The sequence below is a fragment of the Triturus cristatus genome, chromosome 2_2, assembly GCF_964204655.1.
Source record: "Triturus cristatus chromosome 2_2, aTriCri1.1, whole genome shotgun sequence".
Classification (NCBI taxonomy): domain Eukaryota; kingdom Metazoa; phylum Chordata; class Amphibia; order Caudata; family Salamandridae; genus Triturus; species Triturus cristatus.
This window is the reverse complement of record NC_140582.1, coordinates 1,208,239,277-1,208,383,455: the sequence shown is the minus strand read 5'-3', so window position 1 is coordinate 1,208,383,455 and position 144,179 is coordinate 1,208,239,277. Positions and strand designations below refer to the sequence as shown.

Sequence of the window (144,179 nt, the reverse complement as noted above, 5' to 3'; positions counted from 1 at the left end):
CGCCTTGGAGTGTAATATGCACAGGGCAGTGTTGTGTAACCTAACTAGTCTCTAAAGTTGTAATATAAAATATGTGCTGGGGAGTGTAACGTTGCATATGCACTGTGACACAGATATGGATCGCAGATTGTAATATGTATGGCATAGCACTGTGCGTTATAACATAGGCATCGAGGAAGGCACGTTAGATGGGGCAATATAACCCGTGCGAAGACAAGTGTGGCATGACATATTCACGGGGTGGTGTTACAGTGCACATGGGCTAGAGAGTGTCATAGCATATGCACTAGCTAGTGGAATACAACACAGAGGTGTGTGGCACTCGGCAGGCAATGGTGGGTGTAACACAGCATTGGGCTCTGTCAGGAGCGCGCTGTGACTCTAAAGTGATGTTCGTCCCCTTTCCAGAGAGTAAAATAAAAAGTATTACACATCCGGCAGTGGATGTGTGTTTTATTAACCGTGAGGGGGGTTTCTTGCATAGTTTTGGTCGAATTTTTGTCGAATCCCCTTTGAATGGCTTGGTGTGCATGTGTATTAAATGTGCCCATCAATAGCTACCCATGTTTGTATAAATAAACGACAAGGGTGTCTACCGGGATTAGGCACGGTAGGGCATCAGACATGTCAGAGCTTCACTAGTAGTGTAAATACATTCCACGTGGATTCATTGCATGCAGTCACCTTTTAATGAATATCCCGCAAATCGTCATGGTGATAGGTACATACGGTTTGTCCAGCATGTCCTAGGTGTGTCTATAAATAAATATTTTTTTAAAATAATAAAAAACAGTGGCCGGCCCTAGGGATTGGGGTCAAAAAAATATAATTAGGAGACAGGCCCTGGGGGATGGGGTCATCAGGGCCAATAAATTAGAATAAGAAGGGGAACCACACAGCCCCCCTTCTTAAAAAATTAAAATAAATAAAAGACTGGCATCGTGCCGGAGGCCATGCCCCCTCCGTGCAGCACTCTGCAAACGCGCCCCCAACAGGCATCTCCAGTATGCGCCAGGGAGCTGCGCTGCAGACAGGTGTTCTGAGGCCAAGCCCCTTTTTACACCTCTCTGCAACGCAGCTCTGTGGCGCTTACTGGAGGTACCTAGTGGTCTAGTTTGACCCTAGGGACCCTTAGGATTCAAGGGGACTTAATCTCTCAACTTAGAACAGCCACAGGGCACGTTTACACAGTGGTGAAGGGAGGGGACGGGGCCTGAGGTGACGTGTGCAAACACGCACTATGGCACGTTTTTAATTGGGGATATAATTTCCCTTCAATACTGAGGGCCCCTGGGGGCTAACTAGCCCACCAAGTGCTTCCAGTAAGCTCCACTGAGCTGCATTGCAAGGAGGTGGTCCAGGCCGTGCCACTTTTTACACCTCTCTGCAACACAGCTCTGTGGCATTTACTGGAGGTACCTAGTGGGCTAGTTGGACCCTAGGGACCCTCAGGATTCAAATGAACTTAATCTCCCAACTAAAAATGGACACAGGGCGTGTTTACACAGTGGTGAAGGGAGGGGACGGGGCCTGAGTTAACGTGTGCAAAAACGCCCTGTGGCCTGTTTTAAGAGGTAGTTTTAATCCCCATGCCCTATTATGTACTAGGGGCTTACAGAGGAGGTCATGCTAATCACAGGGGGACCCCAACGCATAATGTTCCCTTGTGTATGTAGGTGTTTTCACTGTATTCTAAGTGTCTTTTAACATAGCACTGGCTCTAGGACTGGCTAGTCAGACTCAGTTACCACCAGTATCCGTCTGAAAAAGTTGAGGGTACAGGATGATTTTGCAACAAGGCTTCTTTCTGCTCTTCTTTTTGTTCTTTCTGCACGTTATCCTTCTTCCTGCACTTATCTTCGTATTTGAGGACTTCTGTTGCTTCTTTCTGCACTTCTTTTGTTTCTTTCTGTGCATTTTTTCTTCTTTCTTCACATGTCCTATCTCTGTAGGCATAGTTAGAAATTAGCATTTAAAAAACCTTTGAAATTCACAGAAAAAACCATAGGTTTCAGGCACGTTATAGTTAGGAATTAGCATTTAAAAAACCTCAGAAATTCACTGAAAAAACCATAGGTTTCAGGGGTGTTATAGTTAGCTGGACTTTTCACTTGTACAAAACCATTGAAATTCCCCCGTTATAGTTAGTTCAGCTAACTATAACTCGCGCGCCCGCAATGCACTGCTGATGACGTCACATATTACATCACTCATGACATGGTCAGTGACATCACTCATGACATCACTGATGACATCTCAAATGACATCACTGATGACATCACTGATGACATCATCCTTGTGATAGAGTGGCAGACCTCCTCTCACCCTAATATAACCTTTGATACACACATTCAAAAATAGAGACTAAAATTTTCAAAACAATGGACATACCAATACCAGTTACAACAACCTCTTCAGTAATTCTAAGATCCACATACACATCCACTCATTCACCAACAGTCCTATACAGTCACTCATACATGTACTCACTCATCATATGTACTCATGCACCTATACATCCTGTTACACAATGCCACTCATCCATAGAGTTACTCACACACATAGTCACTCATGCTAATAAAGAATCAAACATACATTTACTTGCATATACAGTTATATACACACACCACCACACTTACTTCTACGGAAACTTACACATACTTAGTCTTTTAAACAATCACTTATAGAAACACATACTTATTCATACAGGAACTCTTTCAATCTCTCACTCTCACATATACTCACATATATACACCAATAGTCACATATACTAGTTTAAAACATATGTAGTTACTCATAAAGACACTATTGAGACAGTCATTCACTCACTAACACACCCATACACACACTCATCCACCCATACAGTCCTGCACACATGCTGTGTTCAACACATACAAACAGTGAGTCACTCATTCATGCACCTATGCACTACGTAATACCCCCCACCGAACCATGCAGACACTCAGACTGATACTCAAAAAACCAACTAATAACCTATATAGACACCCATGTAGCTACTCACCAACCCATGCAGCCACTTATACACAAAGTGAGAGACTGATACAGATATTTACATATTTAAACATTACTCACTAAGCCATGTATTCACTATGATACACTTAATCAGTCAGTTACACAATCAATTTTTCAAAAACAAATCATCCATTTAGACACTTATATACCCATTTATTCTTCCATCGACCTTGAGATATACATATATAAAACATATTTAATTTTCAGAAAAACACACATTCACTGGATGATGTCATCAGTGATGTCATCAGTGATGTCATTTGAGATGTCATCAGTGATGTCATGAGTGATGTCACTGACCATGTCATGAGTGATGTAATATGTGATGTCATCAGCAGTGCATTGCGGGCGCGCGAGTTATAGTTAGCTGAACTAACTATAACGGGGGAATTTCAATGGTTTTGTACAAGTGAAAAGTCCAGCTAACTATAACACCCCTGAAACCTATGGTTTTTTCAGTGAATTTCTGAGGTTTTTTAAATGCTAATTCCTAACTATAACGTGCCTGAAACCTATGGTTTTTTCTGTGAATATATATATATATATATATATATTCCCTTACGATTCACCCTGGTAGTCGAACTCGTGGCGGGTGCTTCCATGGCGGGGGGTGCTACCGCCTTTGTTCCACAACAACTACTTCCTCATGTGGAGCACTCTCGGGGCATTCACTTGATTTTGTCATGCAAATGCATTTCGGCATCGGCCTTCATCAGTGCATAAAATCAATTAAAATGAGCACAGCTTTGCGTTATTTAAATCCTCATCTGGCTTTTATTGGTGGGACTATGAGCCAATCAGAAAACGGCAGTTTCGGCATTGATAAATTAGTCGAAGAAAATGTCAAGGCATCAATATCCCACAATACATTGTAAATGCTCGTTATTATTTGTTCCCCTTGGTCCGGGTAAATTTAGATTCTGCCTTGCAATTTTTCTTTCAATTCTGCCGCTGTTCAAGTCACTACCTTAAAGTGTCCGTTGTGCTCATCTCCCTCGCCCACTGCAAGATGTTCTTCACAGTCATCCCGTAGATGTCCCTCGTATGGCAGGGCACCTTGGACTTGTATAGTCCACCTCCTTTGTGGTTGCCGGGCTCCTGCTAGCAGCGGTTCAGACTTTCCAAACATATTCCCTTACGATTCACCCTGGTAGTCGAACTCGTGGCGGGTGCTTCCATGGCGGGGGGTGCTACCGCCTTTGTTCCACAACAACTACTTCCTCATGTGGAGCACTCTCGGGGCATTCACATGATTTTGTCATGCAAATGCATTTCGGCATCGGCCTTCATCAGTGCATAAAATCAATTAAAATGAGCACAGCTTTGCGTTATTTAAATCCTCATCTGGCTTTTATTGGTGGGACTATGAGCCAATCAGAAAACGGCAGTTTCGGCATTGAAAAATTAGTCGAAGAAAATGTCAAGGCATCAATATCCCACAATACATTGTAAATGCTCGTTATTATTTGTTCCCCTTGGTCCGGGTAAATTTAGATTCTGCCTTGCAATTTTTCTTTCAATTCTGCCGCTGTTCAAGTCACTACCTTAAAGTGTCCGTTGTATATATATATTCACTGAAAAAACAAAGGTTATAGGGATGTTATAGTTAGGCTCAGGCTCAGGTTTCACTCATACAAAAACCAATGAAATTCAGTTTTTATAGTACACCCCCGCAATCCACTGCTTATAGACATATTACATCACTCATGACATGGTCAGTAACAGCACTGATGACATCCTAAATGACATCACTGATGAAATCATACAGTGAATGTGAGTGTTTTTAAATGTTTATGAGTGTTAACTATATATACACCAAGGTGTATTGGTGAATCAGTGGGTGTATGACTACCTGTATGGAAGATTGAGTGACTGCATGACTGACTGTATAACTGAGTAATTAGGTGTCTCAGTAAATGTATGGGTGAGTGACTAGTTGTGTGAATGTCTGTATCAGTCTGTCAGTTGGTGTTTAATTGATTGTATGGGTGTGTGAGTGGGTATGTGAGTGTCTGTACGGGTGAATGGTTGGTTGTCTGCGTACCTGTATGGCTTTCTGAGTGCCTGTGTGGGTGGATGAGGGAGTATGTGACTGCCTGTATGGATGAGTGAGTGATTGAGTCAGTGGCTGCATGGGTTAGTGAGTGCATGTGAGAGGGGCTGTATGGGTGAGTAAGTGTGTGTATGGCTGTGTGGGTGCATAAGTGGATGTGTCAGTGGTATATGGGTGAGTAACTGGGTATGTGAAAGGCAGTATAGGTGAGTGATGGGGTATATGAGTGACTGTATGGGTGAGTGAATGTGAGAGTAGCTGTATGGGTGAGTGTGTGCTTGTGTCAGTGCCTGTATAGATGAGTGAGTACGTGTTAGTATCTGTATGAGTAAGTGAGAGTGTGTGTGTGTGCATCTGTGGGTGAGTAAATGGCTATGTGATTGACTGCATGGGTTATTTACTATGTGTGTGATTAGCTCTATGGTTGACTGACTCAGTGTGTGAGTGACTATATGGTTGTATGAGTGCTATGTCAGTGGATGTATTAGTGTGTGAGTAGGTGTATGAGTGGCTGTATGGGTGAGTGAGTGAATGTGTGTGTGTGTAGATCTATGAATCAGTGAGTTGGTGTGCAAGTACTGTTATGGGTCTGTGAATGGGTTTGTGAAAGGTTGTATAGGAGTAGGAGTGGGTGTAGGAAACGTTCTATGAGGTGTGAGTGGGTGTGTCAGTGATTCTGTGGTTGATGTCTTCAGTGATGTAATTTGAGATGTCATCAGGGATTTCATCAGTGATGTCACTGACCATGTCATGAGTCATGTAATATGTGAGGTCATAAGCAGTGCATTACGGGGCGCTAGTTATAGTTAGCTGAGCTAACTATAACTGCTGAATTTCACTGGTTTTGTACGGACAAAACCTGAGCCTAGCTATAATGTCCCTGTACCCTTTGTTTTTATTCCGTGAATTTCTGCGTTTTTAGATTCCATTTCCAAACTATAACGTACATGTAACCTTTGTTTTTTTTTCAGTGAATGTTTATGTTTTTTTATCTAGTAGCCATGTTTGCAGAGTTTTGGAGAGAGGGGGCGAGGCCTCTGACCAGCTCTCATCAATCGCGCTGTCTGGGACTTACTGAAGGTAACAAAAGGGGTCCCGGCCCTCAAGGACCCTAGCATCCAAGGGGACTTCATCCCCAAACCAGCAGTGCACCAGGAGGTGCATTTGCAGAGTGGGGGAGAGAGGGGGTGAGGCCTCCAACAACCTCTCGGCAATCTCGCTGCGTGGTACTTACTGGAGGTAACAGGAGGGGTAGTTGCCACCCAAGAACCCTCAACAGCAAAGGGGACTTCATCCCCCAACCAGGAGTGTGCTAGGAGGTGTATTTGCAACGTGGTGGAGAAAGGGGGCATGGCCTCTGAAGACCTCTCAGCAAACCCGCAGTGTGGGACTTACTGGAGGGAACAGGAAAAAGTAGTTGGCTCTCAAAGACCCTCTGGAGAGAAGGGGACTTCATTCCCCAACCAGCAGTATGACAGGAGGCATGTTTGCAGAGTGGTGGAGAAACTGAGCGTGGCCTCAGCAATCATGCTGTTTGAGACTTACTGGAGTTAACAAGAAGCCTTGTTGGCCCCCAAAGACCCTCAGCATTTAAGGGGACTTAATTCCCCAATTAGTAGTGCTACGTAAGGTGCGTTAGCAGAGTGGTGGAAAAAGGGGGCATGGCCTCTGATCACCTCTCAGAATTCCTGCTGAGTGGGACTTACTGGAGGTAACACAAGGGGTTTCTGGCACCCAAGGACCTTCTGGTGGCAAGGGAACGTCATCGCCCAACCAGTAGTGCGCCAGATGGTGCGTTTGCAGCGTGCTTGAGAAAGGGGGCGGGCCACCAAAGACCTCTGAGTAATTCTGCTTTATGGGACTTACTGGAGGTAGCAAGTGGTATTGTTGGCATCCAAGGACCCTCTGGAGCCATGGGGTCTTCATTCCCCAAAATGAAGTGCACCAGGAGGAACGTTTGTATAGTGGTGGAGAAATGGGGTATGGCCTTCAAAGACTTCTCAGCAATCCCATTGTCTGGGACTTACTGGGGGTAACAGAAGCAGTTCCTGGCACCCAAGGACCCCCAGCATCCAGTTGGACTTCATCCCCCTACCAGAGTAGTAGAGAAAGGGGGGCGGGGCCACCGGGGACTTGCCGGTCAACTTTTTTTTGGTCTTTTTAATGGGAGGGGGCTGTATGGCCCCTCTCCTGTGGGCTGATTTGGGTCGGAGACCCCATCCCCAGGTGCCAGGCCTTTTTTTAATGGGGAGGAGAGTTGTGTGGCCCCCTCCCGGGCTGATTATGTCACAACGACTACATCCCCTGTGGTCCGTCCTTTACTTTTTAATTGTTTTTTTTTTTTAAAGTAAAAGTGAAAGGGGGTCCGATTTCGGCCCTGGAGACCCAATCCCCGGAACACAGCCTTTTTATTATTGTTTTTATTTAAAAAATAATGGGAGGGGAACTGCATCATCCCCCTCCCATACCAATCCCCAGGGCCCGGCCTGTAGTGTGGGTGCCCTGGTCTCATCCAGGGTACCCACTTTGTACAGTCGGTGACCGCGGGGGATGCCTCAAAGCCAATGTGGTCCCTGGTAGCTCCCTGCCTACTGCGGAAGCTGGCATTGCTTTGTCACAGATGGACCTGCTAACAAAGGGAAGCACCGTTAAAGCAGAGCACCGTTTGCTGTGGCTTGGCAAGAGCAGTAAAGCTCCCACCAAGTCATAGTTAACAGCTATGTATTAGGGGTGGGCACCATGGGACACAGCAAGAGCCAGACCTGGGAGGGGGTGCTGGTCCCCAGGGCCATGGGTCCACAATGAACCTTCTCGATTACATTATTTGAGCCTCAGGGAGGTGGCGGTCCCCGGAGCTGGGGCGGCTACACCAGCCCCCCACATTTCTATATTCATTGCTTTTGGGAGGTGGTTGTGGTCCCCAGGACTGCCGGGGGCCACACAAGCCCCTCCATGCTTGGATAATTCATTGCCCTGGGGGTGGCGGTCCCTAGGGCTATGGGGGGCGACACGAGCCTCCCGGACATCAATAATTCATAGCCCCAGAAAGGTTGCCGTCTCCAGGGCTACAGGGGCCTCACAGTTTTAATTATAATATAGGCCCCGGGGAGGTGATGGTCCCAGGCCTGGGGGATCTGCGCAGCCCCCCCCTTTACTTTAATTTTATCCCCAGGGAGGTGGTGGTCTCCTGGGGCTTATAAGAGACTCTGGAGAGGGCCCGATGTGCCCCTCTCCTTTTATTATTCTTGCATGCCCCCGGGACCTGGCCCACTTGGGGGCTAAACAGTAGAGTTTTTGCGGAAGGGAGTTAGTGTGTAAGTCTCTATATGTTTCTATTACTGGATGTGTGAATGGTTGAATTAGTAGGTGCATGAGTGGCTGTTTATGTGTGTTAGTGGTTGTGCTAGTGGCTGTAAGGGTGAGTTGATGTTTTAGTGGCTCTATGGATCAGTGAGTAGGTGTGAGTGTTTGTATGGGTCTGTGAATCGGTATGTCAGTGGTTGTGTGGGAGTGGGTATATGAGATGTTGTTTTTAGGTGTAACTGGGTGTGTGAGTGGTTCTGTAGATGTTGTCATCAGTGATGTTATTTGATATATCTTCAGTCATGTCATTTGAGATGTCGTCAGTGATGGCATTTGAGAGGTCATCAGTGATGTCATGAGTGATGTCACTGACCATGTTATCAGTGATGTAATATGTGAGGTTATATAAGCAGTGCATTGCAGGGGCGTAAGTTACAGTTAGCTCAGCTAACTATAACTGCTGAATTTCACTGGGTTTGTGCAAGTGAAATGTCAGTCTAACTTTAATGTCCCTTTAACCTTTGTTTTTTTCAGTGAATTTTTGAGGTTTTATAAATTCTTTTTCCTAACCATAATGTACTTGTAACCTTTATTTTTTCACTGAATTTTCTGTATTTTTTCAATTCTATTTTGTAACTATAACATCCCTGTAACCTTTGTTTTTTCAGTGAATTTCTATTGTTTAAATATATATATTTTATGAGTATATCATTGTTCTAACTTTTGTTTTTTTTACTAAATTACTATAGCCCTATTAATTACGCTTACTAAGTATAATGTCTCTCTATATAACTAAATCACAAGTCACTAAGCTAATAAAGAAACAAAAAGATGGGGCACCAGGCACCAATGGTATCCCGTTTGCATTCTACAAAGAAGATCCAGACTGTTGGTCCACGGGTTTTTAATGAAGTTGTACAGAGTGGGTCGATTCCGAAATCTTGGAGAGGGTCACTAATATCTCCTATTTAAAAAAAAGGAAACTGGCAATTGCCGGAGAACTATCGTTCAATTACCCTTCAAGATACTGATGCAAAACTGTTTGCCGGGATTTTATTAACAGAACTAACAGATTGGGTAAAGGAAAAGAAGGTACTGCCCCTGAATCAAACAGGATTTATCAAGGGACTTGGAACCGCCACTAACATATTAATACTGTCAGTATTAATGGATAAGGCAATTTTAGCAAAACAGCCCTTGTACATTTGTTTAGTTGATTTTAAATCGGACACTAACAAAAGAAATACCTACGACTAGCGGATTAAAACAAGGGTGCGTCCTGGCCCCCCTGCTTTTTAATTTATTCCTAGCACATCTCTCTACGGCTCTGAATGAAGTTAATGCACATCCACCAAGGTTAGCAGACAAACAAATATCCAACTTGTTATATGCGGACGATGTTATACTTTTAAGTCAAACTAAAGTTGGGCTGCAACGGTTAATCGATCGTATCTCAACATATGCAAATGAAAATGACATAGTAATAAATGAAGCAAAGACCAAAATAATGGTTATCACAACAAATATACAATTTAAACATAAATACAAATAGTTGCTGGATGGTATTGAACTAGAACAAGTTGTATCCTACAAATATCTTGGTGTCATATTTAATGACAATGGGAATTTCCTTCTGCAAAAAAAGGATATCACAAGAAAAGCAAACTCATGCGGCAGCATTTAGGACCATACAGAAAGCTATAACTAACTTGTCTTATCGTCCCTTTCTAAAGGTAATTGCGGCAAAACTATTACCTACCTTGACATACGGTAGCGAGGCAATAAATGGGAAATATGCGGAGATCATTAATAATGAGGTTGCAAAAACGTATAACATTTTATTCTCCCTGCCGAACAACGCCTCACAAGCGCAAGTAAGGCTGGAATTTGGGTTAAATAACCAGCAATATGCAAGGAAGGGTCAAGCGCTTAAAGTGTGGAATAGAATAAAAAATGACCAAGAAAACCAGATGTCTCAGCTGTTATGGCAAAAAGTAAAAGATAATAGGAAACTACAAGTTTGGTCCTATCTAAATACAGCAATAGAAGAATTTGGCATAACACCGATTTGGGACAGTACAATCACCAAGGAAAGCTTAAAAAAAACAGTCCATAAACTTACTAATCATCTGTGCCTGATAAAAGATAAAGATGTACTTGTTAAAAGAAAGCATGCTTGGCCAATCATAAATGGATTTACGAAAAAGAAGGTCCAAGAATATCTTGAAACATCATGGTTGCAGAAAAACAAACATATCTTTATCAAAGCCCGATTTGGTTGTCTGCCGGGACTATGTCTCTTACCCCCATGGAAGAAAACAGAAGAGAATACTTTATGCAGGCTATGTAAATTCGGACAAGACAACATTATACATTTACTGTGTCTTTGCCCAGAATTAGAAAAAGAAAGGAAAACCACTCTTAAGAGACTTTTTAATAATCGCGGAGTTAGGACATGTAGACAAGCTCTGATAGCATGTCTAAATTCTGAAGATTTATTAATGAATTCTGCATTTGTTAAATTTTTGTGTGCCGTTGGAAAAAAATTGGAGGAATATCATTTGAAGTGCTATTGGATTGTGTTAAAAATGTGTTTTATATATTTTACTTTTTGATAAAGAACCATATACGATTAATCGTTTTATAACTTTTAAATTGTATGACATTTTTAATGCCTTTGTAAGATTTTTATTAATCAAACAAAATAAAATTAAATTAAAATTACTTTCATTTAAAATATGTTTTTTTATTTTTTAATGCTTTAATAGATCATTTACAGGAAGTGTGCTACAAACACAGTCTTTGGCCAATCCCATAGATTAATATTAGTTTGCACAATATTAAAAAAAATAAGAATTTGCAGATGCATATAAGAAAAAAAGGTGAAAGTATTAGTTTTGTGGAAAAATAGAATGAGAAAGTTCTGTAAATGATGCAAAAATAATAAGTTGAACGCTGTAACAATCATGCAAAAAGGTAGGAAACAATATACTACATAGAGTTCAAAAATATACAACAAAGGACAAGATGGTAATGGATCAAAAAGTTGCACCTCGTATGGTGAGCTATTTAGTGGGCATGTTTAAAAAAGATACACAGTACATGTAGATAGGTTGAGTATTTGTGCCACTCAGGGTAATGGCACACCCTACCACCTGAGGAGTGTTTGTGCAAAGGAAACCTTTGCATTTACAAGTTTAAGAGCGATATACCCCGGCACTCCACATTCACCTAAAAAATCTGTTATCAAAAATAATTTGTCTAAATAAAAATGAGTTTTAATTATTTTCACAGGTGTAGACCAACAGAAAGAAAGAGTTAATGTACATAAAGAATGGGGTTTTTTTGTCCTCATTTATTCGGTTAATTAGGTTAGGGCAGACAAGGTCATTTTTCTTTGTGCCATCCCAGAAACTGACCATCGTACAATTTCCAAATCTGGAAAGAACCATGTCTTCAAACCTTCAAATTCTTTACACAGAAAAGTAGCCAGGGGTCCACCGTGCTGCTTTATCAAATTTGAAAGACCACATTAAGTAAAATCATAGGACAAAACTTCCCTATCCTACCTCAAAGGTTTTTGCCCAATAATTCCCAAAACCTGGTTCTCTTCAACTTCCCTCACAAATGATCTAATGCTCTAACCTTATTTACAGAAGAAACCCATTCAGACAAGTCAGGAGGAATACTACAAACCCACTTAACGCATATCTCAGGTCTTGCAAGTAATACAAGCATAAATAATAAACTTTTTTGTTTTTTACTTAGAACTACACACATTTTGTTACTATCCAAAATGCCAAACGGGCTTACCTCAATCTTGGCATACGGGGGCATATCAGCAACAACCGGCGATAATTATCGCTAAGCGCTAGGATAATTACCACCGGCTAGCGTGGATTTTTATAGCTGAAATAGCATGCTATTAGCAACGCTTATCTCAAAAGCGATAAAAATCCTCACGCTAACTGCCTAGCGTGAGATTATCGCTGGAAACCCAGCAATAATCTCACGCAATGTGGCGCTAACTTGATGATAGGGACTCACAAACGTAGCCATGATATCCACCTTCCATAGGATATCATGGCTAAGTCAGTCCTGAAGCAGGCGTAAGGAAAGTAGCGATAAAAGGGGTTATCGCTACTTTTCTTGCCGCTATGCTTCATAGCGTGGGGCTGGATGATAGGAGAAATGTCGCTTAGTGACATTTCTCCTGTCATGTCAGGTCAGGAACGCCCACTTTGCATCTCATTAGAGATGCAAAGCTGGGCGTTAGGAATTCCTACGCTAACGCAAGTTTTCACGCGTTGGGGTGAGCTTGCTAATAAGGCGATATCGGCAAGGCAAGGCGATAGAAGCGGCGAGACTTCTATCGCCTTGCCTTGCTGATATACCCCCAAATACTTTATCGATACTCTTACCAACATCTTCCCAAAACTTATAAGTTGAGGGCACTGATAAAACATGTGTATATCATTCACTTTAGGTTCCCCACATTTTGGACACTTCTTCACCTCTTGCTTATTCATCTTAGATATTTTTTCTGGAGTCCAATACGACCTGTGCAGAGTAAAGAGATGGTTTCTCCTAAGAGGTGCAGAAATGACAGTTTGCCACAAAAGGATACAAGATACTTGCCAATGATGTTGCAAGTCTTGAGTTGGAAGGACCTTCCCCTATACTTCATCTGGAACTTTAAAATCAACATCTCCCCGTTGAATCAAATGCCAGTACCATCTGGAAATTTCCTTTTTCATTGGATCTTGTTGTAGTTCGTGGACTCTCCTGGCTTTTCTTGATTCTTTGACCAGCTCAGCAGCTGGTAGTATTTAAACCTGGAAAATCTTCCTTGTGTTTCTTTATCTAAATCGTCTTGGCTTTTTAAATTGCCCAAATCCAACAACTGTCCCCATCTTGTCACCCCTGCTTCTCTCAGTGATATTGCAAGAGTGTCTTTTAAGCAGTCTGGGGTTCCCGGAGATCTCCAAATAGGGGCAAGTTGACTGTAGTACGGGATCCTCCATATTCTCGTTATTTCATACTAAAGCTTAGAAGCTGAACTAAGTATTTTTAGTCTAATTTTCTTAAAATACTTTGGATGTCCAAATTTGTACAAGCTATAATCTCCGTCTATTACACTTTTCCAAAGCAGGGGATATTCCACATATGGTCTGAATAGAATTCGTATATTTTTAAATTGAAAAGCCCTATAGTAGGCAATCAAGTCCGGACTTGCTATACCCCCTCGATTCTTTCTCTGGCACAATTTTCTCCATGCTATTCTTACCCCCCTAGAAGCCCAAATAAAACTATTAATCTCACCTTGGATCTTTTTAAGCCATTGCATTTTAAATTCTAGGGCGATAGCATTAAAAAAAAAGTGAACTTGGGCAGAATAGACATTTTTATCACATTTGATCGCCCCAGAAAAGAGAGGAATAAGCCGCTCCATGATTTTAATAACTTCCTCATCTCTTTAATTTTTAGATTCAAATTAACTTGAGCTATTTCATCAATGTTTTTCGAAACCTCAATTCCCAGGTACTTAATTCTATTTTTTGTATCCACTATTATTGACTCTTGATTCCAGCACATTATTTCTGTTTTCTGAATATTCACTTGGTACCCAGAGATTTCACCAAAATCCGCTTGTATCTTTGTAATAATAGGGACAGATTTATTTACATCACTCATGTAAACCAATAGGTCGCCAGCGTAAAGTGCCACTTTGTTAGACCACCCATGGAAGTGGAAAGGGACAATTTCCTGGGATCTCCTTAATGTGCTAGCCAGAGGTTCAATATAGAAATTGAATAGATGGGAAGACAGGGGGCAGCCTTGTCTTGTCCCTCTCTTAATCTTAATTTCTTTTGATAAGGTGCCATTTATCAAAATTTTCGCGACTGGAGCTGTATATATATTTTTTATTACTCTCTCAAAATTCCCTCCAAGGCCAAAATGGTTTATTGTGTCCTGCAGAAATAACCAAGTGACACGATCAAACGCTTTAGCAGCGTCAAACTTAAGAACTGCCGTTGGGAGCTTTTTTTGTGTTGCTACTGCGATGGCACCAATAAGCTGATGGGTAAGATCGTGTAATTGTCTCCCTTTTATGAATCCTTTTTGATCGCTGTGTATAAGATTACCAGAAAAGACAGCAACCCGGGCAGCCAATATTTGCATAAAGGTTTTGTAATCATTATTTAATAATGATATAGGTCGATATGACTCACATCTGAGGGGTCCTTTCCAGGTTTCAGTATTAAAATTATTGTCGCTTCGTTCCACGATCCTGGAGGCAGCAACCCCTTCAAGTAAATATTGTTGAAGAGCCCCACTAATATAGAAGTTATTATTTCCTTTAAAACTACGTACACTTCAATGGGTATAGAGTCTGGGCCAGCTGCTTTGCCTTTTTTAGATTTATTTAACACCCTCAAAACCTCCTCTGGGGTAATTTCTGCATTTAAATTTTCCCTAAATTCGTCTCCCAACTTAGGAATCATTGCCTCCTTCAAGTAAGAGTTAGCTCGATGGGTCAAATTTACTAGGTCCTCTTCGTATAGAGCTTGAAAAAAGGCTTCAAACGCTGCTTCTATTTCTGGCCTCTCTTCTACCTTATCACGTATCTGATCACTATATATTGCCATAATTTTGTTCCTCATTAGATCCGTTTTAATTTTCCAAGCTTGAAAATTCCCGCTGTTCTCCCCGTACTCATAATTTGATAAACGACTCGCTTCCCATCTCTTTCTTACCCTTCACTCCAAAAAATTAGACAACTCAGATTTTTTTTTAGTAAGTTCCTCTTTCACACTTTCTAGATCTTGTTCAGGAATTGCTGCCTCCAAGATTTTATAATGGTCAGCGATATCCGATTCTAATTTATGTATTGTATACCTGGTTTCCCTGTTTCTCTTTGCAGCTAAACTATTCAAAGTTCCTCTAATGACTGCTTTATAAGCATCCCATACTATCTGCAAAGAATCTTCTCCATTCATATTTTTATTGAAATATTCCTCCGTAGTTTCTTTAAGTTTTTCTACCACTTGATTATTCCGCAGAAGTGTACGATCTAGCGTCCATCTGAACTCACCCTGCTGCTTGCCTTGTTTTAAATTCTAATTGCACTAACGAGTGATCGGACAAATGGGCAGGTATATGTTCTACCGTACTTATATATTTACTTAGCGTTTTATCTACGAAAAAAAAGTCTATTCTTGATGCATGACCATATTTTTGGTTTATATATGTGAATCTATTATTTCCATCTCACTTACTCTTCCATACATCCACTAGGCCTAAATCTTCTTTAAACCTCGTCATCCACTCCCTCATTCTAGGAAGATTTAGCGCTTTCCCTGGCGGAAGTCTATCCTTTTCAGGATCGAGTAGTAAATTAAAGTCTCCCCCCAAAACAATCGGGGCGGAGATATCAATCAAGTGTGCATATAAAGCCTTCAGGGGAGCAGGGTCGTCAATATTTGGACCATAGTATCCAACCACATAAAGCAAATTCTGCTCTGTTTGACTGCTGCCCATCTGCCTCTTTGATCAACGTATTCTTCTAAGATAGAAATGTTCACATTTTTTAAAATAATTATTGCCACTCCTTTAATACAGCAAGTCTGATTTGTGCAGACATATGAATCTACCCACTTTTCATATTTAATAATATCCGACCATTCTGATTTCAGCAAGTGGGTTTCCTGTAAAATTATGACATCACATATTCAAAAATCCTTTGTCTTCTTCTTTTTACTCTCAACCCATTAACATTCCAAGTTATGATTTTTATTTTTCCCTCTGAAGCCATCCTTTATTTTATTTTCCTCCTAACTTATATGGTATTAAGTATGCAAAACCATTCCCAGGACCTTGGTTTCCCTGTTTTTTACATATCGGACATTCCCCCCCCCCCCAACCCCCCCCCCAAATGCTGCCCACCAAAACAAAATCAGAAATTTGTGCACAACATAAACCTTAAACTCCGTGTGCCCTACACCCTCCCCTTGTGAACCCTCCCTTCTCTCTTTGGACAATTCTGGTTGTCCCATTTGAACTCTGCTGTCCTGAGGCGCAGTGACATATTAATCTAGCCCTTATTTTTTCTTTAATTTGATCTAACAGTGCCTCTCCTTTTGGATCTCTAATATTGTAGGTTTTGTTATCCCACATGATCTTCAGTAGGGCCGGGAACTTTAACTGGACTGTAGCTCCAAAAGACCTTAATTCCTACATAAAGCCCCCCAATGCCCACTATTTGTCGAGTGTAGCTTTGGATATATCTGATCGAATTTTAAAACTGTAGTCAGATTTGGAGGATATCGGATACTGGCTTTTCTGTATCTCATTAAGCGGATTCTCTTCTTTTTGCGGAACAGTGTTTGAGCCGGGTTTCTCCTGCACCTTAAACAAGCATTGGCATAGCCAATAGGTCTCGCCTTTGGGGCCTTAAAAGTGTTTAGTCAGAGCTATTGACTTTGCCAATATCTTTAAGCTGTGCTGTAGAGAAGTGTGGCTGCTGTGCAGCATGCTGAAAAGTTTTAATAAAGTGTCAGAAGCATTTTTGTTACCTTATATATGACCAAGAAGGCAATATGTACAACTGAACGGCCATATTAAAAAAAAGTATTTACAATAAAATATTTCCTCAGATTTCTTTTGTTTTTGTAATGCCGGTAACTTGTTTCTGCCTATTCCAGTTGTTGTTTGTTAAAGCTTTTTTTTGAAGGGGCATAAACAATCGGAGGGTGAAGGTTGGGAACTAGTACCTGTATTATAACACTAGCTGCGGCCTGAAGCTAGGGGAGAATCAACAGATGCCAGATTACGAGAGCAGGCTGAGGTGGTGGTGAGTGATGCTGAGGTGGTGGTGGTGACTGGTGCAGAGACGATGCAGAGGTGATGCTGAATGATACTCAGGTCTTGCTGAGTGATGATCATGTGGTGGTGTACTAGTGCAAAGGCGATGCTGAGTGATACTGATGTGGTGCTGAGTGATGCTGCGGTGGCGCTGAGTGATGCTGCGGTGGCACTGAGTGATGCTGCGGTGGCGCTGAGTGATGCTGCGGTGGCGCTGAGGAAAAACAGAAAAGTACTGGTGCTGGGGCCCAGAGAACCGGCCTCCTTCTGAGAAGTGTTGGCACTGGCCCAGTAAATACAGCACCGACGAGAAGTACTGACACTGCCCTACTCACAACTGCAGGTGCTGTGGGCTGCTAGATGCAGGCCTGCCAAGAAGTGCGCTTCACTGCACTGTCCTATTAAAAGTAACGTGGATTAGACGAGAAGGGCTGGTGCTGTGCTGTTATAGTATAAGCAGTCCAAATGAGGAGCGCAGCCACTGTGCGACTGCAAACACACAGCACTACCTGGCAGTGCAGTGCGTGTACTATTCCACTGAACATATGGCAGCACTAGTGAGAAGTGCAGGTATTCTTCCACCTGAAATGTAGACGCACAATTGAGAAATGCACTTTTCCAATGAAAATATAGAATTACTAATGAGAAGTGTAGATCTTCTACTCAAACATATCAGCACCAACCAGAAGTGCAGGTACTGCTCAAGAGAAAGCAGCAGCACTATTGAGAAGTGCAGGTGTTGTTTCAGTGAAAACAGGAATACTATTGAGAAGTGCAGGTTCTGTTTCGTGGCAATCATAGCATGACTAATGAGTGGTGCAGGTATGGTTCCAGTGAAACTGGGGCACTATTGAGAAGTGCAGGCACAGTTCTGTGGAAATACTGTACCTGCTTGGAACACTTCTTACACACTGGAAAACACGAACTGGCTAATCCAATTTGGCTGGCATTTTGAGTCCTACCTAAAATATTTTTAAAATAGAGCTGCAGTGGGCAATAGTTACTTTCAGTATAAAATGCAAAGATTCAAACTGTGCTTTTGAGATCTAAATGAGTCCCTAATTAATAGCAAAGCATGCACTCCAGAGCAGGTGGAAGGATACACTAAATAGCAGGCGGCAGAGAAGAATTCACACCTGGGCAGAAACAAAGCCTGTGCTGTGTATATGTTAAAGAACTAGTAACCAAAGGTATGGTGACAGCTGTGTTCTCAAGCTACACCTAAAAAATGAGCACCTAAGAATAGGATGACTTTGGCATTGTGCTATGCAGAAAACATCTGGACTTTCACATTTTACTGGAATTATTTCTCTGGCTCCCATGTCACATTTATCAATTGTATTTTTAAAGCAAACGCAAAAAAGCTTGAGGAAAAACCTAGGGACTGGCAGTGTGTGGACAAGGGAACACACTTCTTATGAGCACAGGGAGCTGTTGTAGCCTTAAGTGCCGGACAATACCCAGATACTTCAATTTGAGGAAAGATCACAAGAACAGGACTAATAATCTTCAAGGGGCCTGAAAGTATGACGAGAACTTGTTAAAACAAAACACATTCTTGTTGTACGTGGTGGAGGTGGTGAAAAAGTGTATCGCACCTGCTGGATTCTGAAACAGGGTTAGTGCTTTTTTTACAGTGACTGATGTTATTTTTTATCCTACATGATAAAATCCTAGAACAGGTGCTAAAAAAAATGCTGTCATTACTACAGAAAATTGCATGTTCCGCTGGTGGTTTTCACCTTCAGTGGTAATGCCGTATCTGCAGGGTGTAATACAAAATACCCGTACGGCTGACAGCCCCCCTCCTCCAAGTGGTAATCTTGGCCGAGTGGTACTGTACCACAGGGGTCTTTCTTTCAGAATAAGAGTCATATGATGCAAACATGTGTGCTCTGTTTCCGCAATTTCACGTTATTAGGACATCTGCCTTGTGCTTTAGTCCACAAAACTATAAAATCAAGACAGATAAATAAATATTGCAATTTAATGTCCATGCGCAGTTTGATTACTCCTCATCTCCCAACATGCTTCCCACGTCATAGGTGAAAGGTGAATAGATTGCCCTACGTGTACTGATTTCTTCTTGCTTGATTTAAAAAGCTGGTCTGCAAATAAAAATACAGATCCAATTAAGTTTGGAAACAGCATCTTTTAATACCCGCGATTTTGAAGCGATATGTGATGGCGGCAGAGTCAAACAATTAACTCAAAATGGTAATTGCAATCAACTGTAACTCCGTTTCCATGGCGAGCGGAGAATCCCCGCGGAGCACATTTGAACTCATTGATATCTAACCAATGTCACTTTTAATTTGAAGTATGTCTGTTTACTTGTTCCAGCTCAAATTGCTTGTTTCCGTCTAAACAAGTATATTTAGCAAGTTTCCGCTCCCGGAAGCAATCAGCTCCCAGCCGAACTTTGGTCTCTAAATGAAAATAAGTACAGGGAAAAGTCCGGCTATGTGGAGGAGGAAGAGAGGCCAGTCCAAGTGACATGGGACTGAGCATCCGTAAGGCATGAACAGAGTTTACCTGGTTACTGTCAGTGAAACGTGGCTCACCCTGGTAGCTTGGGTCCAGCCGCAAGGCTTTCCTCAGAGAAAGTGAGACTGTTGAGTGTACTCCCTAGTAAACACCAACAGAGTTAAGATATCAAGCAATTAAGTTGGGCTGCAATTAAAACAACAAATCACGTCACACACTAGGGAGGAATGGATAACAAGCGGCCGTGCGGACGGGAAAGTGATCGCGATCAGAAAGTGAAAGTAATCACGGTAAAGCGCCGCGCGCGCCCGCACACATGCACTGCAGCTCTAGGCTGGCCTGGTAGCACTTTTTGGAGCCCTCTCAATAAGTCTCGCCAGACAAGCGCATGCGCTGGGTCAGGCGAGACCTAAAAAGGTGCGGAGAGATGGTGTTATTAGGTCTCGCGAGCCAAAGGCTCGAAGAGACATTTTATATGTGGGATTTTCAAAGTGCTACCCACAGTTTTGGCTGGCCTAAACCTTGAGTGCACGTTGGCGTGCACGTGCACAGCTGCTGCTCACACTCCCTCCTCCCTTCTCCCCTTCCCGTCAGCTTTGATCAGGCTCCTCTGCTGCTGGCATTCCCCCCTCCCTTCTCGCCCAGCCCTTCTTGTCACCTCGGCTTGTTTAAAACAGCTGCTGCTCGCACTCCCTCCTCCCTTCTCCCCCTCCCTTTTCTTCAGCTTTGATCAGGCTCTTTTTTTTTCATTCCTAAGCGGACTGGAGCACAGCTCGGGGTGCTGCTGTGCTCCCTGATAGCGCCATGCCCGTTTTCCATAACATGACTCCTTACACCACAAAGGATCCCACCTTTCATGCAGCACGCACCTCCACACCCTGAAGAAGTCTCATCACCACCCGGAAAAAGTATCATTTAACACTGCAGCCGAGACCTCACACCCGAATGGGGTGTTTGTTCTCACTTGGCACTGGATAAGCCTGTATTCATTTACTACCACGGCCCCCCTTCCCCCTCATCTCATAAGCTGCTTCCCCTTTCACATCTCCATCACTCTGTGCTCTCCTTCTCTTTTTTTTTTTTGCTTTCAGCGCGAGGCTCTTTGCTTTTAGCACTTCACGGCAGCGCATGTGTTTATTTCTTCTCTCCATACGCCTTTGTGTGCTGCTTCCCCTTTCACATCTCCATCACTCTGTGCTCTCCTTCTCTTTTTAGGCAGCGTTGTGGGTGTGATTAATTAGGCGGACTTCGAGCACTTGTTTCGTTGTGTAACTCTTTGAGGTGTTTGCAGGGGGCTGAGCAGGAAACAATAGCAGCCCCTCCCCCTTCCCTAAGAGACAGAGGTGCCAGCAGCTGACCCGGGCTTTTCCAAAACTGGCCTGGACTAGCGTGCATTTAAGTGATTTAAATATAGACTAATCTGTTCCCTTTGGTTTCTTTCTGCGCCTGCACGTGATGACAAGCAGAGTTACAATAATTAATCTTTCGAATCTCTTTTAAAAAAACATTTTGGTTGGCGCTTCGCAGTCTTCTGTAGTAATTGTTAAAAAGTCACGGCTTAAACTAATGTTTTTACTTTAACTCGGGCTCAAGCACTTCAAATTTGTCTCAGCCTTGCACAGAAATGTGGCCCGCAACCCAGCTTTAATTCTCGTCAATAGTTTCTGTACTGTGCTGATAGAGGCTCGCCGTACTAGTTTCACTTCCACGAACTGTACATGCCTTTGTGCACGTCGCTGTTCTCAAAAACATGCTAGTTTTTTAAATGTGTGTAAGTGTCACAATTGGTTTCCTCTATTCTCTGGTTCTAATTCAAATTGTTTTACGTAACGTGGACTACAACAAAATAAGTTTTTGGTTTGCTATCCCCAGAGAGGCACACTACACTAAGGGTGGGCGTAGTGGGCGTAGTGGGGCTACGTGAAGCAGCACGTAGTGTGCCCAAATCTATGCACACTACGTGCTTCGCGTAGCACCACTACGCGCCACCCGCCTCCCGCCCGCCCTCCTTTTAAATCAAACCCCCGCAATTTCAATAAATATTAAATTAAATAAACTTACCTGAAACGCGGCGTCTCCGGGGCTCCCTCTTCCATTTCAAACTTCTTCTGACAAATGCGCATGCGCGGAAGCCCGCGCATGCGCATTTCTTGCAAGAAATGCGCATGCGCGGGCGTCCGCGCATGCGCATTAGTCAGAAGAAGTTTGAAATGGAAGAGGGAGCCCCGGAGACGCCGCGTTTCAGGTAAGTTTATTTAATTTAATATTTATTGAAATTGCGGGGGTTTGATTTAAAAGGAGGGCGGGCGGGAGGCGGGTGGCAGCGGCAGGCAGCTACGCTTCGCCCTGGGTGTGGTGTGCGTAGCGCTAGCCTGCTTCGCCTACTTCGAAAACTGCGAAGCAGGCAGCGCTACGTACACTACGTGGGCGAAGCGTAGTGTCTCGCCCAGGGTTACACTACACCCCCTCTCCCTTCACTACAAACTGCCGCTCTCAGGCTACGCAAGCCCCGCCTCGTCTTAAGAGCCCTGTTACCAAGTTTTTATGGGGACCCCGATTCACACGTGTCGCCACAGGCTGGAAAGCTACAATCATTTCCTGTCTCGGTTTTTGGGGGCCAGCTTTCCTCCCTGGTTAATACCGTGAAGGCCCGACCCATAAATCCCACATGTGCGCGCATAACCCTACATCCCATCTCGTTATTTTTAATGAGGATAAAGCGGCCAGTCTGCATGCAGCCGGTCGGACCATAGTGTGTTAGGCAGCAAGACAACTCAGTGGGTTAAAAACGGTCTTAAGGATGCAGGAGCAAAGTCTGCCAGACTGGCAAGCCTTTCATCCTTCCAAGGAGACGTGTTTGATAAGAACTGTTTATAATTGAAGCAATCACTACTACATAACAAACGTAAAGGTCTGTGAGCTTATGACGTGATCACTACAAACCTGGACCGGATAAAGACCTGTGGGTGGTGCGGGCTCACCCGAGGCTTACAGCACTGACTACTTCCTCCACACCCAAGTTGCACTTAAATCTCTATCCACTGGAACAATTTTTAATCAGAATTCATATTATTAACACTATATTTAATTTTAAACATCGGAGTTTATCACCCAAGGCAAGGTTCCTCATTATGTGGCCGCCGCACGGATGAAAGGCGGAGTGGGCTTCGCCAGGCCTCAGACACTTGACACACAGACACTTGGTAGTTCGGATTTCAACTCCACTACCTGTGCCCATAGCATTTTGTGGTTAATTGTGCCACCTTTTGTGTCTTTGAACCCATTTTGAACCCAGTATTGCAAGTACTCCTTATATGACTGTACACAGTAAAAGGATTCGCACACGATTAGTGTGGGGAATTCTCGATCCGTATTTACAAGTGCCAGTATCAGTGCTTTTAATTCTGCCAACTGTGCAGTGCAGTCTCCTAGAGATTGCGTTTTTGTGCAACTCGGATGGAACTTTCCATCATGCATGCTACCTTTAACGATTACACATGCCGCACTATATTGTTGCTTACTCCATATGGCTGGTTGAGCAGATCCGTCAATGTAAATGATATATTCATACTGATAGAGGCATTATTTCATTAGGTAGAAGATATTCTTGCTCGTATTGCAGGAATGCTTGTGTCTTCAAATTTGGGTTGTACCTGTATTTTACATCTGTTACAGTGAGAGAATTAGCCCATTGTATCCATCTAGGATGTAAGGCTTTAGCGTTAGGGATGCTTGCCTTTGTCGCAGCCTCTAAGGCTGGAACCGGAGTCACTACTATTATTCATTTACCCTGAGCCAGCGCTCTTTCTCTCACTACAGCAGTCTGTACCGCTGTCAGAATCTTTTCAGTAGATGCGAAGGGCATCTCAGCATTTGTGTACAGATGTGATTTGTATGCTATTGGTACTGTTTCACCTTCATTGTATGTGAGATAAGTGTACCCAGATTTACCCGCAATTATACGGATCACCAGGTTGCGTATGTTTACGCGTGTCTGTAAGTGTTTGGAAGCTGTCATGTCAGCTTGCAAGGAACGAAGTGTATCTGTGTGTTCCTGTGCCCAATTTCTTGACGAGAAATCAGCTTTAATTAAGTCATAGAAAGGTTTTACTCTTTCCGCGTAATCCAAAATGTATGTTCCAAAATTTAGGAATCCCAGGATTGACTGTAGATTTTGTAATGATTTTGGAGGTTGGAGCAGCGCGCATTTTTCTAAAAAAAATGTCTGCCAGGCTTTTTCCTTTACTTGAAAGCTCATATCCTAAAAACAGGACACTGAGCTGGGCTATTTTTGGTTTTTAAAAGTTAAATTTGTAGCCCTCAGATGCAAATCCCAAAATTATGGTATTTACTCTGTTCAAGTGTTCATCTAGGTCATCATCCATCAGAGAAATATAATCCGCATAGGACAATGCCTCTTCATCCAATTTTTATAGTAACTCTGTTACTCTGGCCGAAAACAACCCCGGGTTGTACTTATACCCCTGGGGGAGTCAACAAAATTGCCGCTGAGACCCTAGCATTGAGAGTGCTGTTAAATACCTGCTTTCAGGAGCTATATTTTGGCAGAAAAATCCATTTGAGATATCAAGTGTTGTTTTGTATTTTTTCCGCACAATGTTATTCATTAATGCGGCACTGTGTGCAGTCTGAACTGCAAATGTCTTAGTGTTTAAATGTCTATAATCTAAAACTAGACGATATGCATTGTCGGGTTTCATGACTGGAAACAAAGGATTGTTCATTTGAGAGGTACATGTTTCAATCACTCCTTGGTATTCAAGTTGATCTAAGATCTCCCTGACCTGTTTTTTAGCTTCTTGCTTTATTGGATACTGCCTTTGTGCAGTAGGTGTGTTTTTTAATTGAATAATGTGGTGGGTTGAACCCTCATCCCATCCAACATGATTTTTATATAATGCTGGAGCTTGGGCTACCGCCCACTCCTGCGCATATGTGTGTTGCAAATTCCTGGGAATATGGTCTGAGAATGCCGGTAGAATTACTGTTTCTCCTTTAGGGCAATCCATGAAGAATGCTGGCGGCCAATCTCGTTCAGCTAACAAAATGTCATAGCCAAACGTAAGGTTCTCCCAAAAGAGACCTCTAACTTTTCAATACCTGTCCCCTTCCATCTGGAGCGTTATTTCATATACTTTATGTGGGACACTCACTCTAGTGTCAGGTGTTTCTACCGTGATATAATCATTCAAGTCCGCTATCACCAGAAATTCCATCAGGTTCTGGCGAGCTATCATTACTTCTGCTGCACTGTCTAGCATCGTCTGAACCCATTCTCCGTTCAGTAGTCGAGTCCTCAGAATTCGGGGCATGTCTGATCTTTAGATCTGCAACCTTCTTCTTTTTGAACTGTGGCTTTTGCTTTGTCTTGTCTTCTCTTTTGGAAGTGCTGCTTGTCTCTGGACTTCGTACGCTCTTCTTGTCTTTCTGACAGTCCTTCCTCTCAGAGTTTTCCGATGAACCCTGAAAGGAACTAGAGGAACGTGTATCAGTATCCTGATACCTGTTATCCTGATACCTTTCAGGTTTCCTAACATTATCCCTATTCCTGAGATTATACATCTTTTCGGAGGGCTCCTGTTTCCCTTAAATGTTTGTTGTTTTTTATTGTCTCACTTCTTTTTAGAAGAAGCAGGTGTCTGCTTGGTAGTGTCCTTTTCAGGACTGTCCATTAGCTGTGGTTTTAATGCTTTCCCACCCAAACTGTCTCTGGCTAAATCTACATACGCAGTTTCAATTATATTTGGTAGTTTGTGTTCCTGTTCTAAAGGACTGAACTCCCTTAGACGTTGGCTGATAGCCACTGAAGCAGTTTCCCCTTTAATATTAAATAGTATTATTGCTGATACCTGGGCATAGTTACCTAGTAACTTCATCCCTAAGTTCAGAGCAGGCTCTGCTCCGTACTCATTCTGTATTTGTCTTAATACATCAGGTATCACTGCTAATGATGGATTACCATGAGTTCTGGTATAGATGGTAGCAAAAACTGTACCCCAAGTGGTACAATCCTCTACTTGTGGTGTTATCCCCATGGCCCAGCAGATTGTTAGCATTCTGTGTTTTTTGTAGGGGTGGTATTTGGGAATACTGCCTCCAGCTGCGTTATTTTCTGAGCTACCCAGAATGGCATTTGTTCACATTTTGTGTGAATTTTGCCCATCACTGCATGTAATGTTTGTGGTGTCATTTTTGTTGCTGTACCCTGAGATTGAGTTCCATTTGTTGCAACTATCGCTGGTTGGACTGTGAATGTCCTCATGACGAATTGCGTCATATTTCTATAGATTTTTATTAAATCTTTGCGTTGTATGAGTAAATCTCCTGGTGGCATTGTTTCAATGTCAGGATGTGGTGTGTAGGTCACCAATATTGGCCATGTTGTCCCTTCTCCTCTGAGCAGGCCTAATATTACTCTTCCTCTTATATGGGGTAGGGGCGAAACAACCTTTACAACGCAGTCATTACAACGCAACATCCTTTACATCGCATGCCATTACAACGCAGCCATTACATTGCATATCACTACAACGCGTCATTACAACGCATGTCACTACAACGCATGGAGTGGGAATAGTAATTTTTTACCTCTACACTATCCAACACTTACCCTGCTGTTGCACTCACTGGAGTGGGAATAATAATTTTTACCCCTACACTATCCATCACTTACCCTACTGTTGCACTCACTGGAGTGGGAATAGTAATTTTACCCCTACACTATCCAACACTTACCCTACTGTTGCACTCACTGGAGTGGGAATAGTAATTTTTACCCCTACAGTATCCAACACTTACCCTACTGTTGCCCTAAAAGTAATATGCGTTGTAATGGAATGCGTTGTAAATGTAGTTTCAAAAAATGCGTTGTGATGGCATGCAATGTAAAATCATGCGTAATGGATGTTGCTATGTAAAAACTGTGTTGTAAAGGCATGTGTGGTGAATGATAGCGTCGTAACGCCATGCATTCCAATTAGGGAGCCTTTAAACCAGTATTAGTGTTCCTGGTACGTGAGCGGAACCTCTATGTGCTCAAACGGACAACATTCCACTGGTGCATCTCCTTCTGTGTAAGAGTGAAATGTTTTTGTTCTTGCATTTGCTGCTGAGAATGTAACCCACAATAAAATACCTCTGTTTTGTTCGATTTGTGTGCTTCAATCATGAAAGCTACTATGTCACCCCTGGGTGTTAAACCATGCTCTAGCAGTTTCAGGGTGATTGGATATCTGATTTTTTCTGCAATCGGAATTGCGTCTGCATCTTCTTCTCTGTCTGAGATGTATAGATCTACTCTTGTGTTATCTACTGTCTCTGTCATTTTTTTGTAACAAAGAAGCTTTGTTCAAGGGAACTAAGATAAGGTTTTAATGCACAATTTTAGGAACACTGTCCTTCAAGCTTGATTAACCAACAGCTATTAAATAGGATTTTCGCCTACTCAGCTGTGGTGGAGATGGTGCCCACCCACTCCAGACGTCTCTGGTGTTTTGTGAGTACAGGTCTCTGAGAATAGCACGACTGAACTACTCAGATTCTACTGTTAAATAACTACCTAACAGTTCATGTATTGCCTGCCACAAATTGTAATGATGCTGATACACTATGTCCTATGCTTTATATGGGGGCGGGATGCTGGTTCACTTGCAATAGCTACTTTGGAGCCCTTCTTCGCATTCCCGTGCACTGACAGGATCCCTTTCAGATAGTCCAGTTTTTTCATACCAGCCCCTGAGACCTTGATCCCCCCATGGCCTCTACCTGGACACTGCAAGACAGCCTCAGCTTGACTTTTCAGTCCTGGACTCTGGCTTTGCTTTACCTACATATGTGAGGCTGCTTTTTGTAATTCGTGCATCGTCTTCCGTTAGTTGGGGGCCTACACCGGGGGGTCCTGTTTCTCCTACTGTGTGCTTGATATCCCCTTGCCCCTCCCTCTTACCTTTGGTGGCATTTGTTGCTTTTTATATGCTTTGTTCCAATAAACAGATATTAAAGAAAAAAATAACTACCTAACCAACATTGGGGGCGCCATGTTGTGTAGTTCCCATATATCCTATACAGAATCCGTGCGTTCGGATAACATAAACTGTGAGTTTGGTGGCAGACTGGTTCCGACCACCCCCACCGGATCTGTTAGCCTGTTTGCATTAGCTAGCTCACAGTGACACTAGAATCTCCTCTTATCGGGGAGAGAATAGTTTTTGGCAACCTCAGAACATGACAACCCTGATCCCCCAGGATCGTGGAAACAATATACTACTTTCCGCACAGTCACTTGTGCTCACTTAGTTTGTCTCAGAGATACACAGAATAAACAGTCTGGGCGTTTCAATAAGGATTTATTGAACAGTTGTTATTCTTGTGTAAAATAGATTTGCTGTAAAAACCATTAGACAGTAGCAGAGATATATGATTAGCAGTACTACAAAAGTAAAGGGATGGTACAGTTCTACCATTTTGAAGTAATCCTGAATATATACAAGTACATAAAACACATGATAAGAGCACATGATAAGAAAGTGTGCACTCCTACAATGCCTCCCTAACTAGATGTACCTAAATGTACCTAGAATCTGTGTATGTGTTATGCCAAGAATCCCTCTAAGGTCTAGTCAACCCCAATACCTGAGATAGAAGTGAATATGGGACGCCGTCCTGGTCTCAAGTTGGACACCCCACAAGGGATGTTAGAACTCTGCTAGCTGGAGTGTCTGCATGCAGGAACCTCAGCGTCTCTGGTCAGTGTGTCAGCCGGGAATTCACGGTCTCCTCAGTCTGTCTAAGTAAGACATTATTTATATATACCCACAGGTCTCCCCAGGGGTCCTACCTTGCTGTGTTACTGTGTCAGCCTAAAGGATGACATCGGGCTTGAACTTTACACATAGATATTATACAGGAGATGTTCGTCCTGATGTCAGTCCTCCTGTGCTTCCAAGAAGCCTCATACATAATCTCTGAGTTTCGAACTAGGGAAAAACCTGCGTTCTGAATGCAGTGTTGTACCTAGGTAAAAGGTCAGTCCCTACGAACCGTTATGTATGTAATGAAGGGAAGGATATAGGTGAAAGGTTGCAGTGTTACCTGTGCCTATATAGGGTGCATATAAGGAATATAACACTAGTCTTTTTGCATTGGATTTGTTGTAATTCGTTCTTGTGCCCTTTCTGAAATGTACCATCTCCTCTAAAAAAGAGGAGGACGTGACATTAAGTGATGGGTCTGCAGTTGTTGTGTCATAGTCGTCTATTTTGCTCCTGTCACTGTGTATGCTAGACACATCAGACTCCCTGGTTGATGCTGCAACTATGGGGGCTGTATTTGCTACACTTGGTGTATTGCTTCATGGTTTGACACCGTCAAACTTGCGAGCGAAAGTAAAGATTCTGCCATTTTTGTAGTCATTGTCATCCCTCCTGAGTTTTCTCATTTTCTTATCCTTAATGTGCAGCTGATGTGAGTTCAGTACATCTTACAAAATCTTGTGATTTTTGTCTGTGGCCTCTTGTAAGTTAAGGCTTGGAAATGAGTAGATGATTGTGTTTACATTCTGCATGTCTAATAAGAATGTCCATCATTTTGAATGGATCAAATCCTGGGCCTAAGTTTTCAAAAGAACGAAAGATTATGACACGTAGACCCTGTGGTACCTGTTTCATGTCAATGTACCTTTTAGTATAGTAGAGTTCCACCATCTAGAAAGCTCTTGATTTCTTAGACGTTCTTGTTTGATAAAGTTTTGCCTTGAGCTTTCCTGTTCTGTAGAATTTGTCTCTATTGTCGTCAAAAGTAGCCATAATCAAAAAATAGAGTATTAAGTAATCTAAATAGTGATTTGTCACAATTAAAGTGAACCCACAATCAGAAGAGTTGAGTGCAGACTACCACATAACATATGCAACAAACGACAAGATGGTAATGGATCAAAGAGTCACACCTCGTATGGTGAGCTATTTAGTGGGCATAGTTTTGAAAGAAACACAGTATATGTGGATAGGTTGAGTATTGGTGCCACTCAGGGTAATGGCACACCCTAACACCTGAGGTGTGTTTGTACAAAGGAAACATTTGTATTTTTACAAGTTTACGAGAGATATACCCCAGCGCTCCACATTTACATATAAATTCTGTTATCAACAATAATTTATCTTTAAAAAAAATGAGTTTTAATTATTTTCACTGGTGTGGATCAACAGAAAGAAAGAGTTAGTGTACAAAAAGAAAGAGCTGTTTCTTTGTAAGCTTTTCTTTCACAATTTCTAGCAATTCGGTTGTGAACAAGATACAATTGTTACAAGTTATTGTTTTCCAATTCCGTTCAAAGCAGATATGTTCCGTGATGTTGGAGAACAGTCAACATATGTTTTGTCACTGATGTGACTTTTTCAAGGCTGGGTAGTAATACAATGATGTAGATGTCAACCATACTGTAAACATCACTTGTTTGTAGATCAGAAGTTGGTTACTGTAATGCCCCACCTAAAGTGAGTGAGTATTAAAGTAGAAAGTGCTACACCAGATGGGGAAGAAGTGTTGGAAGAAGTAATGTGTCTGCAATATTTAGGGTGAGTACATGTTAAGGATAATGTTTAGTAACATGCAAAGAAGTAATGTCGAATTAGCCTTATATAAGTGCATGTGAGTTAAGAATAGTGACAGAAATGTGAGAAGAGATATTACACTAGCTGCGAAAAATCAAAAAAGTTCCCAAAAATTAGTCTACCTTCGAAACAGTCATTTCGGCATAGCAAAAGTGGCAATCGAAGCACATATAGTAGCGAAAGATGAAAGCCGTCCCGAAAACTTCTTGTTGAAAGTTTTAGCTGTTGAAAACAAAAAAATTCAAATATTGGGTCAAAGATAAGTGTCCTCATATTGGAGGACAAAAATAAAGTGAAATGCCTTAGAATTAGTGAACTTACATAAGTTAATGCGGTAACCAAATCTTAAATAGTGGAAGTCTTCTCAGTGGCTATGAAGTTTTGTAAGTACCGCACTCAATAACAGTGGAAGCGTGTAAGCCCCATTATTTAAAGGGAAAAGCAAAAACAAAAAACAAATCCTTTAATTGTAAAAATAATTGTAAGTCGTGTTAGAGGGAGAGAAGGGAGCAGTTAGACTATCTAAAGAACTTAGAAGTCTACGAGTCTAGTACTATAAAAGCTGTCTCAATTATGTAAAAAGGTAGGAAACAATATACTACAGAGTTCAAAAATAGATGGTAGATGACTGGTAACCATTGTAAAACCTAGATAATGATAGTACATTTTTCAGGGAAAAACATTTGAACACTATTAATATTTGATATAGGAGTATTATAACAAGTTTAAAAAAAATTATATTTAGAATATGCAGAGTTCCCGTGGAAGCGTCGGGCTTTTCCGGTTCCAACTTTATGGTTTTTCGTTGCAATCATGTGGTAGCAATGGATCCGTTCTGCAGATTCGGAAAAATACTAAACAATTATCTTAGGGGTATAGGAACTTTGGGGCATATTATCAAGGACGGCGTTAAAATTATCGCCAGTTTAGCGTCAGAAAACTGCCGCTAAAGTGGCGATAATGGGCTTGATAATATGCCCTGGAGAATTCCAATAGAAGCCCATGTTCACACCAGAACATGGACTTCTATTTGAATTCTCAAGGGCATATTATCAAGCCCATTATCGCCGCTTTAGCTGCAGTTTTCTGGCGCTAAACACACGATAATTTTTGACGCCGCCCTTGATAATATGCCCCTTTATAATTAAAATATAGTGTTAGGCTGATGATATTTAAAACGTGCTGAAATGAGCTGTTATTATTATGCGAATCTGAGAATTTGCAGCGGAATCCACGGAGTTGCTCAATAATAAAATCCTTCATTTCCATTGGTTCCTCTTGAATCACATCCAAATTTTGGTAAAACCACACCCAAAACAGTGAGGAAAGATGGATAGCTGATTGGTCCCTTCCATTATGGCAGAAGCAACTGTATCACCTGCTGTAGCTGCACAAGAGGAAGAAGGAATAGTGGAAGAAGAAGTTACTTCCACCCGGCAGGAAAGTGATGGGTGGGACTGGTTTCGTTGTACCTTCTGAAGAAAAGAAAGCCACTGCCAGGTATTTTGAATGCAAGTTATGTGGGAAGTAGCGTTCAAGACCTACATGAAAAATTATAGTTACTGCACATCCTCTATGTGGAAGCACATCAAGAGTAATCACAAACGTGAATATCTTAGAAAACTTAAGGAGCAAGCAACATCTTGTATTGACAAAGGAGCATCGTCATCTACGTCCAACCAACCATCTGGAAATATCAGCAGTGCACTAATTTGCACAGAGTTAAAAGACATGGGGTCAAATTCACAAGAAGCGATCGCCGAATTAACGGCACTTTATCGCAGCCAAAGTCGTGATAAATTTACCCCCCACTCACAAGCTGGTGTTAACAGCCCACAGCACCAGTTTACCCACGATAGCAGCCACAAAATACACCGAGACCCCCCGCAACTATCACTAATGAGATGCAGAGTGGGCGTTCCCGTGCCAAAAGCCGCGACCACTCCTCAACATTCTCAACGACCAGACAGATCTGCGATAAAAACACAAAACAGGCGATAAGGCACGTTAGCAGCAAGAAATCTACACCTGCTCTGACCTGGTGTTAAGCACCCCGGACCACCCCTCCCTGGCACCCCCGAACAAAGACATGCCACATCAGCTACACGCAAACATGTCCAAAATAATCAGCCTGCCGTCCCACAATCACAACTGGTGCCATGCATGTGTCGAAACAGAAATGAGCAGCGCACATCCGAAGCAATAAATCTAACTTTATTCAAAATAACACAGAAATGAAATGCTGACAAATGGCCGCTCTCCTCTGGACAATCCACAGGTCCCAGCCTGCAAGACAAAAAACATGATGAGAATGTGTGTCCTATGCACATTAAAGGACAGACAGAGTGAAAGAGAGAGAGAGAGGGAGAGAGGAAGAGAGGGAGAGAGAGAGAGAAGGAGAGAGGGAGAAGAAGAGAGGGACAGGGAGAGAGAGTGAGGGAGAGAGAAGGAGAGAGGGAGGAGAAGAGAGGGAGAGAGAGTGAGGGAGAGAGAAGGAGAGATGAAGAAGAATAGAGGGAGAGAGAGTAAGGGAGAGACAAGGAGAGAGGCAGAAGTAGAGAGGGAGAGAGAGTGAGGGAGAGAGAAGGAGAGAGGGAGAAGAAAAGAGGGAGAGGGAGAGAGAGTGAGGGAGAGAGAGAGAAGGAGAGAGGGAAAAGAAGAGAGGGCGAGAGAGTGAGGGAGGGAGAGAGAAGGAGAGAGGGAGAAGAAGAGAGGGAGAGGGAGAGGGAGAGAGAGGGAGGGAGAGAGAAGTAGAGAAGGAGAAGAAGAGAGGGAGAGGTAGAGCCGTCCCTGCGCACCCAGGTTACACTGCTCACCTGCTGCCACTGGTGTGTCTCCAACCACTTGCTGGCATGCATAGCAGTACCCCAGGTCACACATCTGACACAGTGCTGTCATCTGAAACAGAGTCCAAATACACGATTGGCACAGTACACACAATTGCACTAGACAACATCGCCTGCCCGTTCTGCACACCCAAGCAGAGGCACACCATCCCCTCCCGCCGCCCATCGGAGCTTGGCTGCCCATGCACACCCACGCCCCAATGCTCACCTTCCGTCACCGGCACGTAGGCGGGGGGTCCCACCACGTACCGCTGCAAGCCACAAGCCCGGGGCTCATGGACATTGCACCCTCCACACCATGCAGCCACACTCCGCAGCCCACCAGGTCTCCTGTGTGGTACCGGGTGCTGATTACTCCATGGCATGTGACATACCAGTGCATCCGGCACCATCGCAGGCTGCACACCCGCTCAGCCCTATGGGTGCCACTAACTCTGTGATTCAGGAGGCGACGCCATGTGGCGGTAAGCCCGTGCCGGCCGCTGGCTCTGGCCCACACTGCGGTCCAGCAGGGCACACATTACCTGAGCTGGCCGGACCGCCGGGACAGGGCATCATCGCAGGCTGCACACCCGCTCAGCAGCTTAAGGTGCCACTGACTAAGTGCACCCGAAGCCACCGTCCCGTGGCGGGGTGCCAGTGCCGTCTGCAGGGTCTCCAATGCCACGAACCCTGTGCAACCCCAGTCATCGCCACGTGGTGGCAGGCCCATTATGGCCGCAAGGCCTCGGGTCCCACTCACCCTGTGCAACCCCAGTCAGCGCCACGTGGCGGTGGGCCCGTGCTGTCTGCCAGGCCTCAGATGCCACCAACCCTGTGCGCAACAACTAATGTGCTCATTATGGATGAGAAGGGTGGAGTGTCTGTCATCCAGTCAGCACCGGAAGAGGGGGATGTGATGCTGTCGGCCCCTTATGTTGGTGCAGTCACATGGCCAGTGACGCCTGTGCTGGATGGGTGTGGCATGTGTGAAAACCTGCCCTCAGGGAGTGGCTGTGACATGCTGATGACAAGACCAGTGACTTGCACACCACCAGCAAGTATGCCTGCAAGGGGGAGACATGTGGCCCCCCTCAGAGCGTAAGCGGAGTGTTCTGGCCTACCGTACACCAGACCAGTGCAGGGCCTGCAGCAATGACTTGTGGGCTCTGGGCGTGGTTCAGTCCATGTCCGGACAAGGAAGTGACTTATGCGTTTGTCTCTGTTGTAGTGTCCACGAGACCTTGTACACAAAACGCAATGTGGCACCCTCTGACTCGCATCCCGCAGGTTGAACATCAGTGACGCAAGGGAAGGCACTGTCCACACATCCATCCACACATCCATACATTAATGATGTAAGACATGACAAAGCAGTGCATCACTAGATGTTTATTGGCACATCCAGTGAAGTTCTACAGCTGGAGCGGTACAGGGCAATGCCGAGCACACCACACAATATGGGCCTGTTGATGGCCAGCCAGAGTCCATTCCGGGATGACATGTACTGCAGTAGAGGAAGGGTACAGTCCGCAGTCTGTCCGCCATGTCATTGTTCGTCAGACAGGATGTGTCCGTCCATGTCGTTGTCCAAGGTGAGTGCATCTGAGGACAGTAGAGGGTCATGAGGCGATGTGAGGGACAAAGCAGCAACAGGTCCGTTGGCGGGAATGAATGCTATTGCCTCCTTCTGATCACAAACCCATCAACGTCCTCGTCCCTGGATGAGTTGCATGCCCCACCTGTGGGTGTTGCTGCACCAGCTGCGGCACAGTGTGCCACTGACACATCAGGTGCCTGGGTGGATAGTCCTGCCGCACTGGGAGGCACTGACACACCAGGGGGCTGAGATGTGGATGGTGTGGGGGCAGCAGCATTCATCAGCACCACGCCTTGTGGCGGCGATGCCATGATGTAGACCTGCAGGGTATGATAGATCCCAGCTACATTTCGCTGATGTGCAGCGGCGGCTGCCATCCTTTCCACCTCCATCCACACCATGTCCTCAATGAGCCTCTGTATTTGTACCAGCTCATGGCTGGCATTGCTGGAGCCACTCTGAGGGGACAGGTGTTTTTCCCTCCGCATCATGACTCCAGCGATGTCAGTAATGGCTTGTTGGAGACCATGGGTCCGGCCTAGACACCCAAGTATGGCGTCCAGTTTGGTAGCCATGAGGTCGAAACCCACCCGCAACTGCTCAGCCGTCTCCCTCTGGCCCTCCAGCACACGGCATTAGAAGGCCATGTGCTGTTCCTGGGGGTCTTGGGAGAGTGCCGGGGCTGTGGGTGCCTCCTGCCGGGGTGTTTGGGTGGTGGGTGGGGTCTCATCGATGTAGCTGGGCTGCCTTGATCCTGGTGGTGATTGGCAGATGAGGTCAATGATGTCTTGGATGGTTTGGGTGTCGATGCTGGTGTTGTCCTCCTCGTCATCAGTGAAGAGTGGCTGGGACTGCTCTCCAGGGGGGTTGACGGTGGCCCTGCGATGTGAATGGGAGATGGTGTATTACAATGTGTCTACATGTATGTAGCCGCATGGTACATGTTGACATTCAGACAGCATGGCATTGTACATTGTGACAGTCTGTAGATCTGGGCGATGACCCAGGGTCATTGTGGGTGTGCACTATGCTCTGCTTGATTGTGCATGTGTGCCATTGTGGCCATCTACACCCGTCCCCCCAGTCCTGTTGGTCACTCACCCTGTTGCGGTTGTGTTGTGTCCTGTCGAGCAGTGTCTGGTCCCCCGACTCCGGCCCCAGTCTCCACACTGATGACTGTGGACACCAGCTCCTCCATGTCATCCAGCTACAGCTGTGGCGCTGAGCTCCCATCTCAAGTCAGCGTTGCTGCCTTCTGGTTGGTGGAGAGTTTCTCCTTGGTCTTCCGCCAGATGTCATTCCATCGCCTCTTGACCTCGTCCATTGTCCTCTAGTGCTCTGCGACGGCATTCACCTAGTCGACGATGTCCCACCATATTCCAGTTTTGGTGCCCAATGAGACGTTGGAGGCGACGAAGAGTTGTTGATGGTGTTTCATCACCTCTGTGACTATGATCCTGTTCGCCTGCGGACTAAACTTTGTCTTCCTCGTCTTCTTGTCCTTGCCCTTCCCAGTGCCCGAGGTCCCGGGCTGGTCATCCGGGGTGCTTGTGGGGTTGCACTCTTCCTCTGTGCCTGCTCCGGCAGCCTCCATGGTGCTTGGGTGTTGGTCAGTTTGTGTTTGTTTGTTTTTTCTGTTTTTATGGTGTTTTTTCCCACCTGCCAGGTGTGTGTTGCAGGCCTGGCGCTGCTTATCGCTGATTTCCTCATCGCGCTTTGGCCCATCGCGTGCTTTTTGTGTTGTGGTTTGTGTTTTTATCTCCATCGAGGTGGTTCTATCGCAGACACATTTTCCGCGGTTCCGGCAGACTATCGCATGGTACCGCCGTGTTGTGAATTCCTCGTTGACACAAGGTTATTTTCCCGCGATGGGCTGCGATATTGAAAGTTGTATTATGCTACTCATGTGGTAGTTATCATACCCCTTGGTTGTTCCCTGTTCAAAACGGCAAAAACTTGTTTTAAAAAAAATATGAAGAAGTCAGTGTATGGCTCGGTGTAACTCTGTATGCATTAGTTTGTTGCTTTGGGTCTGTCAGCGAATGAATAAGAGTGTGTATCGGTGTGTCAGTGTGTGTCTGGGTGTATCAGTGTATACATAAATGTGTGCCTCGCTATGTCAGTTCGTCAATCAGTGTGTTCATAGGTGTGTTCAGTCTATGTACCACTGTGTGCCTTCCTGTCTCCGTATATGTGTAGGTTGGACCCTACTTGTGTTAGTATACGTGTAAGTGTATCCATTAGTGTGTGTTTCGGTCTCTCACTGAATGAATTAATGAATGTGTGTATGAGTGTATTAATTTATATGTGAGTGGCTCTCTGGGTGTATCAGTTTATATGTAGGTGTGTGCCTATCTATCTCAGTATATCAATTAGTGTGTTAGTGGGTGTGTCACTATGTATCACTGTGTGCTTACCTGTGTCAGTGTTCATGTAGGTGTCTCCCTGCTTGTGTCAGAGTTTGTCTAAGTGTATGTTTGGGTCTGTCACTACATGAATGACAGTATGCCAGGGTGTGTCCGTGTATGTCTTAGTGTGTCTCTGGATGAATCAGTGCATGAAAGAGTGTGTGCATGGGTGTGTCAGTGTATGTCACAGTGAATGCCTTTGTGTTTTATTGTATGCTTCAGTGATTCTCTGGGTGTGTCAGTGCATGAATCAATGTGTCCATGGCTTTGTCAGTATATGTATGAATGTGTAACGGGATGCTCCAGTGAATGATTGAGTGAGTCTGTCAATGCATGAGTGTGTGGAGTGGTGTATTAGTATATCAGCAGTGGCGCAGTGAGTGAAAAATGATGGACTGGGTTACACTCAGAGTACTTAGCTGAGATTAATTCAAGCCTTTCAGTTTGTGTTTTGTCAATGTTTTATTGAAGTCAGACTCACATGTTTAATGCTTGAAAACAAAGTTTTATTGTTCACACTAGGGCTGCATTCCTACTGCTATTGTGCTGTTGCCATGAGAGATCTAATGAAAAGGCCTCAGGGCTATGTGCAGTCCAAAGGTCAAGACACGCAGGAGGCAGCATTTAGGGGGGTTTATTTGTGTCAGATGGGTTTGCCTGCAATCTCCCTGAACATGGCTGCAGGTTTAATCTAAGGTTTTTAAGCCCCACCGAGTCCGGCGCGGACCAGAATCTATTGGCTTCCAACCCCGCCCAGTGTTATTGATTTATCTGAGGACACCTGCACTGTGGACAAACAAGGGGCGCAGCTCAAACTCACTTAAAATGTCACCAAGATCAGTTGAGACATCTCTTACCCTTTACGTATGGCTAGGACCTCCACCACATAAACCACATAACTCCACAAGGAATGGGAATCTTGTCCTCCCCACCTTCTGTTATTCATTCGCCCGGGTGTGCCCTCAAACCCTGCTGGTCTGTGGGCTTTTAAGGATTTCCAGCAGGTCTAACGCCACCAAGGCTTCACAGGTGTTCTAGGATATCCTGGTGGTTGTACTGACAGACGTAGACACAACTTACCTCAATGTGGCATGTATCATATTTCTTACGCTACCCTGCCTTCTTAGTCCCAAACCCACAAATTGCACTGAGTAAGTGTGAAGAACGCCACATACATGTTTTAGTCATTTATTCATACAGTGCCCAACAAAACACTTTAACCAATAAATAGCACTATTATGGGGAAATCAACGATTCCAATGAACATATTACCAACAAATGCCTCTCCTCTAACCCTCATTTCCAGCAAATGGCAACCATTCAACATGCCCAGTAAAATGGCAACCATTCAACAGAGCAGAGGTGCTCCAGCATCTTTGGTGGCAGGTCATTTTGGGACAGGATGACAAACAAGTTTCCAAAACCTCTGTGCCAGCAATCAGTAGATCCAAAAGACCTTTGGTCTCAATCTCTGATCCAGAAACCCAGGACATTTATTAGTAACTGACATACGCCTGTTCTTTTTTAAATAAGTTGTATGAGACGCCCAAGAGAGAGTGCATCCCAGAGGCTGGACACTGTCACAAGAGAGCACGGTGAGTTACCAATACTGCCGTCACCGCTCCACTCCCACCCGCCACCATATACTTTTGTCTTTTGTTAACCGATGCTGTAGAATCATGTTACCCCTGTTTCAAATATTTGCAGCCCCCTTAACATCGCAGGACGTACTTTGCTAACATCCTAATTCCAAGTTTGTCAGACTCCAAATTCATTTTATTGCACTAGATAAATAACACTACCTTGGGGTATTGAAGGGGAATGGGAGCACACTGTCTCGCATCACAGCACACTTCACCCCTTAACATTATGGTAAATGCAGTACAATGTTTGTGCTCACTTGAACATTAGCTGTAGTTTTTCACCAAAGTTGGTGCAGATAGTGCTGTAAATCTCTAGACATGTGTTTCTGGATTTTATCCTTCATCAACTGATAAGAAAAACAAATTTACATTAGGGGTAGTTGAGAATGCTGCCACAGTCCTCTCAGGTCTCAGTACCTCTCACTGGTGCACAGGTGCATCTCCGAAAGCTTGTCAGCTTGCTGGCTCAAGGGAGCCTTTTTCACCAGAAGGGGGATGGGACCACACTGCTTCGCATCACAACACAGTTTGCCCCTTAGCATTATGATAAATGCAGTACAATGTTTGCTCTTAATTGTATATTAGAACATTGGAATGTTGAAATGTTGGATTGTTGAGAGCTCCGTTGAAGGCAATGGAGTGACCCGGGCTTCTAAACCATGGCAGAATCCCTGAACATAAATATTCTAATGTTTATTTTGCAGCTTTTGCTGTGAACAAAGGCCTCGGGCTCCGTGAGGCCTTTGTTATACAAACTAGAACATTCTGCTCTCTATGCGACATGGACACAACATACCCCAAAGCATTTATCGCATTTCTTACTCTAACCTGCATTCTTAGTCCCAAACCCATGAAGTGCCTTTAGTAAGTCTGAAGAACGCCACATACATTTTTTAGTCATTCATTCATACAGCACCCTACAAAAATCATTAACCAATAAATAATACTATTGTAAGCAAATCAATGATTCCAATATGCATGTTACCAACAAATGCCTCTCCTCTAACCCTCATTTCCAGTAAAATGACAACCATTCAACAGGTGCAGCCACTTTGGTGGTGGGTCATTTTGGAACAGGATGACAAGCAAACAAGTTTCCAAAACTTCTGTGACAGCAATCAGTAGACCCAAAAGACCTTTGGTCTCATTCTGTGATCCTGAAACCCAGGGCATTTATTAATCACTGACGTATGCCTTTTGTTTTTTAAATAAGTCGTATGGGACACCCCAGAGAGACTGCATCCCTGAAGCCGGACACTGTCACAAGAGAGCACGGTGAGTTACCGATACTGCTGACATGGTCTCCATAGACTTTTGTCTTTTGTTAACCGATGCTGTGGAATTGTATTACACCTGTTTAATTAATTCATAGCCCCAAAACGTTGCAGAAGATAATTTGCTAACACTCTAATTCTGCGTTTGTCGGATTCCAAGATAAATAACACTACCTTAGGGTATAGAAGGGGAATAGGAGCTCACTGCTTCACATCACAGCATAGTTTGCCCCTTAGCATTATGGTAAATTCAGTACAATGTTTCTGCGTATTTAAATATTAGCTGTAGTTTTTCACCAAAGTTGGTGCAAATGGTGCTGTAAATCTCTAGACACGTGTTTCTAGATTTTATCCTACATCAGTAGAGATCAAAATAACGGATTTACATCAACGGTTGCTAAGAATGCTGTCACAGTCCTCTCAGGTCTCAGTACCTCTCACTAGTGCACAGGTGTATCTCCAAGAGCTCCTCAGCTTGCTGGCTCCAGGGAGCATTTTTAACCAGAAAGGGGGTAGGAGCGCATCTCACATCATAGCACTGTTGGCCCCTTAGTATTATGGTAAATGCAGTACAATGTTTTCACTTCAGTGATTTATTAGAACATTGGAATGTTGAGCGTTCCATTGAAGACAATGGAGTGCTCCGTGTATATATTGCCTGGTAGAAGCCCGGAGCATCAACATTCCAATCTTTGTTTCACAGCTTTTTCTGTAAAAAAAAAGCCTCACACAGCTAAGGGGATTTCCAACCCCCACAGGCTAGGGGAGGTCTTTGTTTTACAAATTAGAACATTCTGCCCTCAAGGGGTGGAATGTTCTAATAGCCCAAAAGCCCTCCGTAGCTGGCTCTACCGGCCATTTAAGGCCCGCTCCCTTGTTAAAGGCCCTCGCCTTCGGCTCGTGCTTTTACCGCTGGAACGACCCTTAATGGTCGGGAAAGCCTGCCATGGCGGCTTTAAGGCTATATTACCTGTAGTTGTTTACCAGAGTTGGTACAGATAGTGCTGTAAATCTCTAGACATGTGTGTTTCTGGATTTTATCCTTCATCAGTAGAGATCAAAAAAACAAATTTACAGCAGGGGTTGCTGAGAATACTGCCACAGTCCTCTCAGTACCTCTCACTGGCGCATAGATGCCTCTCGCTGGCTCAAGTGAGCCTTTTTAAACTCCCAACTTCCCTTCTATTTACAAGGCTCCCTTGAGCTAGCAAGCTGATGAGCTTTGGAGATGCACGTGTGTACCTGTGAGTGGTACTGAGACCTGTGAAGACTTGGGCAGGATTTCCAGCCAGCCCAGATGAAATAGCTTTTTTGTTCGCTACTGATGAAGGACGAAATCCAGAAACACATGTGTCTAGACAAGTATAACACTATCTACATCAACTCTGGTGAAAACCTGTGCTGGGATGTGAGGCAGTGTGCTCCCAACCCTCTTCTAATACCTTAGGGATTATTATTTAACAGGTGCAATAAACAGCACCTATTACAAATTACAAGGGAATAACATTCTGAATTTGGTGTTTGTGCACCAAAATCAGCATGTTATGGTAGATACAGTACACTTTTTCCCTGTTAAATCACAGCCTAACTGTTTATTCAAAACAATGTGTGAATTAGTACCTACATTTGTCATATGTTAGTATTGGCCTCAGGGACCAGAATGGTTTGGTGGTTTGGTGCATGTACTTTTCTGACCACCTTTTATTTTTAGTAATTTTTACAATTTCCTTTTGTCTATTATCTCAATTGATCAACAGCAAATTACAATGATATTACTTTTCATGTTTACACATCCCCCACATACTCATCACTTCATACTTTCTGCTTATGAACCCACAATTACATCATGCTTTACAAAATATAGCAAGGCTCCCTCCCACAATCCACTTCGTCTTTTTTTGCTACGCTCATAAAGGTGGTCGTACCTTGTGTCCTGCTTTAGATTGTGTTGCATTTTCACCCGCAGTATCAAGATTGTGTGTGCTGCCTGTTTTTCATGACCCCTTGGTACATTTCATTTTCTGATTTCTCTTTCTGCTCTTTTAGAAATATTGTAAACCCCTTTCAAAGAAGGGATAAACACAACTCCATCCATATGTGCTCTTGGGCTCCGATTATAGAATGGATGCAGTTCTTGTCTTCTTCACCTCAAAATGGGTGCCTGGCGTAGAACGTAACAGTGCCCCTGTTATCATGAAAGCACCACCACCCTTCCCCACCCCCCCGCCAGAGCAGCCACAAACTTTCACGGCTGTCCTTGGGGCAGGACATTTAGTGAAAGATAGGGAAGCTGCTTACAGGCTGCTCCATGCTTCACCGGGCAGGTGGCAGCAGAGACAAACTGATTCCCTCATTTACATGGGACCACACCTCCATCTAAATGATGAGTAACACCTTTTCAAGATAGTGATGGCGCTCCATGTGTGCCAGTGCTCTCTGTAATACGGAAGTGGGAGCACAAGTGCCTGCAGCCCCCTTTTGTAATTTCCGGAGAGTGGCCAGAGTAGGTGCCCAAACCCCTTATGCCCCCGGAGCGCTATGCATAATTCAGCCTCTGACATCATGCATTTTTTAATTATTCAACACCATCTTTGCCTTAAGTATCTTACCAAATGATTTACCTGGTATTTTTTGATTTCACCCTTTGTTTGGTCTACACAAACACAACACCTAATGGCCCCTCTAGCTAGGTTTATGACAAATAGGCGCCTAATAGGCTTGTAATACAGGAAACAGCATTTACAACTTGGCATGAACCACGCATGGCATTAAAATAAAAGCATTACCATACACATCTTTACCTTACTAATGCCTTTACCACACTTGTATTTCCCCAAAAAATGTAAGCTTTTTTCAGGTAAGTCCAAAGCCATTAGGTATACATATATATGGGTGCATATCCATATATATATATATATACACATATATATGTGCAGTCTGCTGAAAGAATGTGACTGTGTGTTTAAAAGAACCACGTGGAATAATTCGAAATACAGAGATCGAGTCCCGTGATCAAGTCTCCTGAGAGAGCAGAAACGTTGGGAGTGTGAGTCCCTCGCGCTGTGGGGATCCATGAATTAAACCGACTTTTTTACGATATGACCTGTGCCGGTGTACTTGTTTTGAAGAGAGAGACGAGTTGGTGGAATATATATCTATATATATATATATCTCTCTATATATATATATATATATATATATATATATATATATATATATATATATATTATCTACTGGCGGTCGCCAGTAGATAGTTATAGTTAGGACCACGTTTCCATAGGAAATCCGCAACATTCTATTTGGAATAACTTTGGCGCCGGTCGACGAATCCTCGCGAAATTTTCAAAACTAATGGGGCGCTACGCTCCGCTCCTACCCTGAAAGTCTCGGGGGGATTCGTCAAGCGGGGGCTGAGAAAAAAGGGGGGTCCCAAAACGCGTTTTTCCCATGCATTTTTCCATAGGACCTTTAGACACAGCTACAGACCGAACGGCTGAACAGAGTTACTTGAAATTTGGCAGAGAGGTAGTCTACAGGTCAAGGAAGTGCCTTTTGTAGGTTTGGTGTAAATCTGTTCAGTAGATCCTGAGAAACTAGCCTTTAAATCAATATATATATCTGTGGCAGCTTACGGTGCGCTTACCGTGCGCTTACGGTGCGCTTACCGTGCGCTTACGGTAAGCTTACCATACGCGTACGGTGACGTGCGGTAAAAATCAAACATTACCTTTCAAAACGAAGCGCATAATATGTCCTCCATGTGCGCACGGTGCGCGAAGCGCATCGTGCGTACATGGCCCATCCAGCGTAACGTGGCCCATCCAGCGTATCGTGGGCACGCGGTGCGCGTAGCGCACCGCGTGCCCACCGTGCGTGCACGGCACTAACTGCGTAAAGTGGGCGCGCGGTGCGCGAAGCGCACCGCGTGCTCACTGTGCGCGCACGGTGCGCGAAGCGCACCGTGCGTGCACGGAACGAACTGCGTTTAGTGGGCGCGCATGCCACCAATGGCGTAAAGTAACTTAGCATTTAAAAAAACGTACAAATTCACTGAAAAAACCATAGGTTTCACACACGTTATAGTTAGGAATTAGCATTAAAAAACCTTGCAAATTCACTGAAAAAACCATAGGTTTCACACATGTTATAGTTAGCTGGACATTTTACTGATAAAAAACCAATGAAATTCCCCCGTTATAGTTAGTGCAGGCAACTATAACTCACGCGACCGCAATCCTCTGCTGATGACATATGTGTCATTATGAAAAAAAAATATTTGTAATATATGTATAGCTAAAATTTAATGGAAGAAGACATGGGCAAATAAGTGTCTAAATACAGTATTAGCATCAGCAGAGGATTGCGGTCGCGTGAGTTATAGTTGCCTGCACTAACTATAACGGGGGAATTTCATTGGTTTTTTATCAGTAAAATGTCCAGCTAACTATAACATGTGTGAAACCTATGGTTTTTTCAGTGAATATATATATATATATATTACCTACTGGCGGTCGCCAGTAGGTAGTTATAGTTAGGACCACGTTTCCATAGGAAATCCGCAACATTCTATTTTGAATAACTTTGGCGCCGGTCGACGAATCTTCGCGAATTTTTCAAAATAGGTGGGGCGCTACGCTCCGCTCCTACCCTGAAAGTCTCGGGGGGATTCGTCAAGCGGGGGCTGAGATAAAAGGGGGGTCCCAAAACGCGTTTTTCCCATGCATTTTTCCATAGGACCTTTAGACAGGGCTACAGCCCGAACGGCTGAACAGAATTACTAGAAATTTGGCAGCGAGGTAGTCCTCAGGTCAAGGAAGTGCCTTTTGTAGGTTTGGTGTAAATCTGTTCAGTAGATTCTGAGAAAATAGCCTTTAAATCAATATATATATCTGAGCCAGCTTACGGTGCGCTTACGGTACGCTTACCGTACGCGTACGGTGGCGTGTGCGAGCGCGATTCTGATTGGCTCTTAGATCTTAGTAAACATTCGAATCGGCCGAAACCAGGAAGCGGCGGCCGCCATTTTCTCTCTCGCACTGAGAGTTAGGTTTTAAAATAAAGCCCAAAAACATGTAAAGGGGCTGTTTAGACAGCTCCCACACACATAGCCATGTTGAGGGAGTCCCCAAAGATCCCCCAAGGGCAAAAATGTAATTTTTATTTTTTCGCTAATTTCGCCGATTACGCTTACCGTACGCGTACGGTAAAAAATTATAAAAAAAAAAAACTATCCTCACTCTCCCCACCCCGTGAGCAATTGGTGGCCGAAGGCCACCAATTGTGCATGGCTTATAATTGGTATGATAAACTATAATATTTTTAAGAAAAATAATAAAAGAAAAAATTATCCACACTCTCTCCACCCCGTGTGCAAATGGTGCCCGAAGGGCACCATTTGTGCATGGCTTAAAAAAATTACGAAAAATTAAAATATTACCTTTCAAAACGAAGTGCATCATATGTCCTCCATGTGCGCACGGTGCGCGAAGCGCATCGTGCGTACATGGCCCATCTAGCGTAACGTGGGCACGCGGTGCGCGTAGCGCACCGCGTGCCCTCCGTGCGTGCACGGCACTAACTGCGCAAAGTGGGAGCGCGGTGCGCGAAGCGAAGCACACCGTGCGCGCACGGAACGAACTGCGTTAAGTGGGCGCGCACGCCACGAATGGCGTAAAGTAACTTAGCATTTAAAAAACCGTACAAATTCACTGAAAAAACCATAGGTTTCACACACGTTATAGTTAGGAATTAGCATTTAAAAAACCTTGCAAATTCACTGAAAAAACCATAGGTTTCACACATGTTATAGTTAGCGGAAATTTTACTGATAAAAAACCAGTGAAATTCCCCCGTTATAGTTAGTGCAGGCAACTATAACTCACGCGACCGCAATCTTCTGCTGATGACATATGTGTCTTTATGAAAAAAAAATATTTGTAATATATGTATAGCTAAAAATGTATGGAAGAAGACATGGGCAAATAAGTGTCTAAATACAGTATTAGCATCAGCAGAGGATTGCGGTCGCGTGAGTTATAGTTGCCTGCACTAACTATAACGGGGGAATTTCACTGGTTTTTTATCAGTAAAATTTCCGCTAACTATAACATGTGTGAAACCTATGGTTTTTTCAGTGAATATAGATATACATTCCACCAACTCGTCTCTCTCTTCAATATATATATATATATATATATATATATATATATATATATATATATATATATATATATATATATATTACCTACTGGCGGTCGCCAGTAGTTAGTTATAGTTACAACCTAGTTCCCATAGGAAAAGCATTTTTTGATTTGCTAATAACTTTGGCGGCGTCTGACGAATCTTTATGAAATTTTATAAAAAGTTGCACTTTGTAGGTTAGCTCCTATCATGAAAGTTCGAGGGTGATTCATTAAGCGGGGGCTGAGAAAAAAGGGGGGTCCCAAAACGCGTTTTCCCCATGTTAACTTTCATAGGAAATTTTGCGACGAGCTACAGCCCGAACTGCTGAATGGAATTACCCCAAATTTGGCAGGAAGGTAGAGCTTGGTTTAGAAAGCGACCTTTTTGTAAATGGTGTAAATCCGTTCAGTAGTTTTTGAGACATTCAAAAAATAAGAGTCAAAAAATCAATTTCCCATAGGAAACTTTGTGCAAGGCTACAGCTGAAACTACTGAACGGTTACCCCAAATTTGGCACAAAGGTAGTGCGTTGGGTCGGAAAGCGACCTTTTTTTAAATGGTGGAAATCAGTTCAGTAGTTCCTGAGAAATTAGAAAAATAAAAGTTTCAATATCTGGGCAGAGCCTAAGTCCCGTGCACGAGCGTCACTGTGATTGGCTGTCAACACTCCAAACCAGGAAGTGTTGGCAGCCATCTTGTGGCTCGGTAGAAGCGAGTCGTTAGAAAATAGAGAAACAAACGTAGAAAAGAAGAGAAGGGGGCAGGGTAGAAACACCCTGACCCCCTAGGCCTGCTGAAGGGGTCCCAAAAGGATCCCCTGGGCCCAAGTCTTTTTCAAAAAGAAATCGGCGCAATTCGCGCTGAGGTTGTGGGTTCCCGTGTTTTATTTTAATGAGACCCCAGGGTGGGCTAGGTCCCGGGGGCATTTCTTAAAAAATAATAGCGGGGGCTCGCTGGGGCTGCGGGTGCCCGCTGAGGTCCCCGCAGTCTTGGGGCTTCACTCATGTTGGGAGGGGGGTTGCACGGCCCCTCTCCTGGAGCCCTCCATGTACTTATAACTTTGGTGTCGTTTGACGAATCTTTACAAAATTTTACAAAAAGTTTCTCTTTTTCAATCAGCTCCTATCTTGTAAGTTTGGGGGTGATTGGTCAAGGGCGGACTGAGAAAAAAGGGGGGTGTCAAAAAGTGTTTTCTCTATGCATTTTCCATAGGAGACTTTAGACAAGGCTACAGGTCAAACTGCTGAACGGAATTACGCCAAATTTGGCAGGGAGAAAGGTCGTGGTCCAGAAAGCGCACTTTTGTTGAAATTGTGTAAATCCGTTCAGTAGTTTTTGATAAATATCCGATATTTGAGAATTCTGACATCTGATTGGCTGAGGGGTTACGAGCACGAGCTTGCTGCTCATTGGCTGTGAATGGTTGAAACTAGGAAGTGTTGGCAGGCATTTTGTGACTTAGTCCGTCAGCTCGTATCTCTCTGTGTAGAAGCCATTGAGTCTGTAGTTTTACCTTTGCGAGGCAACACTGGCATCTGTGTCTGTGTGAGATACCCCTTTCACGCTACCTCTACCCACATCACCAGGTCGCGGCTATACCTTTTGAAGCCAGTCTGTCGGCTCGGAGCTCGGTGAGTCAGTCCATTGGCATGATCCCCTACACTACCCAAACACCACTGCACTACCCCAAACACTAAAACTACTCCCAGCACAACCTTCTATACCACTGCACTATCCTAAAACACTACTTCCAGCACAACCTCCTACACTACACAAACACTTCTGCACTGCCGTAAACTCTAAAACACTACCCAGCATGATCTCCTACACTACACAAACACCACTGCACTACCCTAAACCGTAAAACGCTATCCCCAGCACGACCCCGTACACTACCCAAACACCACTGCACCATCCTAAACCCTAAAACAGTAACCACAGGACGATCCCCTACACTACAGAAACACCACTGCACTGCTGTAAACCCTAAATCTACCCCCAGCTCGACCCCCTACACTACCCAAACACCACTGCAGTACCCTAAACCATAAAACACTAGCAGTCCTTCGGCTCACAGCTCTGCGTTTGGGAGCCGATGGCCCATAGTTCTTTGTGTGCGAGCCGAGCCCATGGGCTGCAGGTGTCCCTCTGTGAGGTTACTTGACAGCTCGCAGGTCTCCCTGTGGTAGCCGGATCACAGCTGTCACTCTGCGAACCGATATTGGGAATATAAGGCAGCTCTAAAAAGAGCCTTTGTGTTTATTAGTTGGAGCTACATATAAGAGCGGATGCACAGCTTCAGGTTATTCAGAAAAACTCGATTTCCCTGATCTGTGAAGTGTACTCCATCACTTCTGTAGATATCAGCCATATGAAAACGTAGGTTGTTGTTGTAGATCGATCCCATTCTATGATCTCTGAGGTATGCTGAGATAGCTTTGTTGACATTCTTCCAAGATTTTTCAATCTGAGGAAAAAAATTGGTTTGACCAATTCCACTTCTGTCTTTGGCATATATTGGAATATACAAAAGACAGTTTGACGCAAAAGCAACATCAATTGTCTAAAGATGTCCTTCATTAGCATTTCCAAGTCTAACCCAGTCAATGTGCCTAGGTCATTGCCACCACAGTGCACAATCATGAGGTCAGGGTTTTGGAGATGCAAACAGGTTTTAACCAAAGGGAGCAATTGGTGCCACGTTAATCCTCTTTGTCCAAACCAATTAATGTCCACATTTTGTAAACCTAGGTCTAAGTCAAGTCAAGTCAATTAAGCTTTATTCGGATATAAAAATACCCACAAAAGAACATGACACATACAAAATAAAACATTTCATGATTAAAACACGTTAAGCATGGTTAAAAAACATTTAAAATACTTCACATCAACGGGAGTTGGCCAGAGCAACAGCGCTAAAATAACAGGAACATGGGGATTGTAGGGCCACTAGGTAAAAAAGACCCCGTACATAGCAGCATGATATAAAGTGATAAAATACAAGAGTTTGGCAAATTTAAAACGGGATACCATAACGTGGGCCAGGCCTCTGTAAACAACATAATACACCATTATAACAGTAAGCCAGCCCATACATATTAGTAAATGGGTCCTTGGCTGGTAAAATGTTAAGAAAAAATGCAAAGGAACTGCATAAAACCAACTACCACAAAACAAGGAACCATGGCTATGTTTATGCGTCCTACCCATCCCTAACCTCTGAAACCAAGGTAGCTACACCTCATTTCTAGTCTTCCTAAGTTTTACAGCTAATCTTAAAAAGTTCACAGTGCAGAACAACGTAAGGGGGTCAGAGGAAAATTTCAAAAACAAGAGTGCCACCTTAACCTGGGTAAATTTATTATTTCTTAAAATGGATTTTAAAAATAAAACCCTCGGGTACTCATATAAAGAACAAAAAAAGGCAAAATGAAGAGTATCCTGCCGAGATCTCAGATCGCAGCCGCAAGGACCCTTTATGTCAACGTCTGTTGTGTACCCTGCAGGAACAGATAAAATATGATGCAAAAGATGCAATCTGAATCTAGTCATTAAAAATCTAGCATTTTTGTTATATACGCCAGGTAGGGTTCCAGACCCGGTAATGATTTTGTTAACAGGTGGCCTCTCACTGAGACTTTCAGAAGTTCGCTATCCTCCCTTTCACAGGCTAAGCGCCGAAGAAATTCAGATTTTATAACACCCTTAACTCGAGGCGTGAGTGTCGCGGGCTCATCAAAATAGTTGGCAAATCCCAACCATTTCAGGGTATCCTTTACATATTTGATCCAGGGCATCCGGAGGCCTTTATCTCGATTAATACAATCCTCAAGTATTTGTCTGCTTAGACTAGCCTCGGGATTGGTCCAAATTTGTATCCAACAAGTGATGGGTTTAAGGCTTAACCTATCACTAACATAGGTGAGGCCTAGCTCCTCATGGACAATATAGGCAGGCGTACTTTGGGGCACTTGCAAGACCCTCCTGAGGAACTTATTTTCCTCAGTTTGTATCAAAGACGTATTTCTAAAGCCCCATACCTCGCTCCCATACAGGGTTTTGGCACAGTATATTGAACTGTACAAGTGCAAACTTTCGTTTGGTGACCAACAACCTAATCTTTTGGCACGGTTCATGATTGAACCCATCGCACTAATTAATTGACCACATTTGTCAGAGATCAGTGTTTTAAAGTTAAGGCATTTGTCAAATGTGATCCCTAAATAGTTAAAAACCTTAACTTTTTCTAGTTTATGAGCCCCGATTTTAAAAATGAAATTCTTTGTCGGTCTTTTCCCTGTTTCCATTATATATGATTTAGTGAGGTTGGGAGATAAATCTAAATCCGCCATAAAACTGCCAAAACCATCAATAAGAGACTGGAGTCCCCTTCCTGTGCGGGACAAAAGAACCGCATCGTCCGCGTATAGGAGGACAGGTATACTTCTCTTACCTATACGAGGACAGTCTACCCCCAGCTCTACAAGTGCCTTATCTAAACCGTTGATGTATAACATAAATAGAAAGGGCGCCAGAATGCATCCTTGTCTTACCCCCCTCGTCGCTGTATCTGACCTGTGCTGTTGTATTCAAATGTAGCATTCTTAGGATATATATCAAACCTGGGTCAACGCCAAGGAGCCCTAAAATTTCCCACAATTTCCTTCGGTTTACCCAATCAAAAGCCGCAGTTAAGTCCATAAAGGCCAAAAACATCGTCCCCTCGCCTAGCAGGGTATACTTGGCCACCAGATGGTAAAGATTGAGGCACTGGTCCGTTGTGGAGCGGCCATTCCTAAACCCATACTGGGAGGCTGTAATGATGTCGTTTTCCTCGGCCCAGATTGTCAGACGGTTGAGAATGACCTTTCCTAGGACTTTCGCTGTCACGTCTATTAGTGAAATCGGGCGAAAACATTGCGGATCACTCCTGTTTCCCTTTTTAAACAGTGGTACAATACTAGCCGTGGACCATGACCTGGGCATTCCTACTTCTACTGCAGTATTGAAAACTCTGGTGAGTATAGGGGACCATAGATCAACCTGATATTTAAATAGGTCTGGGGGAATCCCATCCGGGCCTGGAGCCTTATTTCTTGTCAGGGCGTTTATTCCTTCCTTAATCTCGCCCACCAAAAAAAGTGTCCACGTACTAGGTAGAATGCCTACATCTGGGGTGTGTGGGTCGACAGATCAGCCATGATTATACAAATTTTTAAAGTGTAACATCCATGCTTCGGGCAAAATATGGCAAGCCACCTTCGGATTATTCGGTGCCTGGAAACAGGGATCATTAATCACCCTCCAGAAACTGTTCATATCCCTGCGCTCGGCTGCCTCCCTCAAGTTCTCCCATGCCTCGCGCTGGAGGGACCTAGTTCTAAGTCAATACGTCTCTGTTCTGCATACCTCTTGCACCAGAAAACATAGGTATGTCCTACGATCCACACTAGCATTTTGAAGGTATAGCTGGAAGATATGGATAGATGTCTGTAGCTCATGCAGGCCGTTCGTAGAATAAGAGATATGTTTAAAGATGTTGAACTAGTTTTTAGTCTCATACAAAAAGGATAACTGATTGGGTGATGAAAAGCATTGTTTACTAAAAAAGTAGGGTGCATATTAGTTTGTCGATTTCAGTGAGGATATAGTTAGACATTAGCATTTTTAAAAAACTTTGAAATTCACTGAAAAAAACGTAGGTTTCAGGTACGTTATAGTTACAAATTAGCATTTAAAAAACCTTTTGAAATTCACTGAAAAAAACATAGGTTTCAGGGATGTTATAGTTACAAATTAGCATTTAAAGAACCTTTGAAATTCACTGAAAAAAACATAGGTTTCAGGGACGTTAATAGTTAGTTGAACATTTCACATGTACAAAACCATAGAAATTACTCCGTTATAATTAGTTGAGCTAACTATAACTCGCGCCCCCACAATAAACTGCTGATGACGTCACATATTACATCATTCATGACATGGTCAGTGACATCACTGATGACATCACTGATGACATCTCAAATGACATCACTGATGACATCATCCATGTGAAAATCTGATGCACCTCCTCACACCCTAATATAAACTTTGATACACCCCCTGTAAAATACAGACAACCATTTTCAAAACCATCTACACACCAGTACCAGTTACCATGACTGATTCCTAGGTCTACACACAAATCCACTAATTCAACCATTCATACATGTAGTCACTGATCAATACAACACTTTCATATGCACTCATATACCTATACAGACACTCACACATCACCACTCATCCTAGTCAGTCATGCACTTATCCTAGTAGTCAGTCATGCAAAGAATTAATCACAGTTCCATTTACTGACCTACAGAGTTATACACACATCGCCTCATTTATTCATACAGATACTAACGCATACTTACTCTCTTATATAATCAATAATACAAGTATACACTCATCTATACATCCACTCCCACAATCACTGTCTCTCACATACAGTCATTTATATACTCAAACTCTCACATACACTGCCTTTTACTTTTGTACTTACTTGGACATCTACCAGTGAGACATCCAGTCACTCACCAACACATCCATACACACACTCACTCACCCATAGAACTGTTTCCACATGCACTCTTAAAGTCATACACCCAGTCAATCAACCACTCACACATCTATGCACAGAGTCACCCCCCCACCCAACCACACACACATCCAGTCTCCCAAACAATTAATCAGGCAACTAATCAATAACCCATATAGACACCCATGGAGCTACTGACCAACTGATACAGCAGGTTATACAACAACAGACAGACTGATACAGACATTCACACAGTTTAGTCACTAACCCATGTATTCAGTGAGACACATTTAACCACTGACTTAAACAGTGAGTCACACACCTACTAAATCCTCCATCCAGACACTTATACAGCCACTCATTCTTTAATACAGCTTGGTATTTATATAAAACATATTTAAATGTTAAAGAAAAACACATTCACTGGATGATGTCATCAGTGATGTCATCAGTGATGTCACTGACCATCTCATGAATGATGTAATATGTGACATCATCAGCAGTGCAGTGCGGGGGCGCGAGTTATAGTTAGCTCAACTAACTATAACTGCAGAATTTCTATGGTTTTGTATGAGTGAAATGTCCAACTGACTATAACGTCCCTGAAACCTATGTTTTTTTCAGTGAATATATATATATATGTCCAACAATGCCCTTGAGTTTTCCAGAATGCACTCAGGGGTAAGCCCGCCATCCGGCTTTCAGGGATATCACTCTCCAAAAACCCAGGTGAGTTGCAGTGCCTAACGCGTTCCATCTTTCCGCCCCTTAATCATAGGCTGCTCAGTGTGCAACTTTGAAAGGCTCCTTTATTTTAAATTTTTGCATGCTTCTTATTGGTTCCCAGCCCGTAGTGGGCTACACTTCATTCGTGTCCTTTTACATTGCATGCTGGGAATTGTATTATTCACAAGGAGCCAAAATTATTTCCCTTTAGTAGGTTCATTGTTGCAGACTTTTATCCGAGAGTTTATACAATCCTACAGTACGATCCCGGGAATTTTGGGGAGTTGTTTTCATCAGGCTCACCACGCTGAGCAGATTGAAATCGTTTCAGTCTGCGGCCTCTTCTATCCATTTCTCACGAAGATGGTGAAAGAAGATGGCGCAATCCTGACGCGGGAAGGACGGTAGCCAGGAGTAGATAGTTATAGTTAAGACCTAGTTTCCATAGGAAGAGCGTTTTTTGCTATGTCAATATCTTTGGCGCCATTTGATGAATCTTTGCAAAAGTTTCAAAACTAATGCCCTGCTTCGGTCAGCTTCTGTCTTGAAAGTTTCGGGGTGATTCATCAAGCTGGGGCCGAGAAAAAAGGGGGGTCCCAAAACGTGTTTTCTCCATGTTCATTTCCATAGGAAACTTTAGACAAAGCTAAAGCCCGAACTGCTGAACGGAATTACACCAAATTTGGCAGAAATGTAGCTCTTGGTTCAGAAAGCATCCTGTTTTTCAAATGGTGCAAATCCATTCAGTAGTTCCTGAGAAATTAAAAAATAAATCAATATCGATATCTGGTGACCACGGTGGATCTGCAAACCCTCCCGATCACACACTTGACTTTGACTGGCTGCTAACACTTCAAACCAGAAAGTGTTGGCAGCCATCTTGTGACTGGGTTGAACCGAGTCACAAGAAAAAAGGCTAAAAATGAAGAAAAGGGGGCAGGGTTGAAACACCCTGACCCCCTAGTTCTGCTCAGGGGGTTTCACAGGGACCCCCAGGGCCAAAGAAAGAATTTTAAAGTGGACTTCATCCCCCAAGCAGCAGTGCGCCAGGAGCCACGTTTGCAAAGTGGTGCAAAAAGGGGGCGTGGCCTCTGACCACTTTCAGCAATCCAGCTGTGTGTGGCTTACTAGAGGTAACAGTGGGGCTAGTTGGCCCCCAGGGACTCTCAGGACGCAAGGGGACTTCATCCCACAACCAAGAGGGTGCCAGGAGGTGCATTTGCAGAGTGGTGGTGAAAGAGGGCGTGGCCTGTTTCCACCTATCAGCAATCCCACTGTGTGGGGCTTACTGGAGGTAACAGGTATGCTAGTTGGCCCCCACAAAGGAAATGGGTGTAGCCACCCCTCTTTCCAAACCCTCCCATAGGTGGGTCCCCAGAGTTAAGCCATCCCCCTCATTAGGTATAAGTAAGGAAACCCTGTAACCAGAACTTTAGATATCCCAGGACGAAACTCTGGAGCTGAATCCTGGAACTTCGACGTTCTACTCAAGACTAGAGGACTGAAGAAATCTCCCTTGGGGGCAAGGAGTGACTCCCCTGCTTGGCAGGCACCAACAAAGCAATTTGCCAGTCTGCATTTCCAAAACTCCGGCTGGACTCCGAAGTATTTGCAGCCCAGGAAGAGGATTGCCCAAAATTTCAGAGGCTGACCCGAGTCCCCAGCAAAGCTGAGACCCGCAGCCCTCGTGAGTAGCGTGGAACCGGAACTCCTGGTCACCGTGCACTTTTGCAAGTGCATTGACTTCTCGACATCTCTTGAAGTCGTGCTTGGGCTGACTTGTAGCCCCCACCTTGAGCACTGAATCCACTGAAGATTGTCAGCATAGTCACTTCGAGTGACCCGTGCGCCGCCATTTTGTGTTTCGTCTTGAGGTCCCTTCCCAATCCCTGGCCCATCGACTGGTGGGTGCCTGAGGGGGTAACTTTGAATTTCCTTGGGCTTCCCTGATTGCTCCAGACGTTCCCTTACTCCCTACCAAGTGGTGAGTCCCACAGACCTTGCTGGTCTGCACCGAAGCATCTTTCTTGTTTCTGTGTGGGTTGCTGTTGCCAAGGCATGTTGTGTCCAATCCGGGTACCGACACTGTAGCACTCGACATCCTTTGTGGGACAGCTCGAATCCAGCTCCTGGTTGTCCTCGACGCCTCCTGGCCCTCGTGGCTGAAGAATCAAGCTTCACCTTCTTCACCTGAAATCACCCGACATCGTTGGACATCTGCCTATCGTCTACCTGGTCACTGGCTAGTGACCCAGTCTCTGTCCCCTCTGCTTTTAGGTTCTTCTCATCTTCGATCCAGGCTTGGATCTCTTCAGACACTTCGCATCTTCCCGGCAGCAGCACTTCTTCGCCAGCTCCCATTAAAATCGAAGACGCCACTCAACACCATTTGACACCTATGCACCCGGTTTCCCTGGGTGAGGTAACACGAGTACTCCGGTGCTCCCATGGGTGTTGGCCCTAGAACTTCCTAAGTCCCAAAGGGTTTGGTCCTGACTACAATTCTAAGTGTCCCTAATCTTTAAAAATCTAACCGCGACTTTCCCCATAGAAGCTAACAGGAGCTCGCCACTTTCTTCACACACTGCACACGACCCCCGTGGGTCCCCTGTGTCACTACCTTGGGTGGATACTTGGGGTCCCAGTGATTCTACAGGCTCTAGGCCTTGTGTCTAGTTAAGTCGTGGTTCTTATACCACTATTTTAGTATATGGTTTGGCTCGCCCCTAGGGCCTGACGTGTATTTGTGCTATTTTACTGTGATTATTGAAGTGTAACTTATGTGTTTTGACCTCTAGTCTCATAAAGAGACTAGGAGGGTGTGTTTAGTAATAAATACATATATTTTATATATATACCTGGTGTGGATATATTTCATTTAGGAACTCAAGAGATTATAGACTGGTAAAACAAGCTGCTTTGCATTCGTTCAAGACTTAGCCTGAAGGCTGCTCTCCATAGCTACCACTAGGATAGCTTTCAATAAAGGTTGTCTTTAACCTATAACCAATAAGGAGTTGTTTGGACTGATACAGGGTGCTCACTATAACTAGTGGATAGCATATATCAGGCCAACTTCTCACACCATTTTACCTCTTTCAGCACCTCTGTTGCTTGTTTCTGCACTTTTCTTGTTTCTTTCTGTACCTCTCTTGCTTCTTTCTGCACTCCTCTTGCCTCTTTCTGTACCCTTTTTCCCACTTAGTGTACCTCTCTTGCAGTTTTCTGCTACTCTCTTCTTTCTGCACCCCTCTTGCCTCTTTCTGAACCTCTTTTGTCTGTTTCTGCAACTCTCTTTCGTATTTCTGTATCACTCATGCCTCTTTCTGCACCTATGTGGTTCTTTCTGTACTTCTCTTGCTTCTGCCTGCACCCCTCAAGCCTCTTTCTGTACTCTTCTTCCCTCTTTCTGTACTGCTCTTGCCTCTTTCTGCACCTCTGTTGCTTCTTTCTGCACTTCTATTGCCTGTTTCTGCAACTCTCTTGCCTCTTTCTGCAGTTTTCTTGCCTCCTTCTGCACCTCTGCTGCTTCTTCCTTCACTTCTCTTGCCTCTTTCTGCACCTCTCTTGTTTGTTTCTCTGTTTCTGTACCTCTGTTTGTTCTTTCTGCACTGCTGTTGTTTCTTTCTGCACTGCTGTTGCTTCTTTCTGTACCTCTCTTGCACATTTCTACACTCCTCTTGCCTCGTTCTGCACTGCTCTTGCTTCTTTCTGGACCTCTTTTGCCTGTTTCTGCAATTCTCTTGCCTGTTTCTGCTCTTCTCTTGCTTCATTCTGCATTTCTCTTGTTACTTTCTGCACCCCTCTTGCTTCTTTCTGCACCTCTCTTGCTTGTTGTTGCACCCCTCTTGCCTCTTTCTGTACCCCTCTTCCTTCTTTCCACACCCTTCTTTCCTCTTTCAGTACCTCTCTTGCCTCTTGATGCACATCTGTTCCCTTTTTCTGTGCCCCTCTTGCCTGTTTTGTAGCTCTCTTGCCTCTTTCTGCACCTCTGCTGCTTCTTACTGCACTTCACTTGCTTCTTTCTACATCTCTCTTGCTTCTTTCTTCACACTTCTTGCCTCTTTCTGCACCCTTCTTCCCTCTTTCTGTACCTCTCTTGCCTCTTGCTTCATCCCTGTTCCCTTGTTCTGTACCTCTCTTGCCTGTTTCTGCAATTCTCTTGCCTCTTTCTGCAGCTCCGCTGTCTCCTTTCTCACCCCTGTTGCTTCTTTCTGTACTTCTCATGCCTCTTTCTACACCCCTCTTGTCTGTTTCTGCACCTCTGTTGGTTCTTTCTGCATTGCTCTTGCTTCTTTCTGCACCTCTCTTGCAAATTTCTATACCCCTCTTGCCTCTTTCTGCACCCCTGTTTCCTCTTTCTGCACCTTGTTTGCCTGTTTCTGCACCTCTGTTACTTCTTTCTGCACTTCTCTTGCTTCTTTCTATTCTTCTCTTGATTCTTCCTGCACCCCTTTTGCCTCTTTCCACACCCTTCTTCCATCTTTCTGCACCTCTCTTGCCTCTTTCTGCATCCCTGTTCCCTTTTTCTGTACCTCTCTTGCCTGTTTCTGCAACTCTCTTGCCTCTTTCTGCAGTTCCGCTGCCTCCTTATGCACCTCTGTTGCTTCTTTCTGCACTTCTCATGCCTGTTTCAATACCCCTCTTGTCTGTTTCTGCACCTCTGTTGGTTCTTTCTGCTCTTTCTTCTTTCAGAACCTCTCTTACACATTTCTGCACTCCTCTTGCCTATTTCTGCATCCCTCTTGTCTCCTTCTGCACCTCTGTTGGTTCTCTCTGCACTGCTCTTGCTTCTCTCTGTACCTCCCTTGCAAATTTCTGTACCCCTCTTGCCTCTTTCTGCCCCCCTCTTCCTTCTTTCTGCACCTCTCTTGCCTCGGTCTGCACCGTTTCCTCTATCTGCACCTCTTTTGCCTGTTTCTGCAACACTCTTGCCTCTTTCTGTACTTCTCTTGCCTCTTTCTGTACCTCTGGTACTTATTTAAGCACTTCTCTTGGCTCTTTCTGCACCTCTTTTGCTTGTTTCTGTACTTTTCTTGTTTTTTCCTGTACCTCTCTTGCTTCTTTCTGCATTCCTCTTGACTCTTTCTGTACCCTTCTTCCCACTTTTTGTACCTCTCTTGCCTTTTTCTGCACCTCTCTTACCTCTTTCTGCATCCCTCTTGCCTCTTTCTGCACCTCTTTTGCCTATTTCTGCAACTCTCTTGCATCTTTCTGTATCACTCATGCCTCTGTCTGCACATCTATTGGTTCTTTCTGTACTGCTCTTGCTTCTGTCTGCACCTCTCTTGCAAATTTCTACACTCCTCTTGCCTCGTTCTGCACTGCTCTTGCTTCTTTCTGGACCTCTTTTGCCTGTTTCTGCAATTCTCTTGCCTGTTTCTGCTCTTCTCTTGCTTCATTCTGCATTTCTCTTGTTACTTTCTGCACCCCTCTTGCTTCTTTCTGCACCTCTCTTGCTTGTTGTTGCACCCCTCTTGCCTCTTTCTGTACCCCTCTTGCCTCTTTCTGTACCCCTCTTCCTTCTTTCCACACCCTTCTTTCCTCTTTCAGTACCTCTCTTGCCTCTTGATGCACATCTGTTCCCTTTTTCTGTGCCCCTCTTGCCTGTTTTGTAGCTCTCTTGCCTCTTTCTGCACCTCTGCTGCTTCTTACTGCACTTCACTTGCTTCTTTCTACATCTCTCTTGCTTCTTTCTTCACACTTCTTGCCTCTTTCTGCACCCTTCTTCCCTCTTTCTGTACCTCTCTTGCCTCTTGCTTCATCCCTGTTCCCTTGTTCTGTACCTCTCTTGCCTGTTTCTGCAACTCTCTTGCCTCTTTCTGCAGCTCCGCTGCCTCCTTTCTCACCCCTGTAGCTTCTTTCTGTACTTCTCATGCCTCTTTCTACACCCCTCTTGTCTGTTTCTGCACCTCTGTTGGTTCTTTCTGCATTGCTCTTGCTTCTTTCTGCACCTCTCTTGCAAATTTCTGTACCCCTCTTGCCTCTTTCTGCGTCCCTGTTTCCTCTTTCTGCACCTTATTTGCCTGTTTCTGCACCTCTGTTACTTCTTTCTGCACTTCTCTTGCTTCTTTCTATTCTTCTCTTGATTCTTCCTGCACCCCTTTTGCCTCTTTCCACACCCTTCTTCCATCTTTCTGCACCTCTCTTGCCTCTTTCTGCATCCCTGTTCCCTTTTTCTGTACCTCTCTTGCCTGTTTCTGCAACTCTCTTGCCTCTTTCTGCAGTTCCGCTGCCTCCTTATGCACCTCTGTTGCTTCTTTCTGCACTTCTCATGCCTGTTTCAATACCCCTCTTGGCTGTTTTTGCACCTCTGTTGGTTCTTTCTGCTCTTTCTTCTTTCAGAACCTCTCTTACACATTTCTGCACTCCTCTTGCCTATTTCTGCATCCCTCTTGTCTCCTTCTGCACCTCTGTTGGTTCTCTCTGCACTGCTCTTGCTTCTCTCTGTACCTCCCTTGCAAATTTCTGTACCCCTCTTGCCTCTTTCTGCCCCCCTCTTCCTTCTTTCTGTACCTCTCTTGCCTCGGTCTGCACCGTTTCCTCTATCTGCACCTCTTTTGCCTGTTTCTGCAACACTCTTGCCTCTTTCTGTACTTCTCTTGCCTCTTTCTGTACCTCTGGTACTTATTTAAGCACTTCTCTTGGCTCTTTCTGCACCTCTTTTGCTTGTTTCTGTACTTTTCTTGTTTTTTCCTGTACCTCTCTTGCTTCTTTCTGCATTCCTCTTGACTCTTTCTGTACCCTTCTTCCCACTTTTTGTACCTCTCTTGCCTTTTTCTGCACCTCTCTTACCTCTTTCTGCATCCCTCTTGCCTCTTTCTGCACCTCTTTTGCCTATTTCTGCAACTCTCTTGCATCTTTCTGTATCACTCATGCCTCTGTCTGCACATCTATTGGTTCTTTCTGTACTGCTCTTGCTTCTGTCTGCACCTCTCTTGCAAATTTCCACACTCCTCTTGCCTCGTTCTGCACTGCTCTTGCTTCTTTCTGGACCTCTTTTGCCTGTTTCTGCAATTCTCTTGCCTGTTTCTGCTCTTCTCTTGCTTCATTCTGCATTTCTCTTGTTACTTTCTGCACCCCTCTTGCTTCTTTCTGCACCTCTCTTGCTTGTTGTTCCACCCCTCTTGCCTCTTTCTGTACCCCTCTTCCTTCTTTCCACACCCTTCTTTCCTCTTTCAGTACCTCTCTTGCCTCTTGATGCACATCTGTTCCCTTTTTCTGTGCCTCTTGCCTGTTTTGTAGCTCTCTTGCCTCTTTCTGCACATCTGCTGCTTCTTACTGCACTTCACTTGCTTCTTTCTACATCTCTCTTGCTTCTTTCTTCACACTTCTTGCCTCTTTCTGTACCCTTCTTCCCTCTTTCTGTACCTCTCTTGCCTCTTGCTTCATCCCTGTTCCCTTGTTCTGTACCTCTCTTGCCTGTTTCTGCAACTCTCTTGCCTCTTTCTGCAGCTCCGCTGCCTCCTTTCTCACCCCTGTTGCTTCTTTCTGTACTTCTCATGCCTCTTTCTACACCCCTCTTGTCTGTTTCTGCACCTCTGTTGGTTCTTTCTGCATTGCTCTTGCTTCTTTCTGCACCTCTCTTGCAAATTTCTGTACCCCTCTTGCCTCTTTCTGCGCCCCTGTTTCCTCTTTCTGCACCTTGTTTGTCTGTTTCTGTACCTCTGTTACTTCTTTCTGCACTTCTCTTGCTTCTTTCTATTCTTCTCTTGATTCTTCCTGCACCCCTTTTGCCTCTTTCCACACCCTTCTTCCATCTTTCTGCACCTCTCTTGCCTCTTTCTGCATCCCTGTTCCCTTTTTCTGTACCTCTCTTGCCTGTTTCTGCAACTCTCTTGTCTCTTTCTGCAGTTCCGCTGCCTCCTTATGCACCTCTGTTGCTTCTTTCTGCACTTCTCATGCCTGTTTCAATACCCCTCTTGTCTGTTTCTGCACCTCTGTTGGTTCTTTCTGCTCTTTCTTCTTTCAGAACCTCTCTTACACATTTCTGCACTCCTCTTGTCTATTTCTGCATCCCTCTTGTCTCCTTCTGCACCTCTGTTGGTTCTCTCTGCACTGCTCTTGTTTCTCTCTGTACCTCCCTTGCAAATTTCTGTACCCCTCTTGCCTCTTTCTGCCCCCCTCTTCCTTCTTTCTGCACCTCTCTTGCCTCGGTCTGCACCGTTTCCTCTATCTGCACCTCTTTTGCTTGTTTCTGCAACTCTCTTGCCTCTTTCTGTACTTCTCTTGCCTCTTTCTGTACCTCTGGTACTTATTTAAGCACTTCTCTTGGCTCTTTCTGCACCTCTTTTGCTTGTTTCTGTACTTTTCTTGTTTTTTCCCGTACCTCTCTTGCTTCTTTCTGCATCCTCTTGACTCTTTCTGTACCCTTCTTCCCACTTTTTGTACCTCTCTTGCCTTTTTCTGCACCTCTCATACCTCTTTCTGCATCCCTCTTGCCTCTTTCTGCACCTCTTTTGCCTATTTCTGCAACTCTCTTGCATCTTTCTGTATCACTCATGCCTCTGTCTGCACATCTATTGGTTCTTTCTGTACTGCTCTTGCTTCTGTCTGCACCTCTCTTGCAAATTTCTACACTCCTCTTGCCTCGTTCTGCACTGCTCTTGCTTCTTTCTGGACCTCTTTTGCCTGTTTCTGCAATTCTCTTGCCTGTTTCTGCTCTTCTCTTGCTTCATTCTGCATTTCTCTTGTTACTTTCTGCACCCCTCTTGCTTCTTTCTGCACCTCTCTTGCTTGTTGTTGCACCCCTCTTGCCTCTTTCTGTACCCCTCTTCCTTCTTTCCACACCCTTATTTCTTCTTTCAGTACCTCTCTTGCCTCTTGATGCACATCTGTTCCCTTTTTCTGTGCCCCTCTTGCCTGTTTTGTAGCTCTCTTGCCTCTTTCTGCACCTCTGCTGCTTCTTACTGCACTTCACTTGCTTCTTTCTATATCTCTCTTGCTTCTTTCTTCACACTTCTTGCCTCTTTCTGCACCCTTCTTCCCTCTTTCTGTACCTCTCTTGCCTCTTGCTTCATCCCTGTTCCCTTGTTCTGTACCTCTCTTGCCTGTTTCTGCAACTCTCTTGCCTCTTTCTGCAGCTCCGCTGCCTCCTTTCTCACCCCTGTTGCTTCTTTCTGTACTTCTCATGCCTCTTTCTACACCCCTCTTGTCTGTTTCTGCACCTCTGTTGGTTCTTTCTGCATTGCTCTTGCTTCTTTCTGCACCTCTCTTGCAAATTTCTGTACCCCTCTTGCCTCTTTCTGCACCCCTGTTTCCTCTTTCTGCACCTTGTTTGCCTGTTTCTGCAACTCTGTTACTTCTTTCTCCACTTCTCTTGCTTCTTTCTATTCTTCTCTTGATTCTTCCTGCACCCCTTTTGCCTCTTTCCACACCCTTCTTCCATCTTTCTGCACCTCTCTTGCCTCTTTCTGCATCCCTGTTCCCTTTTTCTGTACCTCTCTTGCCTTTTTCTGCAACTCTCTTGCCTCTTTCTGCAGTTCCGCTGCCTCCTTATGCACCTCTGTTGCTTCTTTCTGCACTTCTCATGCCTGTTTCAATACCCCTCTTGTCTGTTTCTGCACCTCTGTTGGTTCTTTCTGCTCTTTCTTCTTTCAGAACCTCTCTTACACATTTCTGCACTCCTCTTGCCTATTTCTGCATCCCTCTTGTCTCCTTCTGCACCTCTGTTGGTTCTCTCTGCACTGCTCTTGCTTCTCTCTGTACCTCCCTTGCAAAGTTCTGTACCCCTCTTGCCTTTTTCTGCCCCCTCTTCCTTCTTTCTGCACCTCTCTTGCCTCGGTCTGCACCGTTTCCTCTATCTGCACCTCTTTTGCCTGTTTCTACAACTCTCTTGCCTCTATCTGTACTTCTCTTGCCTCTTTCTGTACCTCTGGTACTTATTTAAGCACTTCTCTTGGCTCTTTCTGCACCTCTTTTGCTTGTTTCTGTACTTTTCTTGTTTTTTTCTGTACCTCTCTTGCTTCTTTCTGTATCCCTCTTGCCTCTTTCTGTACCCTTCTTCCCACTTTTTGTACCTCTCTTGCCTTTTTCTGCTCCTCTCTTACCTCTTTCTGCATCCCTCTTGCCTCTTTCTGCACCTCTTTTGCCTATTTCTGCAACTCTCTTGCATCTTTCTGTATGACTCATGCCTCTTTCTGCACATCTATTGGTTCTTTCTGTACTGCTCTTGCTTCTGTCTGCACCTCTCTTGTAAATTTCTGCACCCTTCTTGCCTCTTTCTGCACTCTTCTTCCCTTTTTCTGCACTTCTCTTGTCTCTGTCTGTACCTCTGTTCCCTCTTTCTGCACCTCTTTTGCCTGTTACTGCAGCTCTCATGCCTCTTTCTGTACTTCTCTTGCCTCTTTCTGCACCTCTGTTGCTTCTTTCTGCACTTCTCTTGCCTCTTTCTGCACATCTCTTGCCTCTTTCTGCAGTTCTCTTGCCTCCTTCTGCACCTCTGTTGCTTCTTTCTGCACTTCTCTTGTCTCTTTTCGCACCTCTCTTGTCTGTTTCTGTATCTATGTTTGTTCTTTCTGCACTGCAGTTACTTCTTTCTGTACCTCTCTTGCAAATTTCTACACCCCTCTTGCCTCATTCTGCACTGCTCTTGCTTCTTTCTGTACCTCTTTTGCCTGTTTCTGCAACTCTCATGCCTCTTTCTGCACCTCTGCTGCTTCTTACTGCACTTCTCTTGCTTTTTTTCTATACCTCTCTTGCTTCTTTCTGCACCCCTCTTGCCTCTTTCTGCACCCTTCTTCCCCCTTTCTGCACCTCTCCTGCCTCTTTCTGCATCCCTGTTCCCTTTTTCTGTACCTCTCTTGCCTGTTTCTGCAACTCTCTTTCCTCCTTCTGTAGTTCCGCTGCCTCCTTCAGCACCTCTGTTGCTTCTTTCTGCACTTCTCATGCCTGTTTCAACACCCCTCTTGTCTTGGTTCTGCACCAATGTTGGTTCTTTCTGCTCTTGCATCTTTCTGCACCTCTCTAGCAAATTTCTGCACTCCTCTTGCCTATTTTAGCACCCCTCTTGCCTCCTTCTGCACCTCTGTTGGTTCTCTCTGCACTGCTCTTGCTTCTCTCTGTACCTCTCTTGCAAATTTCTGTACCCCTCTTTCCTCTTTCTGCCCCCTCTTCCTTATTTCTGCACCTCTTTTGCCTCTGTCTGCACTGTTTCCTCTTTCTTTACCTCTTTTGCCTGTTTCTGCAACTCTCTTGTCTCTTTCTGTACTCCTCTTGCCTCTTTCTGTACCTCCGTTGCTTATTTATATTTAAGCACTTCTCTTGCCTCTTTCTGCACCTCTGTGGCTCGTTTCTGCACTTTTCTTGATTCTTTCTGTACGCTCTTGCTTCTTTCTGCACCCCTCTTGCTTCTTTCTGCACCCCTCTTGACTCTTTCTATACCCTTCTTCCCAATTTGTGTACCTCTTTTGCCTTTTTCTGCACCTCTCTTACCTCTTTCCGCACCCCTCTTGCCTCTTTCTGCACCTCCTTTGCCTGTTTCTGCAACTCTCTTGTGTCTTTCTGTATCACACTTTCTGCATCTCTGTTGGTTCTTTCTATACTGCTCTTGCTTCTGTCTGCACCTCTCTTGCAAATTTCTGTACCCCTCTTGCCTCTTTCTGCACATCTCTTGCTTCTGTCTGCACCCCTGTTCCCTCTTTATGCACCTCTTTTGCCTGTTACTGCAGCTCTCTTGTCTCTTTCTGTACTTCTCTTGCCTCTTTCTGCACTGCTCTTGCTTCTTTCTGAACCTCTTTTGCCTGTTTCTGCAACTCTCTTGCCTCTTTCTGTACTTCTCTTGCCTCTTTCCGCACTACTCTTGCTTCTTTCTGAAACTCGTTTGCCTGTTTCTGCACCCCTCTTGCCTCTTTCTGCACTTCTCTTGCTTCTGTCTGCACCCCTGTTCCCTCTTTATGCACCTCTTTTGCCTGTTACTGCAACTATCTTGCCTCTTTCTGTACTTCTCTTGCCTCTTTCTGCACTGCTCTTGCTTCTTTCTGAACCTCTTTTGCCTGTTTCTGCAACTCTCTTGCCTCTTTCTGTACTTCTCTTGCTTCGTTCTGCATTTCTCTTATTACTTTCTGCACCCCTCTTGCTTCTTTCTGCATTTCTCTTGTTTCTTTCTGCACCCTTCTTCCCCCTTTCCGTTCCTCTCTTGCCTCTTTCTGCACCCTTCTCTCCTCTTTCAGTACCTCTCTTGCCTCTTTCTGCACGCCTTTTTCTGCTCACATCAGACCTTTATTTTGCCTCTTCCTGCTCGTTGCTGCCATTTAATTTTCATCTTTCTATCCATTTCTGACCTTTATTTTCCCTCTTTCTGCTTGTTTCTCACCTAGCCTCCTTCTGCTTGTTTCTGACCTTTATCTTGTCTCTTTCCGCTCATTTCTGACTGACCTTTATTTTACTTCCTTCTGCTAGTTTCTGACCTTTATTTTGCCTCATTCTGCTAGTTTCTGATCTCTATTTTACCTCTTTCTGCTCGCTTCTGACCTCTACTCTGCCTCCTTTTGCTCATTTCTCACCTTTATTTTGCCTCTTTATTCTCGTTTCTGATCACTATTTTGCATCTTTTTGCTTTTTTCTGGTCTTAATTTTGCCTCTTTCTGCTAGTTTCTGACCTTTATTTTGCTTCTTTCTGCTAGTTTCTGATCTATATTTTGCCTCTTTCTGCTTATTTCTGACCTTTATCATTCCTCTTTCTGCTCGTTTCAGATCTCTATTTTGATCCTTTCTGTTTGTTTCTCAGCTTTATTTAGCCTGTCTGCTTATTTCGAACCTTCATCTTGCCTCCCTCTGCTCATTTCTGATCTCTATTTGGCTCTTTCTGACCTTTATTTTTCAATTTTCTAATTTCTGATCTCTTTTTTGCCTCTTCTGATCATTTCTGACCTTTATTTTGCCTCCTTCTGCTCATTTCTGATCTCTATTTTCCATCTTTCTGCTAGTTTCTGACCTTTATTTTCCTTCTTTCTGCTTGTTTCTGATCTTTATTTGGCTTTTTCTGCTCCTTTCTAACCTTTATTTTGCCTTTTCCTCATTTCTCATTTCTATTTTGCCTCTTTCTGCTAGTTATTTACCTATTCTTTTGCCTCTTTCTGCTCATTTTTTACCTTAAAGTTGCCTCTTTGTGCTAGTTTCTGCTCTTTATTCTGCCTTTTGCTGCTGGTTTCTGGCCTGTATTCTGTCTCTTACTGCCCATTTCTGACCTTTATTGTGCTTTTTTTATGCTTGTTGCTGACCTTTATTTGCCTTTTCTGCTCATTTCTCAGCTTTATGTTGCCTCTTCCTGCCCTTTCTCACCCTTATTTTCCCTCTTTCTGATCGTTTCTGACCTTTATTCTATCTCTTTCTGCTTGTTTCAACACTTTTACTTTCCATCTCTCTGCTCGTTGTTGAACTTTATTCTGTTCGTTGCTGACCTTTATTCTCCCTCTTTCTGCTCATTGTTGACCTTTATTCTGCCTTTTCCGATCATTTCTGACCTTTATTCTGCCTCTTTCTGCTCGTTTCAGACCTCTATTCTGCCTGTTTCTGCTCATTAATCACCTTTATTTAACCTCTTCTTGTTTGTTGCTGACCTTTATTCTTTCTCTTTCTGCTCGTTTCTGATTTTGTTCTGCCTTTTTATGCTTGTTTCTGACCTTTATCTTGCCTCTTTCTGCTTGTTTCTGACCTTTATTTTGCCTCTTTCTCCTCTTGTCTCCACTGGACCGCAGGGGAACCTCAAGGACCCTACGGTCCCAGCCAGCTCCCCGCCTCTTGCAGAAGCCGGCATTGCTCTCACAGACAGGGAGCTGCTAAACACGCAGCTCCCTGTCTGTGAGAGCAACCCTTTTGTCTGTTTTTGGCGGGAGCAGTTTCACAGCTCACGCTTGCTGAGAGCAGAGTTCAAGTTTGCTCTGACTTGGCTGGAGCTGTCAAACTTTCCTTCAAGTTTGCTCTGACTTGGCTGGAGCTGTCAAACTTTCCTTCAAGTTTGCTCTGACTTGGCTGGAGCTGTCAAACTTTCCTTCAAGTCAGAGCAAAAAGCTATGTCCTAGGGGTGGACACCTGGAACACAACGGGAGCCAGCCCTGGGGGTGTCAGTCACCAGGGCCATATATGGCTCCAGGAGGAGGGCAGCGCAGCCCCCCTTCTTTGATGTGCTTGGGCCGGCCCGGGGAGGTGGTGATCCCTGGAGTCATATAAAGCCTGGGAGTGGGGCCCCTCACAGCTTTAATGATATTATAGGCCCCTGGAAGGTGGTCCCCAGGACCCGTGGGGCTGCGTGGCCCCTCATTACTTTTAATTTATACCCAGGGGAATGGTGGTCCCCTGGGGCTTGAACCCTCCCCAGGAGGAGGGCCCGAACAGCCCACCTCCAAATTAAGAAAGAAACCCCAGGGAGGTGGTGATCCCCAGGGCTCAAAAGAGCCCATGGAGGGGGTACGTTTACCCCCCTCCATTATACTATAAAAGCCCTGGGGAGGTGGTGATCCCCAGGGCTTAAAAGAGCTTCAGGAGGGGGGCCCCATGCTCTCCCCCTTCTGTTTTTTATTCCTACATGCCCTGGTACCGGGCCAGCCGGGGGCTAAACAGTAGAGAATAGCAGGAATGAGCGGGTGTGTAAGTCTCTATATGTTTCTATGACTGGATGTGTGAATGGCTGTATTAGTCAGTGAGTAGGAGCATGAGTGACTGTATATGTGTGTTAGTGGTTGTGTTAGTGACTTTATGGGCGAGTACTGTGTGAGTAGCTCTATGGATCAGTGAGCAGGTGTGTTTGTATGGGTCTGTAAATGGGTATGTCACTGGTTGTGTGGGAGTGGGTGTATGGCATGTTGTATTGGAGTGTGACTGGGTGTGTGAGTGGTTCTATGGATTATGTCATTAGTGATGTAATCTCTTCTAACCCTCAATTCCAGTAAAATGGCAACCATTCAACAGAGAAGATGTGCTCCAGTGACTTTGGTGATGGGTCATTTTCGGACAGGATGACAAACAGACAAGTTTCCAAAACTTCCGTGCCAGCAATCAGTAGACCCAAAAGACCTTTGGTCTCATTCTGTGATCCAGAAACTCAGGGCATTTACTAGTAACTGAAGTACGCCTTATCTTTTTTAAATTAGTCAATGGGATGCCCCTGAGAGACTGCATCCCAGAAGAGGGACATTGTCACGAGACAGTGCGGTGAGTTACCGATACTGCTGACACTGATCCACTCCCACCAGTCTCCATAGACTTTTGTCAACCAATGATGTGGAATCGTATTACGCTTGTTTAATTCATACTTAGTCCCCTTAAGGGCCAGGAGGTACTTTACTAACATCCTAATTCCACGTTTGTCAGATTTGAGGCTCTTTTTATTGCTCAAGATAAATAACAATAACTTAGGGTATAGAAGGGGGATAGGAGCACACTGCCTCACATCACAGCATAGTTTGCCCCTTAGCATTATGGTAAATGCAGTACAATGTTTGCACTTACTTGAATATTAGCTGTAGTTTTTCACCAACGTTGGTGCAGATAGTGCTGTAAATCTCTATGGATTTTATTTATTTATTTATTTTTTGACATTTATTGAGCGCGAACGAATACCCGTGGGCGTCTCAATAGAGATCACAAATCAAATATACATCAGGGGTTGCTGAGAATGCTGTCACAGTCCTCTCAGGTCTCAGTACCTCTCACTGGTGCACAGGTGCGTCTCCAAAAGCTCCTCAGCTTGCTGGCTCAAGGGAGCCTTGTTAACCAGAAGGGGGATGGGAGCACACTGCTTCACATCACAGTACAGTTTGCCCCTTAGCATTACCCTTAGCATTATGGTAAATGTAGTACAATATCTGCTCTTAATTGAATATTAGCACATTGGAATGTTGAGCGCTCCATTGAAGGCAATGGAGTGCTCCGGGCTTCTAAAGTGTGGCAGAAACCTGGAGCACAAACATTCTGATGTTTATTTCACAGCTTTTGCTGTGAACAAAGGCCTCACAGAGCCCAAGAGGATTTCCAACCCCTCGGGCTCCGTGAGGCCTTCGTTTTACAAATTAGAACATTCTGCCCTCTAGGGGCAGAAGGCAGAATGTTCTAATAGCCGTAAAGCACTCCGTAGGGGGCTCTACTGACCACTAAAGGCCTGCTTTCTTGTTAAAAGGCCCTCACCTTTGGCTCAGGCCTTTAACGCTGGAGCGGGCCGTTATTGGCCGGGCTTCGCCTTATTTAAAAGGCAGCGCTAAGTCACTTAACGTGGCTTTACGCTGCCTTGTAAATAAGGCACCCTCTCACGCTATACTTAACGTGAAAGGGGAGAGCAATGGGTGTTATGGTGCGCGTTCCACCGCAACCCCCGTTGATTTTGATGCTGCCCCTATTTACAAGGGTGGAGTAAATAGGAGCAGATTACCTGGTCTAAACCTGGCCAAACGAGGAGAAATGTTTCATTTCTCCTTGTTTTTGCTGTTTCCATGTGTGCTGCATCTTGCAGCACATATAGAAACAGTAAATTCCATTGATTGTTTATGTGTAGGAAGGTGTCCCTTCCTGCACATAACCATTCCTTAAAAAAATTACGTTCTGCAACTTCTATGTGTGCTGCATTAAGCAGCACACATAGAAGTTACAAAACACCATTTAAAGATGGTTTATGAGCAGGAAGGGTCACCTTCTTGCACAGAAACAATCTTCTCCTCAACAGAGACACCCTTGCACTATGGTGCAGAGGTGTCTGCGTTGGTGAAAGGCTGCTAAATGTAGTGCCAGCGCAGGAGCAAACACAGGGCTGCATCATATTGTTGTAAATATGGTGCAGCCCTGCGTTTCAGAAGTGGTGGAGTGTGGCGTTAAGCCAGAAAGGCTAACGCCACACTCCGTCACTTTTTAGTTAATATGCCCCTCAGTCCTGTTTACTGCTCTAGGAGGTTTAGTGCACCCTCACTTGATGCTAAGTACTTAGCTTAGTTCTTCCATTTGACTGACCTTCAAAGAATCTGTTGAGGCTTTAACTCGGAGTCAATGGGGGTCCAGAGTAGCTATGCAGGAGGGAGCGAGGAGGAAGAAGTCAAGGGAGCAGGTAAAATTGGAACCACCGGTTTGGATGGACTTCAAGGAGACCGGATCACTTCTTGATCCTGGCAGGGATCTTCGGATGAGTGGGAAGGGTGGAGCTTGTTCTGCAGGGAGCGAGGCCAAGCCATGATTTGCATTTGGGCTGGGTTAATATACCCTCTTGAGGGCTCAATGGATGTAGCTAGGTCACATGGGGCACGTGGGGCACATGGCCGTCTGGAAGATTCTCGAACCTTGGGGAAAACAGGTGTTAATATACTCGCTTTGACCTTACCGAATAGACAGGTGCAACTTGTTGATCGGAACCAAATAACAGGAGCAAATGTATCTTTTTCGCTCGAACGTGCATAATGGAAAACAACACCAAGCCCCAGTAACAGCGAGAGCAAGGCTTGCCTCTGGCTCACAGTATTCTGTGGGAAGCGTGCAGGGAATTAATGGAAAACAACACCACGCCCCAGTAACAGCGAGAGCAAGGCTTGCCTCTGGCTCACAGTATTCTGTGGGAAGCGTGCAGGGAATTAATGGAAAACCACACCACGCCCCAGTAACAGCGAGAGCAAGGCTTGCCTCTGGCTCACAGTATTCTGTGGGAAGCATGCAGGGAATTAATGGAAAACCACACCACGTCCCAGTAACAGCGGGAGCAAGGCGTGCCTCTGGCTCACAGTATTCTGTGGGAAGCGTGCAGGGAATTAATGGAAAACCACACCACGCCCCAGTAACAGCGAGAGCAAGGCTTGCCTCTGGCTCACAGTATTCTGTGGGAAGCGTGCAGGGAATTAATGGAAAACCACACCACGCCCCAGTAACAGCGGGAGCAAGGCTTGCCTCTGGCTCACAGTATTCTGTGGGAAGCGTGCAGGGAATTAATGGAAAACCACACCACGCCCCAGTAACAGCGAGAGCAAGGGTTGCCTCTGGCTCACAGTATTCTGTGGGAAGGATGCAGGGAATTAATGGAAAACCACACCAGGGACCTAGGAACAGCGAGATTAATACATTGGTTCTCGGGATTTGGGAAATGCTTGCAGGGCTTCAGGCGTAATAAAAATTATGGATGCTGGGGAAGCATCGGTCATAAGGGCGTTGGAGGAACAGCAGTTTTTAGGGTGCTGGGGAAACATCGGTCATGAAGGTGCTGGGAAAACATCATTCATGATGGTGTTGGGGGGGCATCAGTTGTAAGGATGCTGAGGGAACATCAGACATGATATCATAGTGTGCCATAAAGCACCACAGGGGTAAGGCAACAAGAGACATGCGCCATGGGCCCACTACACAGAGGGCATATGAGTGGGTCATGGGACGTGCGAGTCATTTTCTTTCTCTCTGTTTGGTTGGCCAGGTGGTGGTCATCACTTGATGTAGAACTGTTCTACTACATTACTTGGGTGGGGGTGGTGTGGGATCATGAGGGGTGAAACTTAGGGTGAAGTCTCCTTTCTGCTGTAATAGATCCCACAGGTTGGTAGTCTACCCAAGACTGGCTGTGGGTAGAAGAAAATGTTGTTGTGAGGATTCAAGAATGATACTTATGCGGGTGGTTTGATACGTTCTTTGGGGTCAGATTTCTATCCTCCTGGCACAAGGACTTAGTCAATATTCCAATACAAATTAAACATTCAGTTCAACTGCTTTCTTGTAACAATCAGTCCCATAAGCTGAGTTCAGGAAAACAGTGGAACTCAAAGCCCTCTTCTGTTAATGAATAAAATACTCAAGGATTGCAGAAAGAAATAGGACACGTACTTGCATAAAATATGGATGGTAACCGCACAGAATATGAAAAGTAATGAAGTGAAACATGTCTCAGAGAATGAAAACCGCAAGAAAAACACTTCTATTATCAGTGATTCCTTATTGTCCTAACAGGCTCAAGCTATTTCTAAGCGCTACGCTAACTTTTAGCTAAAGTAATACATAGCAAGCCTGTTCTCAAGTTTCACAGATGGTGTGCACAGCATAACTGTGTTTTTTTGTTATGAAATAGCAAGCTAGCTGTTTCGTATTGAAGATTGCTTGAGGCTGGAACACAAACAGCCACAGGGTGAAGGACACTTCTTCCTGCTGTCGCCTCTGGCTGGGGCCTGTGGTGCAAAACGGTGTAACCTCTGCATTGATAGCCCTGTTCCAAAGCCCCTCTCTACTTCTAGACCGATGCATGGGTTTTTATTGGATCTGATTATCAACATTATCTTACATTTTGAAAACAATGATGTTGCTAGCTGGCACTAAACCAGCAATAAGACAAAACAATCATGGCGCCAAATGCGTCAACTGGATTATCATGCTGATAAAATATTTAGATTTTATAAACAATAAACAATTCTGAAGAGTAAGTGCCTAGGGTGCTTACATATCCAGAATTTCAATGCATGTCTTAAACGTCACACTTTCTATGAAAAGTCTGCAAAGCAAAGGAATGGAAAAAGAGGGACATATTCACAACGAAGTGGTGGAGCGTGGCGTTAGCCTCCTTGACTTAACGCCGCACTCCGCCACTTCTGAAACGGAGGGCTGCAGCATATTTACAACAATATGGTGCAGCTCTGCGTTTCCCTCTGTGCTGGCGCTAGATGTAGCAGCCTGTCGCCAACACAGGCACTCTTTCACCATAGTGCAAGGGTGCCTGGGCTGAGGGGAAGATTGTTTATGTACAGGAAGGTGCCCCTTCCTGCACAAAAAAACAATCTTTGAATGGCATTTTGTCACTTCTATGTGTGCTGCTTAATGCACCACACATAGAAGTTACAAAATGTCATTTTAAAAAAAAGATTGTTTAGGTGCAGGAATGGACACCTTCCTGCACATAAACAATCAATGGCCTGTTGCTGATTCTATGTGTGCTGCACAACGCAGCACACATGGAAACAGCAAAAACGAGGAGAAATAAAGCATTTCTCCTCGTTTCGCCTGTTTAAGACCAGGTTTTCCCTGGTCTTAATGTTGGCGCTGCCTCCTATTTACACTGCCCTTGTAAATAGGGGGCAGTGTCAAAATCATTGGGTGTTGGGGTGGAACGCCTACCACAACACCCATTGCCCTCCCCTTTCATGCTAAGTACAGGGTGAAGGGGGCCTTATTTACAAAGCAGCGTTAATCCACATTAAGTGGCTTAACGCTGCCTTGTAAACAAGGCGAAGCACATATCACCAGTAGAGCATCACTAATAGGGGCTTGTAAATTTGCCCCAGAGTCTGAAAGGACCAAAGGGTGGAAACAGAAGAGTCTGAACGGGAATTGCCCCAATGTTCACGGCAGGCTCTCTGCTTGGGTCTTGGTCACTTGGAAAGGAAGCGGTTGGTCCTTCCTGTAAAAAGTGAGATGCAGGGTACACCTGCCTTGTGACCACTGGCTAAGCAATCAGAAAGGAAGCACCATGGGCATGAATCAAACAAGCCTTTCTGAGAGCCATGTGTTCAAAAGCATCTATCAGGGCCCTCTCCATCCCGAAGGAGCGCTCTCTGCTGCTGGGGTTCTATGGAGAACGCGTCCCTACCTGGGCCAAAGGTGCTCGTTTCTGCATAGTAACCCAAATGGTCAAAGCTTAGGACATGTGCTTGGATGTACCACAAGTAAAAATCGTTTAGAGAAAGGTGGTAAGTCTAAACAACAAGCAAAGAAAGGCACGGGGGCAGGGATGTAGGTATAGTTAGTGCAGCAGGAGCGGTGGCTCCAGAGAAGGCATGAGGGCCCGCCGCAGCCCAGTTTTCTGGCTGCCTTTAGATCTATTGATCAGAAGCACTCAGTAGCTGTGCCTGCAAGGGGAGCAGCCGGGGCTTGACTGCAGCTACCGAAGAGAGCCCAGGGGGACGATTGGCAGAGTGAGGTGACAGTATGCAGAAAACCAATCAGACATTACAGGCTCATGGACGTCATTTAGAGGTCACCAGGGGTCGTAGCTTGCTCCTTGTGACCCCTGATACTACCCTTGCAACCCCTGTCCTTGGAGATTGCTAAAGTAGGGTCAGGAATGCAGAACTGGGCTTTCCTGAGCTTTTTTCTTTTAATTATCTTTAACTCGCAAACATTAACATGTTACCTGTCATTACAAAATAAAAAAAACACATTCAGCAGTGAAACTACACTGCACTGACACAAAATGTTACCCTTTGTGACCTTTGGGACATGGGCTGGGCTCCTTTTGCAGCTACAATCCAGGACGAATCTGACACAGTGGTGAACTGAAGATAAAACTTGCAAGATGATTTATTGTTGCTGATTTCGAAGGCCCAGTAAAAGGCGCCTCCATGTCTCTGGACCAATCAGGGGAGAGTAAAGAGAAAAGAAGTGTTAAGAGGGGAACGAGGGAGCAGCAGAGAGACCTGGAGAGAGGAAGACACAACAGATAGGTGAGGTGCAGAGGCAGTGTGTGTGCGTGTGCGTGCGTGCGTGCGTGCTTACATGTGTGTGTGAGAGAGAGAAGAGAGCAGTTTAAGTCAGACAGACGAAAAAGAGACAACTGACCGGGGGACAGACAGAGATGTCATAGACAGATGAGAAAGATACTATAGAGACAAAGAGATATAGGTTGGAGAGATAGTGACAGACAGGTGTGAGAGAGAGAGAGAGAGAGAGAGAGAGACAAGAGAGAAGTTTAAGACAAAAAGAAACAGCTGACGGGGAAAGAGAAAGACAGAGATGTGACAGACAGATGAGAAAGTATCAATAGACGCAAAGAGAGCCATGAGACGGACAGGTGTGACAGAAAGAGAGACAAGAGAGAAGTTTAAGACAAAGTGGCAAAAAAGAGACAGCTGAATGACAGAGAGAAAGACGAAGATGCGACATATAGATGAGGAAGGCTCAATAGATATATAGAGGGAAGACAGGTGTGAGAAAAGGACTAAAAAAAAGAGGCCAGAAAAACACTGCAGAGTGTGCACCTGGTGAAAATGAGGCATCCGAGAAACAAGTGAGAGACAGGTGAATAGGAGGCAGTTTAAAGAGACAGAGACGGATAGTAGGAGGCAGGTGTATGACATGTGATATAGAAATACTGGTGTGAAAGAGCTCAGAGAAAGACAGAGAGAAAGAGGCGGTGCATGTCAGGGAGAGGGGATAGAAACAAATGAGCAGAGAGGGGATGGACAGGTGAGGAATAATTCACAGACACCACTGAGAGAGGGTGGAAATAATCTAGAGATGTGATAGAAAGGTAACAAGTAGATGAGGGACAGATGGGTAAAGGGACTGGTGCAAGGTAGATGATTCCGAGAGCAATGTGAGAAAGGGAAAGAGATGGGAGAGGTAATGAGAGGTGGATGAAAGAGATGGGAGAGGTAATGAGAGGTGGATGAAAGAGATGGGAGAGGTAATGAGAGGTGGATGAAAGAGATGGGTGAGGTAATGAGAGGTGGATGAAAGAGATGGGTGAGGTAATGAGAGGTGGATGAAAGAGATGGGTGAGGTAATGAGAGGTGGATGAAAGAGATGGGTGAGGTAATGAGAGGTGGATGAAAGAGATGGGTGAGGTAATGAGAGGTGGATGAAAGAGATGGGTGAGGTAATGAGAGGTGGATGAAAGAGATGGGTGAGGTAATGAGAGGTGGATGAAAGAGATGGGTGAGGTAATGAGAGGTGGATGAAAGAGATGGGAGAGGTAATGAGAGGTGGATGAAAGAGATGGGTGAGGTAATGAGAGGTGGATGAAAGAGATGGGAGAGGTAATGAGAGGTGGATGAAAGAGATGGGAGAGGTAATGAGAGGTGGATGAAAGAGATGGGTGAGGTAATGAGAGGTGGATGAAAGAGATGGGTGAGGTAATGAGAGGTGGATGAAAGAGATGGGTGAGGTAATGAGAGGTGGATGAAAGAGATGGGAGAGGTAATGAGAGGTGGATGAAAGAGATGGATGAGGGAGTGCGAGGTGGATGAAAGAGATGGGTGAGGTAATGAGAGGTGGATGAAAGAGATGGGTGAGGTAATGAGAGGTGGATGAAAGAGATGGGTGAGGTAATGAGAGGTGGATGAAAGAGATGGATGAGGGAGTGCGAGGTAGGAGACAGATGGGTGAGGGAGTGACAGGGGGGAGAAAGGGATGGGTGAGGGAGGGAGAGTTGGGAGAAAGGGATGGGTTAGTGAGGGAGAGGTTAGAAAGGGAAAGGGATCTGTGAGAGGTTGGAGAAGTAATGAGTGGGGTAGAGAGACAGGTGAAAAGACATTTCAGAGAGGAGGTAAAAGGGGAGAGACAGGTGGGAAATAATATGTTAATGGAGATAGTGTGAGGTAGGTGAAGGGGAAAAGAGAAACTGATGTGACACGTTAGAGAGAGGAAGACAGGTGAGAGTGAGACTAATAACTAGATAGCAGCTTAGATACAAATTACTGAGAGAGGTTGGGAGCAATGACAAGTGAGATGAAGATGACAGACAGCCGCATGTGAGAGGAGAGTGGAGGGAGGAGAGAGGAGAAACAGAAACCAAAATGGAAACAGTTGAGAGAGTGCTAAGGGGAAGACATGGGCGCTTTGATAAAGAGGCACATTGATGAGAAAGAAACAGCTGGATGAGAGGGAAGAAGGTAAGAGGGGGATCATACAGGCAGTTCATGGCCTCTTTATCAGACTTGAGCTTATTGCATGATTTGTAACTGCAGTGATGTCCCTTTTCATGGTGCTGTAAAATGTCATGTGACATCACTTCCTAGGATATTATGTGAAAGATCGTATGATGTCACTTCCTGTGATGTAAGTGGGGGTGGTCAAAGGGCGAGTAAAGTCACATCAGCTACCCCTGGAATTTTGGGAATTGACGTCCATGTACAGGCTATATGAAAACAAGCTCCACGGATAGCTGTAATTTAACTGTTGGGCCGAACTAATCAATTCAATTGGAATCTATTTACCCATATCGTCTCTTTCTTACTATGACGTATTTTGGTGCACAGACATAATATCGAGTTTTTAATATCGACCTACAATAATATCAAGTTTTAAATATCGTAGGGACAGGATATCAACATCAAGAATATCGACGACCAGAATATCGACCTGAAGGTAAGAAATATAGTTTTTGTTAATATCGAAGTTAGTAATATCGATAGCAAAAATATCGATGTTAATAATATCGATGTTTATATTAGTGCTATGTGTATTAGTATGTATTTTGTATGTATGTGTTCTATATTTTTTGTTCAGTCATTTTTTTTTAAAGTAAATTATGCGTTTTAGTACCATAGCGGGTTGTGGGTTTATAGGGTAATAGGGAGGAAAGTCATTTAATTATAGTAAATGAATTAATAATTTTTAAGAATTATTAATTATTTTTAATTACATTTTGCGTTTTAGTTCTGTAGCGGGTTGTGGGTTTAGGGGAATAGGGTGGGAAGTAATTTAATTGTTATGAAGTAATTATTTATTTTCATTTATTGGTATTGATAATCAATTTATTGTTAATTAATTATTAATTGGTAATTCATGTTTATTAATTGATTAATTGAAAAATATATTAATTGCATTAATTTATTATTGGAGCGGGTTGTGGGTTTATAGGGGAATAGGGTGGGAAGTAATTTAATTGGAATTAAGTCATTAACTTTTATTTTGGGGTATTGATAATTAATTTATTGTTAATTAATTATTAATTGGTAATTAATTTGTATTTATTAGTATTTGCAATTCATTTATTGTTAATTAATTATTAATTGGTAATTAATTTTTATTAATTATTATTTATTGGTATTGATAATTAATGTATTGTTAATTAATGATTGATTGGTAATTAATTTTGATTAATTATTAAGTATTGGTATTGATAATTGATTTATTGCTGATTATTTAATAAATGGTCATTCATTTTTATTAATTGATTAATTGATAATTATATTAATTGTGTGGAATGTTATGCGGAGTGAGTTGTGTGTTTATTGGGGAATAGGGTGGGGAGTAATTTCATGTTATTAAAGTAATTATTAATTTGAATGTATTTTTTAATTAATTTCTTGTTAATTTATTAATAAATATTTATTTAATTAAAAAAATTATTTAATTTATAAGTATGTTATTTTTAACCCCTAAGCTATCCAACGCTTTCCCTACTGTTGCACTCTTTGCAGTGGGAATAGTAATTTTTACTACTACGCTATCCAACACTTTCCTTACTGTTGCACTCTCTGGAGTGGGAATAGTCATTTTTATCTCTACGTTATCCAACACTTTCCCTACTGTTGCACTCTCTGGAGTGGGAATAGTATTTTTTACCCCACGCTATCCAACACTTTCCCTACTGTTGCACTCTTTGGAGTGGGAATAGTCATTTTTACCCTTACGCTGTCCAAGACTTTCCCCACTGTTGCACTCACTGGAGTGGGCATAGTAATTTTTACCCCTACGCTATCCAACACTTTCCCTACTGTTGCAGTCACTGGAGTGGGCATAGTCATTTTTACCCCTACGCTATTGAACACTTTCCCTACTGTTGCACTCTCTGGAGTGGGAATAGTAATTTTTACCCCTATGCTATCCAACACTTTCCCTACTGTTGCACTCTCTGGAGTGGGAATAGTAATTTTTACCTCTACGCTATCCAACACTTTCCCTACTGTTGCACTCTCTGGAGTGGGAATAGTAATTTGTACCTCTACGCTATCCAACACTTTCCCTACTGTGGAGTAGGTATATATTATTTTTTATATGTACATGTTTAATTTATTTTAACATTATGGGGCCGATTCCGATCCTGTATTTTTTTTTCCCGTCCGACTCGTATCGGTAAATTTTTCCATACAAATCGCACAAGTCCCGTCCGACCCATGAAGTACGATTCGTACGGGAAAAATACAACTTTTCCCGATCCGATTTGTACGGATCGGCCCGATCCTTACAAATCGGATCGAGAAAAGTTGTACCAGACGAACCCGGACACTTTTCCGTACAAATTGTAAAAATGCAGTCCAACAGTACTAGTACGATCCGGACCGGCTTTCCGATTTACGATTTGTACGGAAAACGTCCCGTACACGGGGAATGCCATTACCCGCTACGAAGCGAACTTTGTACGACTCGTATCCCGGGAAATGTTGTTCCCGGGGTGCGAGTCGAACAGGGGTACGAGTCGTACAGGCATACACCCCCGTGCATTGTGTATGTACGGTGCGTACCCCAACATCGCGTATGTACTGTGCGTACCCCCAACATTGCGTATGTACGGTGCGTATATACGTGATGTTGGGGTATGCGATGTTGGGATGCGCGATGTTGGGGTACACGATGTTGGGGTATGCACACTACATACGCGATGTTGGGATACGCACCGTACATACACAACGCACGGGGTGTATGCCTGTATGACTCGTACCCCTGGGGACTCTGCTTTTACAGCTGTTTTTGGCTCCCGTAAGAAAAGAGCCGTACGGAGTGCCGTAGGGACGAATCGTACTTGCTGGGCTGGAAACCGCTGCTTAAATACATACAGACATCACGTGCAAGCTGCTCCGGATCAGAATTGTTGGTTTATTTTAGCTGTATAGTCTTTTGTACGATTTGTATGGAAAGAGGCTTTCTGTACAAATCGTACTTCCTAGGTTGTAAGAAAAGTTTACCGGGTACGAGTTGTACGGGAAAAACGCTCCATACAACGATTTGTACAGCCTTTTTCCAGGATTGGAATCGGCCCCTATATGTATTGGTTATTATTTTTAAACATGTTTTAATATTTTTAACTATGTTACTTTTAAATATATGTATCATTTACTTTATTTTACATTATTTTTTTAACATTATAAAACAATATTTTTGACAACGATATTTTTTACATCAATATTTTTTTCCTCGATATTTTTGTACTTACCATGATGTAGATAGGATGTCAATATTCTTGACTTCGATATTTTTGCGTCGATATTTTGGTACTTCGATATTCGGTCCATCAATATTTTGTCAGTGATCCACGTATTTTTTGATACTTGCTGTTTATGATTCTTCGTTATTGTCATTGTAGGGAAAAAAAGTCTGTTCTCTTTGTTCAGACCTGCGTCTCTAACAATCACCGACAGGGGGCGTTCTAGAATCTTGCTTTGATTGATGATGTCACCAGATAGTCTCTTTAAATATTTTTTTATTGCACGGGGCAGATAGTGTATCCATATGGTTTACCAATAAAAGAAATAAGAAATAATAGCGCATAAACCAGTATGAACATATATAACCTAATAGGACACTTAGGATTGGTAATAGTGGTGAAGTGTGCATAAGGTCTGTCTTTTTCAAGCAAGAATGTATTTGTAGTTGTATTCCTGCACTGACTGTTGCATAACACTGCAAGAACTGTTTTGTGACTGGAATTTACCCTGCATGGCCTACAGTTTGGTCCCCTGCACTGAATAGCCAAAGTGCAAGTATTTAGCAGCTGTGTTTGCTGGATTTTTGACCGCAGCATCATGCTAATCTAGCATGTGCACGAAGATCTAGGTCTGTCCTTTGAGTGGGTGAGGCTCTGGACCTAGAGTGGCACACCTAGTGCACTCTTAATGGTGGCAGTGGACTACCGTCCTTGTCACAGGTTCTAGCTTGTACCGCAATAGTGTCAGCACAAAATGTTTTAGTGATTCTATAGTTGTGAACAGACCTTTTTTCTGTGTAATGTAAACATTGCAAATGCTGGAATTAATGTGACATCACATCCTATGAAAGGTCCTATACCATCACTTCCTATGAAATCATCTGGACAAAGAGTGTTCCATGTTACCTGTTACTCTGGGCATTAGGTGATGTCTATAGTGACAGGTCTTTGTATGAATATTCCCATTGACACAGCAGGGATGTTCACAAATTCTAATCAAATATGATGTGTTAGAAATTGGAGTTTTGATTGTCAGAGGTATGCACCCTGTCCTAGCAGGAAACACAATCCTAGTCAGGGTAGGTCACAACACAACCTAAATTATCCTGTTCTCACCTTCTGGTAGCTTGGCAGAGAGCAGGCAGGCTTAACTTAAGAGGCAATGTGTGCAACACTTCAAACAGAAGCCCAGTGAAAACACCACAAAAAGATTCTACACCAGATTAGAAAAAATAGATTATGATTTTATAAATATAACAAGACCAAAATTACAAACATCCATCCAGTAGAAATTGAGATATGTAATTTTTAAAGATGAAATGCAAAACATAGTGCTTAGAAGCAACTACAGCCCAAAGAGTAAATTGGTTGTGCTGGACCGGGAGAAAGTCAATTGTTCTCACTGGCCGTGATGGAGCGTAGGCCTGATATAGGACCCATGTAGGCCCTGGACCAAATGTTCCTTGATTCTAGTCGCAACAGTGAGATGCTTTGGTGATCTCCATGCAGGAGAGGTGTAGGCCTGGGTGAAGATTGCAGAGTTTTAGTAGGTGGAACTCTGCGTAGTCCCTGAAAATCTCAGCCGGCGTTGCGGAGTTCAGCCAGTGGAAGAATCTGTTAAGTTGCGCTGCTCACACTGATTTTTAGCGCCAGGTGTTTGTCCCGTGCTGTAATGTCAGTGCGAATGGCACTGTGTGCCATGCCAGAAGGCGCTGCTGCTCTCTGCAAATCAAGTAGACATTATATTCAAGCGGCAGCTTAATCAATGCAAGCGGTTGTGACCTGTCATTACCACACCCTCAGAGAAATCACGCTGAGAGGAGGTCTAGCATGCAATTTTATCTCATTTGTGCTCTCCGACTTAGCGTTGGCAAGCCGCTCAAGAGAAAAAACTACCTGTCACTTAGTTTTTCAGAACTGGCAAAATTCAGCGAAGTCCACTGGTGGAGTGGAATTCTTCGCTCACCCTTAGTGAGGTGTTTAGCTGAATTTCTCCACACAACTGTGGCGATGCGTCGGGTCTGTGTGCAAAGCATCAGTTCCAAAGTGCTGCAGTTCTGAATGTGATGCGCTGGGTTTCTCCATCTTTGTAGAGGCGATTCCTTGATCTTCTCCACACAGTGGCAGCAATACATTGGTTCTGATGCAGTGGTTCCGAGAGCAATGAGGCGGTTCCGAGTGAAATGCTCCTGTCCAGTTGCACAACAGCAACAATGCATTGATTCTGCTCTCGCAGCAGAGGATGCATCGGTTCCACTGGAGCAAACTCCTAGATCCACTTCCAGGGGTCCAGGACTGGCATGGCGCCCCTTAGCAGGACAGACTCACAAGCAGATGAGCCCAAGTGCTGGAACAGGAGGGTTCCAAGTATTTTTTATGTCCCCAAGACTTAGGCAACAGGAGGCAAGCCATCAAGCCTTTGGAGTCACTCTGGGTTCAAGTGATGCAGGTCCAGTACTTCTCACCCAGACAGAGTGTAGTGAAGATCGTTATCTACATATGTACAATGCTAAGTTAGCACAACCGCGTTAGATGTTAGAAAGCCATCTTGCCGCTTTTGCGGCTTTTGCACACGACACTGTAGTCACATGTTATTAAATTGAGAAATGCTTACTCGACTTTGCTTCACCTGAGAACTGTCTGTTGTTAACATCCCAAACAGTGAGCTGCGACCTTGGTCTGTACACAGTGTAAAGAAACAGTCTGGGTCGCTAGACGGTGCATGTTGTTCAGTTCAGGTTGAACGGCCCACTAGTTTAGCCATAACACGCACGCAGCTGCAAATACCTGAAAGTCGAGTGCCTTTAGTATTGCAGTGTTACATGTTTTCATTACATTCGGAAGAAGAGCTTTCCCAGGAGCAGAGCATTGCTGATCCTGTGATGCGAACTCACTGAGCTGATCTTTACGGTATGGGGTTCCCCATTCAAGCCTAGAGACCTTTTACTAGTTTAATAATAATACTATTAATTAGTTTGCTAGAGAAAGGAAGGTGGCTTAGATCCACTGTCATTTTAGTATGATTACTCCTTTCATTTTCTATGGTATTGTAACTATGCTGATGGTTTTGATTTTAATCGTTTGTCTGCTTATGTTAGCCAAACAGCTGCATCTTAGGACACGAGGTTTATAAAATAAACTCTTTAAACTTTTACCGTGTCTCTGTTTATTCTGTTGTGGACTGGTATGAGAATAATTACGAAAAGGTATTTCTGAATCTCACCATTCCTGAGAAATATACTAAGTCGCTTGTTCTGGGTTGTCTATACATTGAGACCGCCGAGCTAAACCTCGGATAATGAATGGGACACTGATGCTGGCCGGATAAGGGGTTCTGGGTTCTGAGGTGAGTTTTTGGTACACCACAATTCACTGGGTTCCTGTGCATAGTTCTGTGCATAAGCAGAATCCCTGCAACATGGCACACCTAACGTTTGGTCTATTGATTTGAGACGCCTTAGTAGTGCTTGTATTAGTCCACAACACCCTCACTCTGGTTTCCGGATAACGGGAGTGACGGTTTAACCTACCTGTGTTTCGACTAATAGGTTCCTTCAAGCTTGATCATTAAAAAGGTTATTTAATCTGAACCCCAGTGCTACTGTTGATATCGTTGATACTCTTTAGTGTGTCCAAATGGCGGTAGACATAGCCACGCATAGCCGTGCACCTCTGCGCCGTCATTTGACGACGTATGGGGTGCCGGATGATGGGATGGCTGTAATTTTTGTGGTCAGCGCTGATGCGTCATACCCGTATGAGTTGTTTTACTCATGGGTGGCTTTTCCGGCGGTGGATGACGATGATACGTTTCTCACCTACACTGCCACACAGCTGCCTGCGGTCTATACCCCATATAGGACACAGGAAATTCCAATCTCTGCCTGGCAGCATACTATTTGGTTTAATGGCGCCCTTCCCCATGCGGTTGCCCCGGCGAGAATGGGCCCGTTGTCTATTGCAGGGTCCACATGGCCGGTGCTGGCCGGCTTTACACCTCATCCCCGCTATCTTACAGTAGGGGTGGCTGAGTTGCGTGTACTACACACAGCCCTGATTACGGTCCATAGGGCTTTAGTGCAGTACGTGTCGCGCAATGTGCAGGTGGGGGCACCTGCTGTTGCGGGACAACCTACGGACCACCACGCGATTGTCATTAGTCCTGTTATGGTTAATTCGGTGGTCGGCAAGCGCCCCCAATGTAAGGATGAATTTCCTTATTGGCTTGCTGAGAAATTTGACCAGTTGGAAGCGGTTTTTCCAAATACATCTCCTGTGGAGAAACACAGGATCCTCACCATTACTTTGCCTAAAGACCTAGTCCCGGATATGGCCGATTGTGACAACTGGGATAAGGTCTTTGCCGCGACCTATTCGAAGTGCTATGGCACTCCGTCTATGTCTGTGCTACCATCCGTCATCAAAAAGGTTCAGGAGAATCATGGTGCGGAGGCTGCTATTGAATTGGGAATGAGGCGTTGTGCAGGATGATTTGTCAGTATTGTATCATGGTCAAAATCAGTTGCGTTCTATTATGCAGTTTGCATGGACGTTGCAAACTTTAAAGGCAGGGTAAGTCCCTTGGGATTACATGAACACTTCTTCTTTGTTCCTTACTCTTAATTTAACTGCGAAACAACAGTTCATGTCCATGAAAGATGCTACATATTCATTACTACACATTGAAAAGTTAGAACCTTTGCCTTTCTCTGTTGCTGAATTGAATTCTGCTGTGTGGCTTGTACATGGGTTGATCACGTTACAGTTCCCCCTGTTTAAGTTCAGTTCATGCATGAAACATTATGCTCTAGGCAGATATGAACAACTCGGTTCTGCCTTCCTGCACGAAGTTTGGTCTCTCCCATTCACGTATAGATGTGTGAGAGACGGCAAGGAGGTTTACTTGAAAGGTGAAGAGTGCACTTCCACTCCGGATCACTCTGTTGTGTGTAGGCACATTCAATTGCATGGTGCATGTAATGTACACGCCCCTAATTTAGCTTGCGTCCTGAAAGAGATTCCTGTGCCAGTTATAACGCCGTCTTTTACGCTGCTTGCTAATGGTAGTTATTTGCTATTAAATAATGAAGGTTGCTGTGGGATGTTAGTGGGAATTCCCTACATAGTGACTGTATCACAGAGGGTAGTTTGCTGTAATAACGTCCTTTTCCCACCCCCGCATGGCCGGCTCGATGTATCCATCTGGCCTTCCATTCCAACCTTGAAAGCAGAGTTCAACAAGATGAGCAGAATAAGGGCTCTATTGTCTCAAAAAGAAGTCGCGTTGACTTCATCCCGGGAAACATTTGTCCTTCACGTAGCAAACACCCGCACTGAGGTGCAAGCGCTTTTGAATACTGATCTCCCACTTCATTTTGGGACCCTGATTCAGACTATCTTTAATGCCTCGTCAACAAGTGACATAGCTAATTTTTTTAAAATTGTGGGCTCCGGCCTCGTGACCTCTTTTCAAACTATTTTTGGTGTGATCCCGGCCTTTTTTCATTCTATTTTTTCCAGCGTCTTCGGAGGTCTCCCTTTACTTCTCGCCCTCATAGCTGGAATACTTTTGTTGGTCTGCGCCCTGCGCTATGGATGCACAACTTGCGTCACACGACAGCATGTCCCGGCTGCTCCATCTTCGTAACCGGATGCTTGAATACTATGGCACTTTACCACTGGCAACTCTAAGCATTGCCTATGGATTGTCCTTCCGGTTTCCCTACTTTACTTGTGTGCAGCCCGTCTTTCATTGCCTAGATTGTCCGTTCCAATGGGCTCTGGATTTGTATCTGTCGAACTCGGCGTCTCCTGCCCCGGATTATGATCGGCTGATGAGTCCCTTAGTGGCTCATGAGTTGGACTGTTCTGGCGTCGGGATTATGGCCTGTGGAGCAGCACATGGAGTCCTTGGGAATTGGGACGTCGGAACGACTGCGATTGACTTCTTAGCGAGAAGTTATCTTGAAGAACATGCCAGTTGTCCTCGTCTGGTGCTGGAGGCTCCGGTGGTAGAGGAGCGTGTATGTTCCTTCCCCGTCCTGAACTAGATGGCAGATAATTTTGCGGAACGTTCCAATGATTTTCTCTTGGAAGCTGTTGCAACTTATTGTGCTTATACGTTGATGGATTGACTTTTGAATTTTCATTTCGTCCTACATCAATAACTGAGTTTTTTTATCCTTCTCTTGGGTTTTTTCACTCCTTTTAAAAAAAAAATTCTTCATTTTTTCTTCGAACTTTTTTCACTTCCTTATATGGACTTATGGTTCATGCCCTTGGTTCTGTTCTATCAAACTTGAACTCTGCGTTCTTGCAAGTGCGCCCCTACTGGTTAGTGGTCCGATCAAGGGGGAGTGTAGTGAAGATCGTTATCTACATATGTACAATGCTAAGTTAGCACAACCGCGTTAGATGTTAGAAAGCCAGCTTGCCGCTTTTGCTGCTTTTGCACAAGACACTGTAGTCACATGTTATTAAATTGAGAAATGCTTACTCGACTTTGCTTCACATGAGAACTGTCTGTTGTTAACATCCCAAACAGTGAGCAGCGACCTTGGTCTGTACACAGTGTAAAGAAACAGTCTGGGTCGCTAGACGGTGCATGTTGTTGAGTTCAGGTTGATCGGCCCACTAGTTTAGCCATAACACGCACGCAGCTGCAAATACCTGAAAGTCGAGTGCTTTTAATATTGCAGTGTTACATGTTTTCATTACATTCGGAAGAAGAGCTTTCCCAGGAGCAGAGCATAGCTGATCCTGTGATGTGAACTCACTGAGCTGATCTTTACGGTATGGGGTTCCCCATTCAAGCCTAGAGACCTTTTACTAGTCTAATAATAATACTATTAGTTTGCTAGAGAAAGGAAGGTGGCTTAGATCCACTGTAATTTTAGTATGATTACTCCTTTCATTTTCTATGGTATTGTAACAATGCTGATGGTTTTGATTTTAATCATTTGTCTGCTTATGTTAGCCAAACTGCTGCATCTTAGGACACGAGGTTTATAAAATAAACTCTTTAAACTTTTACTGTGTCTCTGTTTATTCTGTTGTGGACTGGTATGAGAATAATTACGAAAAGGTATTTCTGATTCCCACCATTCCTGAGAAATATACTAAGTTGCTTGTTCTGGGTTGTCTATACATTGGGACCGCCGAGCTAAACCTCGGATAACGAATGGGACACTGATGCTGGCCGGATAAGGGGTTCTGGGTTCTGAGGTGAGTTTTTGGTACACCACAATTCACTGAGGGCCTGGGTTCCTGCGCATAGTTCTGTGCATAAGCAGAATCCCTGCAACAAGAGAGAGAGAGAGCAGCAGGCAGTAGGGCATCACATCAAAGCAAGGGTTCAGCAAACAGCAGTTCCAACAAAGTGGCAGTCCTTGAACAGCGCAGTATATCCTTTTCTTCCTGGCAGAGTGGTGAGAGGTCCAAAAGTGTGCTGATTTCATAGTGCCAGAGGTCTAGTACTGATAAGCAGTGGTGCATTTGAAGTGCGGGAGATTTTAAAGAAAGATTTGAATGCACAGAGGCTCGGTCTTCATGCCCTGGCTCCAGACACACTACAGGGAAGGTAGCCAGTTGTTTGTGTGGGGGACAGGACACAGCCCTTACAAGTGTAAGTGTCAGCTCCTTCCTCCCATCCTGCTCAGGATGGGCTATCTGCATGCACATGACAACTCAGGCACACCTACCCTTCGTTTGTGTGTGAAATTCTAGAAGGAATGCAGGATGTACGCTGTCACACACCCCGTACATGTATTCCAAAGACAAGCAGAAGGCACAAAATGGCTAAAGTGAGTAAATGCCAACTTTCTAAAAGTGGCATTCGATAAACTGAAATGTAAAATCCAACTTCACCATAAGTTGTGATTTTAAATTGTGAGTTCAGTGACACTAAACTTGAAAAGTCTGTCTCATCACAATTGGGAGTTACACATAAAAGATGTAATAAGGTAATCCCAATGTAACCCAATTGGAGAGATAGGCCTTGTAGTAGTGAAAAAGTAAACTGGGAGTTTTTTTACTACCAAGACACGTAAGGTTTAAAAGTACATGTCCTGCCTTTCAAATACACTGCACTGTGCCCTGTGGGCTATACAAGGCCTACCTTAGGGGTGACATGTGTATGAAATGGGAAGGCTTAGGCCCTTAGGCAAGAGGCTTTACTTGCCAGGTGGCAGTGTGAAATGGCACACACAGGTCTGCAGTGGCAGGCCTGAAACAAGGTTAAGGGACACATCTGTGGGTGGCATAATCAGTGCTTCAGGCCTACTAGTGGTGCGCTTTACAGGGACTTATAAGTAAATGAAATATGCCAATTGGGGATGAACCAATATTGCAATGTTTAGAAGAGAGAGCGCAAACACTTTAGTACTGGTTAGCAGTAGTAAAGTGTGCAGAGTCCTAAAGCCAGCAAAAACAAGGTCATTAAAAATGGAGGGAGTTAGACAAAAAGGTGGAGGAACACCACCCTAAGGCTCTCAGGTCTAACATGTGTCCCCAGCTAAAAGTGGGGAGAACTATCCACCCTTCTTCACTAAGCTGGAAGAATGTGGAGAGACAATCACCATTGGTGTGGTCAGTCCCTGGGCGATTTTCACCCCTCATCTGCATGAGCCATTTGAGGGTCTGTGATCTCTCTGCACCAGGAAGTGAGTCCCAAACAGCAAAAGCTTTTCATTAAATAACACTCCACCTCTGTTCCTGAGGAAGTAACCACTTGCTGATGAGGCTACTCGGTGGTCTAGGCCCTTTTCATTCACCTGTTCTAACACTACCCCTTCAGCATCTGTCTACATGATGAATTCCTGGGAATCAGGGACCCTGAGCACAGGGCACAGGCCACAAAGGCTTTCTGATAAGCCTCTTTTGAGATCACCAATGTGGGCTGCTTTTTAGACGTCAGCTCAGTGAAGGGGGCAAGTATGGTCCCATATCACTTAACAAATATAGGGCAGTTGCCAGTGAGGCCTAGGAAGGCTCTCACCCCACTTCTATTTGGGTTTTAGGTGGTTTCCAGGACATGATGGTTTCACTCTTGTCCTGGCAGGGCTGCACCTTGCCTCCACCTGCCAGGTGTACACCACTGAACTCTGCCCAATCTCGGACTTACTGGCCCTGACAGTCAGGCCTGCCTGTTGCAGGGCCTGAAGCACCTCATGAAGGTGTTGCAGGTGGTCCTCCCAGCTGTAAGTATAGACAGCAATGTCGTCTAAGTAGGTGGCATAGAAACCCGCCAGGACCCTGTTAAGCAACCATTGGAAGTAGCAGGGGCATTCTTCATTCCAAAGGGCATCACCCGGCATTGGCACTGATGCTCAGGGTTGAGAATGCTGACCTCTTTTTTAATTTGTTTTTTAATTTTATTTATTCAGCTCAGCAATGAGAATACAGTTTATGCATCATGTATATCAGAGAATGCTGACCTCTTTTTGACACCTTCAGTCAAGGTGATCTGCCAGTACCCTGATGTCAAATCAAAAGTACTGAGGAGTTTGGCAGCATTCAGCCAGTCAATGAGATCATTAGCTCTGGGGATGAGGTGTGTGTCAGTCCTGGTGACAGAATTGAGTTTTCTGTAGTCAACGCAGAATCTGGTTTGGCACCCTGTGGGGCAGCCTTTGGTACCAGCTCCATGGGGCTGGACCAAGGACTGTTACAGGGTTCAATCACCCCTAAAGCTAGCATCTTGGAGACTTCCTCCTTGATTCAGGCTCTCACACTGTGTGACAACCTGTACATTTTGTTCTTTACAGGGACTGTCTCCTGTGTCAACATCATAGACACACAGATGTGTTAGTCCAGAGGTGAGGGACAACAGTGAGGCAATCTGTCCCAGCAATTGGTAACAGTCACCTTGCTGTTCTGGGGTCAGTGTGGTAGAGAGGTGACACCCTTCACTGACCCATCGTGTTCCTGTGCAGAGAGGAGGTCAGGGAGAGGTTCACTCTCCTCCTCCACTACCCATTTATCACTAGGAGCATGCTCACTTCGGACCTCTCAAAGTGAGGCTTAAATCTGTTCACATGGAGCACTGTTAGGGGATTACTAAGGTTCTTAAGGTCCACCAGGTAGATGGCCTTTATCTCATATGTGCCAGTCCAGCAGTCCTGGAGAGTTCTGGGCTATCCTGGTTTATGGCCCATACCATTTGGCTAGGTAGAAACTCCACCAGAGTGACCTTCTGGTCGTACCAGAGTTTCATCACCTCTTGGCTTGCCTCTAGGTTACTTTTTGCCTTCTTCCAGAAGTAGTGCATCTGGTTCTTGAGGGCCAGCATGTAGCTTACCACATCCTGGGGATGCTTCCTGGGAGCTTCCTCCTACCCCTGCCTTGACAAGGCTCAGAGGTCTTTTAACGGGGTGTCCATAGAGGAGTTCAAAAGGAGCTGAACCCAACTCCTTTTGATGGCACCTCCGTGTAGGCAAAGAGATGACATGGTAAGAGGGCATCACACTTACACCTCAAGGGCTCAGGCAGGCCCATAATCATGCCCTTCAAGGTCTTGTTGAATGTCTCAACCAGACCATTGGTTTGGGGATGATAGGGTGTGGTGAGCTTACATTTACACCACATTCTTCCCACATTCAGGCTGGCCAAAATAATAACCAAGACAAGACCAGATGGAGCACCAGGCTCTTTTTGAATCCAACATCCCATTCTGGGCCAACCAATAAACAACCCTCTTCGTCTACAGCCTACAGAGTTCAACCATACCTGACTCTTGGCGTGGGGCGATAATCCATCCAATCTACAATTCTCGTTCTCGATCAGCCCCCAGTAACTATAGGCTGATAGCCTTACTTGACAATGAGGCCAAATACTTTGCCAGCCTTCTCCTTGAAGATTTGAGACAGTGGGCTGAGCTAAAAGGACTGATTCCTAGAATCCAAACCGGCTTCGTAGCAAAGTCAGGTACGCTGACAATCCTATTAGCCCTATCAATTCTTATTGATAAAGCAAACACCTCATCCACATTACTCCACTGCTGCTTTGTGGACTTCAAAGCAGCCTTTGATTGTGTACCGAGGGAGGCGCTTTGGGTAAAGTTAACTAAACTGGAGATTCCAGCCAAACTCCTGGAGTTAATCATTCAGTTGCACACTAAAACCTGGATTCAAGTCAAGCTCGGGAACGGCTCACATTTATCAAGAAAAATCTCCACATCACAGAGAGTTAAGCGGGGATGTATGCTAGTCCCCTGATTTTCAACTTGTTTAAAGCTGACCTTCTGCTGTAATTCGACACAGTAAACAGTCACTCTCCTATATGTTGATGAGCTCATTCTTTTTAGCCTCACGAGGGTCGGGTTGCAACAGCTGTTAAACCAATTATACAGTTACACAATCAAAAATAACCTGGAGGTTAATTTAAAGAATAAATTGGTCATATTTGGAAGGAAATTGTACAGAGGAGGCCGCTGATTATATAATAATCTCTAGATCACAGTGAACAGATACATCAGTATCTGGGATTCCATATTGATGCGAAGGGTGCCTTTGTTAAGCACTGGCGAGAAATACCTATAAAAGCCATGACTCTTCAAGTCAGCTTATCCAAACTTTCAAAAAAGCTGACAGGTCAAAGTCTAGCTCCAGTGCTGGAAGTCATGTGAGCTAAGATAGGTCCTACCCTATTCTACGGATCCGAACTTCTTTTGAGTAAGCTCAGCACTGCGCTGAACCAACACGTAACATAGGGGCATATGTATCAAACGATTTTGTATTCGCAAACGCTGTGAATCACAAAAAAACAGCGTTTGCGAATACAAAATCGCAAAACGCGATGTATGTGACATTTTCGCATCGCATTATTAAGGAATCGTTAAGTTTGCGATTCCTTAATTTTGCATAAGCATTTAAGGAATCGCAAATTGCGATTCCTTAAATGCTATGTAACACGCACCCAAGTTGTGCGAATTCTCCTTAAGAAATCGCAAATTACCACCAACTTCAAGTTGGTGGTAATTTGCGATTTCTTTGAAAAATGCAATTTTTGGCATTTTTCAAAGTGCCATGTGGCGCACATACATGCCCTTAGGGCATGTATGTGCGCCATATGCGAACACATGTTCATTTCAGGGGTGCATCAGGGCGTCATCATGACACCCTTGCACCTTTGAAATTATTCTCAATTTGCGATTAGCAAATTGCAATTCGCAATTTGAGAATTACTTCCCTATGGGCCTCCTGGCCAATAGGAATGAATGGGAAGGTATTCCTTAATTGCGATTTCGCAATTTGCTAATCGCAATTAAAGAATATTAAGAATTCGCAAAATATGTGCGAATTTTTAAATACATCCCGTTTTGCAATTCTCAAATAGCGATTCTCAAAAAATCACTATTTGAGAATTGCAAATACGGTTTTTGATACATATGCCCCAAAGATCTATAAAACTGTGCTGCGGCAGCCTAAAACCTCATCTGCGGCCCAGATCCGATTGGAGCTAAGTGCCGGCACCCTCCTTAACCTATGCCACAAGCTGAGACAGGCTAGAGTTGGCTCCCTGGAGTCCCTGTTATGAACAGACATATGTTCCAGTGGATCAGACGGGTCACATCGCCGGTTTTTTAATGACTGTATGTTGTAATTGTCCACGAATGCACTGAGTGAAAAGGCTTTTAAATTAAGCATATAGAAACAAGTTCAGCTCTGTTTCTACTCAGCAGACAGAGCAATTTTAGCCAATCGCAAGCACACATGGGCAGCAATCAGCTCATATCAGCTGGCTTCTCCATCGTCATATATTGCTTGCACACAAAACTAAGATTTATGGTACTCAGACTGTGTGAGTGGCACTTTTTTGAAACATTTAGCTCACTGGCGGCATCCATCAGAGAAAATTAAATGCAGGTACATCAGACGAATCCTTGGAGCATATGTTTGCCAGCGATGACCGACTTGCGCAAATAAAAACTAAATCTGAGTGGAATAAATTGGGTGTCCGGGCCTGCCAGCAGAGCAAGTTAGAGCATTAAATCAAGAAAATACAGCCCTGAATATCTGTTTGATTAAATGTATCCATCAAGCCTACAGCAGGTTTAGGACCCCATAGGGCCACTCAGGAAGTCCAGTTCCTCAAATAACATCATTCTAAAACCCGAGCACGGCATCTTTTAAAAGAACGTTTATATATAAACATATTACAGTTAATTTTATCATACTTAGTTAAATTATAACATGGACATCCCACTTGGAAGAGTGTTTGTTCTAACTTTTTCACCCTCCAATATCTGTCTACTTTAACAACAGAGCTGCATGCACTTGAAGCAAACACAAGGAGATGATGGTCGGACACTCACCTCCAGTCCCAGATCTGAGTTGAATCCATCATCATTCTTTAGCTCACTCCGCCACCCCAGTTCAGACCCAGCTATATGCAAATCAGTCTTGACCCTGTGCCTCATGGGAACAGTCCAGCTCGAACTGCCAAGCCATGACTTCCCTGGAACGGAAACAAGCATCCTGTTACCGGTTAGCGTGTAACACCCCTCATCAGCCAGGCTAGCTTGAATCCAGTGGTGTGGTGAGCAAGGGACCCACGTCTGGGCATTCCCTGCCATTTTAGGGCAAACAAAGCAAACACAAGGAGATGATGGATAAAGCGCTGAAACTTTTCAGACACTCACCCCAATGCACTTGAAGGCACTAGAAAATTACTTGAATCTTATGTATTTATTCCTAACGTGCTTTTCATTTAAAAAAGGTTTGTATCGTTTAACATGGACGCTCTCTTGATAGCGCACTTTGTAAAGGATTTAATAATACCCATATACAATAAAGAATACATACACATGGAAATCATGTACCCTGGCATGAAGTTAGTGTCTCTGTCTGACACTACCTACTTGGAAATCCAACACGGGTAAAGATCCCCATCAGCGCTCTCGCCACAACGGGTGCCATCACTGATCTCAGAGGGATGGCCTCTGGGTAGCAGGTGGCATGGTACAAAAAGACCAGGCCAAATGTGTTGCCTAGGGATGTCTTTGGGTTCAAAGGTCTAATGACATTGATGCCCACTCTTTCAGTGGGGGTGCCAATGATGTGGAATGAGCTCAGGGTGAGCTTTGTGCTTCTTGCCAGATTTCCCACTGGCCTGGCAGGTGAGACAGAACCTGCAGAATGTGTCTGAGGGTGTCTTCATTCAGGGCCAATAGAAGTGGGTGACAAGCCTGGGAAAGGTCTTATCCCCAAATGTGCTGCCAGGGGTATTTTTTGCCAAACCCAGTAGGAAGGACCGGTATCACTGAGGGACCACCAGCACGTGGGCTGCCCCAGCACCAGGAACCTAAGGCTCACTCCAGAGGAGATTGTTCTCCCCGTATATCCCTGACCAGCTTTGTGGGTGTCCTCCCCAGATAACTTTTTGGACACTCTGGTGCTAGCTATTCTAGTTTGGACCCAGCCATATGTAAATCAGTTTTAGCCCTGCCCTAAATGCCAGGCCAGGTCCTCCCTCAACCAGAAACAAGCATCCTGGGACCAGTTTGGGGAATCACCCTTAATCAGGCAGGCGGGGTATCACTCCTCATCATTCGGTGGCGTAGTAAGGATAGGACCCATGTCTGGGCATACCCATCCCACTTAAGCAAACATTACAGCACAAACAAATGATGGACGGAATGCTGAACAAATCAAACATGCACCCATAGTCACAGATCTGGGTTAAAATGATTGGTTTTTTTGTTAGCTTCGCTATTCCAGTTTGGACCCAGCCATGTTAAAATCAGTCTTGACCCTGCTTCCCATGGGAACAGTCCAGCCCAGCCCGAACTGCCAGGACATGTCCTCCCTGAACCAGAAACAAGCATCCTGGCATGGAGGACCTGGCCTGGCAGTTTGGGCTGGACTGTTTCCATGGGGAGCAGGTTTAAGACTGATTTGTACATGTCTGGGTCCAAACTAGGGTGGCATAGTGGGCAAAAAAACTATGGTTCGCAATGCGACCCCAAGCGAATGACTGAGATAAATTCAAACATCCATCCATTACCTTGTGATTTTTAGGTCTCGCCTACGCAGCGCACATGCAATGCATAGGAGAGAGACCTAATGCCATCGGCACAGCTTTCCCTGCAAAGACGTGCACGCGTTGCATTGCTTGCAATGGCAACGCGTGAACGTCTTTGCGATTTCCTTGCGGGAGCGCGCGGCGCCATATGGTCGCACGCTCCCGCAAGGGAATCGCGCAGGCCCCCTCCCCTGCTGCCGCGCGAGGCGCGCGCTTGTTTGCATTGATGCAGGGGCAGTCTTGCCGGAATGGAACACTAGAAAGTCTGTGCTAACTCGATTCACCTGAAGGGCTCCCATTTTGGATGTACTAATAATCAAAGCTTGTCACATCTTCATCCTTCTGGCTCCTACTTCCAATTTATCAACGGACAAATATGTTGACTGAAATAATACAAAAGAATATTAACGATTTGAAGCCAGAACTGAAACAGAAGCCTGTGTTTTGTAAATTGAAGTGATGATAGGGTCGACATTGCCTCTTTTGTTACAAACACTAGGGAACTCTTGTTCACAACTGTCTATCACCAAGCACCTTCACTGCGCCGTTTTTTGAAGCACCTACCTAACTTTCAGTGCTACAACAGTGATTAAATAACTGATTTGTTGTGGACACGAGTGAATTCTCTGTTTATTAGGGAAGCAACGTAACTATCCTTCCTCTGAGGGAACCGCTGTTTTCTGTGATCTAACTGGCCCCGGCCAACATCTAGACACATGCAAACATGGCATTTTCAAATACCTTAAACCAACCTTTCCGCACAAACTGCTTCCAAATCGGTTACAGAACATTTTGGCCTAGTGCCACGATTCTGAACTTAAAAAGTAATAACACAATGCCCCATGATATCGCTTAGTGTACTGTAGTAGCTTTAGTTGCATTTATATAGCGCTTCATATACCAGTTGAGGCGCTGAAGCGCATTTACAGATGAGTAGCACACTACTCAATAACGGTTGCTGTGGCTTGATGTGAATCGTGGAAAAAGAAGAGAACAATTGGATGCCTCCACTTTCAGATGCCAGTGTACGGATATCACGGAAGTGCCTGAGAGCAGTGGGTGGGGCCTATCTGAAAATTGTTTTGGTCCCATGTGTGAATGGCAGAGGCCGCCTACAAAAGTTTTTCTACACGGACGCGTGGAGTGTAACAAAGGAGAGAGACAGCTGTAGTAGTGTCCACCATCCTTCGGGCGATTTGTTGCAGTTTCGAGTGGGTGTTATCTTGAATTCTGTGTCATATATTTCTCTTAGTGGTACTGAGTGCAGTTGTGGGACACTAGTGAAATGAGCACCGTTACGACTGTCTTCCTGAATTCCGGGGGGCAGATTTACAATAACTAACTCATCCCTGCATATCAGCAGGGATGCGCCAGTTATTGTGCGTCACGGCTCCGCCACCATGGATGCGCTGCATTTACAATGCGGCGCACCATGGGGCAAAAACTGCACAGATGCGTGACGCATCTGTGCCGTAAAAGTGGCGCACTGCTGGAGTTGCGTTGCAAGCGCGACGCAGCTCCAGCAAGGCTCTGGGGTGCCCTAGCTTCAAGCAGGCGCAGGGTTTTGACGCAGCATGGGCTCAAAAGCGACTGAGTGAAATCTTGTAGATTTCACTCAGCCACTTTTAAGAGGCGTTCCTGCGCCGGAACGCCCCCACCCCCCTGCGCAGGAAAGCCTACATGTGGCGCAGGGCTTTACAACGTGACGCATCTCCCAGATGCGTCACGTTGTAAATACCCTGCAGCATGGCGCTGGTTTTGCGCCACCGCTGCGTCACAAAAGTGACGCAACGGCGGCGTAAAAGAGGCGCAAGGGGCTTGTAAATCTGCCCCGGGTGAATTTCTGTTTCTTTGTCTTTACCGAGAAATAATTCCACAGCTTGCTGCTTGTATGGAGAAGGAGGCTCCGCGGATGTTTTTCTTGAGTGGGTGGTTGTTCGTTTTAGATTGTGGCTTGTATCGTATATGGAAGGTAATGTAAAACCATGTAGCTGAAGTATTTTCATTAAACACCACGTACTGACCTTGTTGCAATATTATGACAGTGTGTCAGCGTTTCGCTTTCAGTGAGTAATGCACACAGTATAAATAGAAAACGATGAAACTGGGCGATTTCGTCAGCATGTTACAAGAAATGCTCACGGGAAATTTGCTGGTAACCTGCAAGCCTGGATTTGCATAGTTTTAGCTACGCCCTTTTATATTTAGCTGTTTTTAGAATCCACATTTTAGCACATAAATATCTCGGGACGTTTTCTGTGCTTATGTTTTTATAACTTTAACATCAGCCAGCTTTCCTTTAAACCTGTAAACTATGTCGACGCACTAATGGGTTTAGCGTCAGTCGTTTCAGGCCATGGCGCATATTATCAAGAAACGGCGTTAAAAGTATCGCCGCTTTAGCGGCAGAAAACTGCCGCTAAAGAGGCGATAATGGGCTTGATAATATGCCGCAGAGAATTCCCATAGAAGCCCTTGTTCTGGTGTCAACATGGGCTTCTATGGGAATTCTCTGCGGCATATTATCAAGCCCATTATCGCCGCTATAGCGGCAGTTTTCTGCCGCTAAACCGGCGATAATTTTAACGCCGTCCTTGATAATATGCCCCTTCGTTCGTGAAGGACGAAGGCTAAAGTGATTAATATGTCAACGTGTGCACATGCACATAACTTATACCCCTATTTCCTGCAGACATGACATTCACGCCGTATTGTTGCAGACTGTGTGTGGGGCAGAAGGGATCATTCACGCAAGTTTTTTCGGTATTTATACTCCAGTGATATGTTTGAATTAGGGGAATCCGTCCGTCTAGGGTTGTGCTCCTGAATATCTAGCTCTACAAAATATAGCAGTACGGTAAAGCCTGCGCAAAGTCAGTCCTACTTATTGTATCTGTACATCTTCCACGCGAGTCTATCTGTATTCCATGGCAGATTCTGGGGCTGTTCCTAAACCTACAGATACTAACATATGTGCACAACGTTCCACCTTGCAGAGAGCCAAATGTACAGTTCACGACTAGTGCTTAATAAATAACGTACAGGCAGGCAGAGCGACTCCAATTACAAAATTCTGCGGCCGTGCATTTTCCGCATAATTATGGATTTGCCACATTTGCCGCATAAGCTGTTGCATTATTTGCAGATTTTTACAAAAAACTCAAAACAGATCGAGTGTTTCGAAAGAAGTGGTTGCATGTGTTGCAGGAAAGGGGACGGTCCTTAACATAGATTGACTGGTCAACTTTCTGTTGCTAATTAGTGTATTTTGCATGCTGAGCTGGTTAATAATGAGGCGAAACGTTTGCCCAGTCAGTGCTTACATATTTAAATATGAAAAAATAACGAAGTAATACTATCACAAAAAATGCTGCACTATGTCTTTTCTTGAGGCATAATTTAGTCAACACTGTCACGCAACTGGGTCCTCCCCCTGTCACATAATTCTAGGGGTCTGGCATATAGGTGATATTCAGGACAGGGGTGTAACACAGGCCCCCGCATCCCCCGCGGTGCGGGGGGGCCAAGCTCCAGGGGGCCCCCTCAGCACATTGCTCCGGCCCGGGAGCACCTGATTGAGCCCCGAGGGGGCCCCTCCACATACCTTGCACGGGGGCCCCCTCAAGTTTCGTTACGCCACTGATTCAGGAACTCTCTCCACGTAACAGCCCAGGCTGCCCCACAGTTCCTGTCCACTTTCAGGACTTCCAGCTGCAGTACTAACCCTCCCCCAAAGGATACGTGTGGGAAATTCACATACAGCAGCAGGCAGATACATTACTCGCAGGGGCAGCTGACACAGATAGCCCGCATAATGCCCAATATGTAGGGCGGGCAGTGTCAGGCAGAGGAGTTCCACGTTTAGAAAGCCAAGCAAAGGCTGGAGTTTCCAAGGACTACAGATAAAGCGGTTTTGTTGTGAGAGAAGGCCCAAGGCCGCAGATGCATCCAAACAATGCACGTCATTTAAACTCAGTCAGTGTGCAAGGCAGGTCGCAACCATGTCTGCGGAGAATATACAGTGTGTGGTTCGTTGCAGCTTGTGAAATACAAGGCCACTTTTTTTTTATTAAAAGAAAACATTCTAACTCAGGGTCTAACTTTTTTATCCAGAAAACATTTTATTTCTTTTAAAGAAAGTGTCACTTGGTAGAAGTACCCAGCGTTTCTGGATGTCCTTCGGGAGGAAGGAATTCATCGCATTAGCAACATCAAAACAAGAGTGCTTTCTGTTTTTCATTTTTTTAAGTGGCTTCTGAAAACCAGCATTGGCAAAGCCAACAGGCTGTCAACCATTCGCCAAAGCTTATTTCGTTCACCAACATTTTTTTTTTTTAACAGACATAGGCCCAGTAGCAGTGCTGGGAAACTGCAACATAACGGCTAGTGCGGTCGACCTCGAATCTGGGGAACTGGGTGCGAGTCTCGGCAATGACGCTGAACATCCTGTGATTCTGGGCAAATCACTTAATCTCCCCGTGCGTAACAAAAATGAATGTGTCCTCATGTAATGCAACTGGTGCTATTTAAAGCGCTCAGATACCTGATTCAGGTCAAGTTTGCGCTATATAAACTCTGTATAAAATAAACAAGCATTGGCGTAGCCAATAGGTCTTGCCCTTGGGACCTTATAAGTGTTTAGCCATGCAACAGTTGGTGTTGTTGCACTAAGGATAATGTGCTGCATATCTAAATACTTATAAGGTCCCAAAAGCGAGACCTGTTGGCTATGCCAATGCTTGATGAATTTGTCGCCCCAACTTTCTAAAAGTGGCATCTGCTAAACTGGAATTTAAAATGAAACTTCACCATAAGTTGTGATTTTAAATTGTGAGTTCAGTGACACTAAACTGTTGTAATCCTGTGTAAGAGATCGGCCTTGCAGTAGTGAAAAATTAAATTGGGAATTTTTCATTACGAAGACAGGTAAAGTTTAAAAGGACATGTCCTGCCTTTTGAATACACTGCACCTTTGTAGGAAAGTGCCCCTTTTTGCATTGTTGCCCCCCACTTTTTGCCTAATGTTGATGTACCCCGAGTGTGCCCTGGATTCCAGCAAACCAGGTACCCAGGCCAGGTCCTATGTTCTTTCCCTAAACTGTGCTATTTTAAAATCCAACAGGCAACTCTCTAGCCACATATAAGGTAAAAGGTACCACAGGTACCAAGAGCTCTGTGACAGGAGAAGGTCTCTAAGGGCTGCAGTACTTATTGTGCCACCCTTAGAGGCCCTATACCTTTACACACACACACACTGACGTTGCAGGCTGCGTGTTGTGGTGCAGAACAAAGTGAAGAGTCGACATGGCACACATCCCCGTGTGCCAGGCCTACAAACCACTACCCTGGCATAGGTAAGCCACCCCTCTAGCTGGCTGCACTATACAAGTGGTGAGGGTACAGGTGCATGAGCCCTATACCCCTACAGTGTCTAAGTCCATTCTAAGGCAATGTAAGTGCAGTAATGCCATAATGAGTATATGGTATTGGAATCTGTCATTACAAACTCCACAGCTCAATAAAGGCTTTACTGAAAACTGGGATGTTTGGTATCAAACATCTCAGCACATTAAACCCATACTGATGCCAGTGAAGGATTTAATGAATAATGCACTCAGATGCCATCTTAGAGATGCCCCCTGAAAAACGACCTAAATCTTGTGTCCTGGCTGAGTGGCTACTCACCAGCTGCCACCACAAGACATGTTTCTGGACCCCTGAGTCGAGAGCTGGCTGCTCTCAGGGTCCTGAAACAAAGTACATCCTGGGATGAGGTGCCAAGCCTTCTCCCCCAGGATGGGCAGTGTAATGATGTAATGTGAATGGAACTGTAATATTGGGAATGGAAGGTTGGAGGGTGTGGAATGTGGGAACTGGCAGTTGAAAAGCATACAGCATTAATTGAAGCTGTGCTGCTGTAAGCTGACAATAAACTAGGAGAAAAGGTCTTCCTGTTGTGTATTATTATGAGAATTACATATGGCGACGAGCTGGAACTGGTTTAAGCTTACCTTATACATCGAATGCTACGAGTTTTAAAAAGAAAATAATGAAGACCGGTTTCGCCCTCGGGAGACAAACAGACTATGGCAGAGCGCAGTGAGTAATTGAATTGACCCAGGCGGCAAAGGGCACGATGCGTGTTAGCCACAAAAGAACAACAATCCAATTATTAGAAAAAAAAGTCTTCTCCTCAAAGTGTGTGCAACTCCTCCAGCAGGCAGCACATGATGCACTCTAGCGTGTGGGTAGCATAAAAAGACGCTGCTCACACATGCGCGCTGGCCATCTTTAATTCAGGCGAGTAGCAGCCTGAAGTCAGAATACTGCAAAAAGACGCTGCTCACACAAATACGGCAGCCATTTTAAAGTCAGGCAAACGGTAACCTGAAGGAGTGCTTTATCTCTGGTGGCCATTTCAAAGGCAGGCAAAATTCATTTCAAGCTTATTTTGAACAGCAAAAGAAAGGAAACAGAGTAGAAACAAAAACAAAGTTGAACTTATGTTGTACTAGTTACATATCCTCATTTTTTTCTCTTTCTTTTCTTGTTTCCTTCTCCTCTTCTTTCTTTTTTAAAAGGGGGAGAAATGTAATGATGTAATGTGAATGGGATTGGAATATTGGGATTAGAAGGTTGGAGGGTGTGGAATGTGGGGATAGGCAGTTGAAAAGGATACAGCATTAATTGAAGTTGCGCTGCTGTAAGCTGACAATAAACTGAGAGAAAAGGTCTTCCTGTTGTGTATAATTACGAGGATTACAGGCAGGGTGCAGAAGGGCGAGCTTCAAAGGCCTGCCACCTATGTGCGCTACCCCAGCCATTTGCTGCTCCTAGCAACTGGCCACCACCGGTTCTGGCCCCCACTTTGAATGGGAGAATCAGTGGAAAAACCAAGTTAGGAGGAGAGGTGTCCCCACCTTTACCAACTCCACCCCTCAGTGGGGGAGGCGAGGAAAGCACAACTCTCAATCCCCGCCATCTTGCAGATGGGGGATCCAACCAACCAGAATGAGGCTTATTCCCCCCTCCCACTGGAGGGTGGTCTTATGGGGGATGTTCCCACCCAAAGGGAGGGACCCATTGGTCCTCGCCTGTACCTACCTGTAAATGTCCCTAAATTTAGTGTTTAGGGGCAACCCTGAACTTTGCCTCCTCAGACTAGAGCCAATAAGAAGAAACCCGAAGAAGAAGGACCGAACAGCCGCGGTGAAAGAGGAAGAGGAGGACACCCACTGACTTGGTCCTAGCCCTACCGGCCTGTTCCAACCTCAGACTCCTCCAGCAGAACCTCGGTGTGTACTGCAGTAAGCAACCCTCAGAAATCCGGTGGACCTGCACTGCCTTCACAACCCAAAAGACTTTGTCTCCCGTGAGCACCAGACTTGCTCAAAACCAACTGACTCTGACTCACCACCATTCCGCACCCGGCACCCCGAGCCCAAGCCTGAGTGGCCCAATACCTTAAAGAGGTCCCTCCAGCAATCCTAGCCTGGATCCCAGTGATCCCGGAACCTCCACAAGCTCCTAAACCAAGCATGCAGCTATCAACTGGAAGGTCACACCAAACCGTGACCGAAGGCGACACCCCGACCGACTCTCTAACTGAAGCGGTTCAAGAAGATCAACCGCGACCGTCCGACCGACTTGATCTGGGAACGTGTGTGGTCACAATTCGACAACTCCCAAAGACCGAGTCCCAGCGAGCCCGACTGAATCTGCAGTATAGACCAAGATCGACGGTCTCCACTGAGAAACCTTGGGAACCCAGACAACCGCATCCTAGACCTAGCTGCCTCTGTGTCCCTGGCAGTTCTTGTGCTGGCCATTAGGCCCTACAGTGCTGACCTCGACCCCAGGAACTTTTTGTTTAATCAACTTGGTGTCCTGCTTGTCCACAGTCCCCAACTCATGACCTTACTTAGCCCGTTTGCTGACATGTGGTCCCTGCACTCTGCACCCGACCACCTCTGTGCCAATGGCCATGCGACTCGAGTGCCCATCAAACTGAATCCTACTGACGGACCCGTAACCCCAGTTTTGTTCTCCCAGGACTATGAGTGTATCATGAGTAGTACTGCAAAACTGTACTTATATTGCAAAACGTAATACCTTCTTTTCCTTTCACCTAGGAAATGCACTGGCGTGGTATCTAGAGATACCTTGCTGTGCAAGAAAAATAAATGAACAGCCATTCCAACTATTTTATAAACCATTGTCTTACATATAACCAATCTAACTGCATACAACTGCATCCAAACTGTATTCGACTGCACTATTTTTGCAAAGTATTCTTATACTTATTTGTACCAGTCCTGGCTTGGTTCCAGAAAATAAAATACAACTCAATAATATTTTTATACAAACAAATTGGTCTGAGTTCAGACTTTGAGTGTGTGACATCATTTCTTGCCAGAGTGTGTACAGTAAGTGCTTAGCCCTACCCTCTGATAAAGCCTTACTGCTCGCCCTCACTACCACAAATAGAGAGTAAGGTGTTATATACTTTTACCTCTGCCTACCTAATGGGGATTCACTGCACTCTGTGCACACTATACTCTAGTGGGTTCTACAGGGCTTACCTTAGGGGTGACTTATATGTATAAAATGGAAAGGTTTAGGCTTGGCAAGAGGGTTTACTTGGCAGGTCAAAATTGTAGTGTGAAAGTGCACGCACAGATTCTGCAGTGGCAGGCCTCAGACATTGTTGGCTGTTGGCCCACTAGAAGCATTTCATTTACTAGGGACTTATAAGTAAATTAAATATGCCAATTGGAGATGAACCTATATTGCCATGGTTAGCGGAGAGAGCCCAAGCACTTCAGCACTGGTTAGAGGTTGTAAAGTGCTCAGAGTCTCTAAAGTCAGCAAAAACGAGGTCAATAAAAATGGAGGGATTCAGGCAAAAGGTTGGGGAAATACGACCCTAAGGCGGTCAGGTCTAACATGATTAAAATTAGCTTTTTAGGCCATCAAGACAGATGGAGTTGTTTTAGAGCAAACACAGTTTTAATTAGATGGTACTCTGTTTCTCGGACCATTTTGCTATTTTTCTTTTTAATTTTGCATGGTTGTCTGTTGTTTGTAGATGGTATGTCGATAGCTGTTTTCTGCAGCAGTGTTATTTACCATGCAGGGTCAATTTACTTGCAGTGTTATTTCCTCACAGAAATGTTATCCATGGAAAATGTTTTATTGAAATAATAGCAGAATTACGGCCCAGTGATCACGGTTTCTGTAATTAAAATTGTCTCTTTTCTGTCCTTACATGCACAGGCGAATCTCATCGAAATCCACCAAACACATCATTCTCTTGGAACCAGGAAGGACTTTACCTCTGCAAAGACCCATTTCTTCATCAGGAGGGAAGTACGTCATAAAGAGACTTCATGGCCCCGTGCCTCGTTAGAAGATATAAGGATGACGATTACACGGCTGTGCGGGAACTGCTCACACATAACATAAACGGACTCATTCCTCTTCAGCTGAAGTATTCGCTGACACTTCTGTGGGTCAAGGTCCTCTTCGTGGTTGCCCCCCTCACTCTTTTTATGGTCTTTGGGTCCACCCTCCTGTCTGTCACAGCGCTTGCAGTATGTTTCACCTTTGTCTGGTACGGATCAAGACACGTCTTCAAGTGGTACCTCCATCGCTACCTCGATGGAGACATGAAAGACATCCAGGGTTCCTACATGCAGAAGAAGGGGGCCTGCTTCTGGGTGGCCGAGTGTGAGGGGGAAGTTGCGGGCTTTGTGGCAGCGGATTCGGCTGGGGAGAAGAAAGTGGGGATGTTGCGTATGAACGTGGGAGAGAAGTTTCGGGGCCGAGGGATCGGCAGAGCCTTGTGCCAAACTATAATGAACTTTGCCAGAGAAGAAGGCTACGAGGCAGTGGTCTTAGAAACCAGCACAGTGCAAGTCCCAGCACAGATTCTATACCAGAAAATGGGATTTAAAAGGCAATATAGTTATGTTCCACCTTATTTCTTATTCAAGGTGATGAGGTTTACCATGACGTTATATAGATATGACATTCCGCGGCGAGGATGAAACCCGCAAAGACCCCAAGGCCCACATTTCCCAACATTTCGTGTTGCCCGTGCACCACCCAAGGCAACGCAGGGCCAGGCAAAACCTAGAATGTGATGTTCCATGCCACACAGATGGGAAACAACCTTTACAACGCAACTATTACATCGCACTACACTTACAACGCAGGCATTACAACGGAACATCCATTACAACGCATGACACTACAACGCATACCATTACAACGCATACCATTACAACGCATGACACTACATCGCATGTCACTACAACGCAGGCATTACAACGCATACCATTACAATGCATACCATTGGAGTTAGAATAGTAATTTTTAACCCCTACACTATCCAACACTTACCCTACTGTTGCACCCCCTGGAGTTAGAATAGTAATTTTTACCCCTATACTATCCAATACTTACCTTAAATGCAATGTAACAGTATGCGTTGTAATGGTATGCGTTGTAAAGGTAGTATGCGATGTAATGGAATGCGTTGTAGTGGATGTTGCGATGTAAAAATTGCGTTGTAAGTGCATGCGTTCTAAAAGTATGCGTTGTAACGTCATACATCCCACACAGAGGCAACCTGTGAGGCCCTGCATTGCTTGATAAAATGGTGTAATGTAAGGCAGCACAAATCACTGCCTTTCGTTACACTGCGCTAAGAGGGCGTTACAAGGGGGGAGGGTGGGTGCTCCCACACATTCACCCATCTATTCTGAATCATTCCAAGTTTTACCCAAACTGGTAGACCTGGGAATGCGTCAGAAGTGTATGCTGTCCCGATAGAGGCACACCTAATATCTTTATTTCTCCTTGTTTCCTCTTTTTAAGTGTGCTGCATTTACCTCAAATGATTGTTTTCGTACAGGAAGGTGTCCCTTTCTGTACAAAAAACAATCCTACCTGTAACACAGGCACCTTTGCACCATGGCACAAGGGGGCCTGCGTTGGGGCCCGGCTGCACTTAGTGCACCAGCACAATGAGAGGATAGGAATGCACCATATCTTGATATATATGGCCCATTCCTGCACCCTCCCTGTCGCCCAACAAAGCGCAGCACATCGCCTCGCTGCGCTGCATTGTATGACATCATGATGAATCAGGGCCTAGGTGTCTGGCTAAGCAATGTCGCTTCAGTGCTAATGTGAGTACTTCCTCAACGCTTGAAACGTAAGAACCGATTCAAGGTGGCAGAACTGTTGAATCTAATGTCGGACCTGCCTGTAGAACGTCATCCCACTGGCGGAGAATATTTTGCCAGTGGATTTTCCACTGGATTTACCACTTCCTCCACACATTGTACGGTTTCTTATCACCATCCAACTTTAAATCTGCCCATACTTTTTCAATGTTGTTAAATGTTTGTATTTCCTAAGGCATAGTTCTTCATGAATACATATTTTAAACGGGCACGCTCGCATATCACATGGCATCTGCCCAAACACATTTTTTTATTGTCTCTGGTCCTATCATTTTCTATTGGAATATGTAAGATGGCAAATGTAACAGTATGTTTAGAGAGGAAGAAACAGCCACTGCTTCATAAACCATAATGTGGTCACTCAAAAGCAGACATGGGATACTCTGTCACGTTTGGGATGGCCCGCCTGCCTTTTGACAAGTGCCATTGGATGTAATCCACTTGTACTAAGGAGTATTACTTCATCACAAACGTGACGGATATTTCGTCTGCCTTTTCACTAGTGACACAGGATATAATGCACTTGTACTAAGAAGTATTACTTCAACACAAACGTGGCGGATATCCCGTCTGCCTTTTCACAAGTGCCATAGGATATAAGCACTTTCACTAAGGTGTATTACTTCATCACAAACGTGACTGATCTTCCGTCTGCCTTTTCACAAGTGCCATAGGATATAAGCACTTTCACTAAGGTGTATTACTTCATCACAAACGTGACGGATATTCCGTCTGTCTTTTCATAAGTACCATAGTATATAAGCACTTGTACTGAGGAGTATTACTTCATCACAAACGTGACGGATATCTCGTCTGCCTTTTCACTAGTGACACAGGATATAATGCACTTGTACTAAGAAGTATCACTTCAACACAAACGTGATGGATATCTTGTCTGCCTTTTCACTAGTGACACAGCATATAATGCACTTGTACTAAGAAGTATTACTTCAACACAAACGTGACGGATATCACGTCTGCCTTTTCACAAGTGCCATAGGATATAAGCACTTTCACTAAGGTGTATTACTTCATTACAAACGTGACGGATCTTCTGTCTGCCTTTTCACAAGTGCCATAGGATATAAGCACTTTCACTAAGGTGTATTACTTCATCACAAACGTGACGGATATTCCGTCTGTCTTTTCATAAGTACCATAGTATATAAGCACTTGTACTAAGGAGTATTACTTCATCACAAACGTGACGGATATTTTGTCTGCCTTTTCACTAGTGACACAGGATATAATGCACTTGTACTAAGAAGTATTACTTCAACACAAACGTGACGGATATCCCGTCTGCCTTTTCACAAGTGCCATAGGATATAAGCACTTTCACTAAGGTGTTTTACCTTATCACAAACGTGACGGATATTCCGTCTGTCTTTTCATAAGTATCATAGGATATAAGCACTTGTACTAAGGAGAATTACCCCATCACAAATGTGATGACTATTCTGTCTGCCTTTTCACGAGTGCCACAGGATATATTGCACTTGTACTTCATCACAAACGTGACAGATATCCTGTTCGTCGTATTACAATTTCCATAGGGTATCATGGAATTGTAATTTGGTGGACGGGATATTTGTCACATTTGTGACGGAGTAACCCTGTCTGCCAAGCTTGTAATCAGGCCCATAGTTATAATGTCTGTAATTAACGCACTTCACATGTGCCCACAGTTACATTGACGTCTTACCAACGTACCAGAAGACTGGCATGGGTGGTGCTGTCTTTTCGTCACAGAGTACCGAGCTCTGCAGCTCCCACCCAACCCACAGTATGAGGGAAAGGTCTGAAGGGTAAACTCTTGCCCCACCAACCCACCCAGTTGAGGTTTGAAGAAGCACAACTTTTTCTACCTTGTTTTTCTCTTTGACATGAAAACACCTTTGGGCAGTGCCAGGTTTTAGGTCACAAGACCCGAGCATCCTTCTGGTCTTCATGCACAACACCTCACACCTCACATAGGTCAACAACAAATACACTCTGCAGAGGTCTAGGATGCATCCAACCCGACAAGACAACTCAGCACGATGGGGCTACACTAGTGGCAGTAACACTCGTTACAAATGACATACGCAATCGAATGTCTCAAAATGATACTTATGTGTAAAAGAGTTTAAACAAGTCATAAAGTTATAGGTTTGGTATTAACACTGTTCATTTTGATGTTCTCTCGTATTTGAAGTTAGTAAATACGGCAGGTATCTTTTTCCTGGATTATATGCGTTGGTGAATAATGTAACCATACCCATAAGCCAATTTAATAATATTTGTATATTGTATGATTAATAAAAATCCTTTGCAATTCAAAATATGTATTAAAAAAAGAGCATAATGAAACTAAGTCATCAGGCAGGCACAGATACAATCAGTGTATGTACATAAGGAATCAGAAATATTTTTTGGGCTAAAACTAAGGGTCATCCAAAGAGTACAAATAGGTGACATTGCTATTATTCTGATTTTACAGGAACGGGCACTGTTAAGCCATAACATAAATGCTAATAAAATCATATATTATGAGCAGTTCATTTTTTGGAAAAACCATCGCCACATAACATCCAATGATTGGCCAGATGTAAACAGCTGCACTTCAGTCTAGACTGTGTGTCTTTATCAAGTGAGGAATGATTGACGGAATCTTGATCAGTCTGAGACTCAGAATTGTATTTTGCGGGTTCATGTCCGCTATAACCGCTTGTCTATGCGCCCGCACTTTCAGGAAGTTAAACTGCTGCGTAAAGCGCGCTTTAAGGGCTGCGCGTGTTTGAGCCGCGTGATCCATTCAACCGGACATTCGATTTTGATTGGGTTTAATTTATAAAGCGCTTGAATCATCCCGAAGGGGTATCTCTGTGCTACTGAGGAATGAACAGAGGCCAGGAGGAATTAGTTGCAAAAGAGCTCCTGTTTAATTAGTGTTCTAAAATGAAGATGGTTCGGGCACTTCCGGAGGTGAGAGGGTAAGTGATTCCAATAATGGAGAGGCAGGTAGGAAAAGGCTTTGCCCCAGAACGAGAATTCCTAAAATGGCTACTAGTAAGGAGTGATTTCTCCCCAGATGGTAGCGATCTGCTCGGCTGGTAAGGTATACGCTTTCTGTTATACCTGAGCCTCTGCCATTCAAAGCTTCATGTGCTATCCAGCAGATCTTGAATTTAATTCTCTGGCGGATAGGGAGCCAGTGAAGTAGTCGCAAAAGGGGGAGAGGAGCTGTCCTGCTGGCATATTCTGGACTAGAAGGGCTGCTGTGCTCTGAACCACCTGGAGTTTATTCAATAAAGATTCGCTTGTCGCAGCCGGGAGTGGATTACAAAAGTCAAGAGGACTGATTACCAGCACCCGAACAAGAGTTTTTCGGACAGAGAAAGGGAGAAGAGGAAATACTCTACACAAGAGACTCATCATAAGAAAGCCGGAGCCAGTGGTAGCCACTACCTGATATTTCAAAGTGAGAATCTGATCCAGTCGAACTCCCAGATTTGGAACCACTGTTTTTGGAACAGATGCTGTACCCAAGTCTAGAGACCACCGCTGTGGAGACCAGGGCGTTCGGGCATTGCCAAAGAGCATAATTTTCGTCTTACCACAGGTAAGAAAGATGAAACGAGGAGAAATAAAGATATTTCTCCTAGTTATGCCTCTATCCGGGCAGCATATCATTCTGACACATTACCAGGTCTACCAGTTTGGGTAAAACTTGGTATGGGTCAGAATAGATGGGTTCAATCTCTGAAGCAGTATGCAATGGGACACTGATGATGGGAGGCTGACGATAAATCCAACAACACCAGCAGAACAGCCCGGTTAGATGGGTCGATAATTTGAGAGTTCCTAGGCCGGGAGGATCTCCTTCTTGCTAAAGGGAATCACCTGGGCGGCCTTCCACTGTGGTGGCAACTGACCTTCACTCAATGATAGATTTAATATCGGGCAGATGGCAGGAGCAAGTTGTTTAGATAATAAAGAGAAAATCTTAGCTGGCACGAAATTTAAAGGCTACCCTGATTTCGCAGATTTCAGCATTTCCGCGACAGTATCCACCCTGAGGTCAGTAAAGCCCTTGAGAATCCAAGCAGTGTCCGTATTTGATAGAGTGTGGAGAGGTACTTCTCTCGAAAGCTAACTAGCTACAGTGAATTTATCATATATCCGGTTTATTTCTTCTTCCAGGTGGTTAGCGATAGCATCACATAGTGCTTGAGAAGGGTGGGAGGTGTCATTGGTGCCGGCAATTGAGTTCTTTGGGAGACTTCCCCACCTGACATAACTGTGCGGCGATGTGGGCTTGCTGAGCTTTTTTATATTCTTGTGGTAAAGCGCTAAGGTAACCTTATAGGTCTGTTTCTCGTTTGGGTCATGAGATCCACGCCAACGTTTTTCCAGTTTTTTACAATAGCCACATTAGTACCAATGATCTGAAAATCAATTAAGGAGTGGTCAGACCACACTACCAGGTGGGGGGCCTCGGTAGAGACGCAGGGAGAGTTGGTCAGAAAAAGATCCAGCGTGTGACCCGCCGATGGGTAGGACTTGAATTCCTCTTTTTCAGGCCAAAAGTAGCAAGATCTGAGAGGAGCTGAGCTGAGTCCTTATTGGAGGTATTTTCACTATGTATATTAAAATCACCTTACAAAATAAGGGTCTTTATTTATGATGGCCTTGCGACACTTATGCACCGCCATTGCATCACTTTTCATGACTCAGCAGCGGCATAAACAATGCGCCATGTTGCGCCATATATACACTGCCTATATATACATCTGCCTAGATGCGTAGGACCAAGGTGACGCATCTAAGCAGATGTGTCACCTTGTAAAGCCCTGCCCCACATTATTCCTGCATCAGGTATAATGTATGCAGGGTGGGCATTCTCACATAAAAGAGGTTTGCAGAAGTGTTGCACTTCTAGGACGCCACTGCGTCTAAACCTTACGCCTGCCTCATGCCGTAAGGGTGACGCAGTACCATAGGCACAAGACTACCCCATGCATTGCCGGGCGTATCTGTCATTACTTGCGACATGAAGCGTCGTACATTAAATATGGCGCAACCATTGTGTCGCAAAGAGGGCTAAGTTACTTGTGTTACTCTGCGGCAGGGAGGCGCTCAATGGATGGAGTGTGGGTGTTCCCATGCATCCACCCATGGATTTAGGAACATTCCCACATTTACCATTCCTGGGAGACCTGGGAATGCATCAAATCCCTTCCCAAATAAAGCGTAACAAGGAGAAATATCTTTATTTCTCCTCATTTTTTCCTCTTTCTATCTATGTGTGCTGCATGCTGCAGCACACACAGAAAGAGGAAAATGCCTCAGATGCCCCTTGCTGCACAAAAAAATACTATCTGTATTGCATGCACCTCACTGCAGGCTTGCTCACTGATATTTAGCTTTCCGTGATCCGTGCTCTCTTTTGTTGATCATACCCCCAAAATGTGCAGCATTTATATCCTTACTTTCATGGATACATTTTTCCCAGTAGTCATTGTGCTTAGTCGTTTTAGCTGCCCAAAGCTCCTTTTTAGGTCTCGCGAGCCAAAGGCTCGAAGAGACATTTTATATGTGGGCTCCCAAACGTGCTACCAGGCCAGCCTAGAGCTACAGTGCATGTGCGCGGGTGCGCGCACCGCGTTTACTTTCACATTCGCGGCCGCACGGCCGCTTTGATCTTGATCACTTTCACTTTCGCGCGGCCGCTTAGCTGCGTAGACATACAAGGTGTCTACTCTCTGCACACAGCTTCCTTTGAAACTACTTTCTGCTGTGATGCACAGACAGCCCCACGCTCCCATTTCTGTAGAGGACCATCTGCAGGCACCTTTTATCAACACTTGTCGTTTCAGTGATGAACAGCTCCTCACTCCCTTCAGTGCAGGGCAGCCTGTTCTGACACCCACCCTCCCATTGTTATTTTTAATCACCCCCACCCTTCCATAGTCGTTTCAATCAACCCCACCCTCCCGTCATTTTCAATTTCTCCCACCCTCCCATCGTTGTTTGCTGACGTCTTACCTCCCCCAACCACCATGGCATTTAAAAAAAAAAACAGCACAGCTTGGCAATGCGTTTATTCATTTCTTTATTTATATACCCATTTTGGTTAAACAATTAACATGTTCGGAAGTTCTTCCACAAATATTTTCTTCACATACCGATTTTACAAGAACATACAAATAAATATGTAAGTATCCAAGACGATCGTATGTGCAATGTTTACTTACCTACCCCACTTCAAAAGCACAACACAATCACAGGATTGTTGTAGATGTGGGAGAGCTAACTTGATCCCAATAGCTACAGCACGAGCCGAGCCTGGAAAGCATCGCTGTGTAACACACTAACCCCCAGGAAAGCGTTATAGCATTTTTTATGTTCATTCTTTTTATTTTTATTCATACAGTCGCTCAGTTATACATAATATCTTAATGATATCTAAGGTAACAAAAAATGTTATAACACTTGTTATAAATTTATAACATACTGTTACTGTACAGCAGCCATACTGCTCTACATCATCGCTTAAACACATTAGTGAGAGCTATCGGCTTTGCCAAACACTTATAAGGTCCAAAGGCGAGACCTATTGGCTATGCCAATGCTTGTTATGTTTACTCCTCTTCCAAGGGCACCTGCTACTGCTATCCTTAGTAAAGAACATTTTGGGGTTGCTCTTAGCTACCGCATTAACTTATTTATGATCTTTTCTAAGTTTCTCACTTCATGCAGGAGCCATTACTTTGTCTGGACAGTCATCGCACAGCCTTTATTACATGTTTTGCTCGGGTATTGTGATGTGATGTATCATACAAGTTCTGACCAGCCAACTATGGGGATCTTTAAGGCTGAACTGTTTCACATGTATATAGCCCAGTTTTTTAGAATGTCAGGTGCCGTGGCTTCGTCCCATCTTATCCTCCTCAAATTGATTGTATGTCCATCAGACAGAAAAGCTGTGGACTCCAGTTGAGTCTGGATGTTCAGCGATGGAATTCTTATTTGCGGCAGATGATCGATCTACACGTTTGTCAATACAAAATAGTTTGATGTAGTTTAACCCCTTCCCTGCTCATGACGGAACCGTTCCGTCATGAGCCACGGTTGCGCTGTGCTCATGACGGAACGGTTCCGTCATGACAATCCTGTCGGCGGCCGCTCCGCCTGCGCGGCGCTGTTTCCCCGCCTGTGCGGGGCGACAACGCAAATGGGCGGAGTCATGACGGAACCGTTCCGTCATGAGCACAGCTCAACTGTGGCTCATGACGGAGCGGCTCCGTCATGAGCACAGGCCCACCGCGCTGCCCCCCTGCCCCCCCCAGCGCTGCAGCGGAATGTCCGCAGCAGCGAAGGGGTTAAGAGGGCAACGTTTGCAAGTGTGTTTTCCAGATGAGAGACACAGTTTTCGGTTATCCTTTTACAGGCGGGAGGTTTATCGCCAGAAAACCTGCCGCTGAGTACCCTCAGACCTATTAGGGAACAATAGTAAAACATGGCTTTCTCTAGTTTGTTGGCACACGCTGTTGGTGGCAGTGTTTGATCTTGCAGTACCTCTCTGAAGCCCATTTCATGCATGTCTGCTTCTTCTTCTTTATGATAGCGTAGGTGCAGATTCATATCCCTCGCTACTGTAAACAGATAGACCCCCTTTGGCGTGACCATACTGCATTGATTTGACAGCCGGGCTGAAATATTCAGAGAATCCCATTAGAAACACCGGAATTTAGGACAGTGTTTACTGTAGTGATATGATGTCAAATTACTCCAGATTGATTGTATAATCGATGTTGTCAATTTCATTTTTAATGGCCTCAATTTTCCACTAATGGATTTTTAATTCATTGCTTTTTATTTGTCTGGCGGATGCAGGACTGGCTGGTCATTTGCGCTTATGCTGGCTAGATAGGGCTGCTGCAAGCTATCCCCATTCTAACACCTGGCTCCTGTGATGTGTTGAGGGTATACCCAATTTCCTCCTTGTGGTGCCTCGTCAGGGCTATGTAAACATCCCCTTGCTGGGACGTCCATAATCCCAGGGAAGGTCCCTCTGTTCCTCGCAGAACCGAGATGGTTTTGCAACTGGATTGTTGGAAAGGTTCTCGGTTAGTCAGAAGCAGGGGGAAGGCATTCCCTGTAAACCAGCTGACCAGCTGATCCTAATACCCTAATTCCTGAGAGAGGTCTTGTGCATGTAAAAGTGCGTGGTCTGAGTAGATGATAAGAAGGTGACAGCGGTAGGTTTGGTCTGCTGTTGTCTATGTTGGGCAATGAGCTCTATGGAGGCTTTGTCATATGACCTTCTGCCTGCCAGATCTGGAATTTCATCCAGCAGCCCCAGGATACTGGAGCAATTTAAAACATCAGGAATACCCCTTGTGTTACACTCTGGATACCATAACAGTTTGTTTTTCTGCAATATCAAGGCCAGATCAATACATGACTTATTCGAACAATTCGGAATTTCTCTGCTCCGATCCTGAAAGTCCTCCATGTGTTCTGTTTCTCCAGTTGCAGTCTGCCTAATGGTGCTGCTGTCCTTGGCTCTCATGCACATTGGTAATCTCTGCTTGTTTGCTCCCTATAGGGCCGTTACCAGCCAACATAGCAGGATTCTTTGGGATGAGCCATTTAGTTTGGGCTTCAGTTGTTACCATCCTGTTCTACTCCTCAGTTATGAGTTCTTTCTGCCATGACCGGTTGCTTAAGCTGACCTCCACCACATGGCTGTCACCAAAAGACCCAGTTAACACCCCGGGATTGGCTTCTTCTGGTTGGAATTCGGTTGTCACCAGTGGTTGGCTTCTGCCTTCTGGCTGCCTCACAGCCACCAGCTGTGATTCTTGTAAGCCACTTCTCAAGGCTGCCTCAGTGATGGGGCTATTCTCTGATTTTTTAGTCAAATCCTTGAAACTATTGTTATTGAAATTTAGATATAAAACTTTCCTGCATCCATTCCACATTTGTCGATGCGTATCTTTTCCTACCATTGCGCTGTCTCTTCCTCTCTCTAAGTTGGCAGGGTATGCCCAGAGATGGGTCCCTTGCTCCTTTTGCCACTGGATTCAAGCGTGCCTAGCTGATGAGGGGAGTTACCCCGAAACCAGTCCCAGGATGCTTGTTTTCAGGTGGGGAAGGACCTGGCCTTGCGGTTTGGGCTGGACTGTTCCCATGAGGCACAGGGTCAAGACTTATTTGCATATGGCTGGGTCCAAACATGGGTGGCGAAGTGAGCTAAAGAACAATGATGAATTCAGCCCGGATCTGTGACTGGGGTAGAGTGTCTGAAATGTTTCAGTGCTCCGTCCATCATCTCCTTGTGTTTGCTTTGTTCGCCCAATGTTGGCCAGGGTATGCTCAGACGTGGGTCCCTTGCTCACTTTGCCACTGGATCCAAGGAGGACCTTGTAGGAGAGTAGGATCTGCTTCACATGGTTACCCCCACTTTTTGCTGGTGTTTTACTGTTTTTCGACTTTAGTCTGGCTGGGGCCCTGCTATCCAGGACCCCAGCCTAGCTGCTTCCTCTCTAAATTGATTCCATGTACTTTAGGTACACTCCAGATTGGATTTTGAGGTACCCTTGTGAGTCCCTAGTATAGGGTATACTATGTACTAGGTACCCCAGAGGCGTACAGGGGGCTGAAGCATGTATTGTGCCACCCCTGGAAAGCCGTCCAAAATGACACCACAGGTCTGCTACTGCAGCCTGGGTAAGGTGGTGCATGGACCCCTTACTGAGGTATAGGTTCACTATACCTCACCTATCACTGCACATAGTAACCTATGAGTCACCCCTATGGCAGGCCTTATTAATCCTGAAGGCAGGGTGCTTGGTTATATGTGAGAAGGTGCCCAGGCATGAGCTGAGCCCCTCTGCAGACTTCGGAATCTCTTCTCCGGGGTTGTCAGCGGTGCAGCCTGACCATATACTCTTAAGTGCATTATAACCAAACGGTAAATGCTAACTTTGGACTGGCTGCACGGAAACATGTCATATTTGGTGTCAAACACCTTGGAATCATGCCCCCACATCAGTAACTGGTGTGGCAGTATGACCCCACCCTTCTAGACGGAGAGACATGACAGCACTGGTATACCCGGTAGAAACTTAATAGAGGCCTGGCATCACAAAATGGATGCTGCAGCCACAGACACGGGTCTGGCCTCCTGCTGCTGACCGAAACTCCGGCAAGAGAGGCCTGGACATTCCTGTCACAGGGAGGTGTAACCACCTCCCAGACATGCTTATGTGTATTGGGGCTGGGTGGGAGCACTCTCTGAGTGCTTTGAAGTCCTGCACTGGGGGCACATTTGGTGTCCCTGTGCATAGTTCAGCTCAAACCGGTTCAAGGGCTTCCAGCCCCTGCTCTGGCACGAAACTGAACAAAGGAAATGGGTGTAGCCACCCCTCTTTCCAAACCCTCCCATAGGTGGGTCCCCAGAGTATGTCCAACCCCCTACCTTAGTATAAGTATGGGACCCCTGTCCTTAGGACTTTAAATTACCCTGGACGAAACACTAAAGCTGAATCCTGGACCTTCGATGTTCTGCTCAAGACCAGAGGACTTAAGAAATCTCCCTTGGGGTCAAGGAGTGACTCCCCTGTTTGGCAGGCACCAACAAAGCAATTTGCCAGTCTGCAATATCGAAGCTCCCGCCGGACTCCGAAGCATTTGCAGCCCAGGAAGATGATCTCCAGACATCTCAGAGGCCGACCCGAGTCCTCAGCAAAGCTGAGACCCACAGCCCTCGTGAATAGCGTGGAACCAGAACTCCTGATTACCGTGCATTTCTGCAAGTGCATTGACTTCCTGACGTCTCTTGAAGTCGTGCTTGGGCTGACTTGTAGCCCTTTCCTCGAGCACTAAATCCACCGAAGATTGTCAGCCTGGTCCTTCCGAGTGAACCGTGGGCCGCCATTTTGTGTTTTGTCTCGAGGTCCCTTCGCGATCCCTGGTCCGTTGACTGGTGGGTCCCTGAGGGGGTAACTTTGTATTTCCTTGGGCTTTCCTGGTTGCTCCAGACGTGTCCTGACTCCCATCCAAGTGGTGAGTCCCACAGACCTTGCTGGTCTGCACTGAAGCATCTTTCTCGTTTTTGCGTGGGTTACTGTTGCCAAGGCTTGTTGTGTCCAATCCGGGCACCGATGCTGCAGTACTCAACATCCTTTGTGGGACAGCTCGAATCCAGCTCCTGGTCATCTTCGACGCCTCCTGGTCCTCGTGGCTGAAGAGTCAAGCTTCACCTCTTTCACCTGAAATCACCCGACATCAGTGGGCATCTGCTCATCGCCTTCCTGGTCACTGGCAAGTGACCCAGACTCTGTCCCCTCTGCTTTCAGGTTCTTCTCATCTTCAATCAAGACTTGGATCTCTTCGGACACTTCGCATCTTCACGGCAGCAACATTTCTTCGCCAACTCCCATTGAAATCGACGACGCAACCCGACACCAAAAGACACCTATGCACCCGGCTTCCCTGGGTGAGGTAACACGAGTACTCCGGTGCTCCCGTGGGTGCTAGCTAGAACTCCCTTAGTCCAAAAGGGTTTGGTCCTGACTGATTTCTAAGTGTCCCTAATCTTTAAAAATCTAACCGCGACTTTCCCCACAGAAGCTAACGGGAGCTCGCTGCTGTGTTCTCACACTGCACACGGCCCCAGTGGGTCACCTGTGTCACTACCTTGGATGGTTCCTTGGGGTCCCAGCAATTCTAAAGGCTCTAGGCCTTGTGTCTAGTTAAGTCGTGGTTCTTATAGCACTATTTTAGTAAATGGTTTGGCTCGCCCCTGGGGCCTGACGTGTATTTGTGCTATTTTACTGTGATTATTGAAGTGTAACTTATGTGTTTTGACCTCTAGTCTCATAAAGAGACTAGGAGGGTGTGCTTAGTAATACATACATATATTTTATATATATACCTGGTGTGGATATCTTTTATTTAGTCACTCAAGAGATTATAGACTGGTAAAACAAGCTGCTTTACATTCCTTCAAGACTTAGCCTGAAGGCTGCTCTCGAAAGCTACCACTAGGATAGCTTTCAATAAAGGTTGCCTTTTACCTATAACCAATAAGGGGTTGTTTGGACTGATACAGGGCACCCACTATAACTAGTGGACAGTATATATCAGGCCAACTTCTCACACCATAGACTGTAGCTAATGACCATATGTTTTCTCTCTTATGTTTTTAAGATGTAGGAGTCATAGTGCTAGTATGTCACAGATGTATTTGTAAGACTTAGAAACACCATTAAACTAGTGTTTTGGGGCATCCACAACTGCAGAGTGCAAAGACTAACAGTTAGGGGTTGTTTGTTCTGCAACTACTGATAGCAAATACTGTTTTGATTCAGTGAAAAGTCATACAATGTTATGTTACGTTATGTAGATTTGTACGGTGCAGCTTATCACCTGTAAAGGTATCCATGCGTCAGAGCAGGAGCGTAGGTCTGGAGGTGCTCCTAGTTGAACATCCAGGTCTTCAGCTTCTTGCAGAAGCTGAGGAGTGCAGTGGTGGTCCTGATATGCAGATGGAGATTGTTCCAGTTTTTGGCTGCGATGAAGCACAGTCTCCTGTCTTTCTTCCGTGTTTGCGGGGATTCATGCGAGGATGAGAGAAGCAGAGTGCAGATGTCTGAAGGGTTGGTCGAGTTAGAGTTGGTTGTTGAAGTAGGTTGTTGTGGAGGGATTTTTAGGCGTGAATGAGAAGTTTGCAGCATTTCTGGACAGGGTGCTAGTGCAGTTCTGCAAGGTAGGGCATGATGTGTGAACTTCTGGGGATGTATAGGAGGAGTCTGGCGGCAGTGTTCTGGATGATTGGAGTCTTCGAGCAGTGGCGGCTCCTCCATAGGGGCCTGGGGTCGTCGCCCAACTCCTTTCTCGCAGTGCGAGAAGCAAAAACATAAAATGGTAAAAATACAATTTTATGTTTCTGCTTCTCGCACTGCGAGAAAACAAAAGTGTCTGGAGTGCCTGGTTGTTGTTCAGTTCTGCTCGAGAGCAGGGGGGAGTGGCTTCCACACTGTTGTGGAACCTGACTGCTTTGGTAGGCCTGGGGCTGACCAAAGCAGTCATGCGCACTCTCCCTTTTCTCTATGTAGGCTGCATGCATTCTTTCTTTGTGAGTTCCCTCCCCAATTCTTGCGCCCACCGTTTCTGGCTGGATGTGGGTTGTGTAGGGGCCGGCAAACGTAGCATCCCATAGAGTTCTGAAATCAACTTCTTATCGTTGCGCTTCATCACCAACCATTTCTCATAGCGTGTCAGCTTCCTATGAACCTTCACGTGGGCCTCTGGATGGAGGAGCCAGTGTCGTATCTGGAGATAGTGGAACCTTTCTGACTCCGGCAGAGAATAGTCTTGGCGTACCTGGGAAAACGGAATAATCCCCTTCACATCAAACAGGTATCCTGACGCTTTGCAGTCCGTTGTCCTCTACCCTTGGAACGCCCTCTCATCTAACCCTGGTGTAAATTCTTTGTTGTCGACTAAGGGTGTCATTGGGGAGGGGAAAGTTGTCAAACCCTTTCTGGTGGCCACCCTGTCCCACACCTGCAGTAATGTGTTGGTTATAGGGGAGCCCCGAAGGTTATGTGGCCAGTCTGCAAGTTTCAGAAAGAGCACCTTCCATAATGAGAGTTTCGCAAGTTCCCTATCTTGAAACAGCCATCTCTTTTCAGATTCCGGCCTGCTCCATTCCATCATGTTTATTAGTTGAGACGCCCTAAAGTATTCGGCCAGGTAAGGAATACCCAGGCCTCCCTTCTCCTGTCTCAAGTGTCCGAACTCCTTAGGCATACATGGGCGAGCCCAAGCCCAGACAAAGTGAATTATCGCCTTCTGTAGTGTTTGAAGTGTCCCAGTGGAGGCCAGATTGGCAGTGTTTGAAACAGGTAAAGCGCCTTGGGCAGGATAGACATTTTAACCACCGCCACGCGGCCCAGCAGCAACAGTGGGTGTTGCTTCCAATTCTGGAGCTCCCTTGTGACCTGTCGGGTTAGTTTAGAATAATTTAGTGTGACTGTCCGTTGTATAGACGGAGCCAACTCAATTCCCAAGTATGGAATGGACTCCATGATCTGAATCCCAGCCGGGGTGACTCCCCCCCTCGTCTCGGACTGTGCTCGGTCCTGATTAAGTCTTAGAATCATGGACTTCCCCACGGTCAACCGAAATCCGGAGACCTGCCAGAATGTGTCTAATTCCCACAGGAATACTGAGTACTGAGCGCCCTGGGGACTCAAGTGATGCGATGATGTCGTCCGCATAGAGGCTTATGGCATGTCTCTCTTCCCCAAAGGTAATTTTGGTGATGTTCGGGTTGTCCCTGATCCTCTGGGCTAGCGGTTCGACATAGAGGGTGAAGAGGAGCTGTGACAGCGACCCCCCTTTCGCGTCCCCCTCTGGATAGCGAAGGATCTAGACGATATCCCATTCACCCTAATAGTTGTGGTGGGTGAGCTATAACAGCTCATTACCCAAGCCCTGAACCGTTCCCCAGCCCAAAGTGGATCAGTGTTTTATATAAAACATCCCAGTCAACCCGATCAAATGCCTTCTTGGCATCAACCGACAATAGAAGGGTGTCCATGTTCATACAATGGGCTTTATCGACCAAATGGAGAATGCTTTTGGTGTTATCTCTACTCTGTCTATTCTGTATGAATCCCGATTGATCGGGCTCTATGATACCCGGCATCAGGGGGCCCAACCTTGCCACTAACATACTGGTAAACAGCTTGAGCGGTCTACATTAAGAAGGGACACTGGGCGATAGGAACCACAGAGGGCTTTATCCTTCCCAGGTTTAGGGAGGACCACTATAGACACCGAGAGAATCTCAGAAGGGACCGATCCCAACCATGCAAAGGAGTTAAAAAGTCGCGTCAGGAGTGGAGCTACGATAAGACAAAAGGATTTGTAGGAAACTGCAGAGAAACCATCCGGTCCCAGAGATTTCATAAGTTTGAGGCGGGAAAGCGCCCCGATAACTTCTTCTATTCAGATCGGGGCATCCAATAACTCTGCCTGTCCGCTATCTAGCTTTGTCGTGTTTGCTCCCTGCAAATATGTTGTCATGTGTGATCCTGAATGGGCCTCTTTTTTATAGAGGTCAGCGTAGAAATCCCTAAACGTGTTTGCTATTTCCTCATCTGTCTCAACCATCCCCCATCTCAGTCTGAATAGATTGGACCTTTGTCTGCTGGGTGTGGGCCCTAAGTTTATTCACTAACATGCTCCCTGTCTTGTCCCCCCAACATAGTAGGAGTGTTTAAGACGAAGCGCTGCATATTCGGCTCTATCAATGTCCAGCCCCGCCAATTGCCCTTGAGACGCTTTCAGCTGCCTCCATACTCTCACCGCCCCGGTCCTACTATGCACCTGCTCTAGTTCTGTCACTTGTGCCACTAGGGTGTCCCTCTTCTCCTTGTGCTCTTTGTTTTCTGATGCTGAAATAGTGATCAGCTCCCCTCTTACCACCGCAAGGAAGTGTCAGCTGTGTCGTTAATCTCTAAATAATCCTTGATGCATTTGTGGATCTGTCCCTTTATTGATTCCCTGTGGAGCATGCTTTCTTTGAGGTGCCTGCCTTCCGCCTGCCTTCGTCTTAAGGGCAGCCGAAGGGAAACTGTCACCGTGTCATGGTCGGAAAGTGCAGTCAGTGTTCACAGGCCAGGTCGCTCCCGCACCGCGTCAGCGTCCCCCTTGCTGCCTCTGTGATTCCTGCCTTTTCCTGCCGTTTTTCGCGCTTTCCCGCTCCCGCCGCTGCCTCCCCTGCGGCCCCGCCCCCTGCGCCTAATTCGCCACCCGCTCCCCCTCCCAGCTGCTCCTCCCTCCCTCGCCCCCTTCTTAATGGAGGCCGCTGTGCGGCCGCACCGCTGGCGCGCCGAAGGCGCGCCTAATACAAGCCCGTCTGCGCCCGTCCGCGCCTGGACCATGCCCAGCGCCAGAACCCCTGGACCCCACGCTCGCCACGACGCCAGACGCAGATACGACGCCGACTCCCTCCACGCACTCAACACCGGCCGACACAACACCTGCTTCCAGGCCGCCCCAAAACGGACCCATGGACCCTTCTCCTCCCACACCTGCACCTTCACCTGCGACAGACTCACCAAACCTCCTAGAACTGGACCCAAAACCTCCGCTGCATTCTGCTCAACACCCGCTCCGCACGCAAACAAGCCGTCGAGCTCTGGGACCTGCTCGACACCCTCGCCCCAGACGTGGCCTCCCTCACCGAGACCTGGTGGAACGACTCCTCGGCACCCGACATCGCCATAGCCATCCCGGACGGCTACAAGATCACCCGCAGGGACCGCGCCAATGGAATCGGAGGAGGAATAGCCATCGTCTACAAGTCCACCCTCAAGGTCACCACCCACGCAGATGACACCCTCACCACCGCCGAACACCTGCACTTCCGGATCCACACCGACCCCAACACCACCCTCAGAGGAACACTCATCTACAGACCCCCCGGATCCCGGGCTCAGTTCAGCTACTCCATCGCCGACCTCACCAGCACCCACGCACTCGCCTCCACGGACTACATCCTCCTCGGGGACCTGAATTTCCACCTCGAGAACAACAACGACGCCAACTCCGCCACTCTGATCGAAAACCTCACTAGACAACTCGTCACCGCACCCACCCACGCCGCAGGCCACACGCTGGACGCCATCTTCTCCACAAGCACCCACATCGCCTTCGACCACACCTCCGAACCCCACTGGACCGACCACCGCTGCATCCACTTCACCTTCAAAAAACCAACCACGCCCCATCGCACCCAACAGCTGCCGCGCCGCTGCTGGAACAAAGTCACCGAAGACCAGCTGACCACCACCCTCACCCAGAACCCACCTACCAACCCCACCTGCCCTGACGCCGCAGCCCGCAACCTCAGACAGTGGATCGACGACTGCGCCAACACCCTCGCCCCACTCAAGAGACCATCCAACAGCCACGCCAACAGGAGAGCCACCTGGTTCACCGACGAGCTCTTGACCTCCAAACGCGCCTGCCGTAAGCTGAACAAGAAATGGCTCCACAAACGAACGCCAGAAAACCACGCAGCCCACAAGGACGCCACCCGCAGACATCACCACCTCATCCAGACTAGCCAAGAGATCCTCCTTCAAAGACCGCCTGGGGAACAACACACACGACAGCAAAGAGCTCTTCCGCATCGTGAAAGAACTCTCCAATCCCGACGCCAGCGCCAACGACATCCCGCCCTCACAAGAACTGTGCGACTCACTGGCCATCTTCTTCCACCGCAAGATCGCTGACATCCAAGACAGCTTCAACTCCACGACCGCTCCAACGATGCACGACTACACCCCCCCCCGCAATCACCAACAGCGCCAACTGCCTGACCTCCTGGGCCAACACCAACGACAACGAGACACGCAAGATCATGAACTCCATCCACTCAGGATCTCCGTCAGACCCATGCCCACACCACGTATTCAACAAAGCAGACGCGGCCATCGCACCCCAACTACGGAAGTTCATCAACATCTCCTTCGAAAAAGCGACATTTCGGGAAAGCTGGAAGCACGCCGAAATCAATGCCCTCCTCAAAAAGCCCAAGGCGGACCCCAAGGACCTCAAGAACTTCCGACCCATCTCCCTGCTCCCGTTCCCGGCAAAGGTCATCGAGAAAATTGTCAACATTCAACTGACCCGCCACCTCGAAGACAACAACATCCTGGACCCGTCCCAATCCGTATTCAGACGATACCACGGCACCGAGACAGCCCTCATCGCCGCCACAGACGATATCAGACGCCAACTGGACAACGGCGAAACATCAGCCCTCATCCTCCTGGACCTGTCAGCCGCATTCGACACGGTCTGCCACCGCACCCTAAAGACACACCTCCAAGAAGCCGGAATCCAAGAGAAGGCCCTTGACTGGACCACGTCCTTCCTCTTTGGCAGAACCCAGAGCGTCCGCCTCCCACCTTTCCGGTCAGAAGCCACCGACATCATCTGCGGCGTCCCCCAGGGCTCATCCCTCAGCCCGATGCTGTTCAACATCTACATGGCCCCCCTCGCACAAGTGGCCCGCTACCACAACCTCAACATCATCTCCTACGCCGACGACACCCAGCTCATCCTCTCCCTCACCAAGGACCCTCACACCCCCAAAACCAACATTCACAAGGGCATGAAGGCCATCGCCTATGGATGAGGAGCAGCCGTCTGAAACTGAACTCGGACAAGACGGAGGTCCTCATCCTCAGACCCACCCCCTCAGCCTGGGACGACTCCTGGTGGCCGACCGCTCTAGGGACAGTACCGACACCAAGCGACCACGCACACAACCTAGGATTCATCCTCGACTCCTCCCTCTCCATGTCCAAGCAAGTCAACGCTGTCTCCTCCTCCTGCTACAACACCCTACGCTTGCTCTGCCGGATCTACAAATGGATCCCGACCGAAACAAGAAGAACAGTGACACAGGCCCTCGTCAGCAGCAGACTGGACTACGGCAACGCACTCTACGCAGGAATCCCAGCCAAACACCAGCGGCGGCCACAACGCATCCAAAACGCCTCCGCCCGACTGATCGTCAACGCCCCCCGCCGCAGCCACATCACCCCCCTCCTGAGAGACCTGCACTGGCTCCCCATCAACAAGAGGATCACCTTCAAGCTCCTCACCCACGCACACAAAGCACTCCACAACGCCGGACCAGCCTACCTGAACAGCAGATTCAGCTTCTACACCCCCACCCGCCAGCTCCGCTCCGCCAGCCTCGCTCTCACAGATGTCGCCCGCATCCAATGTACGACCGCCGGTGGCAGATCCTTCTCTTACCTCGCTGCCAAAACCTGGAACACCCTCCCAACCCACCTACGACAGACCCAAGACCTACTCGCCTTCAGAAGACTCCTCAAGACCTGGCTCTTCGAGTAGTAGCGGCACCCCCGCCCTCTCCCCCACCCCTCAGCGCCTTAAGACCCTCACGGGTAAGTAGTGCGCTTTACAAGTACATTGATTGATTGATTGATTGATCTGTCTACTTCTCCCACCCGTGCGTTGAGTTCTGTTGTGCCTATCAAGTGGTCAAGTCTGGCATATGTACCCCGTGCATGTGAATAGAAGGAGAATTGAGAAGTCTGTGGGTGGGCCACTCGCCACATGTCAACCAATCCTCTGGAGCAAAGCCATTCCATCCCCTCATTAGACAATTCCCCAGTCTGAGAGAATTTGTGGCCGGACCTGTCTGTATTGGCGTCCATAACTACATTAAGATCCCCCCCACTATCGTCCACCACTTTTGCTTGCTGAGGACTTCCGATAAAGATACCCTCAGGAATTTCTCTTGTCCTGAATTGGGTGCATACAATGGCACCACCGCAAGTGTGTGTCCCTCTAGGTGTATCGTGTAAGCCAACAGCCGGCTCTTTATCTCCGCAAACTTGTCCCCCACCTTCCCAGGAAAGTGTTTAGCAACTAAGATTGCCTCCCCCAATTTTTTATCCAAAGTGGATGAGAAAAGTTGTTGGGGGAACGATCTCGATCTCATCCGGTGCCAATCCCTGGAGAGAAGGTGGGGTTCCTGAATGAGACATATATCGGCTTTCAGATTTTCCAAATGTGACAATAGGGATTTCCGCTTAATGGGGTTGTTAAGGCCCTTCACATTCAGAGTAACAATTTTCACTGTAGAGACTCCCATGGTATCGGGTCAGAAGATGGTGTCCGCACACTCAAGCCTCAGAGACCCCTTACCCTCTTAGTGCACTCACCCTCTCCCTCTCCAGTTGCCCCTTCCTTACTCCGCTGTCCCGTAGCTACATCTCCCGACACACCAGTTAATTCCCACCCCCTCCCTAACCCCAACTTAACATCCCCGAGCTCCTCAAAATGTCCAGGGCCTGTTGCACAAGTGCGCGCACCCTTAGGAAAGAAAGATATTAGGAGCATATCGTGACTCAGGGTTCCCCGTCTCTCCGCTCCCATCGAACGCCCCCCCGGTGATGCTATTGTCTATATTCTGCATGTTATCCCTCCAGCATTTAGGAGCTATCTTTGGAGGCTGTGTCCTTGAACACCCTCTTGAGTACTGCTTGCCTTTCCTGCGCTATGGTTGAGGGGTCCGGACACCAGGCACCTCCCCCGGACACTCTGCAAATCATCACGGGGAGTTTGCGATCTGGCTTGGGTGCCGTCTCTTCACTTGGTTGAGCCAGGCCTAGAATCTTGCAGGTGTCTTGCAAAGATTTGAGTTGGTGTAGTTTGCTGTTCTATTTGAAAATCAACCTAAATGGATGGCCCCAGGAGCATGCCACCCCCTGGTTTCTCAGATGCGCGGTCACCACCCGAAACTCCCGCCATTTCTGTAGAGTTATCAATGCCAGGTTTTGGTAGAGGGCTATGGGATGGCCCTGATATGAGAGTGGGTGCTTCGCCCTGGCTTCCTTCAGTGGGAAGTCCGGCAGAAAGGCCAGAATATCAGGCGGGGTCGGGCCCCCTTCTTCTCAGCCCCAATCTATGCGCCCGGTGTATTGGAATGAAAAAATGTCCTCTGGTGCCCCTAGTATGTGTCGGAAGAGACCCTGTAGATAGTGAACCATGTCCGAGCCCTCTCCGTGGGAAGGAACCCACCTCACGCGTATGTTGTTTCGCCTGGAGCGGTTTTCCAGGTCTTCAGCGTGTGCTTGGAGGTCAATCTGCTGGTCCCACAATCAAAGAACTTCCTGCTGGAGCTGTTCTATTTACTCCCCCCTGGCCAGGTCCTGGTCCTTCATGGTAGCTACTCATTCTCCAAATGCGTCCACATCCCTCCTGATCTCTTTCACCTCCCCCACGAGATCTCTCTTCAGTGCCTGGAAGTCATCAAGTAGGGTGTTGAATAGCGCCTCAAGGAAGGAGCGGGTGACCGGTGCCTCTGTGCTTTCTGCCTGCTTGGACGGAGTCAATCTGCTCTCCCCCCTCCTAATTGCGGGAGTTTGGTCAGCATGTCCTTCAGTGACCGCTCCTTTTACCCTTGCAGCGAGGACATGTCGGCTCTACACTTGCGTGCTCTGCAACAGTGGTGCCCTGTCTCCTCTCCTGTGCATTGGTGTGGAGCTGGTGGCTCCCGTGACATGCCTTATTCAGCCCCTGAGCACTGCTGAGAGCCGCTGCAGGTTAGTGCCAATTTGCTTGCCCTGATACCTCCCTAGCTTCAATGCTGTGTCCTTCTTTGGTGGCCCAGGGGGTACTGGTGCCCTGCTCTTCCGCTGCCTGTGCCCGACTCACAAATCCAGACCCGGTAGTGGCTTCTCCTCTTGACTGGGCAAAACTGCTACCAGCCTCCCGCAAGCCCCTCTTTGTAGCTGGGAAGCCCACTGAGCCTATGGTAATCCAGGCACCTCTGGTTATTCTCCTGCCCCAGAAACTCCCTGACCATAGCCCCAAATAACCGCCCTTAGTTGATCTCTGAGCTTGGGTGCTGTGAGGCTGAGCCGCTCCTATCTCTCTGCCCTTCCGCCGTCTTTGCTCCCCCAGTGTTTGCCCTTGCTCCTCTTCTCTGGCTGTCTCACTGTCTTTCACCCCCGCTGGCATGGACGCTCCCCTCACACTCACAGGCCACTGTGGGTGAACCCCAAGCCTCTGTCACACCAGGTCCCCTCTGCGCCACAGCCTTCGGTCCGTGACTCACCTGAATCCCGCAGCGGAATCGCAGCCTCGATGGTGTGCTCGGCCCACTCAGGGCCGCTGTTCCTCCAACTCCCAAAGGCGCTCAGGCCAGATTACAGTGGCGGTGCTGCGATTTCTTACCTGAGGAGCCTGTGTCTTATCTTCCGATCTACGGTGAGCACTTCACAAGGGCCATGTATGGTAGCTTGTGGGAAGTCCCTCACCCCTTCCGGTCCTGCCTCCGGCAGGGGCGGCGGGGGCCCAGATCTTGTGTGTATCTTCCTCAACTGATAGCCCCCAGGGCACCCCCATACTCGCCCACTCCTCTTGTAGTTTGGATTCCCCAGGACCCCTTGCCGCTCTCCGGCAGTGCTGCTTGCGGCGCCGCCGTTGCACGTGGTCTGCTCCTCCCGGTTCTTATATGCTCCACTCCTGAGGCCCCATGCGACCCCTTCAGTTGCTACTCGTGCTCTGTCCCCATGAGGTGTGCAAGGCGCTGGGCTCCGGTGATCACCAGCGCTCCTGTCTCTGGATTGCTTTCGAGCCCCATAGCAAATCTCGAGCTCCGCCTTTGATCTGGCCGCTTCAGTCCCCGCGTGGGCCTCTGCTAGAAGTAGCCGACAGGCCTACAGGTAGGGCAATAGCCTTGAACGCCCTGGGTGCTCCGTCCCCCAGGCGTGCAGCCCGCTCCGCTCTCTTCTCTGTGCAGGAGGGGCAGCCCCGCTGAGAACCCCCCCCCCCCCCACTAGCATCGGAGCGTTATGCCTTATGCTCTGGGACCCTGCTCCTCTTCAAAACAGGCCACGGGTCACCTCCGACACCTCGTGCTGAGCAGCTCCACTCTGTGTTCTGTGCCTGCTATGGAATCAAACCCAGATCTGTTGACTGGGTGTGAGTGTTTTATTGGTTCTGATGCTCCGTCCATCACCACCCCATTTTGTACTGCTATGGAAGGGGCACATCCCTCTACAGGCCCGTGGCGACCCACCAGGCCACTCCTTACTGCCACCACCTTCGTGTGACTGGGTGTGGCTGGGTGCATGATCCCGGGCCCGCCTGCGCCTCTTGCCTCCCGACATGCGCCTGCTTTCACCTCAGCTCCCGGGCTCAGGCATTGTCCCGATCCCCGCCATTGCCCGCGAGTGCCAGTCGATAGCTCTTGCCGATGCTCCGCTAGGCAGGGCCTCTGCAACTCCACTGCTCCCGATTCCGCTCGGATCACGCCAGTTCCTGGGCTGTTTGCGGCCCACTAGGTCTCACTACGGTCTGTGCGTCTTGGCGCCCGCCCTTGCCACTCCAACGCCGTACTCTGCTCTGGGTCCCCTGCCGATCTCCTCACCTTTCCCCGCAACCGCCGATGGGTTCTCGACTGGCCCCACGGGGATGCTGTCTGTTCTCCGGCATAGATTGCGCTCTTACCGGCCTCTGCCGCCCATCATTTTCGCCTCTCTGTCTCGCGGCCGGACGGGACACGCTTTCACCCTAAGCAAGCCCCCAGCCCCAATTTACTCGATGTCGGTGGTGCCGACGGACCGGAGGTGTGTCCCCCCTCGAATCTGGACCTCTGGAGGGTATAACTCGATGCTGTGGGCCGAGTTGGGCGCTCAGGAACGGGGAGACGATGTGGAACATGTCTTACCCGCTCGCCATCTTGCCCACGCCCCCGCCAATTGCTTTTCCGTCAGGCCTATGCTGATCCATTGTCAAGTACCACTTGGGATCGGGAACATTTTGAAAACCACATTTGCACTATCATAAAGAACATAATGGTAGCAACTGCTTATTTTTGCGCTTTGATTCCCTGGTGCATTGAGTGTAACAACTTGAGAAGTATTCATCAGATTTACATCGTTTTGGTATCAGTACCTATTTTTATAAACCTGTGTGGAGTCTTTTTGTGCTGTATGCAATGTGTTACTGTTTGTGTGTATTGCACAAATCCTTTACACTTTGCCTCTCATGATAAGCCCGCCTGCTCTGCACCAAGCTACCGGAGGGGGAGCACAGGTTATCTCAGTTGTGTATTTAGCTTACCCTGATGAGAGAGGTGGGTTCTGCCTGGCTTAGGTTTAGACACCCCATTTCGTACAGAGAAGGAGGAGGAGAGCCAACTTAGGGCAAGTCCTTGGGCTCCATTCCTTAAGTCTGGTGATGTAGGTGCCATAGGAGACAGTGTTGAATGCTGCCAAGAGGTCGAGCAGGATGAGTGCAGCAGCTTTTTCTGTCCATGATTGAGCAGATATCATCTGTTGCTGCTGGGAGGGCGGTCTCCGTGCTATGGTTGCGGCAGATTCGCAATTGGGTGGAGTCCAGGAGGTGGTGCTCTTCAAGGTGAGTGGAGAGCTGCTTGTTGATCTCTTTCTCCAGGACTTTGGCTGGGAAGGGTAGGAGCAAGAAGGGCCTGTAGTTGCTGAGATCTTTAGTATTAGCCGTGGGTTTCTTCAGCACACTGGTATCATCAATGTGTTGTTGGATTTGATGGCAAGGGGGGTGATGAAGACAGTGAGGTGGTTGCTGAAGGAGGTGCAGGAGGGTGCCTGTGATGTTTTTGGAGCAGTGGTGGTCGCACACAGCACATCTGCAGTGCTGGGCATGATGCTGATGTTGACAGGCGCAGACAGGCTTGCCTTTGGCACACTGGTGGCAAGGTCGATCAACAGCCGCCATTAGGTAGGTGTTAGGAGGGGAGGAGCGTGGGGGCGTGGCTAGAGAGGATTGGGAAATCAGCAGAAGAAGGCAACATGAGAAGGCACGCAAGAGAAGGCATGTGGGAGAAGCAGGCAAGGAGAGGGGCTAGAGGGAGGGGGGAAGAGCACAAAGACTGGGCAGAGCAAATCAAGCACTAAAGACAAAACAGGTACAGAAGCAAAACAAGTACAAAATACAGAAGGCAAACCGGGCACAGAGCCAAACATGTTCAAAAGACAAAAGGTAGAACAGGCACAGAGGCAAAACGAGACAATAACAAGTACAAGAGATCAGGTATAAAAACAACAAAAGGACTGGGCAGAGCAGCAATGAGTGCACACATGATAATGGGCACAAAAGGCCAGGCAGAAGGACAGACAGACATGAAGGAAGAGTCCTGGGAGGCGTGGCATCAGACAAGATGGCCGGGTCTGGAAGAGTCTTAGACTGGTCAGACGACCAGATCAAGATAAGTGGGGGATAGGGCCTAGTCACAGGCTCAATGGGGTCGTACAGCCACTGCCAATAAGTATGTTCTAGGAGGGGTGGAGTGGAGGAAAGGAGGGGAGGGGCGTTGGAGGGGGAGGGGCGGGAAAGCATTGGGAGAAAGCAGCAGGAGGAGGCATAACACAGATGGTACATGGGAGCAGCAGGTCAGGAGAGAGGGTGATAGGAGGTGGAAAGAGTGTGGGAGGAGGGAGGAGAGGGAGAGGACAAAGACTGGGCAGAGCAAAATGGGCAAATGAGCACACAAGACCAAGGCGCAACAGATAAAATGGTCACAGATCCAAAATACGTACAAAAGACAAAAAGAAGTATTGACACAGAGGAAAAACAAGGCAAAAACGAGTGGAAGAGACCAGGGATAAATACAGGCAAGAGTGTCAAAAAGAGACAGAGCATCAAAGAGGGCACTCATGACAACGGCCACAGAAGGACAAGTAGGGACAGGCGGGCATGAAGGAAGAGTCACCCTAAACCTTTAGCCTTCCTCTTCCCTTTTTCTGTACTTGTTCTTGCTGTTAGTAGGACTCTGCGCACTTTACCACTACTAACCAGGTGCTTGTGCTCTCTCCCACAAACATGTTAACATGCTCATATCCAATTGGCATATTTAATTTACTTATAAGTCCCTAGTAAATTGCACTACATGTGGCCAGGGCCTGTAAATTAAACACTGCTAGTGGCCCTGAAGCACTGATTGTGCAACCCACTTAGTAGCCCCTAAACCATGCATCAGGCCTGACATTGCAGGGTCTCTGTGTGCAGTTTACTGCCACTTCTACTTGGTTTTTAAGACTACTTGCCAAGCCTTAAATTCACCTTTTATTACATATAAGTCACCCCTAATTAAGGTCCTTGGTAACCCAAAGGACAGGGTGCTCTGTAAGCAATAGGTAAGAGATCTACATTTTCTATGTCCTGGTAGTGAAAACCAGCTAAATTTGTTTTTCACTGATGTGAGGCCTACTCATACTCCTCTCATAGGCCAGCATTGGGAATTCCTCAAAATACCTTTAAACTGTAATTCCTGATCAGAGAGGAGTAGCTTTTTCATGTTTTATATGTTTGGAATAGTAGTGATAAATCCTCTTTACTGATGATGTCAGAATTAACATTACTGTTTTAGAAATGCCACTTTTAGAAAGTGACGCAAGAAAAAAGTGACGCTGATTGCGACCCTAGCTGTTGCACTGCTACGAAGGAAAAGGTCTTCCATGTAGTCAAATTTTTCAGTTTTAACCAAGTAATCCACAGTAAACCAGTCACTTTGACATATTGTACTCGTCTTCATCTTAGTCAATATATAGAATCAATCCAGAGACAGCTGGAATTCACTAGATGCTTTATTTAATCATTTTCAGACGTTTTCTGCAGCTCATCCAAGCTTTAACATAAACGCGTGTCTTTCGCAACTTTCCATATAACCCAATGCATTTCGAACCTGTGAGGTTCTTCGTCAGGGGTTGCTGTAAAATATTAAAAACATACACTTAGCCATCCTTTCCAGCACATGAACAGTGATTAAAAACAAAAGCAAAAATAAAATGTCATCCCTTTAAAACTTTCAGATTCCCCACGCTTAACCACCCTCACAGTGGTGGAAAGTGGACATTTTTCTTACTGCTCTGTGTGCCTTTCAGTTTGTCTCAAATACCAGTGACAGTCCCCCTTGTGCATTCCCTTTAGACAGCCACAAATACAGCAAAGGCTGGGTGTGATTGAGCACCAACCTGCATTTACCTGCATACTGATGGGACTTCCTGGGCAGATGGGAGGAAGAGGCTCACACTTACACTTCAAAGGGTAGTAACCTGACCCCACCTAAAGAACTGATAACCCCCCACTGATAGTCTGTTGAAAGATGAAAGGGATACTGGTGCACTTCAAAACCACTTGCTGAAGTTTCCCCCATAACAAAGGCACATTTGGGTGTAAGTACTGGGTCTCTGACCCCATCAAATCAGACACTTCTGGACCTACATCGACTCTCTGTCAGCAGAACTGCTGTGCTGCTCAAAGGACTCAACTGGACTACTTTTCTAGAAGGACTGCTGGCAGTTTGTTGCTCTACTGACTGCTGCTCTCTGACTCTGCTGAGGGAGAGCTGGACAGCTTGCCTCCTGTTTCTGAAGTGTCAGCGACCCAAAGACTTCCTGCTCTCAGCTGGTGCTGCTGGAGTCTGCCATCTGTGAGTCATACTCTTGCCTGAGCTGCCGTCTCCAGTTCTGGGCCTCAGAAGTGGGTTATGCAGCTTTTTTGCTACAAAATCAATGCATCATCACCACTGCGCCAATGGGAACCGACGCAGTGCCGATCCAGAGAGATGCCTGCGCAGCTTGATGATGAGGGACTCGACTACGTGGATTGAAGCCAAAGCAATGCCGATCCATGGTCCTGAACCAACGGATTGACTTCAACCCATCAAACCCGTGAATCAGAACCGGCACATTGTCTTGACTACATGGAGAAGATTGAAGCATCTTGAAGTAGCGTGGGTCCTATAGCCGTCCGGCGCTCCAACGTGGCTGGCTCGATCTTTGACTTTGCCCCGGTCCTGCGCGACCTAAGGTATCCATGGTAATGCTACCTGCTTCTAAGTGCTTTAGTACATTAATCCTTCAAAATTCTATATGTCAACTTCAACTTGTTGGATTTTGCTTGTTTTGGTCTTGTGTTGTTCAGAATATAGTAATCCATTTTCCTATTCTGGTGTGGACTCTTTTTGTGGTGTATTTACTCTGTTATTGTATGAATTATAGCACAAATAGTTAACACACTGCCTTCTTGGCACTGTGCTAAACTACAAGAGGGTGAGCCCAGGATATTTTAGGATTGTGGTCCCTACTTAGACACGGTACATACCTCGTCCAACTAGAGACCCACTTTCTAACAATAAGTATACACAGTGTACAATCCAAGATATTATGTCTTCATTCTCTTTCATTCTTTCCAATCCAAAATGCCCAAACTAAAAGGTCTGGCATTGAAATGGGCCTGCATTCTGCCCCTTCCTCCATGCTCAGCTTTCAGAAGTGCTCCCAGCTCTGGAAGAAGCTTGTTGCCAGCAGTGCTGTCCTGATACCAGTGAAGTACAGCAGACAACCAACAACATTTTCCTCCACATTGTAACATGAAGGTGTAGCACCCGTTTTGAGCTGAAGTTGCATCCTTTGTTCTTGCAAAAGGGGGGCTTTTGACAAATATAATTTCTATGAAAAAATTGTTACTCTATGATAGGAATTTATAATTTTTCAGAAAAGTTTGAAAATAGCCTGAATTTTTTTTTCAACTATAGAATTCAATTTCTAAAGTCACTGCCTTTACATTTTCAGTTGAAAACGTCTTTTCTTTCGATTATATCATCATTTTGCTACCTTACAATTTCAACTAGTCCAAAGGTTGTTCAGTCACACTTGCCATTTAAGGGGCTTTTTTGATTTGTCCATAACTTTTGATTCTGTGGGAGGGATTTGCACTACATTTAGCACTCCATAAGCCAATCAGCTGGGTTTGCCATGCTAAGTTTGATGACGAGTCGAGCAGAAGATAATGATAAAGAGGGTGGTGATAAAAATAAGTGATTCCCCATTCCAGCTGCAGTAATACATTCTGGTCATCTTTACTGCCCAAAGCACTGAACAGATTTGCACCAAACTAGGTATGAAACTAGACCTTTAATCAAAATTGTCCTTTTGTTCGTTTTGGTGTAAATCTGTTAAGTCATTTTTAATTTATAAGAATTGTTTTTAAAATTCAAGAAGGATTTAAGCGGTAACATTGTTACATATCGCTGCAGCCGTTCCTAGTGACTCCAGCCAATCGCATTGTGAAGTTTCTAAGAGATGTGATTGGCTGGAGATTGGCTCTCATTTGTTTGTTTGCAGCTCATAAGTGAGATGGATTTGTCTGCCATTTTGTGAAAAAATCACATATAATTCACAAGTTCCACAAAGGATAAAACAATTAAAGACAGACAGGCAGCTAAAGAGGAATGTGGGCAGCAGGTTGGGCTGATGGCAGTTAGTTGGGCAGTTAGATCATGCTCACACCAGACCTGCTGCACAAGCCCAAAGACGGTGTGCTGGGGGTTAGCTGAGAGTAGAGGTTGGGTGCAGGCACTGCATCCAACACTTCCTGCACACTCCAAAGGCCATGAGCGGCAAAGGTTGACTGATGAAAAGCAGTTGGCAGCAGAGACTGGCCACGCCAAGTGCCCAGTCCCCTCTGACGATGTGAATGGTTGTAGAGGGTGGAAGGCTGTCCACAGTCAGGGTTAACTGGTGGTAAGCTCTAGGGTGCAGGTACTGGCCACAGGCCATGCCCTGCACCACAACCTCCTCTTCAGACAGTGAAAGGCTGTGCACAGCAGAGGTTGGCTGATGTCCTAATTGCAAAACTACCCTTCCCAAGGTCCTTAATCAGACCTCTTAATCTTTGTAGGCTCAAAGGTCAGGGTCGGGAGAGTATGATACCCAAGCAATTAAACGTCTTCTGCTTAATGCGAGAGCTTTAGTTAAGCACAGTATGGAATGCGCAAGGCTCATTGAAGAGTGGGACATAAAGTTGGCTTTTATCTCGGAGGCATGGACGGATGACTCCTCTGGTCCCGACATATTGAAGGCCACCCCGCCAGAGTTCTCGTGCTATACGCTAAATAGGGCTCTCAGGAACGGGGGGAGTGGCCGTGATCTCTCACAATTCAATCAGGGCAACATTTCAGTCTGTCCCATCTGCATCATGTGAGGCCTTATCCTTCAATCTTAATCTCTCCAACCACCATACCTTTAAGGGCACTCTCCTATACAGGCCACTGGGAGCCAGAAATACCTTTTTAGCTTCATTGGTGACTTGTTGGAAGAAGGCCTTTGAACAGACACCTACTCAATCATGGGAGACTTTAACTTCCATCTTGAGACTTCCTCTAACCCCGATACAGTGACTCATATGATGAATAGTGCAGACCTGAAGCAGCAGGTTCTAGGTCCAACGCATGTGGCAGGGCATACCTTGGATGGTATTTTCTCTAACTATCCTTGCCTACAGTTTACAGACTTCCTGCCTCTCGTGTGGTCAGATCATGCTGCCGTCCAATTTGTGTTAACATTTAGGACTGGACATGTAAGAGGACTTCACCCAAAAGGCTAAATAATAACTAGAGCCTGGAATAAAATTGAGGGGACTGATTTGAAGGAGCTTCTCGCCGCCATGGCTGACCAGATGCTGGGGGGAGTGGATGAGGCCGCCATGGCATATACAAAATGGCTGGAGAAAGTTTGTCCTAAATTGGCCCCCCAAAAACCTCTCTTTCCTAAAAGAACACAACCGTCTGCCCCATGGTACACAGAAGACTTGAGAAATCACAAACTCATTTGCAAACGTTTAGAGCGAAGTTGGAGGAAGGGCTATCAAGAAGAAGAAAAAAACTCTACAAAATGGGTTTGCAGAAGTATAAACAGCTTCTCTTCTTAGCTAAACAAGAGTTCTATGTGGCCCGTATTGATCTAGCAAAACATTTGGCGAAAGAACTATTTAGAACTGTTTCTAGCCTGGTAACTTCACGCCCAGCTTTAGTCGAATCAAGTCAAGATCTATGTGAGAAGATAGCCAAGTTCTTCCTGACTAAAGTGGAAACTATCTTTTCAGCTTTTTGCGGCCCAAAGACTGTCACACTGTCTTCGGCAAGCGAGAAACCGAAGCTCATAAAAGTCCCCTGTAATACATTAGACACATTCTCACCAGTATTCCCAGACAATTTTGAGAAACTGCTCTTGGCAGCTAAATCAGGTTCTCCCCATGATCCTTGCCCGGTGGCAGTGGCCAAATTGGCCCCGGGTCCTATTGCTTGATCATTGTCTTTGATATTTAAGAGCATGTGTGAAACAGGGCACTTCCCCACCTGTTGGAAATTGGCCTCTATATTGCCCCTTTTAAAGAAACTGAGCTTGGATCCTAAGGACCCTAACAATTTCCGCCCGATCTCGCGTCTTCCGCTTCCAGCCAAGTTGGTTGAAAAATTTTGAATACACCACTCAGCTCCTTCTTGGCTGCAACACAAGCCTTGGACCCCTCCCAGTATGGCTTCAGAGGGGGACACAGCACTGAGTCTGCTCTCATTAAGGCCACAGAGGAGATTAGAAAGGCTGTGGATCAGGGTAGGAGGGCGGCCCTGATCCTGTTGGATCTGTCCGCGGCCTTTGATACGGTCCATCATGGTATCCTGATGGACCGGTTAAAGGAATGTGGGATGCAATCTAAAGCCTGGGCTTTGTTGAGCTCCTTTTTATCCGGCAGAGGACAAACTGTTGCGCTGGGTGGATACCAGTCCAAGCCCTTTTCATTAGCCTGTGGGGTCCCACAGGGGTCCTCCCTGAGCCCTACTCTTTTCAATGTTTATGTTTCATCCTTGGCCCCCATTATTAGAGCATCTGGGTTTGGTCTCACTTCCTATGCATATGATACCCAAATTGTAGTGTCTCTGCAACCGGGCCAGGGAACAGGCACAGATAAACGCTTCCAAGCATGCATTCAGTTGGGAGATGGATGGCAGAGAATTGTCTGAAGCTTTGCTGCCTGCGCGGCGAAAGCCTGGAATGACCTTCCGTTTTACCTTAGAGACGCCACTGATCTCTTGAACTTCAGGAAGGGTTTGAAGACCTGGCTTTTTACTGAATAAATCCTTTCCTCCTTGCTCTTTGCCTTCAGGATAAATAATCTAGCGCCAGGACACCCTTGGGTAATCGCTGCACTTTATAAAAGTTATTAAAATAACATAACATGTCAGGGGGTAGGGTGTAATGTCTGGCTCGTCTTTGGGGGTCTATTTATCGTTATTGATAAATTACAATACCATGAGGTAGGTTATTTAGTGGGTGTGATAAATAGCACCTCTTATGAGTTTGTGGGGAATAATATGCAGATTTTGTTGTTCAACATGCCAAAATCCATGATAAATACAGTATGTTTTTTCCCCCGTTAAATTTCGACAGGTTTAACCTGTGACTGGGGGTGAGTGTCTGAAAAGTTTCAGAGCTCTGTCCATCATCTCCTTATGTTTGATAAAAGTAGGACTCCATACTATATTTTGGTTTCAGAATTGGCATAAAATCACTGAGAATGAAGGGGAAACGTCATTTACACATTTTGGTTCATTTCGGTTAGACAAGTTACACCAATTCAGAGGAGTGATGTTTGCAACCTCTACATAGGCCACACTGTTTGAGGCGTTAGATGCATGGATATGGGCAGCACATGCAAAGAACAGGGAACGATATCAAGGGAAGATGAGGAATCATTTGAGGGCATGTCAGGAAGCACTATGGGACGCACAGCTTAAAAGATGGAGAGTGGATGCCATTGAAGGAGAAAGGTTGTACCCAATGCTGGTACGGGAGGGAGATTCTCAAAATCGGAATGGAAGGGAAAATGGAAATGATGGGAGTGATACGGACAACAGCTTGTTGGATAGGTTGTTATCGGAGCGTCCTCCATTTTACAATCCACACTCAGAGGAGGGAAGGCGAGAGTTGGCGAATACAGAGAACACAGAGCGTGTGCCAGCATCTCAGACAGGTCCTAGTACGGGAGTTGTGGGAAGGATATCTACAAGAGTATGGAGGACAGGAGTGTCCACTTTAGGAAGTATGGAACAAAATAGAGTAGCGCTGCTTCATGGTTACCGGAAGCTCTTACAGTACCAGTCTCCATTGTTCCTGTTGTCTCTATGTATGTCTCAAGCTCAGTGGGAATCCTTAGTCTGAGACAGTCCATTTAGACAGAGGGAACTGGATTGGGAAGATCAGCAAACACAAGCGGGAATGGTCCATCTCTAGCGCTAAGGAATCTTTTACCCCTTTACCAGCCACTGCTGATGCTTCGGGAATAAACATTGGTTCCAGTACCATATGAGCTATAACCATAGTGAGCATGACCTCAGATTTAAGGATGTGGGAGACACCAGTGAGGGGACCAGTGGGTGTGATTTCAGAAACAAGTGCAAGGGAGCTACCGGAAATCAACATGTCCTTGATGCTACAGATTTAGAGACTTGGTTGAGAGATCATAATAACAGTAAGAAAGGTCAGAACAGTACATCGAGTCAGGGAACGATCAAGGCTGTAGTAAAGGCAAAACTATTAGATGTGGTGAGGGAGAAGGCTGAGGTAGACAAGATTATTAGTGGGAATTTACCTTTGGAGAGAATAGTTGACCTGTTGTTTGTAGCGAAGGATGTCACCCATAAGGCGAGATGAGCACACGAGAAATTGTCAGAACTAGCTCAGAGATATAAAGTAGACTTGTCTCGGATGAAAATGCTACAAAGAAATCATATGCTTAATTATAGTGGCCAGGAGCTGGAGGATAAGAGAGTGACAGGACTGAAAACACACATCCAAGAGTTGGTCACATGATACGGCTTGGAGTATGCTTGATAAATGGGAGAAAAGGTGGTGAAAGAAGAAAAATGCTAGGAAATGACAGGGGAAATGCCACCTTGGAGAGGGGCAAAACTGAGAGTTGATGCATATCCACTGCAATAGGTGCCTAGTAGAGGGTATGGGCACGTTTCCTTGGAGTAGAGGAAATCTAGCTGATTTCCCTAGACCTAGGGAGAAACCTGCTGAATGGTACAAGCAAGTTGATTGCTTTGTTAAAATCTCGAAAATGTTGTAGATTGACTTGAATATGCTGTTTGAAATTGCGATGCCTGGTGATCTATGGTCTGCATGTAAAATAGCTATTGATTGGCCTGCTGCTGAGCCAGAGAGAGATCCTGTAACTCATGGTCCTTCGCCTTTGGTCATGAAAAAGTATGATCAGGTAATCATATGGTTGCAGTCCAAAATAGCCCCTCAAGACATCGATTGGGTTAAGATAGATCGAACGACACATGAGCCTAAAGAGTCAAGGAACGCCTATTATGAGAAGCTCTTGCAATACCTCAAGCAGTACAGTCTACAAATCTGCAGAACAAATTGATTAATGTGTTTGACAAGGTGCAGTGTCTTGCATCCTTCTTAGTTTCCTTTGGTATGCCATAAACTAGAGTGAGCTTCATGTACAATCTTTATCCCTCTGTATCAAAAGTCTCACTCTCTCTTGAACATAGGCTTCATAGCTCCGCCTGGAGGCACAAACATGTATGGAGATTTGCACTGCAAGCTTTTTATTGTAATAAAGTATATGATTTGTAATCTATCAATGACATGCTACACCCTGTTGTCTCCATTTTAAACTCTGGAATTTCCTCTGGGTGTAGTAACCAGGCATTGTGTGATCAGCCTATTTCTGGACCGGAAGTCACCTCCCAGATACTACACTCCGGATGGTATGTGCCCTGCATAGTTTGAGGGCGTGAGTGAGTATTTTGGCATGAAGTCAAACTCTGGGGAAACTACAAACTCGTGCAGTTGGGAGGCATTCTCTCTGACTCGCGCTGGCTGTCTTCCAGGGTTGTTTTGGGCACGCAGGAGCCCCCAGGGTTAGTTTCATTTCAGATGCTTCTGCTGGTAATCGTGGCTACTACCCATATAATGAGAGCTTGCCTACAGAAACTCTGTTTATGGCTCAATCTACAGTTTATTATCAGCACATTTCTGTCAGCCTACACCCTTGCCGATACTAGTCTCACGCCTCTTGTTTATTCCAAGGTCAGGACTACTAAATGTCCCACTGCAAAAAAACACCAAAACTGGATGTGCTACTCACACAAGGACCTGGGAACTCTGGGGAAAAAGAAACCAAATGAGAGGAGAGGACGAGGAGCTATGAAAGAATATAAAAGAACCCAGAGACAAACGTTCAGTAGTGTACCGTATTGTATGGTTGGTTATGGTTATATATTCTTTTGCCTACCACTTGTAATAGTGATCAGGTTACTATATTTAATTTCCACTATAAGGTCGCAAAACTCCACTTTGCTTCTGGTTCCTGCATACCTTTTGCAGTGCAAGATTGAAAGGATACTGTTTGTAGATTCCATGTGGGACAAACTGAGTGCAGCGCTTGAGGTTTGATAACATGCATGAGGCAGCTAAAAAATTTGATTTATGAAGCCACGCAACGCCACTTTTTGTGGCCCTAAATGGCTTCATAAATCTGGTGTGAGGCAATGCAGAGCAAATCACTGCGTTGCATTACTGTGCCCTGGGAAGGCTTTCCATGTTGCATGGGTGTTCCACGTAACTCCAATGGATATTGTCGCATTCCCAGATTTACCGGAACTGGTAAACCTTGGAATGCACCAAAATGCTAGGCCTTCCCAGGGCAGGCATAAAGAGGAGAAATATCTTTATTTCTCCTTGGTACTTGCTCTTTATGTGTGTGCTGCATTCTGCAACACACATAGAAAGAGGACTGTGCCTCAGGTGATTGTTTTTGTGCAGAAAGGTGCCACTTCCTGCACAAAAACAATACTGTATACAACCCAACCACCCTTGCACTATGGTTCAAGGGTGCCTGCATTGGTGCTAGGCAGCCAAAACGGCACCTGCACAGGGACAATGGTAGGAATGTGCCATATTTCTTTAAATACAGCGCGTTCCTGCCCTTCCCCAGTCATGCAACACAGCCCAGAAAGGTGACTTGCTGCGCTGCGTGACTTTCCCATAAATATGCCCTCAGGTTGGTAAACGTTGCATTGAGTGTCACTTTGCAGAACCATGGAGTGTGCATGGAAGGGTGAGAATAGATTCAGCTGTGCATGTGCGTTTGTACCACTTACCATAATTGGACATTGCACTGATGTGCGTTAGAAGGCTTCCTTGGGAGAGACAAGAGTCTTACTCAGGAGAGATACATGTAAAACCTCATTGGGCACTGTTAGCCCACCAAGGGTAATAAATTGGGTCGACCAAAGAACAACACATCAACAGCCCCTGGCCGCCACTGTTAAGCTACCAGGGGCATTAGACACATTCCCAATGAGTAGCCTTACGAGGAACAAGTAAACCACTAGGAGAATTAGATGGGTTCTGCCAGGAGCAATGGCTCACCATGCCATTCCAGTTTGGACCCAGCCATATGTAAATCAGTCTTGACCCTGCACCCAATGGGAACAGTCCAGCCCGAACTGCCAGGCCAGGTTCTCCCTGGACTGGAAACAAGCATCCTAAGACCGGTTTCGAGCTTTCAGCCCTCATCAGCCAAGATAGTGTGACTCCAGTGGCACGGAGAGCACAGGACCCACGTCTGGGCATACCCGTCACACTCGGGGTGACAAATGCAAAAACAACAATTGATGGACAGAATGCAGAACAATGTCATACATTCACCCCAGTACAGAGATCTGGGCCTAAATCCACCGTTTTTTGCTCACCATGCCATTCCAAACCGGTCCCAGGATGCTTGTTTCCGGTCCAGGGAAAACATGGCTTGGCAGTTCGGGCTGGACTGTTCTCATGTGGCACAGGGTCAAGACTGATTTGCATATAGCTGTGCCTGAACTGGGGTGGCAAAGTGAGCTAAAGAATGATGATGGATTCAACTCAGATCTGTGACTGGGGTGAGTGTTTGAAAAGTTTCAGCACTCCGTCCATCATCTCCTTGTGTTTGCTTTGTTCGCCCTAGGTTGGCAGGGTATGCCCAGGCGTGGGTCCCTTGCTCACTTTGCCACTGGATTCAAGCTAGACTTGCTGAAGAGGGCTGTTAACCCGAAACCGGTCCCAGGATGCTTGTTTCCGGTCCAGGGAAGACATGGCTTGGCAGTTCAGGCTGGACTGTTCCCATGAGTTACAGGTTCAATACTTATTTGCATATAGCTGTGTCTGAACTGGGGTGGCAAAGTAAGCTAAAGAATGATGATGGATTCAACCCAGCTCTGTGACTGGTGGTGAGTGTTTGAAAAGTTTCAGCACTCTGTCCATCATCTCCTTGTGTTTTCTTCAACCACCAGAGTATCACATAGTACCTACCCAGCAGCAACAGATGATTGGTCCTTGAAAGTTATGTACAACCACCAGAGTATCACATGGAATCTACCCAGAAGCACCAGGTGATCGGCCCTTGGAAGTACCATACAACCACCACAGTACCACAGAGGATCTACCCAGAGGCAACAGATGATCGGCCCTTGGAAGTACCGTACAATCACCAGTATATCACATGAGATCTACCCAAAAGCCACCAATGATCGGCCCTTGGAAATATCTTGCAACCACCAGAGTATCACATGGCATCTACCCAGAAGCAACAGTTGATTGACAGTTGGAAGTACTGTATAACCACCAGAAGTAACAAGTAAAGTTAGGCTGCCCTAACCCGAAACAGGAAGTACCCCAAGGTTAGGCTTCAATGCAAGCCACTGATGCGCAGTGGCAAGTGGCGAGGAAAGGAATGAGGAGAGAAGTTGTTCCCAAAAAGGAATAGACTGGGAGCGCAAGGCGGCGTGGAGAGCGCCCGAGAAAAGAAAGGGCATGGGGTCAGGGTGGTGCCAGGGCTATGTCAAAAGATCAGACAGTATGGGCAGGAGCCCGCGAGTGAGAGCCCTGCGAGAAAGAGGACCAATATCGTCACTGGGTGTGACAGACCCTGTGAAGTCTGCCTGAGTGGAGGCAGGAGCGAGTGCTATGGCGTAGCCTTGAGGCATAAGGAGTGCATCATCAAGTGAAGAGGAGATCTGTGGAAGGTCCAGGAAGAGCAGACCTGTGAGAGGTTC

The 144,179-nt window shown here is 45.6% G+C and overlaps 1 protein-coding gene across 2 annotated transcripts; it reads left to right on the top strand.

The window, feature by feature from the left end:
* Window positions 1–38,703: 38,703 nt before the first annotated feature.
* LOC146863406 (putative N-acetyltransferase camello) lies at window positions 38,704–109,213 on the top strand. Of its 2 annotated transcripts, XM_085642836.1 has the most exons (4): window positions 38,704–38,797; window positions 40,059–40,120; window positions 77,576–77,626; window positions 104,706–109,213. In XM_085642836.1, exon 4 carries the CDS (start codon window positions 104,819–104,821, stop codon window positions 105,476–105,478), a length of 660 nt encoding a protein of 219 aa, XP_085498962.1. In that variant the 5' UTR covers window positions 38,704–38,797; window positions 40,059–40,120; window positions 77,576–77,626; window positions 104,706–104,818; the 3' UTR covers window positions 105,479–109,213. The 2 variants fall into 2 exon arrangements, with proteins under 2 accessions (XP_085498962.1, XP_085498961.1); XM_085642835.1 differs by lacking the exon at window positions 77,576–77,626.
* The last annotated feature ends 34,966 nt before the right edge of the window (window positions 109,214–144,179 follow it).

What these genes read in the sequence shown, in the direction of transcription:
- LOC146863406 (XM_085642835.1), top strand. Translation starts at nt 104,819, where the DNA reads ATGGCCCCGTGCCTCGTTAGAAGATATAAGGATGACGATTACACGGCT.